The sequence below is a fragment of the Chelonoidis abingdonii genome, chromosome 14, assembly GCF_003597395.2.
Source record: "Chelonoidis abingdonii isolate Lonesome George chromosome 14, CheloAbing_2.0, whole genome shotgun sequence".
Classification (NCBI taxonomy): Eukaryota; Metazoa; Chordata; order Testudines; family Testudinidae; genus Chelonoidis; species Chelonoidis abingdonii.
The window spans coordinates 21,194,446-21,337,297 of record NC_133782.1 but is presented as its reverse complement, the minus strand read 5'-3'; the positions used below and the strand labels follow the sequence as shown (position 1 = coordinate 21,337,297).

The 142,852-nt window shown below is 48.0% G+C and overlaps 2 protein-coding genes across 4 annotated transcripts; one reads left to right on the top strand and one right to left on the bottom strand.

Moving 5' to 3' along the window:
- The first annotated feature begins 23,929 nt into the window (after positions 1-23,929).
- Positions 23,930-64,705, top strand: LPIN3 (lipin 3). Of its 3 annotated transcripts, none has more exons than XM_032767330.2 (20): positions 23,930-24,001; positions 41,218-41,477; positions 42,121-42,216; positions 43,051-43,322; positions 43,692-43,799; positions 44,627-44,711; positions 46,331-46,811; positions 47,859-47,958; positions 48,719-48,900; positions 49,356-49,449; positions 51,352-51,421; positions 56,296-56,388; positions 57,329-57,375; positions 57,846-57,966; positions 58,697-58,845; positions 59,042-59,128; positions 61,781-61,933; positions 62,901-63,015; positions 63,117-63,220; positions 64,010-64,705. In XM_032767330.2, the coding sequence occupies exons 1-20, from the start codon at positions 23,950-23,952 to the stop codon at positions 64,152-64,154; spliced, it is 2,814 nt and encodes a 937-aa protein (XP_032623221.1). In that variant the 5' UTR covers positions 23,930-23,949; the 3' UTR covers positions 64,155-64,705. The 3 variants fall into 3 exon arrangements, with proteins under 3 accessions (XP_032623221.1, XP_032623219.1, XP_032623223.1); XM_032767328.2 differs by having other exon boundaries at positions 44,594-44,711; XM_032767332.2 differs by lacking the exon at positions 23,930-24,001 and adding an exon at positions 31,539-31,622 and having other exon boundaries at positions 44,594-44,711.
- Positions 64,706-70,117: 5,412 nt separating this feature from the next.
- On the bottom strand, positions 70,118-86,093 carry EMILIN3 (elastin microfibril interfacer 3). The gene is made up of 4 exons (XM_032767366.2): positions 85,855-86,093; positions 80,812-80,934; positions 73,821-74,068; positions 70,118-72,012 (listed from the first exon to the last, which is right to left on the bottom strand). The coding sequence occupies exons 1-4, from the start codon at positions 86,046-86,048 to the stop codon at positions 70,118-70,120; spliced, it is 2,460 nt and encodes an 819-aa protein (XP_032623257.1). The 5' UTR covers positions 86,049-86,093.
- Positions 86,094-142,852: the final 56,759 nt, after the last annotated feature.

Here is a 142,852-nt window from a genome sequence, read left to right as displayed (position 1 = left end):
TGTTATATTTCCATGGAAGATGGTGGAGGGAGAGCATTGTAACAGGTGGATTTTGGTCTTGATGAATTGTTCATATGCATTTCCTTACACTGTTTCCAGCCCAGGTGACTGTTCCTTCTGTATCAATGTGACTGAGGTTGTTTTAAACAGATGTACCACAAATTAACAAAATAGCCTGGACTAGCATTTTCCTACTTGCAAATAATTTCAAAAAGGGGAAAATTTCAAAAGGGGATCCTAGATTCATGTCCTGATAAAAACAGTATAACTACATACTGCACGTGCTTCAGGGGGACATGATTCCACACGAATACTCATGCAATTAGAAACGTGCTTAAAATCAAATTAATGCTAATGTGAAGAAGGAACAAACTCACCATGCCAATGGTCATGGAAACTCTATTCCAAGAGGCTTTATTGACACACATCTGAATTGTTAGCAACATCTCCAAGATCATTAAAGGTATCATGTACACGTATTCAAAAGACTAGGTAAGGTGGTAGAAAGATAATGATGGGAACCAACTACACTAGTTTACTGCACTGATGGTAAATAAATGTCTGTTTAAATAACACCAGACAAGGCACAAATGGCCCATTTGCTATTAACAAAAGATAGTCCCTGAGCCAGCAATTGGCTCAGCATGGGAGGTCCTTGGTATTGAGGGAATGGGGCTCTGCATCAGTACAAGGTGTGAGCAGGGGATTTGGGAACTTACTCTTACACACTGGACCAAGACCTCAGCTCATTAAATACAACTATATTAAAGAGTGTCCAAGATGTATTGTTTATAATTAGTTTAATACTCAAAATATGCTGCAAAAATTATTAGTGAAGCACTCTGGAGACCCCTACCAATACTCTTACGCTGAATGGAGTTTGCGACGAAATTCTAGCCAGTAGACCAAGCAACAAAAACCTAAACCTTAAATGCTGTTTGTCCAGTTTAAACATCCTTGTTTGTCAAAATATAAACTGACAAGAGGTTCAAAGCCCTCTTCACAGAAATTTAGATGCTGACTGATTCTTTACCAAAAAAAAAATAAAAAAAAAAATCAAGAGAGTAGAATTAACTTCATAGGGACATTTGTTTAAGTGTTGCTTTCACACACAAAATCAGTCAATCCACTGGGGTGTTAACCAGGTAGTTCACTTATTTTAAAATAAGAATGTCTTAGAAACGTATGTCTCTCAAAGACTACTACGAATTGGCCTCCTGCTCCCATTGCAATACATCATACTGCATCTAAAGAGGCAACATGAAAAAAAAGTAACAGATGCACACGTGCGCACACACACACGCACACACTTACTTTGTTCATTTGCAGCAGCATTTGGAGTATTTCTCCAAATTCTCCATTTCTAGCCTGATTCTTGCTTACATATTTATACCTGCCTCTGGAAATTTCCACTACATGCATCCGACGAAGTGGGTACTCACCCACGAAAACTCATGCTCCAATATGTTTGTTAGTCTATAAGGTGCCACAGGACTCCTTGCTGCTTTTACAGATCCAGACTAACACGGCTACCCCTCTGATATTTGGAGTATGTGTAAGATGCTGTTCAAAACAATCAGCTTGTAATCAGGAAAATGACTTATACCCCAATTGCAACTTTGCCCCACTGAAATCCATTCAGAACGCTGCAGCAAAGACCTTGTTCCTATCCTGTCATCATGACCACACCATGCCTCTCTTTGCATCCCTCCACGAGCAAGCCTATGTTGTCCACTTGTTCACTTTTCAAACAAGCGCAGCATGCTTTCGCCCAGGCCGTCCTTCACACTGCGGAGGAGCTCCCCATAAACATCCACATTGGTATCTCAATATCCTGCTTTAAACTCTCCTTTGATGTGATGCCTACAAAACACTTGACAAAAGTTTGGCTGCTGGTGTGGAGACCAAGGCCCACCATGCTGGCCAATACTGTCTCACTGTTTCCTTGCACATCCCCATTCCCTCTCTCCACAGTCTGTATCCAGCCGCTGTCTAATTGTACAGTGAGATGGTAAGCTTTTGGGACAGGGCTAGTCTTTTTCCTCTTGTTTGTACAGCAGGTAGTACAACAGGGTCCTGGCCCATGACTGTCACTCTTAGGCGCTACTGCCATACAAATACAATAACAGAAATTGAACTGACCTCCTGTAACACTTGGATTACACAGAAAAGGTTTGATTTGTGTAGGGTTTCGGCTGGATAAGGGCGAAACATCAAATCAGTTGCAATGTGCAGCCCTAGAGACTTCTGGTTAGAGGGTTTTTGGAGAGGGCTGAGGGTATGCTTCCCCAAACTGTGAAGGGGTGGAGAGGCTCTGTAGGTGCCTGGCTGGCTGAGTTCCCATTGCAATGGTGTCCTTAGCTTCTGTTTGCTAGCAGCTGGAAATGAGGTATAGGGAACGGATCACTTGATGATTACCTGTTCTGTTTATTCCCTCTGGGGCACCTGGCATTGGCCACTGGTGGAGGACAGGATACTGGGCTAGACAGACCTTTGGTCTGACCCAGTATGGCCATTCTTATGTTCTCATGGTTCCTTTAATGCTGCTAGAATCTTATTTACTGTGTTGTGAACTCTCTGAGGGCACCCACAGCCTTAGATAAGTGTTATTATTATCTTCACCAAAATGAATAAAAGTTGGAAGTATATGAAAAATGGGGAGAGAATTGGGAACACAAGACAGGTTGTCTATAACTAAGGTTTCTAGTTTGCAGTGTGTAATTGTCTAAGTCAATGATTTAGTTTTAGTAACATGAGCTTAGCTCTTAGTATGCTTAGATAGGGCTCTTCCTAGAACTACTGAAAAAAAAAACTGGAACTGTCTAATAGTCAATGCCCCTGGAGCTCAATCCTCCAAAGCACTGGACACCCTCACTTCCCAGAGACTGCAATCAGTCAAGGGCATTCAGCATATAAGAGAGCTCAGCACCATGAGAGACTGGAACATGTGATGAGGTATACAGACCCCACGGTGACCAAGAAGGGGTTAATGAGAGTCTGTGGCCCCAATCAGCCCCATCTCATTGCACATGTGCAAGGTATTAAGCCTGGAGGGAGGAGCTAAAAGAGGAAATGCCCAGCTCATTGTGGTGGCTGAGTGGGACAGAGAGTAAACCTCTTGAGTTAGTGCTATGAAGGAAGATATGAGTGGAGTCAGAGCCTAATGAAAGACTGCTGGAAGGAAGTGCCTAACTGAGAGCCTCTCAGATGTCAGACCCTCCCTAGGGCAAGTAGGCCTGATGCAGGACCTTTTGTTCCTCATAACTAGTTTAGCTCCTGTTTGTTTTGAGACCTGCAGAAATGTTAGCCTGGGAAGAGCCTAGCAGACAGGTTTGCTGTACAATCCCTGGTAGGAAGCAGTGCCGCGCAGTGCAGCAGAGGGTCTGAATGAAAGACCTTACAGGGTCCCTGGCTGGAACCCAGACTAGAACACAGGTTCAGGTTCCCCTAGTGGCCCACCTAAGTAGGGGAGTGAAGACTCCAGAGCCACTGGCTGGAAGGCCCATAAAGGCCAAAGTTGGGTTGAGGCTCTGGTGCAATGTTGCCAGGCTATTGTTTTTGTTAAAAGGGGTAGGGCTAAAAGTGACCTGGCTGGAGGTCCAGGTGACAGGGCCAGAGTGGCTGTCTGCAGTGGGTACCGGAGGAGGAGAGCTGTTACACCCAACCATGAGGGAATGCACCTGTGGTGAGTAGGCTTTGCTGCAGACCACTAGTGAGCACAGGAACCTTTTAAGAGCCCAGTAGCTCTTTTGGAGGTATCGCACACATGCAAGCATATGTACACATACACAGATAAGAGACTAACATATTGCAAATCCAGCAGAAAAAAACCTTCTAATTTATATGTGGGATTTTTCCCACTCTTGTTGATTCACAGAAGTGATATCGCAGTCATACATTCAAAAAAATTACATTCAGAGCAAAGCGCTAGTCCCTTTCAAACTGTGTGGATGGTGCCACTCAACCCTAAAAACTAAACACTTCACAGCTGGACCAGTGAACATGACCAATTACCTCCTCAGAAGGGGGAGGGAGGGAATCTGGCAACAGCCTTAAAAATTTTAAAACCTCTGAATTATGAGGCTGCAGTTCCATCATAATGGTTCATAAGAACCTTACGCAATTCTGGATCAAGTTACAGACACACATTTCAATTGCTTCTTTGTACTATAAGCAAATGCAAAAATACTATATTCGGGCAACTTTAAGGTTATCCAATTTAAATAAAAAGCCTGCAATGAGACTTGAGGTTCCTTCCTATAGCATTAGCAATGCACTGGCATTGCTCATGCTGTATATTTGATATAAAAATTATTAGCATTATATATTATGCATACCAGCAAACAATATGCTTGATAAGGAAACCAGTAGGAGACAATGCTATGGAGTCAGTTTCCCATTCAAGCATTAGCACAATGTTGGGACTGCAAAGAGGATTGTTTTGTTCAAAGCACTTCCTACTGGAGAGGATTTTTAAAAAGTTTCCTGGAAGTATTTCTATTGGTCTTAAAGTGTTACAGAGCAGAATATGTATGTGGGTGTCTCTAACGTGACCCTGGGTGTCCCTGACAGAACACTGATTCACACACACTTTGAAATCATCTGAGAGCAAACTGAGCCCTTGTATCTAAGGGAGCAATTAATCGGGGACTGACCTGAGTATTCCTCAACCAGTAAGAAAAGGGCTAAGAGAGATGGGGGATGTACTTATTTCCAAGTCAGAGCTGCCTCCTTCAACTGAAAAGCAAGCCCCCTTTAAGTGACTTCTGCCCTCCTAGTCTCAGTGACTTTTCAAATGCTCATTACTTAAATCAAAATTATCCTCTCTTAGACACTGCTCTATATTAAGGACTATTTATATGCCAAGTTCCAGCAGTTAAACTTCAGCCATCTCTGATGTAATCATATATGTTTGGACAGGGCTACGACTTCTTAAAATACCTTCCCCCCACACACACACACACTCCATTCAAAGGTAGCTGGAAGGCTTTTCCCCAAGTTTTCCCCAAAACATTCATCTTTGCAGAGAGGTCAAACATGGAAAAATTTCATCCCCATGGATGAAACTTTTTGGGAAGTTATGAGTGCAAGCATGGATGAAGCAATAATGGAAACATTTGCAACCTTAACACTATCAAGTGCTTTCAAGCAAATGCTAAAATACATAAAAGGCCTGTATGTAGCTTGTTGGATATTGTTGTCATTCAACAAAGAGGCAATTGAGAGACATTGGGAAAGTATAATACGTACATCAAAAGGTACTTTGAGGAATGTAAACAGTTTCTAAAATTAAACTTAAGAATTTTGGTGGATAATAGGGAGGAGGGCAGCCAGTCAGGTGACCAGGAATATATTTAAGGAGGGAGATCAACAGACAACATGGAGCTCAAAGCAGAGAGGAGAACAAAGAAGCCAAGGGGTGTGTGTGTAATATATGCTAGATGAAAACAAACCAAAACTATAATTACACCTTGAGGAACCGGTGACAAAATGAAAGTAAAGCTACAGTGGCTTGTTTGTCATCACTAGTCCCTCTCAAGTCACTGCCTTCCGAACGTATAATCGAGGTACATCAAATGATTTTTATGTCCAATTACTAGAATGAATTCACTGCATTTGAATCAGTTTGTACTTGAGATTTTATAATTGGGCACAAGTTCCAAATAACAAAAAGGTGAAGGACTTTCTTCATTTAACAAAAAAAAGGCATTTTTCCTAAAATACCCACCCAGACCGCCCCTCAGCCTGGCAAAGGAATATATGGCAGGCCTTACACCAGGCCAAAGGAAAGCTCTGTCAGACCAGCAGGGGAAGCTGAAGGAGGCCCAGCCCTTACACTACTGCTAGCCCAAGCAGCCCATGCTGGCACTCTGTGGAGAATGAGGAGGAAGATAATGTTAGACATACTAAGATCCTGCTCCTGCAACCCTTATTCTCACGAATAATTGGTATTTCACATGCGTAAGGGTTGCAAAATCAGATCCTAAAGATGGGGGTAGTGGGGAAAGGGGCTCAGGGAAAAATCCAGAAGTGGAAAACAAGAGGCAGGGTGAAATGCTGGAAGAAATTGAGTCCCCTCTCCCGCCCCCGCAAAAAAACCCCACCATAAAAACATGTTTGCATGTACGATTATGAACAGCTAAAAATTATGACAGTAAGATGGGAAACATTATTCCATCTCCTGCCCGCTGTCTGCATAAGTTCCACAGGCTCTGCATAGCTGTTTGTTTCTATATTCACCAGGCTGCATCTAAACTTTAAAGCAAGCATCTACTGTCTTATTTGTATTGGAATGGGAAATAATAGCCTGATCCCCAGATAAAGTGGACATCCATAGCTCTCATTGAATATAGCAGCAGTTACAGGGTGTTCATGACCTCTGGGGATCGGGCCTCCAGTCTGGAAACTATGTAACCTATGCAGATGAGGCTAAGAACTGGAGACATACATGTTGATTTATTTTCACAACATTTTCCGTAAACTGTGCTGAAATAAAAATGCAAAAGCAACACCCACTTTGCTCCTACCCACAGAGGTAGATCGTGATTCCAAGGCAGCAGGGGTGTCAATATAGTAGTATAATGATAAACTAAGTGGCACAACATGCATTCAGAACAGACTGAAACTTTCTGCCTTCCCCTCCTGAGCTACATATCAAATGTTGCACAATATATCCATGTCACAGATCCAACCTAGTTAATATAGTTATCATTAAATTGCAGTTCTCTTCTATGGTAAATACAGTGTTATCTTTAATTCCTTTGCTTTTGTCTGTGGTGGCTCTTTAAAAAGACACGGAGGAAAAATTAAAACAAATTATGGTAATTGAGAGTAAGATGTTCCAGCTAGTGAGGTAAACTTTTGGCTGCTTTATATCCATGGAGAATAGCCCGTCAAAGTTTCTTAGGACACTATGATCTTTGGTTGGGGATTGTGTGGAAATAGGAGGTGGTCAGAGACAAAGTTTACTTGGTGTTGTAACAACCCTGATCTACTGGAATAATCCTGCAGTGGCAGAAATGAGAGACACACAGAGAGAGAGATGAGCTAAAACACAGCTGTCTTTTCCAGCTGGGATTAGAAATGGAAAACCTCACTATAAAGAGCTTGTTGAAAAACTTAAAGCAAACTACAAACCAGCCCCCTCTCATGCTCAGAACTGCAGAGTGTTTTTGAAAAGGCAGGTGTAAATCTGTGCAGTCACTTTTCAGAAATGTTAACCAGACACATGAAAGTGATGCAAGACCCCAACCCTACACACTTTCCATCCAGGATCCAGACTTGATTTACTCAACTGCACTGGATGTCCAGTATCCTCTACAGCCAGATGCCTGGCTTGAAGCCTCCAGCACCTCACTAGACACCTGGCTACACTACAAATTCAGAAGACCCAATAATGAGTTGGCTCAGTTGAGAGCACAGACAGGACTTTAATCTAACAACCGAGGGGATTAGATTGGCTGGGGAACAACATTCCAAGAAAGAAAGAAATGGTCCTGTGGTTAGGGCTCAGCAGGGAAGATCTGGGTTCTTCTATTCCTGTCTCTGCCACAGATTTCTTGTCACCTCTTAAGGCCAGATTTCTAAAGGTATTTAGATATATCTAAAGATGGATTTGTAGGGGAGTTGTGTGCTTCTGAAAATCTTGCTAGAAGCCTGCTTGTATCTTTAGGCTCCAAAATACCTTTGAAAATCTGACTCAATACCTCAGTTTTCCTACCTGTAAAAGGGGGATAACCTCTCTCACACACAGAGGTGTTCCAAGGCTAATTGCACAAATGTCAGTGTGACAGTGATATCACAGCAGCATGGAAGAGCCAACACCTCAATAAACCCCAACCATGCTACAAACTGGAACCAGGCCTTGACCTGACCAGGAATGGCCATGCTATAATTTGCTCCCCAGACCTGGTTCTATTTGTAGGCCTTGAAGCAATCCAGAAATAGACATAAACTGGCACTGGAAAAACACAACCTCAAAACAACTTAACTGCACAGAGTGCTGGGAAGGGCTAAGGTAGAAGTACCATGGATGTGTTTTGTTAATTGACTAAATGAAAATGCCAGTCTATGATCTGATTAAAGCCAGCACCAGTTTACAAAACTGATCTTCTGGACTGATGCTAGGCTGAGACAGGCAGGGATCGAGGGAGAACACTCCATGGATATATGCGCCAGGGGCATGCATATGCCACAGCCCACTACACCCCTGTGCTAGCCCTGTCCCATCTTTACCAGTATCATGCTGCACACTCCTCTCCCCAACACACACACACACACATATGGCAGCATACAACTCCGACCCCCTCCTTGGGCCTCAGCCATGCAAATCGGCTGCCAATGTCAAGCCAATACACACTTGTTTGTAAACATCCAAAGCCTCTTTTATTCCTCTCCATCCCCGCACTTTCACCATCACCAGCTGGGAGCTAGAACACAGCAGCGGGGAGCAGCAGGGAGGTGCCTGGGCAGCCCCAGGAGATCATCTCTGCACCCTTCCCTCCCTCTCCCCCAGGGTGATCCCTTCCCCCAAGTGCCCGGGGCTCTCCACCGAGGATGAGAACTCCTACTGAAGGGAGAGTGAAAGAAAAGGGAGGGAGCGAGCAAAGACAGGGAAGCGAAGACGGTTGGTGGCAAAGAGGGGAGTAGCCAGGGCATGGTCAGCTGGGGGGGGGGGTGCTCTAGTCCTCGAACGGATGGGGTGGGGGGCAAAAAGCAGGCACAGAACAGACAGGACAGTCCCCAGGCCAGGTGATGGGGGGGCGCAATTGAGAGATGGGATGGGTCAGGGAGCAGGAGCTGGGGATAAGGGTGTGACGGGGGCAATAGCCAGGGAATGGGGGCAGGAGTCGGGGAAGGAAGAGCCGTGAGGGAGGGTAGAAGGCTGGGGGGCAAGGGGATGGGGTGGATCCGAGAGCAGGAGCCGGGAGGGAGGTTGGAGCCGGGGAGGAGGACAGGGGGATGGGGGTGGATCGGGGGGTGCAGGAGCCGGGAAGGGTTGGGGGGGGGAAATCGCGGGGGGGGGGGCAGGAGGAGGCAGGGGGATGGGGTGGATCGCGGGTGCAGGAGCGGGGAAGAGGTGGATCGGCGCGGGGCAGAAGCCAGGAAGGAGGGCGGGATGGGGTGGATCGTGGGGCAGGAGCCGAGAGGAAGAGTGTATTGTGAGGTGCAGGATCCGGGAAGGAGGGCGGGGCGAGAGGTGGGATGGATGGGGGGGAGGAACAAGGAGACCCCGGTGTCCCCGCCCAGCGCGGACGGGCCGGGCCGAGCGAGGCGCTCGGGACTCACCTCCGGCGGCTCCTCTGTCCGGCTGGCTCGGTTGCGTCTGGCAGCAGCGGGCAGCGCTCCCGCGGCGGAGGCCCGGCTGTGCCCGCGAGGCGGGCCGGGGCGGACGGGACACCCAGCGGGGCTGCCGGCCGGACGCTCCAGCACCAGTCTAAGGGGGGGAAGATAGGGGGCGGGCCCAGCAATATCAATATGCACGGAGGAGGGGGCTACTCGGGCGGGCGGAGGAGCGCGGGGCGGGCGGGCGCAACACACACGAGGATCAGAAAGAATGAGTAACATTCGGTGGTAGGGGGTGACGTAATCGAATCGGAGTCGGTCCTGCCTGGGGCGCATGCGCAACTCTCGTGGCGTCGGGGCAAGGTCCGTAGGTCTCTGTCTTTTCTCACGTGGCTCCTCCCGTCTGTTCCCTCCCCACCCCTTGGCCTTTTCCTTCTCCCCTCCACTGCCCTCTCCGTCTCTCCCACTCCCCCCAGGCTTGGCAGGGCAGTGCCATGGCAGAGAGCCAGTGCCCCACAGGGCCTGGGGTGAGCCATGCTCCCTGCAGCGCCCCACAGGCACTGCCCCCGCATGCGCTGCTGTGATGGCAGACGGCAATGAGCAGTGCCCAGGGCCAGTTCTTGCTCTGCAGCCTCCTGCCCTGCTGGGGGTGGAGTGGGGCCCTTGACTTCATTGGGACATCTTGTGTAAGGTGAAGGACTTGGCCCTAACGCCAGCACAGCTCCAAATAGTACAGCAGGGCCCAATCCCCACCTAAAGGCCCTGACGGCGTAGAGAGAATGTGAACACTTAGCCATCCCCAGGATGGGGGTGGTATAAGAACCCGAGTGAAGAATAGGGTGCTGATGCTGCCGAGAGTTGCCGCTGGGCCCAGAGCAGTGGGATGTTGCACAGGTGTAATGGTATGCTTGGAAATAATCCTGTGCATGCTGGAGCAGTGGTCTACCTGCCCATTCTGTGGTCTGCTTCGTAAGACTAAAATCTATTCATGGACCCTCCTTCCCCCCATCCGTCCAACTGTTTGGTTTTCAAAGTATGTTCTGCAAATCACCAGGATGAACTCTACGACCTGCTGGTTACCTATGGACTTGAACTTAAGACCCACACAGCTAATGGCCTGATCCTGCAAACACCCATATAAGCAGTCCTGCTATCAGACTATAAGAGTGAGTAAAGTTTCTTATATGCATAAGTGTGTGCACGATCGGGCCTCTTGTGATCCCTTTCATCCTGAAATGCTACTAACTCACTGGAACAATATAACATGCTTTTAACTACTGAATATATCTTTTATTTGGCACCCTACCATAAGCCCTACCCCCCTTCAGACCAAAATAACATACTTTGCTTCATGTATGTGGGTGTGTCTCAAACAAAAATTATATCAATGGACTTTCTGCACCTACGCTGTTCCATAATCAGGGTGGCTTTCTAGCAGCATCTATCTGTTTAGCATACACCTGACTATACAGGTGGAGAGTTTATTTATGTAGCACCCTAACATGTGCAGGTGGTTAACAGAAATATAAAAATGCAAGTCTCTGTCCTGAAAAGCAGAGCATCTTAAGCGCTGACCTGCTTCCCTTGAAATCAATAGCATTTACCTCAGTGAAGCAGGGTCAGGGACCAACCAAGACAGTTTACAGACACGGGAATGGGGAAAGGGTTACAATACTTGCTTAAAATTATATTTGATTCCACATCTAATTCCCACTTTTTATTGGTTCCTAGCTCCACATCAAACTGTTTTTTAATCCTAGCTTCTTGTTCTGAATTGGGGGGAAATTTTAACCCTTGCTTCTTTCCTATTTTATTGTATTTTATTTTTAAATATACATTTGTTAACAGCTCAATCACTGGGAGGACCAAGCACAGATCACCTACAGGAGAGAATCCTGAATCTGTAAAAACTCCAAGATGAGAATTATATTAGCTCTTCACTTCCTGTACAATGCTGTGTGCACCCTACTGCTTTTGAAATAATTGTAGAACCTGAGCCTGCACTCAGATCTGTGTGGGTGACCCCTTGACCTCATGCAAAGCCCAAGGGGAGTTGACAGGTCTCCACAAGGACAGGTGTCTGCCTGTGCAGACCCCACTGCAGGGTTCAGACTTTAGGATGAATTCCAGCTCCATTGAAAGCAATGGCAAAATTCTCATTAATTTCAGTAGGACTAGGGTTTCATCCTAGCACAATGGGTCCTGGCCCAGGCCTGGGGCTCCTAGATGCCATAACGGTGCCTCTGGGTAACTTTACTTATAAGAGTAGCCTCGTTGGCTTGAATGGGACTGACTAGTGACTACCCATATGAGTAAAGTTATGCACAAAAGTAACTTTGCAGGATCAGGCCTCTAGCAAGCTGCTCTGTGTGCAGCGAGGACGCTCAGTGCAGTCCAAAGGGCTCTGTTGTATTAATTTAGATGGAATAAATGGGCCCAAGGAGTTAAAGGCGTTAACGTACAGTAGACCTCAGCCTGCTTTACCACCCTGGCAAACACACCATTCAACATCCTTTCAACCCTTTATTAAAGATACAAGGGGGAAAAAGGCAAACTAGTGAAAGCATCTGAAATGTAACATATTTTAAAAGGCTTTTACTTTAACAACATCTCTTTAGCTCAGGGCTAGGCAACTTATGGCACATATGCCAAAAGTGGCATGTGAGCTGATTTTCAGTGGCATTCACACTGCCTGGGTCCTGGCCACCGGCCCGGGGGGCTCTGCATTTTAGTTTAATTTTAAATGAAGCTTCTTAAACATTTTAAAAACTTTATTTACTTTACATACAACAATAATTTTGTTATATATGTTAGACTTATAGAAAGAGACCTAAAAACGTTAAAATGTATTACTGGCACGCAAAACCTTAAATCAGACTGAATAAATGAAGACTCAGCACACCACTTCTGAAAGTGCAATACTGGATCCCATTTTATTTGCACATCTCTTAAATGTGTATTTCCTTGGCAGATCCTTCTCCCCCTCTCACTATTCCAGTCTGACTTGACCTTTCCCAGGAATAGAAAATAAATAATAGTAATAAACCCCCCACTGTGCTAACCCCAGTGGTTTTGCTGATCCAAAGTATATGACTGAAGGTCATGGCATGACAAGCCTTCAGAAATTACAACCACCTTTCAACAAATTACCTGTGCTCTGGTTGGTTTCACTTTCGCTGCATGGGAATTTTACAATGCTGAGGACATTCTTTCTTTCCTCCCTCCTATTATGTGCTGAATCACCTCTTTCAAAAGCCTCTGGAACTCTTTGTTGATCCACTGAAGGAAATCAGAGCCCCTGCGAAGCCAGCTGAGGAGAGACAGGAAATACAGTGCTTTGCCAGGCTTCCCCGCTGCCTGTCTCTGTGGTTTTAAATGCCTGCTTATCTCTTCTAGGAGGGAGCCCCTTGATAAAGTGCTTGGGAAATCCCTTTCACATCCAAACCCTCCTACTCTGGCTGGGGATTCCCTGTGACTGGCCACAGGGTGGGAGAGGGAGGGTGTCACTTACATGGAGCCGACTGCTGCTGTGTTTTCTTTCCCCTCACTTCAGACAGTAGCAATGCGGAAGCAGCAGCCACAGCAGTGAGGCTAATCCAGCCCTCTGGCTCACTCACCAGCAGCCTTTCCTGAAATGTGCCTGGTAGATGGAGGTCAGCTCTGACTTCTGTTACACATCAGATCATCAGTTTTAGCTAGAGGTGGGCCAAAGAAGGGAAAGCCCCCCAGCCCTTCTAAACTATCTGTTCCTGGCTCTGTTTTCCACCCTGTGTTTTCCTGCTATGGAGTAGATTTTCTATGGTTTGTGTTTTTGTTTGCTTAAGTTACACCTCTACTGCGCTACCTACCTTGGTCTGTGGCTATGAGACCTTTGTGTGGACACCACTTCTAGGACATCACAAATCAATCACTGTGCCCAGACAAAGTCATACAGTAAACCTTGCTAGTTAAGGGTAGGATCCTGCACCACTGTTGTCTATGGGAAGTTTGGACATTTTATATGGATAAAAGAAAACATCCACAGTTCCAAGATTGAAAGGAAGGATAACACAAGTTTGCCAGGGATCTAAGCCCCTAAGTCAACCTCTAGCAGAAGGGACTTCTCCAGTGGATAGGCTATTCCATATTTACCACTTCACAGTTTCTTGCACCTTTCTGTAAGGCATCTGGTACTAATCACTGACAGAGAAAGGACACTCTGCTAAACCGATAACTGGACTGCTCCATCCTGGCTCCTCTTATGTTGCTACTTTCCCCCCAGAGAAGAACCACAATAGAGTTAAATGAAAAGGACTCTGGTAGATGTGGACTCCTGGAGAGCAGGCAGCTCCCTACTCTTTGTGTAGTGAGCAAAGAGGCACTGAAATATACTGGAATCCAGCAGACAGAGCACTTCTGGGATCAGGATTCTTTGTAGATGTTTCAGTGGCTTGCCCATTTACAAAAACAAATCTGCAGAGCCAGGGTAGTGTATGCCCACAAGCCACACCATGCCACAACTAGGATGTATGACTGTAGATCTACCTACCTTGCCAGTGTCATTTCAAAGGCAGTCAGGAGATTGCAATGGATTGCCAGGGTAGCTGGTGAATCAATGCAAGACTTTTATGCAACTTTGGCCTAATTCTTCACTGTCAGCGTTTACACCTTGCACCGTGGAGGGTAAATGTTACTACCCCTGGTGTCCGTGAGCAAAGAATTTGGTTTAGATTGTTTTACACCCCCTTTGGACAAGGGTAAATGATGACACAAGGAGCTAAGCAGTGGACAGTCAGGCCCCCTTATCTTCACTTCTCAGGGTTCCCTTTCTCTCAGTTTCAACTTTGTCTCCTATCCTAACCCTTCCCCCCCACCCCCGTGCCATCTGAAACACCCCTCCACTCTCAATACAGCCCCCGCACACAGACACACACACTTTTTCAGAGCCCTCTTTAAAACTCACTCCTTTCACAAGCCTTTCTAGGCACCGACTCAGGCCTTCATTTTCATCCGAGCTTGAATGTAAGCTCCTCCTGGCAGGGGCCACGTCACCATATATTTCTGCAAAATGATAGGTGCACTCACAGTGCTCTGTATCGTTCACTAGCCTGAGTCTTTCTGCGTGTTTTGCACCAAGCAAGATTCAGCTGAACCCCCTAGATCAGATCTTTCTTTGCTCTCTGTTCCAAGCCAGCTCAGCACATTCTGCACAGGCCATTTGGCTGTAGACAAACCATGTTGCTCTGGGTTTGTTTTTAATGAGTTTGGACGAGCAGTGGGGGAGGAGTATTTTCCAGTGTTATGGAACAGTGGCAACAGCTCACCAGGAGAAAGAACTTTTGTCTGGAAAGAAAAAAAAAACCCAGAGTCTCCTTGTGCTCATTTAGCAATTATTTGGGTTCTGAATGTACAGCTCTGTTTGCTGACGTTGGCCAAGTGGGACCATGGGCTCCTTAAGAAAGCATCTTGCTGTCAAAACAACTTCCCTGCCCCTGCAGAGTTTACAGACTTTGTTTATTCCTGCATCTGTTTCTAGCTTGCTAGCCCTTCAGTGCCTTTCCACAGTTCCTCCGGGCCATCTTTTCTTGCCATCTACCTATTCCCTGCTTCTGGACCAGAAGTGCCTACCAGTTCATACAGGCTGATTCAGCGTGTGAGCCTCGCAGTGACACGCTGCTTCCAGTACCAACAGAGGCTCCTCATCCTGTGTAGTGACAGGTCTTCAGAGGGGAAATGTCACAAGTGGGTCTGATGGGCAGCTCAAAGCCAGGCTTGAACAGTTGGGACAATCCCAGGGAAACAGCAGAGGATAATTTAAGGGGGAGCAGAGAGGAGGCGAGGCTGAGACCACCCTCCTCCTCTGAAACATCCAAGGGGTTCATCGTAAGGCCTCTCCTGACATCTTAATGCAGCAGCTGTTGTGGCAGGGGAGGGGGAAACAGAGCTTCTTTTAAACAGCTTGGTTGCATCATTCTCCCTCTCTTGAGTTTAGGAGGCAGAATGAGAGCAAATGAAGTGAGGTCCCTGCCCTCACTCACAGACTTGAGTAGCTCATCTCTGCTCTTCAGGCTCATCAGAGAGAGGCAGAATCCTGATGAGAGACTGAATCCCTCTTAGGTGCCAAACTCAATTCAATCTTCACTCTGGAGCTGCGACTAGCACCTTGACAACAATACTGGTTATTAGTTATTAATTAAATCATTTTTCATTTTCTCTTTGCATTAACCTCATTGCTACTTTGTCGCACAGAGCATAAGTGACTAAATGAGCATAAGTAAGCAAGAGACTACAGCAGGAGACTGGTAGTCAGTAGTCCTGGGTTCTGTTCCTGACTTTGTCACAAATTTGCCATGGGACCTTAGTCAAGTTGCTTCACCTCATTGTGCCCCAGAGACAGCTGGCACACAGAGAGGTGCTTCTTCTGGAAAATGAGGATATCAGGGCTTTTCTACCTTGCAGGGGTATTGAGAGGCTTAATTCATTCGTATTTATTAAGGGCTTTGGGATTGCTAGGTGGGAGGTGCTACAGCAGTGTGGTTCTATGTCACAGGCGACCTGCACACTGGATGGTCTGTGCTGAATGCTCCATAAAGCAGCAGGGTAGAGCGGCTGTCAGTGGATGGTGAGGGCTTCTCATTTTCAACTCCCCCACAGTCAAGCAGACTGAGCTTCCCTGCTGCTCCAGCATGTAATAAATGCCACAGTGTCCAAGCAGCCCGTGAACTCAGCAGGGCACAGGGCCTAGTGCACAGGCTAGGGGAAGTTTGCCAGGACATAACAGTGCTGCAAATAGTTATTGGTTCTCTTTTATTGTTACTCCTTTAGATACAGTCTGGCAGAGAGCACATCCGCCTACTGCCTTGCTCTGCCAGTCTGTGCCTGTCACACAGTGTGCCAGGCTGCCACCCTGCCACACACAGCACAGTGCACTGCCTCATTTCGCCATATTCATGCTGCACTGTGCCACCCTGCCACTCCCCAGAGCATAGCATGCCACGGTCTCACTATTCTACCACCCTGATTATATCACCGTTCCTTGCTTGGCTGTTACTCAGACCACAGCGTGCCTATCCCAGGCACAGTGTATCCTTTCATTCTGCTGCTCCACCCAACTCAACATGCCCACCCAGTGCAAACCAGAGCCCGGCATGCTCTTCTGCTTTGCCACTATGCAGCGTTCTCCTAGGGAAAGAAAACCAGAGAGACTCTTATGGCTAGGGATGTCCTGGAAACTGAACAGCACGTGTACCCTGCTGGGTCTCAAAATGCATAGGAAAATTTTCCTCTTCCTACATGCATAGGTGCCAGCTCCATGGGTGCTTCCCACCCGTCAGTGCCCCACCAAGCAGCACCTCCCTCTCCCTCCCAGCGCCTCCCACCCACAGCAGAACAGCTGTTTTGCAATGTGCAGGAGGCTCTGGGGGCGAGGGGGAAGAGTGAGGGGGCAGCACGTGAGGGGGAGGAGGCAGAATGGGGCGAGAAGAGGTGGAGTGGGGCAGGGGCGGGAAGAGGTGAGGTGGGTGTGGGGACTTGAGGGAAGGGGTGGAGTGGAGGCAGGATCTGGGGTTGAGCACGCCCTGGCACACTGGAAAGTCAGCGCCTGTGCCTACATGCAAATCAGTGTTAATTGAGTCTAAGGCCCGTAGCAACCACTATGATCATGTGGTCTGACCTCTTCTAAAACACATGCCCTGGAACTGTCCCACAATAATTCCTGTTTGAACTAGAGCAGATCTTTTAGTAAAACATCGAGTCTTGATTTTAAAATTGCCGGTGCATGGAGAATCCACCACAAGACTTAGTTACTCCTGGGGGAGTTCTGCACTGCTGCGCCTGTGCAGAATTTATGTCCCCTGCAGATTTCTTTGCTTCTCCACAGAAAAATGACTTTCTAATGTGGAAGCAAAGGGAAGCCACAAGAATGGTTATACGACCCTGCCCAGCAGTATGTTTCAGGTGCCCAGGGCAGCCGGCAGAGAGGTAAATCCCTGTGGGGCAGGGGGCGGGACTGGAGAAGACCCAGCTGGTGGCTCCTACCATGCACCTAGCTCAGCTGCTAGTCCCAACTGGGCAGTGGAGGATGGGACTTCATTTTCCCCTGCATGGCATCCAGGGCCGTGTCAGACCCACCCTCAGTTTTCTCCCCCCACTGTGGGAAGCTCTGCAAACTTTCCCCTTCTCCTGCTTCCTGCACCCATCACTCCGCAGCTGCAGGGAGAGGGATCACTTTACAAGGAGCTGCTCCCCCATCCACCCCACCCCTGTGCATCCAGACCTCCTCATACTCAGATGATCCTCCCAGCAAGTCTTGGCCTCCCCCAAACCCAGAACACCCTCCCACCCCGATATGCCCCACTCTGCCTGCATCTGGACCACCCCGACAAGCCTCCCACACCTGGATCACCACCCTACTGACCCCCAACCAACTGCACATGGATTCCCACCCCACTGAGCCCCCCACACCCAGACACCCCCCCCGCTGAGCCCCAATCACTTTCACCTGGACTCCCCTGCAGAGTCCCATTACCATTGCACCCAGAACCCCCAACAAGCCCCTGTGCATCCAGATTCCCCCCACACCTGAATCCCTACTGAGCCGCCCACACCCAGATTGCCCCATGCAAAACCCTCTCAACTCGCACCTGGATCCCCCCACACTAAGACCTTCCACACTTGGATCCTTCCTTGCTGAGCCTACCTGCCCACACCTGGTGCACCTGGCATGACGGGAGGGGTCCTGGGGTGTTTGTGGGGCAGGCCCAGTCCTTGTACTGTGTCAGGGTTGGGTGCAGCCTCACCGCCAAGTCCCTGTCCTGGTGGGGAACTGCACAGTGAGCTTCCACCTCTGTGCAGCCAGTGGCCTGTGCTCCCCAATGTCATGCTGGAGTCTCCACATTTATTTGACAAATAAAATTTGCAGAATTTTAAAATTTTGTGCACAGAATTTTTATTTTTTTTTGGCACAGAATGCCCTCAGGAGTACTTGGTAAATTGTCCCAATGGTTAATTACCCTCACTGTTAAAAAAAATGCTGTTTAATGGTTGAGTCAGGAGAAAATGCAACATGCGGGATCTCTGCTCAGCGCCTAAACAGTGGAGCAGATTCTTCACATTCGCTGAGCATAAGTATCACCATCTCTCTTCAGTAAATTGTTAAATAACTGCAGGAAGGAAGGAGACACTTGTTTATTCTTTAAAAACCTCCTATGAATCTCTGCCTGGGCTTTTCTACAGAGTGTGCATAGGTCTCTGCTGTATGCACCAGAGGATCCTTTGTTCCTCAGGAATATGGTCTAGCAGCTCAAGCAGGATGCAAGCAAGGAGGCAGTGTGGTCTAGTGGCTCCAGAAGCTGTTCAGACTCAGAGTTCTCTCCCTCATTGGCTTGGACATGTTACTTGGCTGCTCCAAGCTTTGGTTTGCCCATTTGTAAATTGGTTATTACGGCCTCTATCTCTGTATCTCTAACACACCTGTCACCATCGTGTCCAGGGTGCTAACTCCCTCCCAAGAGTTGCTGCTGGGCTTTAATGCACTGGCAGGCACTTGGATGAAATGTGCTCTAGAAAGGCAAAGCAACAGCAGTGCTGGAGTTGCTCCCTTCTGTGGGACTCTCACATGCAAGGGGCTGAGCACCCCTTGCTCCCGTGGCCAGCCGTAGGAACTGAGGGGGCCTGGACGCCTTACGGTGTCACGTCCATGATTTGTCCTTACAAGCTCGGCCTTTGTTGCAAGCGGCACCCGCTTGGTCAAATACAGAAGTGCAGAGCTGCAGGACGACAGCTAGGAGTCACTAACACTTTCCCCAGTGATTCACCCACGAGACCAGCAACATCAGCATGGAAACGGAAGGATACGGACCAGTCTTTCTGAAAGGCAAAGGGGTGCTGTGTCTGCCAGTTCGGGGCAGGGGCTGTGCGCTATAGCTCGCCCAGTGGCTGAGTGCATTAGGGTCATTTGCAGTCAGGATTCATTGCAGACGGCAGGCCAGACCCTGCTTCTCTTACTCCCAGGCGTAGCCCCCTGGATTTCAACAGGAGTCTGCTCGCTGCATCAGGCTAGCTGCACACAGGCTAGCTGTCTGTAAAGATTTGTGAGCTCTTGAGCAAACCCAGCCCTAGTTTTCGCAGAGCTGGGCATATTTTCCCTTAAACTATGATGGAGTGTCATGAAACTAGAGGAGTTCAACTGGGTTTCCTCTTGAGTTTGTTTTGGGTGCCTTGGACGCTGAGCGTTAGGGGGGCTACAGGCTCGCATAGGCCAAGTCAAAGGATGTGTGCACAGATGGACCCCTGTGAACTGAAATGGCCAAGTATTTTGAACGGTTCTCATACACATCCTGTAATTTACCACAGGCCAGGCTCCGAGCAGGACCGTTGTGGTCTGTGGCCAGCAAGTCTGCTACGTGACTCTTCCCCCGCACTTCACTAGCCCAAGCAGCAGGAGTGCTGCACTGCTCTGCTCTCAGCTGGGAGCTGCTTTTAATGGCTCTCGCAGGGGATTCAGTGAGTGGTGTTTAAATAGTTTAGGAAGGCATTCAATGCGGTCCAAAATACACTAGAATGTACTGACTAAGGTGTATGCATGCGCCTGCCCCTAATAGCTAGGAGAGGAGAACCCAGTAATAGTTACTGATAATTAACAGCTTCTCCTTTAGTTCAAGGGATGGAGCTGTGTGTTTGGAGAGGGTGGGTTATGGCTGGGGTATAACTGATTGCTATGACCTCTGTATCTCTCGAGCATGTGGATTCATCCAGCCTTGCTATGTAGAGAGTGGTCTTTTGGGTGCTTTGTTCAGAAAAAGTCACCTGTGGACTCAGGTCTTTGGGAGTAAAATATTCCCTTGTGCAGTTCATTCAGATCTCTTTTCTCTGCACTGGAGTGACTAGACTATCATCTTAGCTGCCCGTAGTGTGTGGTTCTGGGACAGTGGCAAAGTATCCAGCTCTGGATCTGGAAATGATGCATGGCAGCAAATCCAGTTGGTAGACTGGCAAGAGAATATGCGATAAACAATCCACCTTTTCTTTAAAGCTGTGCCCCACATTTTCAAACATTCATTCAAATCCTGCTCAGCAAAAAGCAGCGAGAGACGGGGCTGGGGAAGGTCAGGTGAGCTGAGACAAGCTTTGTTTTCTTACTGACATGCTGATGGGCTTGCTGCCGTCGGATGTTTATTGCATTGCTGGACAGGGTGTGCGTTATTGGACAATAAATGCCTGTCTAGGTCAGTTGTTAGCCAAGAGGCTGAGAGCCAAGTAAATCAGCTGCGTGGGTGTGCCGTTGTCGCACCCTTGCCATTATATGGAGAGCTACGTCACTCGGATTATACCTTAATTTGTATAGAAATATCTGCATTTCTCTATTGGAAACCCTGCTTATTACATCTGTCTCTTCGATACAGGTGTTTGCAGGGGGTACAGCCCAGACTGGGGGAGAGATTCTTTAAGGTGGCCCAATGAGGCAACTAGGAGCTCAAGTCATGGACCAGGACCCCGTTGTGCTAGGTGTGGAACAAACACAGGGGACTGCCTGTATGCTGCCTATCATGATCATTGTAGCCAAACCCCTCCTTATCACTTCACACTGCCGAGATTTTATTTAGCACTATTCGTCTGTAGACCTCAAAGTGCTTTACAAGGGAGGTCAGTAGCATTATCCCCCTTTCACAGATGGGTTCACTGAGGCACAGGGCGGTGCGGTGATTTGCCCAAAGATCTCCTGAGTCCCAGCCCAGTGCTGTATCTATTGTACATCACACAGCACAACAGACGAAAGGGTAAATTGCAGACCACACTAGCCCCCTCCCATTACAAAAAGGGCCAGGGATCTTTAATATCCACATGGAGGAGACAGGAGCTCTGTTTATAAGGACTCATGTGAGAGACTCACACCAAATAAACTGCATACAATATACTTGATCTGTCCCAGAAAGGTGCCTGAACTGAGAGGCAGCATGCCAGCCTGTGAGCCTCCCCAGACCTCACTCGTAGCACTGCCACGCCGGTGTTTTCAGCTCAGAATCTCTCTGTGCTCATCAGCCCCGTGGGCTATCTGCTACCTCAGCCTGTGGCAGTTCAGATGGGTGCAGGCAGTTGGGCCCCTGTTATTAATCCTGGTAAATATACAACCACCACCCTGGCTATTTTGCAAGACAGTTTGCTTATGTGCAAAGTGCAATATCCTGCCTGTGTGTTTGGTTTCCTTGTTTCTCTCTCATCTTGACTCTTGCTTCCTCCTCCTCTGTCTCTGATCTGTGCCCCCCTCAGGGCTATCCCTAATGCTACCTCTCCAGCCACTACCCACCCTGCTCAGCTCCCATCTTTGATCCCTTCACGGCCTTTCGGGCTCTTCCTCCATCAGGATCCAGTTACTAGACTCCCCTTCAGTGCTCTGCGCCACCGGAACTCAGCTCTCATGTCCTTCTCATACCTTGACCAACCCAGCTACTCTTCTCTTGCTAGTCTCCCTGTCTCTTTCCCCGGCTGTCAGCTTCATGCCTTTTCTGTGGTGCCCCCTGTACCTGGAACATCCTTCCTCTACCCTGAGCCAAATCCCTCCCTTCCCCCTTCAAATCTGTCCTTAAAAACAGGGCAGGGTCAGTGGAAAGGGCACCCAATTGGGAACCAGCAGACCTGGCTTCTAACCCCATCCCTGCTAGCACTCCCTATGTGACCTTGGGCAAATCACTTAACTGACCCGTGCCTCAGTTTCTCCATCTGGCACACGAGGATCACGATACTTAAAGCAGGTTGAGATCCATAAATGCTTCGTCTTGTTAAACCGCCTTCTTTTGCTTAGCTTTCCACTGCTGCTGCTCATGTCTGGAGCTGTCTGCTACCACCTGTGCTGCATGGCCAAAGGTATTTAGGCACCTGGCTCCCATTGCTTTCGGTGGGAGCTAGGCACCTAAATACCTCTGAGGATCTGCATCTGTCTGCTTATGTCTCTCTCATTTGGGGCCCGCACTGCTCTCATTGAAAACAAGAGGGGCTTTGCCATTAGCTTATAGGAAGTAGGATAATCAAACCCTTTCGCACTTTTGCACAGGGACCAGGTCAGGGTCTTTCGCACTTTCGCATAGATACGCTTTCGCACAGGGACCAGGTCTCTGTCAGAGCACTGCAGATGTTAATAGTGCCATAGTGATACGATATTAATCATTAGAATTCTTTATTGGGGGCTCTATAAAAGGCCCAAGCTGCCGTTAATAGAAAACTTCGGTTGCTGTAGACAGGGGTGCTGGAACAATTTTTATAGTGGGGGTGCTGAGATCCATTTTTAACTAAGGTGTAGACTCTGTATATAATGGAAATCATTTCAAGCCAGGGTGTGCGGCAGCACCCCTAGTTCCAGCACCTCTGTATATACATACAGTCATGAGATGGGAAGATGTTAATTAGGATAGGGCCAGCGTCTGCTCTGTGGTGTGCTGGGGCATCTCCTACGACCTGTGCTGGAAGATGCACGTATCTGCTGTGGGCAGAATTTTAGTCCGATTTGTGCAGCGTACATGAAGATGATGAACGGACAGAGACAGAAAGAGATGAAAGATCACCACCTTGTGGTGAGACCCGGGTTATAGCCCAGAGTGTCAGAACTCAGGCAGGGCCGGACAAATATCGCTGGGTTTCCGTCACATAGGTTTTATTGACAAGTCACTTAGCGGGTTTGAGTTCATGTGGATTCTCCACCCTTGAATTGCACTTTGTTTGGGTTCATTCAAATGCAGCAGCACTCAGATACCATGCCAATGGGTCCAGTATATGTACCCAGAAATGAACAGACTGTTAAATTCAACTCTAATCTTAGGCGTTTCATTCAGGACTCTATATGGCATAGATCATAAAATCCTAGTACCTAGCTCTTATATAGCACCTTTCATCAGGAGATGTCCAAATGCTTTACAAAAGAGGTCAGATTCCTAACTCCCTTTTTACAGATGGGGATACTGAGGCACAAAGAGATGCAATGTTTTGCCCAAGGTCACCCAGCAGGCCAGTGACCAAACAGGGAATAGAAACCAGGTTTCCCAAGTCCCAGTCCAGTGCTCTATCCACTAGGAAATACTGCCTCCCTTTATACAAAATTCTGTTTTTTACTAACTAAACCTTAAACAAATAACTAAAGAAGCCCAACTTATAATGCTTATAAAAAACAAAATCCCAACAAAAGTTTATTTTTTTGCTATTTAAAAAAATAACTCATAAAATAAAATCAAATTATACATTAATTTGTATAGTACAATTATAAAATGTTGCTCCTACATTAAGCTTCCAGAAAACTCAGCACTCACAGGGCTGGATTTTTCAAACAGGTGAGCTCCCAGCGCCTTCCATTATGGCCCAACAGCCAAGATTCTCCATAGAGCTCAGCACCCCATTCTCCAGAAAATCTGCCCACTAATTGAGGTGCCTACATGGGAACTGGCTTTTTTGGAAAGTCTAGCCCTAAGCATATCACCACAAGGACATTGCAAAATCCTTCTTCCGATGAGGCACCTTACCTTTCTGCAAATTAATGAAACAGAAAGAAGTCTTCCTACAAGTGAGTGACAGCTGGCAGGTCTGACAAGTGCCTGGACCTGCCAGAGTATGTGAAAATGGGCGGGGCTGAAGTGACCCACAGCAGCAGCCATTCATGTTTGCTATCAGCTGTTTGGTTCTCCTAAAGCTCATAGGCTTAAGATGAGGCAGATCAGTGCTGACCTGACACTGTTTAGGCTCCGCCCTGGCTCAGGTAAGAGGGAAGCAGGAAGTTTCAGGTAAAGAGGTGGAGCTAAGAGAAGCAGAAAGAAAATGTTCCTATGTAGGGAGCAGCCAGCTAGCATTTTAAGAGTGTGTCTGTTTCAAAGTCCAGGAGCAACCCACTGAAGCTAAGCAGCTGTCAAGGTATGGTGGGGGCTGAGGAAGTGATCAAACAAAGCTGTATGTTTGGGTAACGCTGCCCTGTTCATCTTGGGTGTAAAAAGAACGGATTTCTAGTGTGTAAATATTTTGGGCTGGGTAACTGGTCAGGAAGAAGGAATCTTGCTGTGGAATGGGGTATAGAGAATAGCTTGGGGAGAAGCAACTTTTCATAAGGCAATAGGACTTGTGCAAAGCATTAATCCCCTGTGTCATCAATTTCACTGATAGTCAAGGAAAATGATATTTTGTCTCTTTTTCCCCTACTTCCCTCTTCCAGTTCCCTCTCTAACTGCTGGGCAGTTAAGCAGCTAAAGGTGTGCTAAACTGGGGGCATTCTAGCAAAGTACTGGTAGTAGTTGGATTATCCTGGGAGATATTTCTAGCTATAATGCTGGGCTCTTAAATGTAAGGTGACCAGACAGCAAATGTGAAAAATTGGGATGGGGTGGGAGGTGATAGGAACCTATATAAGAAAAAGACACACAAACTGGGACTGTCCCTATAAAATCGGGACATCTGGTCACACTACTTAAATTGCTGTGGCAGAAGTGCTGTGTGACCCTGTCTTGTGAGCTTTGGAAAGGGGAAACTTAGTTGCAACCTACATCCTGGTTGCTGAGCTGTCAAGCTGTTGCCTTTAGTTTTTAAGGGTGGGGTTACAAGTCAGTCAAGTTTTAGGCCCCCAGACTCTGACTCCTCCCCCTCATATCTCTCTCTCTGCTGAGTTTGCCTTGGCATTATTTGGGTGGACTTGATCATGGGGGAGAGAAGAGAGAGAGGTTTGTTTCTCTGCTTGCTTGCTTGCTTGTTTAGTTTTAAACACACCCCCCTTTCCAGAAACAATTGACTCCTGCCCACTGTGATGGGACTCCAATGTTTGGGGCTGGCCTGAGGATTTTGAGAGGCTAGAGAGAGGAGGACTTTTTGTTACTCCCAACAGACTTGGTGAATTCAGCATGAAGCCTCCGAAGAAGGTGGGGTAGGGGGGGCTAAGGTTGAAATACTCACTTCCCATTGCCTCTGAATGTGGGGCTCACAGAGGTCTCTAAGCAGCATGTGGTGGTGTTTGCTATATGAAGAGATCATCCTGACCCCAAATCTGAACTTTACCTCTCTGATGGGCAGCACCAAACCCCTGGTTTTCAGTGATCAGATCTGGGGGTTTGAAATGTGACTCCTGAGTCAGTGGTGGTCAGAACCATTGTGCTTCAGGGAGAGGCTCCAGGCAGCTGTGCATTCCTATCTGGGGCTGTGCTGAGGTACTCTGGGCAGTGGGAGAAGCCGGGGTAGGAGTGCCTGGCTTAGGATCAGTGAAGGTAGGGGGCAGATGCTTTTCGCTTCAACTTGCGGTTATTTTTCTGTTTGTACTCGGACTTTCCCTCTCCCACACACTCCTTTTATTTGTCAGCGTAGCTTGTCTGAAACCCCCAGTTAAGCCCTTCACTGTTGAATTACTGTGGGTTGCAGCTACAGCTCTTGGGGGAGTAAAACGATTAATGATATTGGCCTCAAAGTGCTTTCTGACCCCAGCTATGCCTATAGAGAGAGTGGATTTTCTGTGATGTTGTAGGAAATGGCTTGGTTTTTTTGCAGGTCCCATTAGAGACAGATAATCCACTGAATGCTACCTAGAATCTCTCCTTGCCTCTATATACCCTCCCTGAGGGATCCACTGGATTCAGCTAGTGTCTCTGCTGCTGATTCCTAAATTTGCTTCTCTGGTTCCAATCGCCTTCTGGAACGAGAGAGTTGGCTGGGGAACGCAGCAAGGAAAAGGTGTGGCTCTGAAAGGGAGGTAACTAGTCTATGTCACCCATTGGTCTCTCCCTTTCCGCCATCCACAGAGGTTAAGAGTCTGCTATAACTGCCAGTTAGTAAACATAGTCCTCTAGTTCAAGCTAATGAGTTGGCTGGAGAGGTCCAAAGTTCATTCTCCAGTGACAGCCACTGGCCATTGTTTTAGCTCTGCTGAGACAAATTCTGCCCCTTGTTATGCTCCTTCATCTCAAGTGGTTTCTCTTCCTTCCAAATCGTCTCACTGCAAATGCTGTGTCCTCTTCCACTAAAGTCTCCAGCCTCTGACCTCCTGACTCGTCCCCTCCATGCAGCCAGGCCCTCATTAGATCATGTAGACTGTGTAGCGTAGACTGTTGGTCCTTCATCAGTTGGGACTGAACCAATCACAACACGTCTTCCAATCTTCTCTTGCTCTGGCCATCCTTCGCCATGCTTGTCCATATCTCCTTGTTAGGAAATCACCCCACTTCTTTGGAGGCCAGCCTGTGGCCGTTTCTGTTCTCTCAGATGCCACTTGGCTATAGCTGCCTTTTGACGACCTGGTACCTGAAATTCTTTGCAGCCTCTTATCGTTTGAATGCCTCACTGCCTCCGGAGTGGGGATCGATGAATGTGCCGAGAACTGAGACTTGGTTTTCCATGTTGTTTTAGCCATTGTTTTTAGCCACCCCCTGGCTAGGCTGTCAGTGGCACGTTTACCTCCTCAACGTAGCTAGCTTATAGCCTCAGAAAGAGGGATTATCGACCCCTCCATGGAGGAAGCAACCCCCTCGTAAGGCTGACAGTCCAACACCTTGATAGCTTGCTTAGACCTACTAGCGAATGGACTCTGCTGCCATCATTGTCGAACAGCCAGGGTCACTGCTGCGCCACGTTGAGCCAGGATTTGCAGCACTTGTATTAGATTGCACTTGTTCAAAATAAAATTGTTTTACAGGAGCAGGTAGAGGCCCTGATTGGGATTGGAACCCCATTATGCCAGGTGCTGCACATCCATAGTGTGAGACAGTCCCTGCCCAGAAGAGTGCCCAATCTAAACAGACGGGAGATTCAGCGTGAGAGGGGAACCAGAAAGATGAAGTGACTTGTGAGAAGTCACACAGCAGCTTATTGGTAGAGCAGGGAATAGAACCCAAGTCTCCTGAAACACTTCACCCTGCTCCACTCAGACCAGTGGTTCTCAACCTGTGGCCCAGTCAGCACACAGCTGTGGCCTATGTGACATTTTCAGGACTGTGACTAGGGTGGCGGAGGAAGGGCACTTGCCCCATACACAGAGCCAGTGTGGGGAAGGGGTGCAAAAATGGGGCTGTACAGGATCAGGCCCCGCATCAGCACCTTCTCTCTGGCAGGATTTTGCCCGGCAGCATTGGCAGGAGGTCAGGGTGCTCAGTGTGGTCAGGGCCGGCTTTAGGAAGTGCGGGGCCCAATTCGAACATTTTCGGCGGGGCCCTGGCAGGGATGACTTAAAAAAAAAAAAAAAAAAAAGGTTGATTGGCTATTAATGACCGCCGTTTCACAAGTGTGGGTCCCCGCCACTCTCGGGGGTGTGCACATGTGTGGGTCCCAGCTGCTCCCTGCCCCCCTCATTGAAACAGGTGTGCAGGGTTACTGCCCTGGAAAATGCAGGGCAGCAGTGGACATGGGGCTGGCTGGAGGCAGGGCAGGGGCTGACTGGAGGTAGGGTCTGGCTGCAGCCAGGGCAAGGGGTGTGGGGTTGGTTGGAGATGGGGCGTGGGGCTGGCTGGCTTCAGGCAGGGCCACAGGGGGGTGCAGCAGGGGTTTGTAGGGCTGGAGACAGAGGAGTGCGGGACTGGCTGGCTTCAGGCAGTGGGTTGCAGTAGGGGTTGACTGGAGACAGGGCAGGGGGTGTGGGATGGGCAGGGTGTGCAGGGCTGGTGCGGGCAGCAGTGTGTGTGTGGGGGGCTGGCTGGCTTTGGGCAGGGCTGCAGGGGTGTGTGGCAGGAGTTGGCTAGAGACAGGAAAGGGGGTTTGGCAGGGGCTGGCTGTGGGCACCAGGTGCAGAGCTGGCTGCAGGCAGGGGCAGACTGGTGTGGGCAGGTCAGGGGGTGCAGCAGAGGCAGCTGGAACCCTAGTCCTTTAAGTAGCCCCCAAACCCCCTTCTACCCCGCCCCAGACCTTTTAAATAGCCGCGGGACTGCTGGGGAATGCATAGGGGAGACAGGGGTCCGGGGACTATTTAAAGGACTGGGGTGGCAGAGGCAGCTGGAGCCCCAGGCCCTTTAAATAGGCCCCGGAGCTGCTCCCTGCCCCAGGGCTCTGGGGGCTATTTAAAGGGCCCAGAGCTCCAGCTGGGGTCGTGGGGCTTGGCGTGCTCTGGCCAGAGCGCTAGACAGGAGAGCCCCGCGACCCCGCTCTCCCGGCCAGAAGAGCGGCAAAGCCCCGCCGCCCTGTTCTCCCGGCCGGAGCCCTGGCCCAAGCGCGGCAAAGCCCCGCCACCCAGGCTGGAGCTCTAGCTGGGAGAGCGAGGCTGCTCCACTCTCCCTCGGGCGCTTCACTCAAAGGAAGACCCCGGAGCACACCGCGGCCGGGGACCGGGGTAAGTGTGTGTGTAAAAAAAGGTGCCTAAGGCGCGGGACGCGATTCCCCGGAATCGGCCTAAAGCCGGCCCTGAGTGTGGTCCCCCACCCCACAGGATCATGGGACAAGTGACCATGGTTGGAGCAGGCTTCCGGGCACTAGGATCGCAGTGGCAGAGGAGCTGCAATGCTTAGCAATGTGCAGCCGAGGTAGGAGAGCCATGGGCACAGGGAGGGGGTCCAGCTGGTGTATGGGGAACAGACTCTAGGTGAAGGGACTGGTGGCTGGGGAGAGTCCCTGGATGGGGTCTAGATACTGGTGCATAGTCCCTGGATAGGAAAGCTGAGATTCGGGTGCATAGCAGGGCAGTCCTGGGCTCGGGGGACACCCTGCACCAAGCAGGGCTCGCCATCTTTGCAGGAAGGATTCGCAGACACTTTCACATCCGTGCTGCTGCTGGCAGCGCAGCTGGGCTGAGTGCCTGGAGAGTACAATATGCCATGCTATGCCACCTTTATTGTAAATTAATTCATTTCAACAGTTAAATATTCTGATGTATTTTGCTAATTTAAAATGCTCTTGGTAGACATTTGCTGGTGTTGAAATGAAAGGTACTAAATCAATTTGATTTGTATTGCTGTCATATAACACGTGTGTGTATGTGTAAAAGGAGAAAGCTGCATATGCAGTCTACAATGGTAAATTGGTTGAGAACTACTATTTCACACACACAGTTTATTCACCAGAAAAATCAGATTGGATCTTACAAAACTACTGAGTTCAGATGGGATTTGGCAAATAAATAAAATCAACTTATTTTGAGATTTTCAACACAAAATGTTTCAAAATTTAGCTAGATTTGGTTTTAAAGTGTTTAAAAACAAAAAAAAAGAAAGGAACAAAACCCCACCAAAGAGTTTATTTCAGTTAAATGAAATATTTTGTTTGTCCAAAAACAAGTTTTTTTTTCAAGAGGGTTTTTTTGTTTGTTTTGCCAGTGAACTAAAAAACAGCTCAGCTCTGGAGTCTCAGCCCTGTGCACCGTCCTTTAGCCCACATAGCAGATCTGGTACTTTTGAGTATTTCCAAAATTCATTGTTCCTGTAGTTTGATTCCACTCCAAGCTCATGTTATGCCCTGCTTTGAATGCTGCAATCACCTCCATCATGTCTGTTCACTGAATCTCATACCTCTCCTCACCTTCATGCAGCTCCCACATTCTGTCCCCACTTAACTCTCTTGCCTATGCTCTACCCACACTTCTGTTTTTCAATCAGTCTGTGTCTGCCTGGGTGCTGTGAAGAAGAAAACTGCTGAGTAAGTGCTGTCTTCTCTCCTGACCTTTCCCCCTTCCCCCTGTCACCCTCGCCTTACTTAGCCCCAGCTTTTTACACTATGCTTATGCCTGTGACAAATTCACAATGGGACGTATTTAGAATGTGCTTTAGATAGGCCACCAACATGACTTCCACGTCAAGAGATAACATGAACACTGCCTCGAAAGAGAGGCCGACCTAGAGTTTGTTAAGTTTATGGAGGGGGTGGTATAATGAGATCAATTAATTGCCAAAATTAGGCGATCTTTGACTATTAGCAGGTAAACGTGCCCAATGGTCTGCGATGGGACGTTAGATGGGGTGGGATCTGAGTTACTATGGACAATTCTTTTCTGGGTGCTGGCTAGTAAGTCTTGCCCATGTGCTCAGAGTTTAACTGATTTTTTTTCCTCCAGGGAAGATTGGCTGAGGCCTTGGAGGTTTTTCGCCTTCCTCTGCAGCGCGGGGCACAGGTCACTTGCTGGAGGATTCTCTGCACCTTGAGGTCTTTAAACCACGATTTGAGGACTTTAATAACTCAGACATAGGTTAGGGCTTTGTTACAGGAGTGAGTGGGTTAGATTCTGTGGCCTGCATTGTGCAGGAGGTCAGACTAGATGATCATAATGGTCCCTTCTGACCTTAAGTCTATGAGAGAAACATTGCGTGGAAAGAGAGGAAGAAACTGAATCTATCAACATGCCGCTTGGAAGCACAAACAGACTAGCACAAGACCAAAATAAATGGTGAAAACTGATGGATACCCTGTGTACCTGAGGAGGGAGGATAATAAGAAGTATGTAGGTACTTCAGTTCCTTCAAAAGCCAGGGGACAATCCACATAGTTAGGGCCCTATCAAATTCAGGGTCCGTTTTGGTCAATTTCCTGGCCATGGGCATTTAAAAATTGTGAAATTTCAGATTTAAATAGCTGAAATCATGAAATTTACAGAGTTGTAATTGTAAGAGTCCTGACCCAAAAAGGAGTGTGGGGGCGGGGGAGGAGGGAGAGGATTGCAAGGTTATTGTACGGGGTATTGCAGTACTGCTATCTTCTGCTGGAGAGCAGAGTCATTGCCAGCAACAGCACAGAAGTAAGGGTGGCATGGTATGGTATTGCCTCCCTTACTTCTGCACTGCTACTGGTGGGGCGCCTGGTTAACAGCCACTGCTCTTGAGCCGCCAGCTCTGAAGAGAGCACAAAGTAAGGATGGTAATACCACAACCCCCCTAAAATAACCTTACGACCCATGTCCCCAAAACTCTTTTGGGTCAGGACTCCCAATTTGAGAAATGCTGGCTTCACCTGTGAAAGCTGTTTAGTCTAGGGTAAAAGCACGCAAAAGACCAGATTACACAGTCCGTGATGAGTCTTTTCATGGCCGGAAATTTTGGTAGAGCCCTACACATAGTCAACAACTTGTTGCACCTAATGTAAACTAGAGCTGTGCTGTGTGGTCTTTGTTTTTTTGTTTTTAATATTTTCTGCAGAGTCTCTTTCTCCCCCCCCCCACCCCCATTTAAGAGAGGGAAAGAATGTGGGTTTGAAAATGCTCTCACTTTGCCTCAGGGAAATTGTAGTTTGGGTTAAGCTCCCAGTCTCCTTATAGGCAAAGCTTCCTGGTTGAACTACATCTCCCATGATGCAACATGGTCAACCCTCTTGGGAGATGTAGTCTAGCTGGGAATCCCAGCCCATGGAGGGGAATAGGATGTGAAGCAACGAAACTACAGCTGCTCTGAGGCACCTTGGCTGCAAGTTTTCAGTGGAAAGCAGACACTTGTGGACAAACTCAGGTTAGTTGAAAACCCAGTTGATGAAGAGCTTTCAACCTTGCTAATGAAGAGCTCATGCCACTCTGATTGTATTGAACTAGACTGCGTCCAGTTTATGCCCTTGGCCCGACAGCCATCTAGAGCATGGAAACTGGACAAGACTTGTTGGGAGCCCAACCTGAGACCCCTTAATGGAACCTGATTTTCAGAGGGTAGGTGTTCTTTCTGAACACTGGGTCTTCAAAGCCATTTCAAGCTGGGCAGCCAAATCAATAGATGCTTTGGAAAATCCTGGCTCTCTTAGTACTTGTATACTATCAGAGTGCCTTGCAATCTTTAATGTGTCTGTTCTGGCAATGCCCCACGGTAAATGGGCAACCATGTGGTGACAAGAAATCGTGAGGCTGTTGCAGGTATATGGGTGTGTGAGACACAGGTGGTGCTGCGTTAAGTGTAGGTGCAGGAGACAGAAACACCCACCTGAGTCTGCACCTAGGGCCCTGGTGGGATTGTACAGTGTACTCCCACAGCTCCTCCTGCCGCCAAGGCTATGCTGTGGGTGCTGCAGTTGCACCTCTTTATTACTAGGTAGCCTTATCCTTTATGTCTAGCCCAGAAACTTCCCCACGGGCTGAAAAATCACAATCTGGATCCTCACACAACAATAAATATCAAAATGCAGCTCCCCTCAAAAGCCAGCAGCAGAAGGTGGCGCTCCCCCCTCTCTGTGCCTTTTGTAATCTCACGAAGTGGGGTGGGGAGGGAAATTCTCCCCTTGGCTTCCCAGCACTCTGCCCCAAGCTGCTGCTTGGGCTGGATACTGCATACAGATGGACTAGGGCACCGATGTTATGATGTGCCTATGATGTGCCGGTGCTGGGCCCAGTGACTGCTTGCAAGCACTTCCTGCCTCCTGCAGGAGCACTAAGGAAGTAGCGGGGGTAGTTCATGGTGGTCTCTCTGGAGGGGGCAGAGGTTCGTATTGCTTCTCTCTACAGCGTGGGGGAGCAGGATGAGCCCCTTAGGGCACAAGTTGGGGAGTAAGGGCGGGAGACTGGTTGCCTTCCTTATCACAGAAAAGACTGAGCTGTCTGAACGACCCAGGCTCTGTGGGATGCTCCCTTTGTATCTTCCCCTGGCTCTCTGGTCAGCCCGGGGGCAGGACAGATCAAGTAGGAATTGGGTCCTGGGATTGACAAAGCGTCCCCTTCCCCCCCATTACCAAGGCTCACTGGGTCCCGAAGGCTGAAGTACACTGTCTTGTCATAAATGAGCCATGCATGCTGTGGGGATGTGGTAGCGCCCTGTGGGGTTCTGGCAGAGATCTCCTGCCCAGCCCCTGGCCTGCTCTTGAGCGCTAGTTGCGCTTCCTTTGGAAAGGAAGGAGTGACACAATCACCCTCCAGAGTGAAACTCCCTCAGCCCCATAGCAAATGCCCTGGAAGCCTGTGACTGGTTTTGGAGGAACATGAATATGGTGGGTGGACTGTGTGATGTTGTCCCCTAGTGGTGGAGCACAGATGACCAGACCCCTGCTGGCTAAGAATTAAGGCAGGGGTTCTCAAACTGGGGGTTGGGACCTCTCAGGGGGTCATGTGGTTATTACATGGAGGTTGCAAGCTGTCAGCCTCCACCCCAAACCCAGCTTTGCAGACAGCATTTATAATGGTGTTAAATTAAAAACACTTTTTAGATATATTTATGGGGGGCGGGTATCTCACTCAGAGGCTTGCTATGTGAAAGGGGTCACCGGTACAAAAGTTTGAGAATCACTGGACTAGGGATTAGTTTAGTTGACCAAGAGGGAGGAGTTGGGTCTCGTCCTGTCTCTCCAGGGCTGTGTGATGAGACTGAGCCAGTGATTGAGGAGCTGCAGTGAGCTAGCATCTGGCCCTCTAGGATACAGCAGAGATGTGGAGCGGTAGCCAAGGGGGCGCAGTAGAAGGTTTCTGGAATGAAGGCGTTGAAAGGCCCTGTAAGCGTCCTTGCCATAGTGCCTTGTTAATCCTAGGCTGGAGCTTGCTTGGATGTTTCTGCTCAGCAGTGCCCTTAAACTTGTGTCCTCTGGAGCTCCGATTAAGTTCCCTCACCACTGTACCACCCTGGGCCTGCCAGGTACTCCATGAGTGGAAAGTGGGTTAAACTGAAGTGGTCACATTTCTTCCTCTGCTACCTCCTTCCCATGACCTAGTAAACATAAAACCCTATTAGTGTCTCGCAGTCTGAGTCCGGGGTATGCTCAGGCCCAGTGCACTTCTGTATAGCGCACTGTACTGTACTCACCCAGGGAAAATCCAGCTCTGTGCCCCTTGTATGAGCTGTCCTGGGAACCAAGGAGGCTGGCTGGGTGTGAAGCAGAGGACACAGAGGGAAGATCGGGTGTCTCCTGCCCAGTGGCTGGGGGATTGGTGGTACTGCTGCCAATTAAACAGCACTGGAGAAAACTGGGCTCAGCAGGCCGATGCAGCGAGGGGATGGCCCATGACCCTCTTCCCAGCACAGTGAGCACCGCACAGAGCAGACAGGCACTGAAGCTTCTGGACACAGACAGGACATTTGCTCTGGGTTGCACAGCAGCAAAACAAACCCTTAGGATTTTGTTACTCTTTTGGGGTGGGAAGTGCAGGGGGACATGGGGCTGGGATTGTGGGGTTTGATGTGGATGTCCCTGCCAGACCAGTTTGAGGGATGTCTGGCAGCCAGAGTGATATGACTCTGTGTGAAGCATACCGGGAAGGTCGTGCCTGTTTTGGGGAAGAGACAGCATCTGATGGTGTTCAGCTGTCCTCTTCCATCTAGGTAAGAAATCCTCTTTCCCCAGAGTGTCTGCTCTCAAGGTCTCTGCTGGAAGTCCCACCATCCATTGAGGCTGTGTTGCATTGGCTGGCTTGCTGGGCGAATGGGAGGTGGCTTTAAATAGCTCACAAATCCTGCAGATGAGGGGTCTCCTAGCTCTGCCTCCTGTCATGCAAATACCCAAAGTTGGGGAAGGGGGGGCCCTGGGATGAGGGTGACATGCAGAGATGGGATCCAGGGCCTGTATGGCAGCAGGAGGAAACCAGCTGAAATCTTGACTTCTCCTCTAGAGTCTGGTTTCAGGCTGCTTCGGGCTGCCATTGGCAGATGATACAGAGTAACCCAAAGTCTGTTCTCGCTTGGAGCTAATCAGGCTGTGAGTACTGTGGCCTTGGCACACTGGCCTTCCTTCCTAGCTAGGAAGGTAAGTGGGATTTGAACCTGGGGTGGGGTGGGAGGGGCTTGTGTAGCGCAGGAGCACTTGCTGCTAAGCTACCACGCTGGCTTTCTGGCTCATGTCCAGAACTGCTTGACCGTCCTGCCCGGGCCAGCAGACCTAAGATTGTATGCCTGTGTTTTCAAGAGGTAGAGTGGCCTAATAGCTAGAGCAGAGGGCTAGCAGCCAGGGCTCCTGGGTTCCATTCTGGGGTCTGCCGCTCGCTCAGCTTAACAAAGACAATGCTCCCTGCCTCAGTGCTTGTTTTCACCCAGCATTGCCAGCTGGGCTCTGCCATCTTATACCAACTGCTTTCCTCTAACTATTACAGGGGCTTGGTGAGTAAGCCTGGAAACAGTCTCCCACTCACTTCAGTCTCAACCTGTTAGTTTCTCAACAGCTGAGGAGTGCAGAGGAGGGAAGGGCTGTGAAAGCTGCCGGGACAGGGGAGACACGCTACAAGGTCTTAGTTCCAGGAACTGTATCTGTCAGGAGAGATTCCTGTCCCCATCTTATTTTTACCAGAAGAGGTTAATAGAGATGTTGTGGCCTCCACTGCTAGCCCTCTTAACACAGTCCATGAACAGTGGCCATAGCCTTGGTCTCTGGTCCATGGCTACATCTATACAGAGAACTGAGCTGGTGAGACAGGTGCTAGCATCAGCCCTGCAGCGTGTTCCCACTAGTCGGGCAACTTTGCTTGTACTTTTACCCTATCTCTACTTGGAGGCTGTCTTATACCTATTCAGTCTCATTGCCCCAGAGTACCTATCCCATAGGCCCTGGTGCAGCTTCCTGAAGTGGTGGCTCCTGGGAGACTTTGTAAGGCCTTCTGGGAGCCCAGGGAAGTTGTGGAAGAAATCAGACTCCTGTAACTCCCTGGGTACTGGCTGTCCCCCACTACTACTACTCAAAATGGAGGCCAGGCTGAATGGCCAGCTCTCATGCCTTGCTCAGCAAGAGGTTTCTGTTGGGATTCCATGTGCTAGCCAGGAGGAGATGTTGTTACTACTTCCTGTGAACTGCTCTGTGGGGGCTGCATGTGGTATGCCATGGAATCTCAGCATGCCAGTGCGTCACACGTGTATCATCGCAAAGTCCCAGCGCTTGATATAAAACCACAGTGCGTACCATGCAAATTGCAAGGCTCTGTGACATCCTCAGCATCTTGGCATCCTGCTGTGTATGGCAAAGAGAGGATTAACCTCCTTTTGGGAATGATCAGCTGGAGTATGTGAACTAGAGACACACAGATTATGGGCCATGCAGGGTTTCCTTCCAAATGTCCTTGTTAATGAAAACTAAAAGCTGCGTGATTGGGATGCATTAATGCCTTATGAAAGTGGCTTTCCAAAGCTGCCTGAATCCTCTGCCAACCTGCAACTAAATAGCCCTTAACTGCTCATTACTTACAGCACAGTCTATTCCACTTAATCAGAATGACTGCTTCTCTGGGATATACCCCCGGGAGCCACATGATGGTGAATGGCAACGGCTGTTGCTTAATTGGGGAAGTTTAACAATGTCTGCTCTACTGGAGATTAATCTACACCTGTACGTAGTGGCTTTGAAATGGTTCCAAATCAGAGTGGTTGGGATTTGCACTTTAATGAGTGTAAAGTGCAAAGACTTCTGTTGTTCATTATAGTGTTACTCTTCTGCCTCTCTTCCATGGCCGCCTCTTCCAATTTGGACAGCTATTGCATGGTGCAGATGGCCATCTGCTAGGGTGTCCCAATAAGAAGATCACACGGTACAAAGTGACTGCTGATGACTTCATTATGGGATTAAAGTCCTCTGGGATGGCAAATGCCAATCCATGTAAAAATGAAATGGCTCATACTGATTAACATTCAATTGCAAAATAACACCTGATATCAGCTTTTGAAACAAGAGTGCAGTGATAGGGTGATAACTGTAACCCATTAATGAGAACGACCAAGAATTCTGCAGGGAAATGTGGTGACACCAGTTTGCAAGGTGGCAGACCCTCCAGGAGTAGAGAGAATGCGTGGGAGCTCGGAATTGACCATTCTCACTATTTTATTCCTACTCTTGTGATACCTGTTGCCTTCTTTAAAGCCCTGGCTCCTGGAGGTGTGTGAGAATCTCAGATTTTTATTTATTTTTTTAATCAAGTGTTCAGCCCTCACAGTTGCAGGGAAAGCTTGAAAATGTAACCCTTTAAAGGCTCAAACCAGAAGGTAAACAAGAACCCCTTTTAATTCATGATCTTGGGGTTTTGAATGTTTTGTGATTGGCAGTATGTTGCTTTTCCCATGCCGAAGTTCCTCCGTCTTCCCAAAGAGACATACCTCACGTACTGTGTTCATAAGGGGTATGGTTCACCTTCCATTGAAGTTAACTGGAGTCTTTCCATTGACTCCAAAGGGGCAATCCAAGCTTAAATGCAGCATGTACAGATAGGAGTGGGAAGCCTGGTTACAAAACAGCCATGTCAGTCAACCCAGGAATGTCACTTCCCAATAAGCTAAAGGCCACACCCATGCAGCGTGCTGTCTATCCACCCAGGTGATATTACATAGCTAAAATAGAGGTCAAAAATCTCTCCTCAGATCTGCACTGTGGCTCTCTTCTGCTCTCATTATAGGCCTGGGTCTCCCAAAAGAAAAACATAGGATCAGAGCTGAGATCTGCCATGCAGAAGTGAGAGGACAATTCTGACCTAAGTAAAGAACTCTTGCAGAATATCTGACCTGTAAGTTAAGCAGTGGCAGCAAACTGTCAATGCTGAGTGGCAGTTCGTTGAATTATTAGGATGTCTCATGAGAAGCTTTAACTCTAATTGGCCTAGTTCTTTTGTGCTGATCACATTAGTGTCAAGGAGCCATAGCTTGGTGTCTGCTAGATCGTATCTCTCTGTTTTATCACAGGGGAGCACTTCCTTCGCCTTGGGCGTTCATCAGCGTATCCTGTTCCCCTCTACAGGGTGTGCGCATGCCACTGGCAAGGGCCCTGGCCTACAAGGAGAGCCCCTGCAGCAGGGAATGATCTGAAGAACTAGGTGGCAGGGAGGAGACTAGCTTATTCTCTGATGTTAAAGGGTGTGGACAGGGGCTTCTTTTTTGACTGATCACAAAGTAGAAGGCACTTCTTTCCCCTTTGGAAACACCTCTCTGGTCTGTAAGCAGTATGGTCAGTACGGAAGCATGTTGGAACACAGGACTGGGAAACCAGAGGTCTGGACTCTGATTCTGGCTTTGTCATGGACTCGCTGTGTGGCCTTGACCAAGCCCCTTTAACCTCTCTGCCTTCACTTTCCCATTAATACAATGGGAATAATATTTACTTACCCCAGGAGGGAGGGGAGGCTGCACAAATGGTTGTAAAGTGAAAGGTTTCCCTACAGAAGGCACTTGTATGTGCCCTGAGTGTATGAATGGCTGGTTCATTTTGATGGAATCCATGGTCCCAGAGAGTCCAAGGGGTCATCTGTCACCGCACAACACTAAACACGGTTTGAGGGACAAACTGCCTGCTTGGGTCCATGGCAAATGCACCATCATAAAATCTTGTTAACCTCTTCTTAAAGATACAAGAAAAGAAGGAAAAACAGTTAAAGCATTTGTGATGTAATAGCTAGGCCTTTATTTGAACAATATCCCTCATTGCTAAGGCTATGTTCTAGTCACAGATATTTTTAGTAAAAGTCATGGGCAGGTCACAGCAGGGAATTGGGGTGGAGGGGGAGAGAGGAGGCAACAACTTCCCCTGGGGATATGTCTACACTGCAAAGTTGTTAACTTTTTGTCTTTCTCAGGTACTTTAAAAAGCCGCCCCCCCCCCCCCCCAAGACAAACGTCTTGCTGACACAAGTGGCAGTGTGAACGTGGCTTTGTCAGCAGGAGTGCTCTCCTGCCGACAAAGCTAACGCTGCTCTCGGAGCTGGAAGTATTTTGTCAGCAGAAGTGCCGACAGAGCATTTACACACACTGACTTTTAGTGACAAGGCTGTGTCGACACAGCCACCCTCGGCTGTCTTTTTATATTGTAGAAAAAAAATGTTTTTGGGGTTAAAAACAGGTTTCAAATGCCCACCATTCAGTTATTCTGTGTACCCAGAAGTAGTAACTGCTAACCTGGCTCAAGGAGGCCCTGACATAGCCAGTGAGTTTATTTCTTGATTTAGTCACTTTATTCAAACCCAGTTTAAGTAAACGAGTCTGGCAGGGAATTCTGTGTGAGAAAGGTGTTTAAACTACTGCCTTAATGCAGGCTGTCAGTGACAAGCACTCTTGCAAAAGAAGAGATTAGGCTTCAGGTTGGCACAGGTAGCCTGGCTTTCTCTTTACAGCATACACTGAACTTCCTGCCACACACAGGAGAATCTATCTGACAATTGAGCTATACTTATTGCCTGTTCCGTTCCCTTGAGGAATGTTGTTAGTACCTTTTAAGGTGAAAAGGGGAGAGGGCGTCGGGGTGGGGGAGGGGGGCAGCAGCACGGTGAGTGACTATGAAAGGGTTCAAAAAGAACTAGATAAATTCATGGTGGATAAGTCCATCAATGGCTATTAGCCACGATGGGCAGGGATGGTGTCCCTAGCCTCTGTTTGCCAGAAGCTGGGAATGGGCAACAGGGGATGAATCACTTGATGATTACCTGTTCTGTTCATTTCCTCTGGGGCACTTGGCATTGGCCACCGTCGGAAGACCAGCTACTGCCCAGACCAAAGGTCCATCTAGCCCAGGTATGGCTGTTCTTAAACACAAATTCACAGCCCATGACCTGTCAATGACTTGTGCTATATACCCCTGACTAAATCTTGGATGCGCTTGGGCAGGGGGTGGCTTGGGGGCACCACAGGTGCTCTGGGGCAGGGGGAAGCCCACATGTCCCTGTAGCCCCTGGGTGAAGGCACGGCCAGGGGGGCTCCATGGACTGCTCCCCCTGAACGCCCACTCAACAGCTCCCATTGGCTGGGAACTGTGGCCAATGGGAACTGTGGGCACAGTGCCCACTGGCAGAGGCAGCGCGCAGAGCTCCCTGGCTGTGCCTCTGCCTTGGAACATGTTGCCACTTCCAGGGGACATCCTCCCCCCGCCCCCAAGGCAAGCACCACCTGGAGCCCTCACCCCTCCCACACTCCAACCCCCTGCCTCAGCCTTGAGCCCTCTCCCACACCCAAACTCCTCCTGCTACTGTGGGGGAGGGGAACAGTGGCCCGAGACTTCCCCAGCAGCAGTCGGTGTGGCTGGTCCGGGGGCTGCCTGAGCATCTCGGGCAGCCCCCAGACCAGCTGCACCAGTCACTGCAGAAGTCATGAAGGTCCCAGAAAGTCATGGAATCCGTGACAGACTTGCAGCCTTACTCATAGCCTTTCCCTCTAGCTGTAGGGTCTTGTAGGGAAAAACCCCCGTTTGCTGGTCTTTCTCCCTCACCCCAGGATAGTTACCATCTTTGAAACAGCAGCTGCTGCTGTTAGTCTGATCCTGTTTCATGTATTTGTGTCTTCTTTTGTTTTCAAGGAAAGGAGAGAGAACAGCAGAGATAGGAAATACAGCTTCTCCCTCTAGTGGTGACTCTCACTTGCAACTTGCCGCTGAAGAAATGTGGACATGGCACATGGTCCAGTTAGCCTCTCCAAGAGCTGACAAACTTGTACCCCAGCTTGGGGCTGTTTAGAGGAGTGATTTTCAACCTGTGATCCTTGGACCCCTGGGGATCTACAGACTATGCCTAAGATTTCCACTCTAAATATTTTTAGGGGTCCACAAATGAGAAAAGGTTGAAAGCTGCTGGTTTAGAGCATAGCTTTTAGCTGCCTCTGGTCACATGCTTATAGCAATGTTGCAAAACGGGCAGTTTTGGCCAGTTAAGCCAGACTCCTTAATGTAAGGCAAAAAGAGAGGGGAAAGGAAAGAAATAAGGTGGGGAAGAGAAACAACACATGGGGAGAGAGCAGGGACCCAAGACTCACATTCCAGGTGTTAAGGATTTAGCCAAAGCTGGTGTCACTAGTTCCCTCTTTGTGGGATGGTCTGGTCAGGATGCCCAAGACAGTGTTCTGGGGAATCCCAGCTTCCAGAAAGCAGCAGCCATGTTGAATCTCACCCCTTTCTCCCACCTCTGTTATGATCCCCCCCCCAGCTCTCTCTGTAGAACCCTAAAAAGTGGGTGTTGGGCAGAATAGCCCACTGCTTCCACTGTTTGGATTTGTTTTTTGTCTACCAATTGGACCTAATTTCCAAAACAGCAATTCTGGACCACTGGTTTGTTTCCATTTTCCTTTTGTTTACCAGTTGTAATTTTAACCCCCTCAATAGACCTCCCTTGTTCAGACTAATCCAGTCTTGTGGCTTTAATGTTTGCTGACTTTTTTATAGAAAATGGGCTTTTGTTGATTCTTCTACCTTGGACAGCTTGGTGTACAGGTCCGTCACGGCCCCCTGAGTCTCTTCCCCACTTCCCTTGGTTGCGGTTTCAGACCATGAACTACGTGGGGCAGCTGGCTGAGACTGTGCTGATCACCGTGAAGGAGCTGTACAAGGGCCTGAACCCAGCCACCCTGACAGGATGCATCGACATCATTGTGGTGAGGCAGCCGGATGGCTCTTTCCAGTGCTCGCCTTTCCATGTGCGCTTTGGGAAGTTGGGAGTCCTGCGCTCCAGAGAGAAAGTGGTAAGTGATGCCCTCCAGATGGGGTGTGTGCTGCTCGTGCTAGGGAGCACTGGTATCTACTTGCTTAAGTCTCCTCCTTTCTCCTCCATTCTAGTTCTTCCTGAAACTAAGTTCACAGAGGCTGGCTTGAAGGTGGGGGCAGAGAGCCCTGCCATTTGCCTGTGTTGTCACACAGCCCCGGTGCATTGTGGAATGCCTTGCTTTCCCCTTCTCTGAAGCTAGACCGTCCTCAGCAGGTTGCTTGGGAGAGTCAGTGTCCCTTGCTTACACGTGAGAGGACCTCTGTCCTTCATTTACCAAGTGGCAGGTGGAAGTGAAACAGGTCTTCAGTCAGGGAGGAGCCTTGGTGGGGACAGGTGTCCCCATGAACTGGGACACTCTCTCTCCCCAGTTATTGAGGGGCCTCACTGGGGGCTCCTTTGCCAAGCAGAATTCTATCCTCTCAAACAAAACTGGTGTCTGCAGCCCTTCTAGTTTTCAGAGGGTTTGGGAGATCCCTGTGGTGGCATGGAAGGAGGTTCCTGGGGATGATGTGGTTTGGATGGATCTCCCTCTTGCTTGTGTGTGACTTTATTGCCAGGAAACTGCTGGGTGAGTGGATTCCTATGGATTCCAAGCCCTGTCTCCCCCTTCCCTTTGTCAGGTTGACATAGAAATCAACGGGGAGCCAGTGGACCTGCACATGAAGCTGGGAGACAATGGAGAGGCTTTCTTCATCCAGGAGTCAGAGGAGAATGAGGTAAGCCATCTTTTATAGCTGGGAAGAGCTGAATGTACCCACTGAGTGCCTCTGAAATGGCTCCTGTACCTCTTGTCGGCTGGCTCTTTTTTTTTTTTTTCTGTATTTTTCCTGACTTCATGCCTACTGTAAGAGGGATGGGGAGTGGAAGAGGGAAGGACAAGTAGGCTCAGATTGCTGTTCTCTATTGAGGTTGTGCCCTTAGCGCTTGCTGGCTGTTGGGGTATGTATGGTGCTTTCCTTCTCCTTCCCTCCCTCCAGGTATAACACATGGAAAGGTCCCAGTGTCAAGGAGCTTATAATGCAATGTAGATGAGGTCAGGACTGGAGCATCTCCAAGACCCTGATGAACAGCACAGCGATTAGCCAGCTCCCTTTGCTCTGACCGTTGATAAAGCCTCAAAAAGAGAGGTGGTCTTGGATCTTGATGCCTCTATTGTGCCTGACAATGCTTGGGGTCTTGTGAGGTGATGTCTGTCCTGCTCCGACAACCCCCTCATGCTGACTTTTGGCTGCTGTTAGATGAGACCGACTGACCTAGGGGTGAAAAGGCTGCGTATCCAGTTACCAGTCCCTCTGCACCATTAGCTTCTTTAAGTCTTGATCTCACTTTCTAATTGCCTTCAGCAAAGCTGTTGGAAAGTTCCTTTCAAAGTCAGTCTCTGTGGACTGAGGCTAACAAAGGTGTCCTGGTGTCTGTTCCACACATACCAGACCTGAAGGGATCTTCATTCAAGGACACGACAATTTTGTGATGACACTTATTGTGTAGATTGTCCCCACAGAGCTGGGGTCAAAGGTTAACAATTGTGCCTCTTCCCACTTGCGTTCCAGGAGATGCTCCCCTCCTGTCTGTGCACTTCCCCTATCCCTCTAGAAGAGAACCCCGATCTTGTGGCTAAACCATCCCAGGCATCCACTGTGTCTCAGCTCAGTCTGCTTGGAGAGCAAGAAGCATCAGGCTCTGATGTGACGTCCCTTCGTAAGAAAAGGCGGCGCAGGAAGAAGCTGAAGCCAAAGGAGGCGGCGGACTCTACTTCAGAAGAGCAGGAAGGGACTGACAGCGAAAGGACTCTCGAGGAAAAGCGCAAGCTGCTGACTGCCTGGTGAGCGCTGCCAGGAGGCTGGGTGGGTCTGCTTGGGGGCAGGTGGTCTGGTGGACTGAGGTGAGAACACCAGAGTCTGTCACTGACTTCTGGGTGGCACTGAGAGAAACAGTGATTAGACAAGCAACTTGCTGTGTAAAATGGCAGTGATTCCACTACCTGCCTCCTAGCAGTGGGGTGTGGTTCGTTAGTAGCTAATGTTACTGCAACACCTTGGAAGTGAAGCCTGTATAAAATGCTAAATCAGTATTCCTTTTGCTCCTGGATACTTAAGTTAAAGTCCTGGCTAGTTCCTTTCTCTGCATAGTGGATCCCTCGCAATAGGTCCCATACTAGTATTTCCTTCTTCCACTCTTTCTCTCTTCACAGTGATTCAGTTTATTTCTCCTTCACTGACCTCCCAAACAAGGAATCTGGGACTGTGCAATCCAAAGAGATCCACCATTACTCTGATGGGGAGCTGGCTGCGCCACAGAGGTAAGTCATTTTAAGGCTCCATGAGACTGGGGGGGTATATTTGAGGATGGGGTGACTAGAAAGCCATGTGGAGCAAGGGAGCAGAACTTGGAACAATAAGCTTTCCTGTCCCAATAAGGCATGAGAGGAATGTAGAAGGGCTAGAAGCCCTGCACAGGTCCAGATCCTATGGGCAGAGCTGAGAAGCGGCAAGAACATCTGTGTGGATGGTGACGGTGGAAACTGAGGCCTGAAGGAGTCTCTGGGCTTGTCCACACAGTGAACCAGAGGTGTGTAAATTCTAGTGTGGGGGACACACTAGAAAAGTTGCAAGTGTTCATTGATGTGGTAGTGTTTACATCAGTTCACCCTTTGGAACTTTTAGTGTGTGCCAGCAGAGTCCATGCAGACTATTTGGTGCATGACATACTGGTGTGAACTAGAATTTACACCTTTCTGGAGCAGACTAATGCACTGTGTTGACAAGCCCACAGAAGTAGTCTGGGCCAATGGCTCAGGCACTTAACTGGGACTTGAGACCTGGGTTCTATTCCCAGCTCTGCTACTCACCTGCTGTGTGACTTCCGGCAAATCGCTTCTGATGGCTTTGCCTCTCTGTCCTCTCCCCTCCCTTGTCAGTCTTGGCTAGCTGGAATGTAAGCTCTCTGGGGCAGAGACCAGCTCTGTCTTTGTACAGCACCTAGCAGAGTGTGGCCCTGATCCCATTTGAAGCCCCTGGTACTACTGTAATTAATGTGGATGGGTGCTGTGGAGGTGGAGAGGGTTCTGCTTGACTTCCTGGTTCTTCTCTGTAGCCTTACTCCAAGCGGTCTGTCTTCCCCCAAAAGTGACTCTGAACTGGAGATCAAACCCTCTGAGCCCTCTCTTGGAGCTGAACCCTGCATGCAGTGGACTTGGGGGAGGCTCCCTCAGGTAGGTAAGGGAGGGGGAATGGAAAAAACAATCTCTAAACAAATTTTGCTTTTTGGAAAGACTGGTTGGGGGGGGAAATGGCTTTCTGACCACTTGTCAGTGGGCAGCTGACGCTTGGTCTAGCGAGAGAACGTGGCTGTCCCAGGTTTCAGGTAGCAGCTTAATTCTTTCAACTCTGCAAAATAGGATCTATGCTACAATTGTCTGAAGGCATCTCTGTTCTGCATGGGCTATTCTGGAGCAATGGTTGGGGAGCGGGGTGAGATGCCTCTTTTCCCCTCGCCCTCTTACATTTTTTTTATCTCTAGTATGTCTGACTCTCTGGGTCTAATGCTTAGTCCCAACTCTGCTTTAATATAAATTAAAATGTAACACACAGATGGAGAGTCAGAACTGAGGCTTTGTAAGTGCCTGTTATGCAGAATATTGTCCCTGTAGCTTGAACTCTAGAGCAGATCCTACAGAACAGCACTAGTCTGGTGCTTCCTTCTATTGGCTGCCCGGTATGGCTGCGTCTACTGGTTAGGTTTTTGTTAGACCCCTCACTAGCCAGAAGAGAACAGCCTGATGGGCCATTCGCTTGTACGCACATCAAGCCCATGGGGAGGGAGGGATGGTGACAGGCAACCTTAATTCTGACATCTTTGAGTGCTTACCTTTGCAACCTTGAATGTTCTCTCGTGTATTTTCTGTGTAATATGTGCACATGGGCTTGTTCTTGATAACCAATGAACAGAGGTCTGTCTGTCTTTGATTATCTGTATATGTGACATGAAGCCTTCTGCAGAGTGGTGGTATAAGGGCTAGTCTATACACACTCCTTGTGCTCTACCTAGCTCTGTCTGAAACTAATATGGTTAAAGCGGCACTGCCCGCCCCATTGGGTGATGCAGTTATACAGGGATAAAGGTGCTTGGACTAGTATAGCTTATTACTGTAAATGTGATGCAGCAACTTTCCTTTGCTTTCCATGGTCCCAGAATCCAGGGGGAGCAGGTGCTTTGGGGTTAGAAGGTACTTGGTGAGCTCTCATCACTGATGTAAGTTCCACAGAGCATCCGCTAGCTCAGTGGTTCTCAGCAAGAGGTCCGGGCCCCCGTAGGGGGCCACAAGCAGGTTTCAAGGGGTCCCCCAAGCAAGGCCAGCATTAGCCTCACTGGGACCCAGGGCAGAAAGCCAAAGCCTCACTGCATGGGCCCTGATCCCACCACTCAGGGATGAAGCCAAAGCTTGAGCAATGTAGCTTCATGGGGGGGCCCTTTGGCATGGGGCCCTGGGCAATTGCCTTGCTTGCTACCCCCCCTTAATGCCAGCCCTGAGTTTTATATGCAGAAAACCAGTTACTGTGGCACAGGAGGGTGGTGGAGGTTTTTATAGCATGTTGGGTGGATGGGAAGCAAGGAGCTCAAAGCGAGAGGTAGAGAACCCCTGTGCTAGCTATTGCCTCTCTTCTTCACGCACTTGATGCGGATACTGTTTTAGCTGGGGCCTAGAATACACATGGGAGACGGAGAGAGAGGATGCCATTTGGAGGAGGATTTCTGCTTTTCCTTTTGAAGGCCTGATCCTTCGGTTTTTACCCCTCCCACACCGAACCCTCTTTCCTTCCCCCTCTTAAGGTGAGTAAATCGGAGCGAGTTGAACCAGTCAAATCCACTGTGACCATCAGCACAACAGCGACCATCCCAGTGAGCCAGGCAACCCACTTCCAAGCCATTACAGCAGGTTTGGAAGGCGACTTGAGAACAGCAGACTCCTGGGATACGTCCTGTTCCTCCACCACACCTGTAATTAGGCCAACACCCGTCTTCCAAAATGGGAATGGCCCCTCTGTGCTGAAAGACCAGCCCTTGGCAGAGTCTGCAGCCGAGATGGAGAGTGTGCCTGAGACCACCCTGCCCCAAACAGGAGAGCAGGGAGCACAGGAACAGTCAGCGGGAGAAGCTGTGGAAGGAGAAGACAATGTGGTGAAGAATCAGCAAGTCCTAGAGCTGGATCCCTCTTGTGCACTGGCAGCTCCAGCCCCAAGACAGGCTGGTTCAGAGAGCATGGAACCCAGTGATAGCCCAGGAACTAAATCGGAAAGCCCAAGGAGGCAGGGTGAGCAGCAGGTTGGATGGTGTAGAATGGGGACTGCTATAGCTCTGGTTATAGGATTAGGTCACCTGGCTTAGAGTTGTGCATCTGTGATCCACCTCTTACATCCGGGCCAGCCCCAAGTGTCTCTTCTGAGCATGCAGATGCAGGAGGCCCTTGTGTTTTGAGAGTGGAGTGTTCATTCTACAGCTCCCCTGCTCAATGGTGCACCAAGCTCCCTGTGGCACTCCTGGGAAAGTGAGTGTGCGCTCTGGCTCCCCCAGTGGCAAGCACTGTAATCCAGCTCCTCTCCACCTGCTTTGCAAGCCCCAGAGCAACATGCACCTCCAACTTCCCTCTTTTGGTTGGCAACCTCCCTTCTGCATCCCAAATACCAGTCCTCTCCCTTACCCATTTGCTTCCCAAAGCCTCCCTTATCCCTCAAATATACCATGTCCATTGCCTAAGTCATCCTGGCTTACACACCTCCTTTTGTGCAAGTCCAGCAGGTCTGTCTTCTCTTCCCTTTTGTGGCTGACACTAGCTATACAGAATCCCTGCTCAGCTGTGTGCCTCGCTGTCCATCCTTTGACATATTCAAGGATATTGGGTTTCTAGCACTTAAGTGACACTGAGCCACAGCTTACTTGTTGCTCTGGATTCATCCCACAGAAAATCAGCTGAGATTAATGGAGCTACTTGGCTTTCCCCCAGCACAGCAAGGCAGAAAGATGACTTTTAAAAAATCAAATATGTTGCCATAGGTACAGAAGTTTGGTTTATTGCAAACACCTCAGAGTAACCCTAACAACTTTTTTCCTTGCTACTGAACGTGTAGGGTGAAAATAGATGCATCAGTTTCCCTTTTTGCTTTATAGTTGGCTTCCCTTCTAGGTTCTCCTGCACTAGCTCTAATGTGTGTCCTGCAGTCTTAGCAACACCATGTTGGTCTAGCTGAAGTCCATTTCAATGGGAATTTTAAAGTCTTTGTGGGGAAACGGTCTTGGCGCTTTTATAAGAGCCTGATGGATTGGGGGAAAATGCTGGTCTCACTATGTCTGTCTGTTTGAGGTTTCACAAAGAGAAGCCCTCACATGGGTCCCAGCGACATTTATTTGGAGGACCTCACCAATCTGGACCAGGAACAGGTGGCCCTTTATTTCCCCAAAAGGTATGGCCTTTGTTAGGCTGGTTTCAGAGCAGGATCTGGCCACCTTCGTGGCCCAAGAGGAATTTTGATTCCTTGCAGCCAGAAAAGATGGTTCTATTAGCTGATGTGGAGGGAGTGAACACTGAAACAACATGTTGGAGGTAACTGATCCAGATAAACTCACCGCGGTCCTAGCTACTCTGAGCACAGTTCCATCCTGCAATATAGATGGGATTGGAGAGTGTTTAATGTCCTTTCTAAGTATAACTAATCTCAGGGCAATCTAGCTTCTACTTTATGCCAGAACCGCACTTGTACTACAATGGGCATACAGTGTGTACTGTTCACTAGCCCAACCCTTTTTTTTTTTCCTGGGGTTTGCCTTAATTTTTAAGGATCTCTTATTTTAAGACAGGTTTGTACTTGTAGACTTGGGCCTAAGGTGTAAGTCTTTTCCTGAGAGGGCTGCTTGGGACTTCTCCCAGCAGGAGATCCTGCTCACTTGTGTTCAGCTGTGGAAACCAGCCCCTGGTCCCCTGGCCTGGCTGCCAGGGAGTCAGCAGAACAGCTCTGCACCTCTGCTTGAAGTTCAATGGCCTGATGCAGTCAGAAAGAACTCCTGTTGCCTAGTCATATGACTGAAACCTGGTCTCACAGTTTTGGTTCAAAACTGTGCCACTGGAGGGGAGGAGAGAAGTTCAGCTCCGTCAGTCGGGTGGCCAGGGTGTATCTGACTTAGTGACTCATGCAGCATTGTCACTGTTTCTTCTGTTGTTAACAGTGATGTGGAACTGGGTTCAAAGTCCTCAGCTGATCCCAGCAGCCTCGGCCATACCCAGCTGCTGGCTGGTCCTACAGCCGACGGAGGCACTGATAACTTATCCGACCCTACTCATGACCTGATGCACCCCATCACGCTGTCTCTATGTGGTGGTCTCGGGGACAGCAGAGAGATCTTGCACAGTAGGTCCAAGTAGAAGGGATGAACCTGCTATTAATTTTCAGAGCACACCACTGGGGGTGTCATCCTTCTCCATGGGCAGAGCTTATTGTGCTGGGACAGCAGCTGGCTCTGCTACAACCAACCCTGCCCCTATTCCCATTCTCCCATCCTTGGCAGGAACAGTGTGTAGCTGTCTAAGAGGAGGTACAGTACAGATAGGGAGCAGACCAGCTGCTGGGCCGTGGAAGAGGGGAAGCGTCTGCAGGACCCATTCAAGTGAATAAGGAGAGGTGGTGCCCAGCAACACAGATGTCTGACAGCTTCTTATGAGGAGGTCTAGGACTCCTGTCCTGACAGCCATTAAAGAGCTGCTTATGTCCCCTCTCTGGTTCACGTAAGCTTAATGTTCTAGTTAGGAACTGCTCAGGTGTTGGCTTTTCATCTCTTCCCCCCCCCCCACTCCTGTTTCTGCTAGAGAAGTTCATGGAGCACATCATCTCTTACCAGGAGTTTGCTGAGAACCCAGAAGTTCTCGATGACCCAAACCTGGTGATACAGATCTACAAGAAGTGAGTAGTCTGCTCTTCTGGTTTGGCTTCTCCTAGAGCTGGTGACTTTATATATAATTATTCCCCTCGTGCCAAAGAAACCTCTCTCCAAGCATCCACGACTGATGTTGATGGTTATTTGTATTGCAGTACCGTCTAGGCTGGGATACATGGTGCTTGCTGGGTGCTCTGTGGGACAGAGACACACAACCATGACCTAGCTGTTGAGAAGTATCAGAGGGGTAGCCGTGTTAGTCTGGATCTGTAAAAGCAGCAAAGAATCCTGTGGCACCTTATAGACTGACAGACGTTTTGGAGCATGAGCTTTTGAGGGTGAATACCCACTTCATCAGATGCATGTAATGGAAATTTCCAGGGGCAGGTGTGTGTGTGTGTGTGTGTGTGTCTATATATATAAAAAAAAATAAGCAAGCTAGAGATAAGTGAGGTAGTTCGATCAGGAAGGATGAGGCCTGCTCTAGCAGTTGAGGTGTGAAAACCAGGGAGGAGAAACTATTCTGTAATTGACAAGCCATTACAGTCTTTGTTTAATCCTGAGCTGATGGTGTCAAATTTGCAGATGAACTGAAGCTCAGCAGTTTTCTTTTTGAGTCTGGTCCTGAAGTTTTTTTGCTGCAGGATTGGCCACCTTAAGGTCTGATATAGTGTGGCCAGGGAGGCTAAAGTGTTCTTCTACAGGTTTGTATACTGCCATTCCTAATATCTGATTTGTCCATTTATCCTTTTCCGTAGAGACTGTCCAGTTTGGCCGATGTTACATAGCAGAGGGGCATTGCTGGCATATGATTGGCGTATATTACATTGGTGGACGTGCAGGTGAATGAACTGGTGATGATGTGTGCTGATCTGGTAGTCCTGGTGATGGTGTCACTGATGTAGATATATGGGCAGAGTTTGGCATCGAGGTTTATTGCATAATTGGTTCCTGAGCTAGATACTATGGTGCTGTTGTGCAGTTACTGGTGAGAATATGTTTCAGTGGTCTGTGGGCGAGGACTGGCCTGCACCAAGGTCTGTGAAAGTGTTGGAGATCATTGTCCAGGATGGGTTGTAGGTCCCTGGATGTGTTGGAGGGGGTCTAGCTGGGACTGTATGTGATGGCCAGTGGAGTCCTGTTGGTTTCTTTCTTTTTTTGGTTTGTCTGCAGTAGGAGGCTTCTGGGTACACGTCTGGCTCTGTTGAATCTGTTTCCTTATTTCCTCGTGCGGGTTTTGTATGTTTTGAGAATGCTTGTGGAGATTTTGTAGGTGTTGATCTCTGTCTGAGGGGTTAGAGCAGATGCAGTTGTACCTCAGTGCTTGGCTGGTAGACAATGGATCGGTGTGATGTGCCCGGGATGGAAGCTGGAGGCATGAAGGTAGGCATAGCGGTCGGTAGGTTTTTGGTATAGGGTGGTGGTAATGTGACCATCACTTATTTGCACCATGGTGTCTAGGAAGTGGATCTCCCGTGTAGATTGGTCCAGGCTGATGGTGGGGTGGAAGCTGTTGAAATTGTGGTGGAATTTTTCCAGAGTGTCCTTTCCATGGGTCCAGATGATGTCATCAATGTAGCGTAGGTAGAGAAGGGGCGTGAGCGGATGAGAGCTGAGGAAGTGTTGTTCCAGGTCGGCCATAAAAATATTGGCATATTGTGGGGCTATGCGGGTGCCCATAGCGGTGCCACTGATCTGGAGATAGATATTGTCGTCAATTTAGCTAGCTCTAGCTATTGAGAGGTTCAAAATGGTGCCAGAAACCCTCTGCAGCCAGCATGATCTGAAAATGGCTCTTTGCTGCCCTTGCACCAAATATATACTTCCTGTGTTTTCCCTTTCCAGGAAGCCTCCCCATGCCTAGCCACCACCCTCCGGGACTTTAGCTCTTCGTGTGCAATTGCCTTCCTCTACTTCTTGTCTTTCAGGTACTATAACTGGGCAGTGGCTGCTCCCATGATCCTCTCCTTGCAGGCGTTCCAGAAGAACGTTCCCAAGGTAAATCGCAGGGTCAGAGGAATGCGGTGTTCCTGCCGAGTCCCTTACCCTTAAGGGAATTATATTCCTGTGCTAATAGTATTTATCGCCCAAGGGTCCCAGGTGTTCTGCCAAGCCTCACAACCTCGCTGTGTAGTGACAGGGCTGGCTCCAGGCACCAGCGAAGGAAGCAGGTGTCTGGGGCAGCCAATAGAAAGAGGCAGCACTCCATCCGTTATTGAGGCGGCACATCAGGATCTGCGGTGGCAGGTCCGTCACTCCCTCTTCTCCTATTCATCAGGTGTGCAATCAGGGTGGTGTGTGTTTGTGTATGGTTTTTTTTGTTTGTTTTTTTTCTCTCCTTCGCCGCCACTTGGGGCAGCAAAAAAGCTGGAGCAAGTCTTGTGTAGTTAATATCTGTAAATGCCCATATGCTATATAAATGAGGGTTGAGGAGGGACTGAGGTACAGAGAGACTAAATAAGTGTGGGGCAAAGTCAGGGGTGGGAACCAAGAACCTTGACTCCCAGTCCCTTCCTTCCCTGACCACAAAAGTGCATCAATCGTCCCTCCCTCGCTCAAACATGCAAAGCCTAGAACTGCACTCTGGTGTCTAAGTGCCCAGTGTCCGTACCTACATGTCGCTCTGAGTTCCCAAACATGGCAGTTTGCTGGGTTGGAAAATGAAGATGGAGCTCAGCTGGTGCTCGCTGAAGGAGAGAGGGCGAGGAAAAAGAGACGAGCAGCTAGTCCTGCAGAAGGAGGGGAGGAGTCAATGGAGGCGACACCAAGTATGAGCCCTAGGAGGATTGCAAGGGCGAATACGAATCGAGAGGACTTTCGGCCAGCTGGTGCGGGGGATAGACCGGAGAATCACACTGTCGCCAGGAAAAGGCAAGTCTACGTGATTGAAGACTCTTTACTGAGAAGAATAGACAGGCCTGTAACTAGACCTGATCGGGAGAACAGAAGGGTGTGCTGTCTGTGTGTTGTCTGCCGGAGTGCTAAGATAAAGGATGTGGACCTGGGCTGAAAAGGATCCGACAGGGAGCGGGAACGAATCTCCGTTGTGTCCTTCATGTGGGAACGAATGAACGGCTAGTACTCGCTGACTCGTATCAAGGAGGACTATGCCAGACTGCGGAAGACGCTGTCAAGGAAATTGAGGCTCAGCGTTGATCTTCGGTTGGGATTCTCGCCAGTTCCTAGAGCGAGGGCAATTGAAGGACAAACAAGACTTATGACGGTGTAACAGATGGCTTCAGGCACGGTATGGTGCTTCTAAGGATGGGCTTGGGATTGTACGGTCTTGGAGCATTTACGTGCAGATGACTGTTTGCTCGGGATGGACTTCATCTTCAATACAGGAGGAACTTGGTACTTCTAGGATGGAGGCTCACAAAACGTCGCCAACGACTCTCATTTAAGAGAACTTTTAAACTAGGAAGTTGGGGGAGATGGATGTTGGGAATGTTCGAGGAGATCTCCAACACCAGAATTTAACCTGGAGAGGAGTTAAACAAAGTGAAGAGGGGTACGCTTGTGGACGAAGAATTTGACCCAAGGAGAAAAGCGGAGTAGGAAACTTAGACCAAACGGGTGGTTTAGTGGTGGTGGGTGGATAGGTCTGTGCGCAACGGGGTGTTGTAAGAATGTCCTGACGCCACGAACGCCGAAAATTATAAATGTCTGTACACTAATGCGAGGGAGCCTATCCCCAAGCCATCCCAAAACCACAGAACAAAACCAGACAAACATAACCGACAAAAAAAAAAGGTCACCCAAGAAAATCGGAGCACCAAGGTATTGAAGGCTATGTGCTGTTTAGAAAAGACAGGAAGAAAGGCAAAGGTGGTGGAGTAGCATTGTACATCAATGATGAGGTTAACTGTAATGAAATAAGAAGTGATGGAATGGATAAGACGGAGTCTGTCTGGGCAAAAATCACGCTGGGTAAAAAAGCTACTAGAGCTTCCCCTGAGATAGTGCTTGGGGTGTGCTACAGACCGCCGGGATCTGATTTGGATATGGATAGAGACCTCTTTAATGTCTTTAATGAAGTAAACACTAAGGGGAAATGTGTGATCATGGGAGACTTCAACTTCCCAGATATAGACTGGAGGACGAAGTGCTTGCAAGAATAATAGGGGTCAGATTTTTCTGGATGTGATAGCGGATGGATTTCTTCATCAAGTAGTTGAAGTACCTACGAGAGGGATGCCATTTTAGATTTGGTTTTGGTGAGCAGTGAGGACCTCGTAGAAGAAATGGTGGTAGGGACAACCTTGGTTCGAGTGATCATGAGCTGATTCAATTCAAACTAGATGGAAGGATAAACAAACGTAGATCTGGGATTAGGGTTTTTGACTTCTCGAGGCTAATTTTAAAGAGTTAAGGAAATTAGTTAGGGAAGTGGATTGGACGGAGGAACTTGTGGATTTAAATGCGGAGGAGGCCTGGAATTACTTTAAGTCGCAGCTGCGGAAACTGTCGGAAGCCTGCATCCCAAGAAAGGGGAAAAAACCATGGGCAGGAGTTGTAGGCCAAGCTGGATGAGCAAGCATCTCAGAGAGGGATTAGGAAAAAGCAGAAAGCTTACAGGGAGTGGAAGAAAGGCGGGATTAGCAAGGGAAGCTACCTTAGTGAGGTCAGAACATGTAGGGATAAAGTGAGGAAGGCTAAAAGCCACGTAGAACTGGACCTTGCAAAGGGAATCAAAACCAATAGTAAAAGGTTCTACAGCCACATAAATAAGAAGAAAACAAAGAAAGAAGAAGTGGGGCCGCTATACACTGAGGATGGAATGGAGGTTAAGGATAACCTAGGCATGGCCCAATATCTAAATAAGTACTTTGCCTCAGTCTTTAATAAGACTAGTGAGGAGTTTAGGGATGATGGAGGGATGATAAACGGGAATGAGGATATGGAGGTGGATATTACCGCATCTGAGGTAGAGGCCAAACTTGAACAGCTTAATGGGACAAAATCGGAGGGCCCGACAATCTCCATCCAGGATATTAAAGGAACTGGCGCATGAAATTGCGAGCCCGTTAGCGAGAATTTTTAATCAATCGGTAAACTCGGGGTTGTACCGTACGACTGGAGAATTTGCTAACGTAGTTCCTATTTTTAAGAAAGGGAATAAAAGTGATCCGGGTAACTATAGGCCTGTTAGCTTGACGTCTGTAGTAGTGTGTAAGGTCTTGGAAAAAATTTTAAAGGAGAAAGTAGTTAAGGACATTGAGGTCAATGGTAATTGGGACGAATTGCAACATGGATTTACTAAAGGTAGATCGTGCCAAACCAACCTGATCTCCTTCTTTGAGAAGGTGACGGATTACTTAGACAAAGGAAATGCGGTAGATCTAATTTACCTCGATTTCAGTAAGGCGTTTGACACGGTTCCGCATGGGGAACTGTTAGTTAAATTGGAAAGATGGGGATGAATATGAAAGTTGTAAGGTGGATAAGGAACTGGTTAAAGGGAGACTCCAGCGGGTCGTACTGAAGGGTGAACTGTCAGGCTGGAAGGAGGTTACTAGTGAGTCCCTCAAGGATCGGTTTTGGGACCGATCTTATTTAACCTTTTTATTACTGACCTTGGCACAAAGAGCGGGAATGTGCTAATAAAGTTTGCGGATGACACAAAGCTGGGGGGTATTGCTAACACGGAGAAGGACCGGGATACTATTCAGGAAGATCTGGACCACCTTGTAAACTGGAGTAATAGTAATAGGATGAAATATAATAGTGAAAAGTGCAAGGTCATGCACTTAGGGATTAATAATAAGAATTTTAGATATACGTTGGGGACGCATCAGTTGGAAGCGACGGAGGAGGAGAAGGACCTTGGGGTATTGGTTGATAGCAGGATGACTATGAGCCGCCAATGTGATATGGCCGTTAAAAAAGCAAATGCGGTTTTAGGATGCATCAGGCGAGGTATTTCCAGCAAGGAGATAGGAGGTGTTAGTACCGTTATATAAGGCGCTGGTGAGACCCCACCTGGAATATTGTGTGCAGTTCTGGTGTCCCATGTTTAAGAAGGATGAATTCAAACTGGAACAGGTTCAGAGACGGGCTACTAGGATGATCCGAGGAATGGAAAACTGCCTTATGAAAGGAGACTCAAAGAGCTTGGCTTGTTTAGCCTGGCCAAAAGAAGGCTCCGGGGGGATATGCTTGCTCTATATAAATATATCAGGGGGATTAACGTTAGGGAGGAGAGGAATTATTTAAGTTTAGTACTAATGTAGGCACAAGGACAAATGGGTACAAACTGGATATTAGGAAGTTTAGACTTGAAATTAGACGAAGGTTTCTAACCATTAGGGGAGTGAAGTAGCGTGGGGCATGGGTCGCTTGCTGGTGGATTCTCTGCAGCTTGAGGTCTTCAAACCACAATTTTGAGGACTTCAATAACTCAGTCATGGGTTAGGGGTTGTTATAAAAGTGGATGGGTAGGGTTCTGTGGCCTGCCTTGTGCAGGAGGTCAGACTAGATCATATTGGTCCGTTCTGACCTATGAGTCTATGAAGCTTTCCCTTGCCCGCTTGACAAAAGGCCAGTTCGGTGACATCTGCCTGGGGACAGGGCTGAGCTGGACACCTTTGACCTCTGAAAGAATTCAGTCTGTTCTGGTCTTTTGTCAGTTGGCCTCAACTTCTCGTAGAGATGGGTTGTGGTGATGAGGATGGGTTGGGGAGGAAGCTGAACTAAGGTAAATGCTGTGAATTTTCCCCTCAGCCTATGTTCAGTGCTTGGGCAGTGGCTTGGCTGTTGCCATCCTGAGGTAAGTGAGTGACTATGCCTTGTGAATGTTCTCCAGTCTTGGGCTCAGACAGGACTTGCTGTGCAGGAGGAGTTGTCCCTCTTAAACTCTCCCATCTTCACAGAGCACCATTGACCGGCTGGTGAAGGAGAAAATGCCCAAGAAGAGCGGCAGGTGGTGGTTTTCCTGGCGGAGGAGAGACTTGACTGCTGAGGAGGTATGTATGTGGTGGCTGTGACTGAGCAGAGACTAAGTAACTTCTTCCTCCCTCTGCGTTCTCCTGCCCAAGCCAAACCACAACAGGGCCTTGTAGCTGAGCTGAGGTGGAGACTGGAGGCAGTAACATCTGAAAACAGAGGTTGTGTCCTTGGCCACTGTATGGTATCCTCAGAACTCCAGTGCTGCCGGACGTTAGCTGTAGTGCGTCTGGTGAAGATATTCTAGGCTGAAGGGAAAGATCTCTCCCGTCTGCATAACAAATCCACCTCCATGAGATGCAGTAGCTATGTTGGCAGGAAAAGCTCTCCTGTGGACATAGCACTGTCCACGCTGGCACGTAGGTTGGTGTCGCTTACGTTGCTCAAAGGGGTGGCTTATTCACACCCCTAAAAGACATAAGTGACACTGAAGTAAGTGGTGCTGTAAACCTGGCCCTAGTGCCTGAGCTGTTAGTGTGGCACAAACTGCTGGAGCTCTGCATGTAAGAGCATGAGCCCTGGAGCTGGGTGGCGTGCCTGGAATTACTCCCACCAAGAATTTGCAGTTAACAAAACCTATAAAGAAATGTGCATTGGGGAGGGGGGCGGGCAGAAGAGGGGCTCTGCAATAGCAGGTGAAGACCACAAGGTATTGCACTGAAATCAAGATAGGCACTGGCTCCTTAGGGTACGAAAGGTAGCCCCTTTGGGGGCCAGATCTTCATTCTCTCCTCCCCTCCCCATCTTGTGTCCCAGAGCTGGGGTTGGGTAAGACTTCTTTCCCTTCCCCCCACCCCCAGGTGCTGGTGGGTTTTGTTGAGCCTCTTTCCCCTCATGGTGAAGAGCTATCCAGTATCGCTCTGACAGCCAGCCAAGCAGGTAGCCTTTACTCCTGGCCTCTGAGCTCCCAATGGGAGCTCAATCTAAAGGTGCTAATGGTAGAAATGCCTGTGTCCACAGGATGAACTCAGCACAGGAGAACTGGAGCAGGGCTCTATGCCACAGAGGTAAGCAGCCCTCTCGTGCTAGTTATGGTCAGTGGTGGAGGCTGGGCTGGCTTCCTAGTAGGCTGAGACACAACAGGGCTGATCTCCTCCCTCCTTTTTTATTAAATGAATTACTCTTCCCAATAGCTGCCCCTATATGTGGGAGTGGTGGGGGGGCCCCCTTCGTAGCCTGAAGAGGGGTGGGGAATGTTGGGGCATTCAGCTCCTCCTTATATCCTGACCCCATGCTCCTGAAGCTCTGGAGACTCCAGTCCCTATGATAACCCCAGTCAAGGCCCCCCCAACCCCACTTCATGAAGCCGGCCCATCTACCTGAGCAAGGCTGGTCTTACTTCTCTTCAGTCTGGTCTCACTCTCTCCAGTACATGGCTGTTTTTTGTGCTGGTAGTTGTGGCTTGAGTCAGGGCTTCTGTTGCTGCTGCAGTGAAACTGCCTCATTTCTTTTTCTCTCCATTTCCATGTGGGTGTAGGAGGAAGATGGATTCTTCATCCAGTGATGAATCCATATCCCCGGTGTCAAGACCTGATGCCACCGTGCAGAAATTTCTTCCCACCTACAAGAAATCCCTGAGGCTCTCTTCAGATCAGATTGTATGTGTGTGTGTTCTCCGCTATCAAGGCTGAATGGGAGGAGATCCATCTCTCTCTGAAACTGAAGAGATGGCCCTTCAAATAGGGCTGCCACTGCCTAGGAGCATGCTAAAGGGATGATTTGCAGTGGGGCCAAAATATTAATGCTCCTAAAGGGCTTAAATATCTTGTTCCAGGCCTAAGATCACCTTAGATCTTGCTAGCTTAAGCAGGATCAGGTATGGTCGCTAGTTGGGTGGGACACTTTCCTTAAAGGTCTAAGTGGAATCAGTTGGTGGGCCCTCTCCCTCTGGGCCAGCACTGATTGGGGGTTCTGGGCTGCAGGAGTATCTCTTGGCTGAGATGTGAAAAAGAGGTCCTGATCACTAGTGGGTAGAAAGACCCCATAAGGGTGTCTTGACCAAAATCCAACCCTAGTAGTTAGTCTTCATGCCTGAAATTTCCCTATGGCTTCAACTGGATACAGTTCTCTTCCTGCAAAAACTGCTGTGTACACCGCTGCCTAATGTGTGCTGTTAAACAGCTACTACAGTCTGCCCTAGGAACAGCTGCATTTCAGAGGGGTTTGAAGTGGGGGTTTGTGTGCACCCATGTAAAATTGCACAGAACGTCTCCTCCAACTGAAATGTGTTGGGGTGGAATACGTGTTCACGCAATAGTATCACATAGGGTCCTCTGTGGGGAGAGGTGCTGCACAAATATCCATGTGTCTTCTCCCCTCTTGCTGTAGAAGAAACTGAACCTTCAGAATGGCCCCAATGAGGTGGTGTTCAGCGTGACCACTCAATACCAGGGCACGTGTCGCTGTGAGGCCACCATCTATCTGTGGAACTGGGACGACAAGGTGGTGATCTCTGATATCGATGGGACCATCACCAAGTAAGGGGCTCTCCTCTGTATTTTCTGCAGGAAAAACATGTCATTAAATGCCTTGTGTAATGCCTTGTGTAAGTGACCATGGGTCTGTCCCAGAGGGTACCATAAGCCTACCAGTGCTTGGAGGTCTGCTGTCAAACCAGCTGGGAATCACATAACTTTAAGGGTATATTTTTAACCTCTTCTTTTTTCCTTTTAGGTCTGATGCTTTGGGTCACATTTTGCCATATCTGGGAAAAGACTGGACCCACCAGGGCATTGCCAAACTCTACCATAAAATCCACATGTAGGTATCAAATAAGTTAAAGCTTTAGTCAGGTACCTGCCAGGGGCCCTGCCCAGATGGACTGAGATGTGGGACCCCAGGATCAAGGCCCTCTTATGGGGAAGGGGCCCATCCTGCATTTAGCTTCTGTCTCCTTCTGTGTGGTTCTGTTAAACCTTTTCTCTCCCCCAGTGCTGCTGGGGAAAGGAGCAGGGGGGCAGAGAGGGAGCTAGTATTTCCTCTGACCTGTGCCTAGTAGCCATTTTCTCCTTCCCATCCTTGCTTGCATTACACACTGGGGGGGGGCTGACAGCAAATGCCCTTAAAAGCCACAGTAGAGTTTTGCCCAAGGCGTTATCGCAGAGTGACTTAGCAGAGGTCTTTGTTTTGACCCTGAGGCTGGGGCTTGGAGTGCAAAGGGCGGGGGGGGGGCATATAGGAGGCATAAAGACCTCATCTGTGGAGGATCCTGTGTTTTGACCAATTTAGTGTTAAACGTCTTTGCTGCTGTTGGCACTGTGGGGTTAATGGCTCCAAAGCTCCTCATGCCTGCTTCAGTCCTTGCCATCCAGGCTGCACGTTGGCAAGGAAATGACCGAAGAGGTTCATGGCTCTACTAGTGTTCGCAAGCGCAGTCAGCTGAGCCGTCCAGGTGACTGACGTGCTAAGCAGGAATGCTGACGCTTTCTGTGAAGGAGAGGCTGCTTTCTGATTCTCCAAAAGGTGCCTTCCAGGGACTCCACCTCCTGTTGGGAATTGCTCAGTCAGACTGTAAATAAGCCTCACTCGCTTGGGTAGATATCCAAGGAGTTCTCTGGAGTTCTCAATCATAGGAATTGGCAGGCCAGTTCAGAGCAATAGCCCCTTGGCTCAATATCCTCTCTCTGACAGTGGCCAAACCCAGCTAGTCCTGGGGAAGAAACTTTGTAGGAGGCAATTAAGGCATGACCAGCCAACGGGAAAGCTTCCTCTTAATCTCGAATAGTTGGAGACAATATAACTATTCATGGAGGTCTGTAAAGTTACGGGGTGCTCTAAGTGGGTTGTAGTGTGGACCTTCCCTCACAGAGCTGAGAGGCTAACTGGACCAAATGCAGGCCTATGACAGAGGCCTTGCTGAGGAAGAGGGTGTGGGAAGGTTTCCTGGAAGAAGGTTTTGGAGGAGGACTGGGGGGCGCCTCAGAAAACATGCTGTGACTTGAGCGACCTCCTAAGGGCATTGTGAAAGGACACCTAGGCAAATGTAGGAGACTGGCTAGTGGATTAGGGAAGTGTGTGATGCTGTCTTGAAGGCCACAGTCATCGAATTACTTCTGTGACTTCCACATGTAAAGGGGAGCAATTGGCTCTAAGACCTCCCTCACCTATGTTCATCTGAACTGGTCAGTAGCAGGTCTTTTGAGCTGGGACCTGCAAAGGCAACTGTGTTTTAAAATGACCCTGGAGAATGTTTGGTTTTAACTAAAACTGAATCTGTTATAAGGTTGTCTTGTGCATTCTGTCAAATCCTGTCATGTTCCATCCCTGGTGGTGCCCCTATGAGGGTGGCTTTTTTCAATTGGCCAGAGTATTCCGATGCTGGTATTTCCATGTGTGATCTCTGAGCCACCACTGTGGAGTGCTGTGTACCTGTTGTGTGTACTTGAAGCTGCAATGAGCCTGGCTCACTTCAGAATATTTCCTCTGTTGTGAGGAAACCATATCCCTCTCCATGCCTGGAAAAGGTGAGCCCCATTTCACTTGCATACTGCCCTCACAAGGGGCTGGGATAGGTGAATAACTGAGCCATAGAGGGGAGAGTTTGCATCCTGCCACTCTTGCCTTTTATACCTGGTCTATTGAATAAGAGAAACCAACAGACACATGAATCTCCTGGTTGGCCTCCCCTGCCTGCAGCTCCCCTCTTGAACCAGCTGCACACATGTGACCTTGTGTGCTAAGCTGCGGGGAAACTCCTGAAAGTCGACTAAATCTCCCCTGCACTAACTAGGTATCCTTGTGCAGCCAGCTGAGTGGGTTCTTCAAGAGCATGTGCCGAGCTCTGGTTGATGTGCTAGGAGTGGCGGGAAGCTCACTGAATAGTGTTAAGCCTAGTTAGAGCAGTAGGTAGCCACTGGCACCCTGGTGTGCTCCGTCCCTCCCCCCACCCCCCACCACCACTGAGCATTGCATCTGGCCAAAGGATGATGATGATGGGAGGCTGTTCTCTGTACCTGGGTGATGCCAGAAAATCACCCGGAAGCCTTCTGGGTTGGAGTGCAGTGCCTGTGGTTGTGAGAGGCTGAGGGCTGTGGGGTGAGTCCATTTTGAGTCACCTCCAGCAGATGTGCCAAAGCACCTCCCAGGACTGGAGCTGCCTGTGTGGCTGTTGTGGGATGAGCCCACTCATAATCTCTTCCTATGGAGCCTGGACCCAAGTGCCCTGTGTTGAGTGGACAGAGTGCCCAAGCCCATGGAGAGCAGCATTACCAGATGTAATCAGTGGTCCCTTGTGCTTGGGGTGGTGGTGGCTGTGCATGTCTGTTGTGGGATGCAGGGAGCAGGAATTGGGGTTGTTCAGTCTCTAACCCCAGTGTGTAGGTCCCACCTCCTTGTGGCAGTGCCACGGGACATAATGAAGCTGCAGCTTGCTCAGAGACAAGTCTCTGCCTGGTTCTACCTTCTCTGTTCTAGGAATGGCTACAAGTTCCTCTACTGCTCGTCCAGGGCCATTGGCATGGCGCACATCACCAAAGGATACCTGAAATGGGTCAAGGACCAGGGCTGTGCCCTCCCCAGGGGACCCATCCTGCTGGCCCCCAGCAGCCTCTTCTCAGCCTTTCACAGGTAGCTCTTCTCTGCCATGTTCTGTGTTACTCCCTCAGGACAGCTACACTTGGGTTGGCACCCGCGTGTCTTTATTTTGATGGCTCCTTGGCCTTCATTCTGTGGGAAGCCTGGGTACCCCAGGAGCTATGGGGGCACCAGCAGCCCCTCAGTGATGGGAGCAGTGTGAGAGCTTAGGTAGAAGGCCTCATGGGCAGGTGCCAGGAACCATGCAAGCCTCTCTGCTGCGTGATGAAGGTCTCCAAAGGCTTTGAAACTCGTGGCCAAACATCTCCTTGGAGGGTGTTCAGCCTGTCTCTGCTTAATATCCTCTGTACACACATAATGGGACTTAGATGCTGTAAACCACCCACCTCTGTCACATCTTAACCCAAACACTGGTTTCATTGCAGGTGTAGCCTGTCCCTGCACAAACAGGCTTTATCCTCATCAGAGGGGCCTGTTCCCTGGGGTTGGGTCTCTTAGCCACTCCTCTCAGGATGCTGGTAATGGCTTTAATACCAAGCAATTCATTAAAGTCTGCAGCATGTTCTGGCTTTACAAAGCATCTGCCCCCCTGGCTCCTCTAATCTCACTCCCAGTGGTGTTTGGCACTGTTCTGCTAAGCAGAACTGCCCCTTGTTCTGGGACTTCCCCTTCCCCTGTAATAGGAGGGGTGCGGTGCCTCTGCCTCTCCAGATGTACTTGCTTTGATTGGCTGATGGCAGTCTCCCCCAGCGGAGGGGGATAGTGAGTGGAGGTTGGGCTCCTTCATGTCTCATCACCTGTGTAGTCACAGCCTTCCAGATAAGATAGGGGAAGAGGCTTGGACTTCCCTCCTAGGATGGGCCAACTGCAGCCCCTCGACTCTTTGCCTGGGGGATCCTGGAACAAGGGAGTGCAATGAAGTCCTGGCTGTCCTAGGTCCTGGACCAGCCTGGCTCAGTGGGTCCTGTCTGGACTTGACGTCCTACCCCTCATGTTGCAGGGAGGTGATAGAGAAGAAGCCGGAGGTATTCAAAATCGCCTGCTTGACAGACATTCGAAATCTGTTTGGCTCCACGGGGCAGCCCTTCCATGCCGCCTTTGGGAACAGAGTCCATGTGAGTGCAGTCCTCCCTGCTGGGGAAAAGGGGGGCAATCCTGGCGGGGCAGGACAGTGCTTCCTTGGCTCTAACTGATCTTGTTGATCTTTCTCGGGCAGGATGTCGATGCTTACAAGCAAGTGGGGTTGTTGGAGTCTCATATATTCACGGTGAACCCAAAAGGGGAACTGATCCGGGAGCTCACCAAGAACCAGAAATCCACGTAAGCCTGCCTGCCTACTGTACTGTCTCTATACCATAGGCTGCCCCAACCACCACCTTCCCCTCCCTCCAACTATTCAGGCTTCTTCTGACCCTGTCTTCCACATACATACTCATCCCCCAGCTCTTCCTAGCCTTGCCTGGACTGTGGGGAAGCTACTGTGGTCCAGCTTCTGGTATGGCTCATATGCAGAAGCTCATACCAATAACATTGTGGCAGGTTGCAGGGTCCCTACCTGATCCCCGATAAACTAGGGGTTAATGCCAGCTCTGTATCCCTCTCCTCTTGCACAGGGGAAGGGTTAGAGGAGTAGGTGCTTTGGGCGGGGGGAAATGCCTTTTGAGAAGGTTGGGCTCCACAGTCAGCATCCTAGGAGTATGTCGAACCACAGGAAGGAAGTCTTATTTTTCTCGTGTTTAACAAACATGGCTTCCTTCCTTCACGTGGCTTTCCCTAGGGAAAAGGTCTCTCTGACTTAAACTGTCTCCTGCAGAGTTAGTCCACCAGATTTCCTATCACCACTGGCGCTGTTGTGGTAGCTGTGTTGTCAGCACTGGGGTGGTGGGTGGGCCACAGCTGCATGCCAGTGAGCACAAAAGCCTGTGCAGCATACGTGGCATGAGAAGCTAGTGCACTCCAGGTCTGAATGGGCCTAGTCACAACACATTGTTGGCTGTGGAGTAAAGTGTGCCTTGAGCACCTTTTGGTGGCTCATGTGCCTGGATGAGGGCTGAGGAGGAGAAACATGGCCTCATAATCCTGTATGTTTGATCCCTTTTTTCCTTGTAGGTATGAACGGCTGACTGAGTTGGTGGAGCTAATCTTTCCCCCGGTAGGCCAGGGTGTTAGTGTTGCTTTGCTGTGGCCAGAGTACAGCCAGTTCTCCTACTGGCGGGCTCCACTGCCGCTCATTGACATAGAAGATCTTGCCTGACTCACTGGAGAATGGAGACCTGGTGAGGATGGACAACCTGCTAGGCCTCTATAGCAGCCACTGCCACCTGTTGCCTATTCTACTGCTGCTAAGGAGTTTCATTTAATAAACCCTGGACACCTTCTGGACTGTGAACCCCCTCTTCAAGGGGTAGTGGTGGGATTAATCCAGTTTTTGACTTAGAGGTGGTGGTTTATTCAGTAGGAATTGGATGTTTTTTCCTGTAAACCAGATACATGTTTGAGGTTCTTCTAGGCTTGAAATGACTTGTTGGTTTTAGGAGTGGTGGGTGGATCCCCTTGGGTTGATCTACTGATGGATCTTCACTGTGGCTGCTGCTATTTACAATTTTTGCTGGTGCTCAGACTGTCTTCATGGCTACCTACGATGTGGTTTTTTCAAGGGGAGGGTCCCCCATCCTAATCTACCCAACAACAGAGAGTTCAGAGCTTGGATCAGTTGAGGTGCAGTTTAATTGCTCAATTTTGTTAAGGAGGCTGAAGATAGTCTGGATTAAAGTAGTTGGTCACTAATAGCATAATACATAGTGCCTTAAAGCCCTGTGTGTCTGTCTCATTCTATAGCTTCTGCTACTGCTCCTTTCCTGTATCACTCCTGAGCACAGGTGCTACTGAATTGGTGTTAAAGGTCGTAGTTCACCAGGGAGTACGAGCTTACCTAGGGCTTCAATTGGAAAGCTGAAACCTGGTACAGAGGTCTCTTCCTAGTTCTGCAACAGGGCTCAGCTGTGTTGCCTTTGTAAGACCTTTGAAAATCCCCCATCAGCTTCTTTAGGTGCCTCAGTATCTCTTGAAAACCTGGCCCTTGGCCTCTCTGTGGCAGCTTGCCCTTAATGCACAGATGTGGAATGATGCTGCTGTCCCACCCAAAGGGGTTGAGGTTCCATTTAAAGTGCTGCTGATTTTATTTAATGAAACGAACTATGGGCTCATTCAACAGGCATGTTGTTCTTGGCCCTTGCGATGTCACTAATAGGAGAAAGGATCTAATGGGATTTGCATCCACAGCCTGCTGAATTTGATGAGGCCACAGGCGGATGCTCCTACTAATCCTGTATGACAGGGATTGGCAAACCTTTGGCACGTGGCTCTCCAGGGTAAGTCCCCTGGCGGGTCGGGCCGGTTTGTTTACTTGCCATGTCTGCAGGTTCAGCCGATCGCGGCTCCCACTGGCTGCGATTTGCCGCTCCAGGCCAATGGGGGCTGCAGGAAGCGGTATAGGCCAAGGGATGTGCTGGCCACCACTTCCTGCAGCGCCCATTGGTCTGGAGCAGCAAACTGCAGCCTGTGGGAGCTGCGATTGGCTGAACCTGCAGACAAGGCAGCTAAAAAACCGGCCCAGCCCGCCAGGGGGCTTATCCTGGTGGGCCATGGGCCCCAGGTTGCCGATCCCTGCTCTTTGTCCTTGTGCTTCTGTGGGAGGATCTCAAAGTGCTTTTTACAATTATGCCTTTCCAGCATGACTCCTATTTAATTGAGAGGGAAAGTGAGGCAGAAGATGTGACTTGCTTAAGGCCAGCTAGTGAGTTGTTGGCAGAGGTGAGAGTAGCTCCCATGAGTTCTGACCTGTAGCCATACTGCAGCCTACTTCAGAAATGTTCTGACTTGACACATAGGTTGGGGGAAGATGGAAGCTCTCTAACCTCAGCTAAAAGGTGCATTGGGTACATTCAGGCTTTCTTCACCTTCTTTCTAACTGTGTCTCCCCTGAGGGATGTCTCCTTTCAAAGAGAGCCTCCTGTCTCACTGGCAGAGAGCAAAAGTGACTTGTTCCAGGTTCCCACATCTAGTCCACATGGAAGGAGCCTGAATTCAAAATGGGTTTCAAATCCCACATTGGCTCTTGTCCCTATAATGCAGGGGAGAGAAGCTTCCGCTGTTTGCAGCTTTCCACTGTAGGGACCAGGTGAGACCATGCATTTCATGCCCTGCCTTTGTGCCCCCTGCAGAACTCAATCCCAGCGCAGCTGGGCACAAAATGGGTTCACTCATGTCCATTTAGACCTTACTGCAGACTGTGTGCTCATATTAAAAAACAAGCAAGCCGGGCTCTTGTGAGCCTTGTGGTCCCTAGAGAGAAGTCACAGCATCAGAACTCAGGCCTTAAAGTCAGAATGTTCATGGGGCTCACTGCCTATCCTTGCATCCAGACTTTCCAGAGAGCTGGTGCTAGTACTCAGCACTTTGCAAATATGGTCATAATTTAGTTTCACAAGGGAGAGCTGGCTGAAGTTGCTTAAAGGTTGGTCCATCAGCTTCCCTTCTCTCTGCCCCCCACCCCCCTGCATTTCCAAGCCGAAAGGAGCTCTTGCATACACCTAATTATGAAATAAATAGAAACAGGAGAACGCCAAATGCTCCTGTGAGCAAAAGCCTCTTTCTAAAGCACATTCTGCAGGTAACAATAGAATTGCTGTAACAACCAGCATTGACTGAACAAGGCTGCAAACCTACCCTCCCTCCCCACAATTTCCACCCCTCAAACAACTTGTTCTGGAAAATAACTGTTGTGTCTCAATCCTGGCTGCCTCTCTCAGTAAGCTAAGCCCTGTGCTTACACCTCTGTTAATTCTAAGGGAGTCATTTGATACCAAAGACCTCAGCAAGAAGTTTTATTTTTTGTTCTTAGTACAAACCGTCTTTCAGCTTTAACATCTGAACAAATGTATGAAGTTTAAAAAACAACTCAAAATAGATTCTAATAGGATTTCACAACTGCCCCAGAACCTCATGCCTCCAACAGGGAGTGAAGAGGCAGGTACAATCTGATTCCTCCTTCGGAAGCGCCAAATGCCCATTTAAACACCATGTTACTTAGCTTATAAACTCGATGGTCCAAGAACAGACCTGCAAACTGTCAACGTCTTGAAGTGATTGGCTGGAAAGGAGTTCAAATATAGCACCATTTCTGAGAGATCAACATGCCTCCCCCCTGCCCCATCTGAAACTATCCCCCTCCCCAGTTGTGTTAGCTTTAACATCCTACTTTCCTTCTGACCTCCAGGGAGCTGCTCCCCTCAGCCACTTGCTATTTGAAAATGCAAACTATCACACTGGCTATAGATAAAAACAAATCTCCTACTATCAAGCTTATCTTCCTCTTAATTGGGCACCTGGGGCTCCATACCATGGAGCTCCTACAAAACTAAGGTGCTCAGGCTTTGGCTTTAGCCCCAGTTGGTGGGGTTCAGGGTTCAGCTTTGGGGTGGGGCTTTGGCTTTCTGACTGGGGCCCCAGCGAGTCTAACGCTGACCCCGCTTGGCAGACCCCATGAAACCTGCTTGTGGCCCCCCCCAGGGGCCCCCAGATCCCTGGTTGAGAACTACTGCTGTACAGGGCTATTTAGAAGCATGGAGCAGTACAAACAGCACAATCTGTAAGTTACTTCTCTGGGTTGAGAGAGCTAAAAATAGTCATGGGCTGAGAAGGGATTTTTCTGTGGTGGCCAGGAGATGATCCAGCTTTGCTCTAGGGCCTCTTTCCCACCCAGGGGAGAGACATCTCTCACCTTTGTTAGCGACCGTCCTTGCTGAGTAGAGGCGTGGAGAAATGCCTGATTCTATGCAGCACTGAAAGCCCAGCTGGTAAAGGGTGCAGTAGTCATGGATTTGTGCTGGAGACCATGTATGGTTTCAGGGAGCAGCCTAGGTCTATGCTCCTGCTCCTACCCCTACCATCATCTCTGAGCTCTGCATCCCCAGCTATTTGGTAAAAAGGGGAAATGCTCTTCCCTCCCAGGCTGGGGCTCACATTAGAGCTGTATCACAGGGGAAAGGATGTTTCCAGCTGTTCTATGTGGCAAGCTGCTACCCTGTGCTTGGGGAAATGGAGCAAAGGGGGCATTTTCTTCAGAGCCAGTTTCAGCCTATGCCTGACTCTCAGGTGCAATGGGTTACAGGGAAGAAATATGGTAACAGGAGGAGAAGAGGGATGAGAGTGCCCAAAAATGAGTGGAAGAGGGCGATGGGGCAGAAAGTCAGGGCCAGGGCTGCGGTGCCAGCAGGTGCAGAGAAGAACTGAAGAAGGCCTAGTGTGAGAGATTAAATTACAGCCATGAATAGCATGTACCATGGCAGCTTCCCCCACACCCCCAGTGCCAGTGCAGCTGAAATAGACTCTGCTTTCTTTTCACTGTGACTAAATCCAACCTAGCCAAACAACCCTGGCCATATCTAAAGGGGGAGCTGGGTTTTGTCCTCCATCACTGCAGTCTGTGCAGAGGGGGTTCCTGCTAGTTCTACTTGGACCGTGTGCTCTATGTGAAACTGGAGTTTAACCTTTCTCTTGTTTCTTGGGCTATAGCTTGTAGCAGAGGAATTCTCTTGCCAGTCTGAGTACCAGAATAAAGTCCTTGGATGTCACAAACGTGCCATGGTACTAATGTGAAATGGTCCAGATGTGGGAATCCCCGGCACTTCCTGGTTCTACTGTGGGGTGAATCCCCATTCCTAGCTCACCAGAACCACTCAAGGATCTGATGCTTCACTGGGCTCCTTTGTGCCTCATCAGCCCAGCTGGAAAACTGGGTGAAATGTGGAGATCTCCCAAAAGCCCAAATGATGCTGCTGAGTTGAGCTTCCCTTGAATTAACATCCCCCTGCGCCCCCGGAAGGGTTCTGCTTTCAAAAGCACTGTGAGAGACTAGCCCTTACCTTCGCCTCCTGCCTGTGCTTGATAAAGGAAGTCCCTCCCTAGGGAAGTCACCTAGCCAAGAAGGCTTTCAGGGGCCCTGGGGTATGTGATCCCAGTTGCCCACGCCTCTCTTTGTGACGATGGGATAATGGACATGAACACACATTGCCCTGTGCAGCCTGGGAACAGATAAACCCTATTTCTTCAAATCTATACCTGGAGTATCTTGGGCAGTAAAGCCATTTATGGGACAAGAATACCTGCACATAGCCCCTGCCCCATTATTGCTTAAATTACTCCCCAGGGCTGGAGGGGCACCATGGCTTAATGCCCGGGCTTCTGAACTTTGGAGACAATGTGACTTAGGCAACAAGCAAAGGGTTGTGTCCAATTTGCAGTCCTTGGCCTGCAAACACACCGGACCCCCTGCACCCCTTGTTCTTATTAAATTCAGGCCTAGTACAGTCCTAAAATGGACTCCCTGAAAATGCCATGCTTAGAATAGTTGACTCTCTAACAGGGCACAGTGTGTCCTCCATCTTACCAGTTGTGCTATGGAGCAAGCTGAGCAAAGGCACTACACTCCAGAGCAGTGGGGAGGAAGAGGGTTGTTTACAGACATGTTTGTCTTAATGCATATCCCCCTATGATGTCTGTCAAAAGGGGTGGGTGGATGGGGAATGCGTTTAATTTTAAATTAGCTTAGGCATTACTTGAGAGACAGAAACCTGGGCTCAGCTGAATAGAATGGAAGCCATTGTGTCAAAAAGGTGAATAAAATTCCCCAGGGTACATACTAGAAAGCTTTCCCTGTTAAAATCCAAATGTCCCCGGTGGGTGTTGTGAAGGTGGGTCCCTGACTATCTCTTTGCCCCAGTGGGTAAGATGCATGTGATCCTTTAGGAACAGAGTTTGTCCATCTTGCCTTACAAATACAGAGTTTTATTCTTTCCAAAGCAATCAATCCTCCAAAATGATTCTGCCTTGAGCTTGGTCCTGAATTGTCATTCCTGGGTCACAGCTACATAACAACCACCCAGCTATGACCAGGATCTCGCTATGTTGTTAGGACGGCTGCTAAGTGACAAGAAGGGACATCAAGTCCAGTTCGGTAATGGCAAAGGGACGACTTGGGCTGTAGGGTTTCACTTTTCTCAGGCAAGAAAAAAAAAATTAAAGAAATGGGAGAAGGGATTATAGCAGCTTTCCATTTATATTTAAAAAAAACAACAACAAAAAACCCATTGTCACATTGCGTGATATAAGTTAATTCTGTTCTTCAAGGATAAAGAGAGGTGGGTTTCAGTATAGCTAATGCTGCTTCCCCTCTGAAGCACCTTCCAAGTGGGTGACCTGTTTTGCCAGCTCTGTGACTTTGGCCTGGCAATCCAGCAAGTTGTCCTTCAGTACAGTTATTTCCTGAGAGTGGGAGGTCAAAGTCCCGTTCATATGGTCCATGTAGCCCCATAGGCTGCCTGTGTGCTTCTCCAGCTCATCACGGATGATGTCCAGGCTCCCCGTCATGGCACCAAGCCCACCGCACATGTTTTCCACCTGGGCCACGCGGCTGTCGAACTGGGCCACCTCCTTCTGCAGGTTGTGTGCGGCGTTCTTGCAGTTGCTTAGATCATTCACGATCCTGGCTTTGAGTCTCTCCAGGTCGCCTTTCAGGTTCAGGACACGCTTGTTACTGAAGATGAGTTGCGAGCCTTGGTCACTGACCTTCTCCTGAATGGAGTGCACCTCGTCCTCTATCTTGCGCTCATGTTCGTCCAGTGAAGAGTTGACGTGCAGCACGGTGTTGGAGTACTGGGAGACGGAGTCCTTGAGCCCTGTCAGGGATTTGCTCACGGTATTCAGGTTGATCTTGAGCAGGGTGATCTCGCCTTGCAGGGAGCCGGTTGCCTCCTCCTCAATCCGCCTCTGGATCTCCAGGATGGTGGCATTCAACTTGTGCAGGAGGTCGTTGTTACTGTCCATTCTGAGCAGCAGATCCTGGTTCTTGCTCTGGCAGTCCTCAATTTCTGTCCGGAAGGTCTCCACATCTTTGGAAGCAGAGGCGCAGCCCAGTAAGCAAGTGCTTTCCAGGTCGGTGAGCCGGCTCTGCAGCACCTCCAGTCTCTCATCTGTCTGCTTCCTCATGTTGGCAAGCTCTCCCTCCAGCAAGGGCATCACGGCTCCATCCAGGCCCGCTGGGGCAGTGACATTGCTTAGCTCCCCCACAATGGTCATGAACCTGTCCTCCAAGGTCCTCATTTTGTCCTCAGATGAGGTCCTCACACCATCCAACTCTGACCTCACCAGACCCATCATGCTGTCCTCCAAGCTGGAGCAGCAACTGCCAGTCTCTCTCTCTGTAGCATTGAGCCTCGCCTCCAGGTCCTCGAAGCGCCCTTCAACGAGGCTCCCTAGGGTGATGGTGGAGAACTCACCGTTGAGCTGTGAGTGCAGGTTCTTCTGGGACTCAGAGATGCTGTGCAGGCCCTTCTCCAGGATGTCCATGCGCTCGGTGAGGTAGTTCAGGTTGCCGCAGCAGCTCTCCACCACAGTCAGCCCTTGGATCTGGGTCTCCAGCTGGGAGATCTCCTTCTTGATCTCCAGTTCCTTGCCGTCCAGGGTCTGCTGTAGCCGCAAGTTGGCAGCTTTCTCCTCCTCGCACTGCTGCTGCACCTCCTTGATCCTGAAGTCGCACGTGCTCTGGATTTTCACCAGCTTCTTCTCAAAGCCATCCAGCAGCTCTCCTCGCAGGTTGCTCAGCCGGGTGTCCACGTACTCCTCCAACATGTCAATGGAGGTGAGGGGTGATGGCCTAGCTGATTCCAGCAGGTGTTTGATCTGCCCGTCATGGTCCAGGACCAGGCCATGCACCTCATTGAGCAAATCTGTCTTGGTCTTCAGCACGTCACTCACCTCACTCACCTTGGCCAGGATCTCACCCACGGGTGGATAGGTGGTGATGTCCGCCTTGTCAGCCACATCCACAATCCCATCGGGAATGACCCCAAAGCCCACCGTTGAGTCAGGCACGCTTGGGCTGTTCATCAGAGACCCGATCATCTTGTTGGTGTCCTCCTGGATGGCCAGACGCAGGTGGTCCCCGAGCCCACTCACCACATTGTGCAGGCTGTCGTAGGACTGCGAGAGGCGCCTTACCTCCTCTTCCAGCCGGTCCAACCTGTCCCCAAAGATCCCAGGTATCTTCCTGCCTACATCAGAGAAGAAACAGAGGGGAAGATGACGATGATGACAACAACAACTACAGAATTAAACTTTCTCCGCCTTAATTCTGACTTCCGCCTGTCCTGTTGCTTGCATTCAGCTTTCTGCTATTCAGATGGTTAACATGGCAAGCAGCCCACCTGGCCGCCTTGGGTGTGTCTACACTGCAGTTAAAAACCTGTGGCTAGCCCGAGCCCGCTGGCTGTGGCTAAGGGGCTGCTTAATTGCAGTGTAGATGTTCTGGCTTGGGCTGCAGTTCACCTCACATGGTTCCAGAGCCAATCTGCAACATCTACACTGCAATTAAGCAGCCCCTTAGCCTGAACCCCATGAGCCTGAGTCAGCTGGCATGTGTTCTTATGTCTATAGCTGCAGGCCATAACTGCAAGGGGATGGGTAGTGAATAGCTGAAAGTCTCTATTCTTCTCCTCCCTTTGTGTATTAATGACTATGGCCCTCTGAGCCTGACTTCATGTCCCCCTATAATATCTGGATTCAGCAAGTGTAATCCCTGCTCTTTACTGATAGTAAACGGGGTAGAGGCCTGTATTTTGGGGGATGATGGGTTCAGTCCCCATTAAAAGTGATGTCTGTCTGCCTTTGGCCAAGGGTTGGGTCGCGGGGAGCTGGAAAGGGCTCCTTTGTGGCTTGAGCAGTCTGATGAGGCTGCAAAGCCCCGTGTCCTGTCCCACCCCACTTGCCTCAGGTAGCTCTAGAGAACTACCTCCTTTCTCTTGGTCTGCTGTACAATGTATGTAAAAATTCTGTATCTGCCCCTCCATGGAGTTCCTGCTGCCCTAAGCAGAGACAGACGTACAGATGCTCCAGCTAGGTGTGTTCTGCTGCAGCCTAATGCAAAGTCTACTGTCGTCTCCCATTAATTTCAGTGGGCTTTGACTCAGGCCCAAACCTACCAACCCTCCTTGTGTTCCCTACAAGGTGAAGTGTGAGCAAGCCTGGCTGCTCAAAACCCAAATCCCTGCCCCATCTCTTGGCCTCTTTCCCCTCCGTCCCAAGAGAATGGGAGGCACATTGCCTCATGCTTATTTAGCTGTGCAACTTGGTCAGTGATGACCTCCCACCACCCCCAAGCACATATTTAGAACATAGACAAGCCCCCAGCACTGGGGAAATCTCCTGATTTTAGCATTGCAGGTGGGAGCAGCCTTGGAAAAGCAGGGCTGTGACAAAGAAAGTAGGAGCCCATCTGTTCAGGCCTAGCCCTCTGAAAGATAAGATGTGCCTCTCTGCTCCAAAGAGTTGAGTCCCAGGCCTTTAGAGTTCTACCTGCCCTGCAAGGAATTGCCTGCCTGGAGAGTGATTTCCACTGAGCCATAGTATAATCAAGATGCTCTCTTTTTGTGACATGGGCGGAATTTTTTAAAGGGCTGGAACTGTATTGTACATTTCAAAACACCCTCCATTAGTTCCTGCTGCCCGTTTTACATGGGCACCTTGTAGCCACTCTGCTGCAGAAGTTAGCTCAGCTGGAATGGGCTGCTGGAACCTGTTGAATTACCTTCTATCAATTTGGCCCTAAAACCCAACTTGCCTTATAAATGCTTATGAATCCTACAATTCTCTGACTTTCTGTCTCCAAATGATCCATGCTGCAATGAGTGTAAGGAACCCAGCCCTACGAAACCCTGCAGAAGCCCAGCTACAACCGACACTGCACGGGTGCTGGTGAAAGGTAACAACGGGGCCGACTGTGTCATTAGTTTCTGTGCAACCATAACCTGTGGGTGTGAAATCAAAGGAAATGCAGCTCCCCAGGGAAGGCTCAATCACTCACCATAGTGGTTCTTCTTTGGACCTGGAAACGGCTCAGGGTGGATTTGGGGATGGGGAGGAACTCTAGGACCTGGAAACATCTTGTGACCAGGAGGAATCTTAGGGCTGGGGCGCTGGGGCAGCAGACCTGGTTGATCGGTAGGGCTGTCATGGCACCCTTCTCCCATGAGTCCTGGGCAGCACCTCCATGCCAGCTCAGTCACTGTCTTGTAGCCAATCTTGTACTTGGGTCTGTAGAAGGTGCGGTACCTTTTTGGAGATGAGAGAGGAGGGAAGGGAGAGCAGAGTCATGAGCTGAAATCTAGATCTTGAGCGCTTTATAACAGAAGGGGGAGCGGGGACTGAATCAACCACCTTTCTTGCCATGCTGGAGGTGATAAATAGTAACCATTAGTGGCATTTCTCTTTCCAGCCCACACACTATCATGTGGGTGGATCTAGGCCCAGCTGTAACTGCCTTATAGGCCCCAACAGAGCTTGCACCATACACTGTGCAAACAGAGCAAGAGAGCTCTCCATCCCCCATGAGCTTACAGTCAGATCGACAAGACCTGGATGGATGGAAGGGGCAGAACATACAAAGGATGACTTATGCACCTTTCCTTCTTTGCTTTGCTGGGCCTCTCACTTTGAAAATCAAAGACCACTACCAATATAATTTGTAGGTATTGCTGTAGCATCTGGAGGGCAACTACAATGGGCGTCATTTTGCTAAAACTTGCACAAATACACAGTAAATGACTGTCTGTGTAAGAAAGAAAAAACTCAGAGGTGTTGGTGGAAATGACTGAAATGTTACAGAACTTAAAAGAGAAACTTTTTCCAAAGTTTGTTTTTTAATAATGCAATAGAATTGCACGGGGGAGGGAGATCTTTCCTGTGGAATGTTACAGGACTGGTCAAATAGCTTTTCGAAAGATGGCTGTATTTTGGAGAACGTTTCTAAAGGGGAACATTGTTACAATGAACTTGCTGTATTTGCTATAGAATACTGATTGTTTTAAGCAGTAGGGGGCAGCAATGCCCAATATCTGTATTTTCCCCTCATGGGAAGCACTGTGGGTTGGATGGATGTTGTTAACCCTCTGCACCTCACTCACCGCCTGCTAGCCAAGACTCCCAAAGTCCTTCACTTTCAGTGACGGAGGGAGCTTTACAACATCCCTGCATGGCACATCTTACTGCCCACATTTTACAGAAGGGGAAAGTGGGAGAGAGGCTTAAGAGACATATCCTAGGGTCCCTTTAATGGGGCAGAAAGCTGACCCTAGAACGCAGAGCTGGGATTTAACAACTGGCCCATCCTTCCTCTGCATATTTCAAACAGCAGAGCCTCTACTTTAATCCCACCTCATCTTCCCCTCACTCTACCTCATCAGCGGTGTCACTAATGTGAATTCAACAGCTAGCATTAGGATAGGAGTAAACTCCCCCTTCTCCCCCATTTCTCTCTAGGCCTCATCCCTGCCAGAGTTCCAGTGACCTTGTGTGAACGGGGAGTGTGGGAACCAATTGGAACAGAATGAAAACGGACCCAAATCTTTGCTCCCAAAGTGAGCCAAACCAATGTTCAAGCTGCTCTGAAAATGGAATTGCTGCTCTACAGGAAATTCTAATATTTTGAAATTCCCTTTGGGCTGAGTGGGCACAAAAAGTTGAAATTTACTATGGAATTGAAATTCTGATATATTTCACTTCAGAAACATTGCAATCACCTTAACAAAACATTTTGCCTCCGTTGAAACATGCTACATATAATACAAATATATTAATATAATCATATTGATATAAATGTCAAAACAAGAAAAACTGAGCAAGATGAAACAAAATACATCATTTTGACTGAAATAGTTTCAATTTTTTTCTGTTAAACTTAGTTGAAATCAACATTCCTGTGAACCATTTTGATTTTGCCGACAGCATTTTCGAGTGGAAAACGGCGACATTGAAAATGTTCCACTGTTTCAAATATTTATTGAGTTGGGCCCCTCAGCTTTCCACTCCACTTCGGAAAAACTCTGCATGTGCATTACTGCATGGTAGGGGGAATATGCTACCCAGATGTCAAGCACAAAGGGAGATGTCTTTGCCCATTGGGGAGCACCTTATGTTGTTCTAATGCACACAAGTGCAGACATGCACTGATACAAGGGATTCTGACATTCATAGCTAAGTGAGGTGCAAGGCATTAGCTGACACGCACAGCCATGGATGCATGTGCACATCTCCTGTACTTCTGCCTGTATTCACTTGGAGAGGGGTGTATAAGCTACATACGTGCCCTAGTACATACACAGGTGGATGTATACAGGCACTGATTTACATGTATGTGGCCAAGTAAGTACACACCCACAAAACGCTGCACCTTCTCCAAAGGGAGAGCATCACCGGCCTGCTCTAGCTCAGCTGCTCGCAATGTGCTTGAGAAAGGAGGGCTTGTTCTGGTTGGTAGTTTTTTCCGGTGAGTCCCTGTCCACTGGGAAGGGTTTTGCTCAGCGCCTGGTTCCTCCAGGCTCCTTTTGGCCAGCCCCTTTGGAACGCCACGCTGCACATGAACCTGCCGTGAGCTGCTATTTGTTCAATTGGAAACACAAGCAAGGGTCAGAAAGGGGGAGCAGGGGCTGGAAAAAGCAGCTTGCTTTTTATTATTTCTCCCTCCAGAAGCCTCCAAGTTACTATGGTATTTTTTATTGAGTGTTTAAGCCTGCCCGGAACTATCGTGGTGCACAGTAAAAGCTGCCGAGCTCAGCCGCTGTCAATAACAACATTGGCACAAGCCAGCGCCTCGGCTCTGAGCAGACATTTGGGCTGCAGTCTGTCGCTCTTTGCATTTGGCAGAGGGAGGGGATTGTAAGTGGAACTCAGGATGGGGTGAGCAAGGCATCTGGTGCACGAGGCGCTCCTAGCCCTGCTGCGCTGCCCTCTGGCACCACTCACGATGAGGACCACACTGCCCTTCTGCAATTAGGAACCCACTCCCCAACTCCCTGACTGCCAGCAATAGGAAGTATTTATTGCAGCTGGATCAACAGTGCCTGGAAAAACTGCCTCTCTCTTGTGTGCAGCATTCCAAGTGGTGTAAAAAGTGCAGCTGGCCAATGCAACCTCTTTCAGCAAATGCCATTGGTTCAGTGTGTTTTTTGAAGGGATGCAATGGGCCGGGGAGTGGGGAGTGGGAGCAGGGCAGTGCTCAGTGGGGCTTGTTACCAAATGGCTAGCTAGCAGAAACAGCCTGTGAACTGCTGCCCTCTAGTGGGGAGCATATGAACGGTGCAACTTTATTTCATAGATCCTGCTCAGGGAGAAGCGTGACCCTCCTTAGCTCAAGTGGCGGAGGCTGGGCTGAGCTTTTAGACTTAGCACCTAGCCCCACTGCTGCAGTGGTGGTGTGAGTGCCATTGTGCAGCACAGTGTCAGCTTGGAGCACCTAGGAGGACCTTTCACACCCATGTCCGAGTGAGGTGAACTCATGGGTGCTGGAACTAGGGGTGCAGGAGGGTGCTGCAGCAATCCCTGACTTGAAGTGGTTTCCATTATACACAAGGTTTACAGTTTGGGTCAATGGGTCTCAGGACCCCCCCACCATGAAAATTGTTCCAGCAAGCCTGGGTAAACACCTGCCACCCCCAGATGCTTGAGAGTGAGTTTGGCTAACTATGGATGCATATAAAGAACAGGCTTTTATGTGTACACTGCTGCTTTCCACCCGATGGACTCAAAATGCTGTTTCATAGGCCCTATACTGCCATCAGCTTGTGGAGATTCTCCTTTAGCTCAAGTGGACTGAGTTGTCCCCCTCCCCAATCTCACAGAAGTCCCATGCAAGCTACAGAATGCAGCATAGTGACAACTGTGAGGTTCCTAATGGTCATGATATTTTTGAGGGAGTGGGGGAAATGTGGGGATTTCCCTGCCTTTGCTGGAGTTCATTCATTCTCCTCCTACTCAACTGACACTACCAAAATTTCTCTGCCAGGGAGCATAGCAAAGGCTGGGAGTCATGGCTCCTGGGTTCTGCTTTAGCCTTGCTGCTAAGCTGCCAGCCAGGTTTCCAAGAGAACTTGGCACCCAACATGCACTGGATGTACTGAGCTCAGTGAAAGACGTTTTCAGGCCCCTCTGCATTTGAACCCTGGACTTGGGCTGGTCAAAATTTTCCTGTCAAATTGGATTATTGACAAATGAAAATGTTCACCAAAATTGTCTCTTTTCCATAGAAATGTTGGACTTTTCCTCAAAAAACCCCCAACACCAGATGAAAAACCAACAGCTAACTCCTGACAACCAAAATATGCTGCTCCAGTACCTCCAGAGAGTTGTAGTTCAGTTGCCCATTCTTCTGTGGGAAGTTTCCCTCCAGGACTACAACTCCCAGGATGCACTATGACCAGGGAGTCCCATGATGCACCAACTCCTCCTCACTGTGATGTATCATGGGAGATGTAGGCCGATGAGAGAGCCACTGCTTAGAAAAGAATGGGAGCAGGAGGCACTGTGGCAGATGTTCCAAATTAAAATGTTTCTGTAAATTTTCATGACAAATGTTGGCAAAACCAACATTATTTTAATTTTCATTGGAATTTTCTGCTGACCCCCTCCCCCGAGCCAGCTCTTCCCAGCTGTTACAGTGCAGTTGCTTAGAATCCTTGCCAGATGATTTGAGGCAGGTGCCATGGAGGGGGGACCTATCAGGCCACCTCCATAAAGCACATGAGTTCACCCAGTCATGACACTGTGGATACAGCTGCACTAGGCTGTCTTACTCCACCAACGGGACAGTGACTTGATTTCATTCCTGCTGCCCTTTGATGGGATGGGGATACTGGATGAGAGCCTGTGGGTAGCATTGGTGCACAACCCACTGGTAGGTGGGCCTCATCCATTCATCCTCTTGGTGGGAGATGGGAAGAGAGGGCAGGTTTGGTTGGAAAGAAGGGTGGGAGATGTGCTGGTGTGACGGGGGGAGTGTGTCTCCAAACAGCAAACCCACTAGTGGTGTCTCCAAACTGCTGGGGCTGGGCAGGACAAGAGACTGCCCTTCTGCTCCCTACCTGGGACAGAGGCCTTGAGTGATCTCTCCCTCAGACAACTCTCTCCTGCCCCTTATCTCCCCAGTGGGAGCAGTGTGCTAGTAGGTCTGGGGCATCAGGGCCTCTGTCCTTTCTCTCCCCGGGGGCAGCAATATGTTTGGGTTTAAATGGCACCCCTCCCAAAAAATAAAAATAAAAAGGAAATAAAAAACTAAGGGTATCTGCTTCTGGAAGTCTGTTCGCTCTTCAGATCAGTCGTTCTAGCCCTGAGCACCCTAATGGCTGGGCCAGGAACCGGCTCCCTCCAAGGGAGCAGCACCATGGGAGAAGGAAAGGGAAAACCCACATTTGTCTTGCCCCATGAGTCTGGCTGGCCCAGGGACCTAGTGGTTAGTGCACTAGCTTGGGTGCTGTTGCCAAGGAGACATGGGTTCACTTCCAGGTCATAGTGCAGTGAGCTCCTATGGTTGCATTCCCTCCGGCTGCTTAAGGAGCAGAAGTCATGGACTCCACTGGGAGTCCTGGCTAGTGCTCCTGGGTCAAAAGGATGGGGGTCTGTGCTGCCCCCCCACTTCCTTGAGTCACTCAGAGACAGCTCTAGGAAAGCCTCAGGTGATGGCATCAATGTCCAGTGGTTAGCTCAGGAGCTTTGGAGATGGAGGAGCACACTACCTGCCAAACCAGGTCAGCCGAATGGATCCATTTAGTAGCAGTCCAGTATCCTGTCTCCTACAGTGACCAACAGCAGTTGCCTCAGAGGTAGGTGGAAACAGTCCGTCCGTCCACCCTTGTAGTGGAGAGTTACCACATGTTGTCCTCTAAGGGGAAGTTTCTTCCTAGCCTAGGCAGGTAGTGGTTGACTTATGCCCTGAAACATGAGGGGCTGTATCCCTTATGTTTTTACCTTATCTAATGCAACTGTGATTAACTTTACTCTACCATCCACAAAAATGTCTAATGTTCTGAGTCTTGCTAGGTTCCTGACTTTAGTGGTGCCTTGTGGCAATGAGTGCCACAGATTTGCAGTGCATTGCAAAGAAAAGTATTTCTTTTGACTTGTTTTAAATGTCTTGTCAGCTGTTCTCTGTGCTGTGAGATAGTCACTAGGGTGCTCCTAGGGAAAGGTAGGATGGACTAGTGGTTGGCATGCTGGCCTAGGACTCAGAAGACCTGGGTTCTGTTCCTGGCTTGGCTGCTGTCCTTAGACAAGGCATGTTGCTGCTTTTTACCTCAGTTTCCCCATTTTTAAAATGAAGCTGATGATACCAATCTCCTTTGTACAGCGTTTTAAGATCTATGGATGAAAAGTGCTGTATATGAGCTGGGTAGTATTATGATTTATCATCTCTGTATCATTTCATATTTGTGTGCTTCTAACATGCCACTCAGTTGTCTCTCTAAACTAAACCATCCCTGTCTTTCCAATCCTTCCTCATGCAGAAGTCTCTTGGCTCTGTCTGCTTGTCTCTGAACCGCCTTCTATTGCTGCTGTATATTTTGAGATGGGCTGGCCAGAAATGAACACTGTGTATACAGGGTTCTGTTCATGATTTCACCACTGATTGACTGTGTGATTCTGGGCACATTGCTTCACCTCCCTGTACCACTGTTTCCCATCTGCCAAATGAGGGTATTAATACTCAGACTGAAAGGTCAATGCTTTGAGCTCCTGAGGATGAGCAGCCCCAGCTAGTACCCCATCCACTGGATCTCTTTTTCTGATGCAATATCCACTACTCCCACATTCCAGAGATGCAAACCTACTGCCTCCCCATCATTAATGTATGCAGAAAGCCAGATAAGCTTCATCCATGCAGGAGGCATGTGGCCCAGACCTGGGACAGTGACATGAAAGCAGCACACTCATATTTCCATATGTGTTACATTAGGGCAAGCGTTCGGTCTAAATGACCATCGGATCCTACCATGCCACTCCCATGGCTATGTCCAACATGTACTTACAGGACTTTCCCTGGGCACTTGGGCCCCCAGCTGCACTTGTGATATTCTGCCTTCACGTAGCTCTCCACCCCATCCTGCAGGGTGCATGTCACATTTCTCTGCACCACATACGCACAGTAGCTCCTGCAGTGGAAACAAAGCAGAACACAGTCAAACTACTGCCCAGAAACAGCGACCAGGAATTCCCCAAAAGGGAAGAAGAATAGGTCACTGCTGCCAAAGTCCATTTCCAAGGGAGAGACTCAAAAAACCCTCCAGTCCAGAGTTTACTTGCACCTGGCTAACATTTGCTACTAATGCTTCCACTAGGGTTAGGCTGCTAGAGGGCTCCCTCCACCTGTTCATTCACTTGGATTAACGAATTAGCTAACACCACTGACCTGGAAAAGTCACAGCAAGAGAGCTCAGAGTGAGGGGACCCCCACTGCTCCACACCCAGCTTGGTGCTGGGGTCTCCAGGGAAGAAATGGGGATAGATGAATGTCATCTGAATGCCCCAGACTGGATTCCGTGTTGTGCTCAGCCTCTGCATTTGTTAACCTGAAGCCTCCTTGTGACCACTCAGGTTAATATCATGCCATGCAAGCATGGTGACAGAGGGCCCTGCCTCGTGGTTCATTAGACCACGTGTAAAACCACTGGGATTGCACTGAGGAGCTGTGCTGTACAGTAGTGATGGACACATTGGGTCACAGGCCATGAGGAGCTCCTTCAGTGCAAGCCCTGAGTCTTGACAGCAAGGTACGTAACGCTGAGCTTTATTGATCATGCCTGCACTGTTCCCCTCCGGGGAGGGGTTCGGATATTTGGTTGTGGGCTATCTGTGCAGAACTCTCTCTGAGCCTGCAGGAGCTCCATCTCCCCAGGGCTGGCAGGATCGCAGATGCTCATTTCACTGTGCCTGAATGTCTTTGCTCAGGCTTTCTCAGGAGATCAGCTTGCAAGATCTCCAGGGCTTTCTAGTTATCTGGGTCAGCAAGATCACTAAGCTAGTTGCTCCCTGCTGTATTTTGGTCCTGCTGCTTCCCTTCCTGGCTGTGACTTTGCAATGAGAACAGGCAAAGCCAGTCAGTCAAACACTTTCAAATGAGTGAGAGGCCCCAGGGTTTGGTGCGTTCTGATTAAATCTGGGCTGGTTCTCCTATCCCTGATACACTGTACACGTACCCTTCTCACGTAAGACCCTCACATCAAGGGCTTTCCCCAGCCTTTACTTGAAACAACAACCCCAGAACAACAACCAAGAAAGGAAGTAAATTGCTCCTAGCTCTTCACTCACATGCTGCTGTCTGCGACTTTGAGTGCTGTCCCAGGCAAACATAAGGAAGTACAATAGCTACACTGGGACAGGGTCTGAGATCTCAGTACGAGCATTTCCCACAAGATGGGCATGAATCCATCCAAGCATCTGTCACCTTGATCAATGGGATGCAGCTAAATAGCTGCACATCTCCAGCAAAGCTTGAGAAGTCTAGGTTCAGCTCTTTAGCTTAGAGCTCAGCAACCTTGTGGAAGCTGAGTTCCACCTCCTTTGTATTTTACACTCTGGGATTGGAGCCCTGGGCTGCAAGACAGATCTGAGCTGTCTGCTTCCCCATGCACCTGGCTGTTTCCTTCTCCCCAAGCTCTCAGGAGAGGCTTCCAGAGCACAGGACTCTTCCTGGCTGCTGGCTTCCCTCATGCACTTAGTGGCTAGGCTCCTGAAGCAAGGGCTCCTTCTGTCTGCTAAACCACACTCACAGTGTTGGAGGTTAGTCCCACAGGTCCTTATGGGGTTGCTTCAGATTTTTGCCAGATAGATTCCAGAATAAGCACAGAGCACAGGTTCCCCAGCTCCTGGTTCCAGCAGTGCTCTAAAACCTTGCCTGGAGGTGTAGGCAGGACTGAACCACATTCCCCACAGCTCTGCAAATGGCCAAGCTTTAGCATGGCTTGAGAACATGATTCAATCATAGTTCATCCCACCTACATTGCCAGGCTGACTCACCTCTTACCTTTGCTGGGGGACAACTGTATTGCAACCAGGTCTTTCACTATGGTAGTTCCCAGGGCCGGCTCTAGCCATTTCCCCACCCCAAGAACGGTGGCACGCTGCGGGGGGCACTCTGCCGCTCTCTGGTCCTGCGGCTCCAGTGGACCTCCCGCAGGCGTGCCTGCGGATGCTCCACCGGAGCTGCGGGACAAGTGGATCTTCCGCAGGCATGCCTGTGGGAGGTCCACCGGAGCTGCCTGCCGCCCTCCCAGCAACCGGCAGAGTGCCTCCTGCAGCATGCCGCCCCAAGCACATGCTTGGCGTGCTGGGGTCTGGAGCCAGCCCTGGTAGTTCCTATGGTGGAGACAGGGTCTTAGTAACATCTAATGTGGATTACACTTGGTTCCATGTCCAGTGAAGACAGGACCATAGGCTGGGGTGGTGGTGGAGGGGGGACTATCTACTTGCCTTACACCCACATCAGTAACGGGAACTGCTCCCAGCCTTAATGGGCAGCTTGCTCTAGTGGAGTGCAGCATGGCTATCAACAGTAGGAAAAAGAGGGAGCTTTCTGGGTAGCTCATGCTAGGAGTTTTCTCACAACTGGGAGATGGAATGGCTGGTGACTGCAAAAAGGTAGGATCCCCAGGCATCCGCCTGTAGGCACAATGCCTGCACTGAGCAAGCCACTGAGTGAATCAAACGGTGCCCAGGTTGCTTCTGCCTTGGATGTCCAGTTCGGCAAGTCTGCTTTGACAAGTTCTTTTTCTCACCGTGGGAACATGCTGCCAAGTAATGGCACCATTTCAATTAATGTGCAGACTGTAACCAAGTTTAGATGGATATGGGAGGCAAGACAGTCAGAGTGGGGCAGCAAGTGCAACACAATCCACCTGGGTGCTGGAGAGAGGGATTGAGATCAGCAGAGGCAGGCCCAGTGGGAAGAGTACAGGGTAGTGCTAGAACAAAGGGACGCTGAGGCAATTCCAGCAAAACACTGGGCTGTGGGGGGAAGCAGATGAGGATGTGGTGAGAAGTTCATAATGTGGGGCAGAGATATCAGAGAAGTGTAGAAAGGAGAAGGATTAAGGCCACAGGGACACAGCAGATGGCACGGCGGGAGAAGATGAGGGTGCAAGGACAAAGCCAAAGGCTGAGATGCATATGGTGGGTCCATGGGATAAAGCAGATGGGGATGAGTGAGCTCATGGGGCTGGGGCAAACAGCTCTTCAAAGGTGAAATGGTTCTGTTGGTGTTTGGCTGCTCTGCCCCAAGTGAGGAAACGGCTTCAACTCTCCCACCACCACCTGCACCCTGACCAAAGCCTGGGGAGCTGCTGCCTTGGGCTCTCACCACTAAGAAAGCCTGGGGAGCTGCTGCCTTGGGCCCTCACCACTAAGAAACCTTCACCTTTCAGTCACATGTGCAATGAATTTGAGGGTCTCAGCCTCATTCTTAAGGCACCCTTCTAGACACATCCCAGATCATTATATTATTCAGGCAGCGGTGGCTTAGGAGAGGAGAAGGGCTAACACAGCAGGGGCTGTCCACCTAGAGCAGAGGAGCCCAAGTCTGAAATAATAGGGGGAAGCCAGTCAGGACTGGTGCATTGGTAAGAGCGAGGTGTGTAGCCTCGCCAGCCCTGTTTGCTCTATGCTGGGCTAGAGCTAGTATTATCACTGCCTTGTTTTTATGAGCGTGAAACTCACGCCAAAGTAAAGAGATTAGGGATTTGGATTCCACCCAGCACAGGCCATTCTCTGAGCTCCCTGGAAAATGAAGGGAAGAGATAATCCAGCTCTCCCATTGAATGGATCAGGGCTGAGTTTTCATGGATTCTGAAGCCAGAGGGACCATCGTGACCATCCAGGCTGACCTCCTGCATAGCACAGGCCAGAGCACTCCCCCAGATAATTATCCCTCCCTGCAATTCAATCCTTCCTAGGACTCAGTGGGTGGGCAGGCTGGTGTGGGAAGAGGGAGAGGACGGGGGAAGGGGGCTGAGCATGTGTCTAGGGCGAAGCTGCTATTGGCTCCCCAGCTCAGCTGCCAAGTAGCCCCACTATACAGGGACTGAGCAACAAAAGCAAAGCATCCTCCTCCTCTGTATGGCCCCCCTCTAAAAGGACAGGGCACAGGGAGAGGTGCCAGGGAGGGATGGCACTGGGTTAGGGCATGACACGGGCCCATTCCGGCCTGCCTGGGGCTGGAGGCATTTCCCACCAGTGGATGCCAATGGGTGCAGCAGCTAGTGGGGCAGAGTATTATAAATGGGAGGGGCCGGGGAAGGAGAGAAGAGCAGCACTTGAGTCCATGGAGCGCTGCAAGTGCAAGAGAAGCTCTGGGGGTGACAGCTAACCCATGCAAGTCTCCCAAAGAGCCCCTTGCCAGCCTCCAGTTGAGGCTCAGGCGCCCCAGGAGAGGAAGCTGGGGAGACTGACTGACCCTCTTTCTACCCCTCAGCCCCAGGAGCCCGCGGAAAACCCTGCCTCACTGCCCTAGGAGCCAAGGCCGGCACCACCAATGGTACAAATTGCTGGCCAGGAGCTAGTACGGTACACAGTGAGGGCTAGGCTGGCTCTTTCCCCAGTAGCCACCTGTGGCTAGCGGCGTTAGAGCTTCAGCCCGAGCTTTTAAGGGCAGCAGCTGGAAAACGTTACTGGGGTTTGGGGACCGCCAGCATCGATCGCTTCTTTTCGATGTTTCTTTACTCCTAACCCCACATCGGTCCTTTTTTCACGGGTAGAGCGAGCTCTGGCCAAACAAGCGCCTCTAGAGCAAATGAAGGGGGAGCGGGGGTGTTACACTTTTTAATCCGGATCCCTTCTCCCCACCCCGCCCCGCCTTTCTGCCTGAGCGCTCCAGAGTCAATGCAGAAATACAGGCACTTTCCAACCGCCGCTCCGGATAAGTAGCTCGCTGCCCAGACCAGAAATGTAGCTTCGAGTTCCCGGGCAGCTCTGAGCCCCGTCACATGAAACCGATCCGCAGTGAAACCCAGCAGCCTGCGATTTCCATTCTAGTTAATGGGAAAGAGACAGCGCTGAAAAGAAAGACGAGCCACACTTACTTGTGCTTCCCCATGGGTTTGCCGGGGCTGAGCTGAGGGCTAGATCCTGAGGTATAAAGATTGTATCTGTTACTGTAAGAGACAGGGGCGGGGTGGTGGTAATAGGTCCCTTTGGCATCCGTCGGAGAAACCAACGTCCCCAGGCAGAGGTAGGCGAAAACCCAGAAGAGAGAGTTTCCACTTGTCCTGCTCATGTTCTTTCTGCCCCTCCAAGGAGACAGCGAGCGAGGGAGCGCTGCAGCCAGCCTTGTAACCTTCCTCCTCCTTGTCACCGAGGCTCGGATGCGAGTCTCTGCTGCTTGGCTTGGGAGATGCAGAGGATCCGCCAGCGCAGGAGAAGCTGCAAGGACGGGTTTTCTTAAAGGCTGGTTAAACTTTCCAGTGGCGGGGAGGAGGAGTAGGAAATCCTATAAACAGACAGACAGGGTGAGGGCAGCCAAGGTGAAGGAGAGCGCCCCTGTCCCTCTGCCTGCTGGAGAGGCAGAGCCTGCCGCTCTGTCCGCGCCACCTCTCCCTGGCTCTCTTTTGTACCCTATTTGCAGTTCCCCTGCTGCTGTCTCCTCACCAGCCCCAGCTCCACGAGGGCAGGGGGAAAGGCGGGTCTATCTCCCTGTATTAGCATAATTTTCCATCCATCCCCTCCCCCAGGCCCTTGGAATGCTCCCCCCAGCTGGAGAGGGAACGAGCCCCCCCACCGGGCAGCATCAAACAAGAGGTTAAAAAAAAGGGAGAGGGAGGGAGAGAAGCAGGGAGGGTAGAGAAAGATGCAGTAGGTGGGCAGAGAGGGAGGGACAGGAGAGAAGGAGACAAAAGCAGGGATGGGAGGTTGGGGGGGATGGGGAGGGAGTTTATAGGAGAGTCAGTTTCACTCTCCAGCATCAAAGCTTTTTTGGAGCAGGCCCTTGGGAACTGGAAATCCCAGCTGCCCAGGGTTCTCTCGGGGACCCATCCCTCCTGGAGAGTTATCTGAAGAAAAAGAAGGGGACTGATGGGGGGGCGGGGAGAGGGAGAGCCATTGGCCAGAATGAAAGGCCCTTTATGGAGTCTCAGCCCTTCATCCCCTGCCAGGTGAGAGACCATCTGAGCAGTGGGAGGAATGAGCTAAGTTCCCGACCTGGCTTCCAATGGTAAATCATGTCAGTTTTTCATCAGCCATAATCATTTAGAAGAAAGCAATCGCCCATGGCTTGGGGAAGAAAAGAGAAACAGTTCAACTGACTTCAGTTTCAGTCCCAAAGCTGGGCCATTGTTTTTTCCACATCCCCCTCACACAAATACACCAAATATATACCAATGTGGCAGGTTCATCTCGAAATCTGTGGTGGGTACCATGGGCCAGTGTGCCTGGATAATTTATGGTGTTTCTATGTTGCCCCTGATTTTCCTGTTGCCATCGACCACAGGGCTCAGGGCGTAACCAAGTGTGGCATAAATCTGGATTTTGAACTTTTAAGAGGGGATGGGCAGCTGAGTTTTGAAGCAAGTGACACCCATTTTTATAGCTTGCTAGGTGTAAACCCATTACTTTTGGTAGGAACCAGCAACCAACAACTTGACTATTCTAGTCTCACTTATCCTCAAAGTTGCTCAGATACCATAGTGAGGGGTGTGGCGTATGAACCTGAATAGGATCAGACTCTATGATTGATGCTTCAGGTGAGATGGATGAAATGTTCTAAATTCCTCTTAGCACCAATAAACATCGTGCAACCAAGTGCATTTTCCCATGGGAGGGTTTTTATCACAGTTTTCCAAGCACCCTACTGTTCCTTCTCTGTCCTGTGCTTTGCAGAGGAATACATTCATTTCACCAACCCTTTCTGCTTCCTGAACCCACTGTCCTCATGTGAGACTTGTCAGGGACTGTGAGCTAATCTCCCTGAAATCCATTCTCCACAGATCATCGTCCACACACTGAGCTGCTTACTGCGCAATAATACAATCTATGAAACCGTATGTTACTTGTAGCTTTCCCAATTCTGTGTGCTATTGGCAGTGTGGTCAGTCTAAGCAGAGTGACTTTTCTGGGAGTGGCTAGGGAGAGGCTGGGTAGGGAGACCAGAGGAACTAATCTCTCATGCACATAGAAACACTTTTCCTCCAGTCCTTTAATATGTTGATCAAGGATGGACCCTGGCTGGACAACAACACTTCTGCTGTCCAGCAGAGGTCACTCCATATTACTGGAAAGGTGAGTCTGTGAGATTCCCAAACCAGTGGTGGCAGAGGCAATAGTGTCATATAACAAACAGGCAGTAGGGCCAAAGGCTGTGCCAGGCCTCACCCGCTGACAGTGGGTTATTTACATATACAGAATAGACCCATCTTCATTTCTTCCCTCAGCAGCATTGTAGCAGGCACAGACTGAGCCAGCTGAGGAAAAATGACAATGGGCCAAACAGTGCATCCCTCTAACTCTCTTTGGAAAAGTGAGAAACAGCTTGGAAACACAAGCAGCCAGGGAGACAAAACACCAGCGTGGATGTTCTGGGAGAGAGGCACCAAGACACAGAATGGGGACAAACAGGTGATATTTATGGGTAAAAGGTGCCTTCGGTTAGCTCAGAGATTAATACAAAACTGTTGGCAGCAGAAGAAAATACCGATGGGCAGGACAGTGAGAGAGGAGGAAATGCATGTGACAAATCACATGTGTTGCTGCAAGCTGTTAAGCAGTTGCCGGGTTCTGCTCCTGAGGTGGCTGCCTTGTGATTCCTATAGAATAACTTGGCAATAGATGAGGTGATGATACCTATCTGCTTGCTACATTTCAAATGCTCTTGGGTCTATTGTAGGATAGATGCTCTATAGAAATGGCATTAAAACAAACAAAAATCTATTAAAGTTGCATGATTAAGTGCTCAAAAGCCAAAGTTAATAGTCAGGTTTGCACACAGCCTTATCTCTGCCCCTTTGTGTGTCTGCATTATGGGATGGGCATTCATATCAACATCCGGCACATGTGTACTTAAAGGGTTAGGGAAAAAAGCCCAATCTTACTGTATTCTTTGAGAATCAGTTTGTGATGTAATTAAAGACTGTATTATTAATGTATATCCTGGACACGGGAGAGTTAATGTTGCTTTTGTAACCTTAGCATTGCATTTTTTTGACTTTTGATTGTTTAACTGTGCAACCTTAAGCCACAATCACGCAACTGGCTCTGCACAAATACAGAGATCTACCTGCATGGAACCAGGTTTAGGACCAAGACCCTAGTGAACTAATAATTCAGTTTGCTAAATGGAATTTCCTAGTTTGTTTCCTAGTTTGTTTCCTAGTTTAATATGGAACTCATGTAGAACTGTCCAGCAATTGCCTTCTAACAGATGCTGAATCTGTGCCCAAAGTTGTTAAGTGGAGAAAATACTGAGCTTTGTTATCTCTCCACCTCCAAGTGGTGAAACCAATGGAAATTACAGGTGCTCTGCAAGATCTGGGTACTTGTACTTAGCTGCCCAAACTTTGGGCACACAAGTTTGAGAATGTTGGCCCTAGTCTTTTCACAGACGTTCCTTTGTGAAGGCTGCTTTTTGTCCTTCAGTTAAGAATAGATGGGCTCATTTTGGGGCCCTTTGGTTACAATCAAAACTTGATTATCAATGATAGCTAATAATAACAGGAATCAGGTAGTATCAGTTGAACATCTGCAGTGTCCTCTGACCAAGGACCAGCTCCTGAGCTGGTGGAGGGTTGGTGTCAGTGATCTCGCAGGTCTTTTCCATCTCTAATCATTGTGATCCTATGAACTGGCTTATTCCTAGAACAGTTCAGTGTATGGATAAGATGATGATTTTTCCATTTGGAGAACAGGAATTTTATTTGTTAACATGGGTTCATTTCCATTACTGCAAAGACCATTTCTGTCTTTCTGGAAGCAGGGTGCCTTGAGTTTCAGGGTACTATTAACCAGTATTATTTAAATGGATTCACATTAACATTTTGCAGTGGTAGGCTAGGGGCTCTTCCCCAGGTACTAGAAGGTTCATATATTAGAGTCCTCATTAAATCCTCCACTCTATTGAAGAGGTGACCTAGGTGAAGGTGTCCTGCTTGCTTTGCATAGGAAGGGTCCCCAAAGACTTTATACCTTCAGTGGTATATGAGAGATCTTCTGCTTTGTACCTGGCTCACTATCCCCAGAATTTGGTTACAGGCCCCAGCAGATGTAGGTCCTTCGATTTGTTCCGTGTATATATATATAGGGCTGGCCTTGCAGTGGGTGAATAGAAGGGCTAACTCTCCCTGTTAAGGGACCAGCTGACGTTTGTTCAAAGAAGTTAGACTAGAAGGAGTGGGGAATGGGGGAAGGAGGGAGAGAAGCAGAAATATTAACCAAGATACCACAGGGCTACAGAAGTGTTAAATCAGTCACCGAAAACCAACCAGCTGCAATGAGTCAATGTAACTACAGATTTACAACAAGCTGTTCTTCTTTTCTCTTTTCTCTCCAGACAGAGGGCTGGGTGAGCCACCTACAAGCTAATTTCACAAGTGGCTGATACCAAATAGTGACCAGTTGTGCCTTGCATGGTTTTTAATTAGCACCTGCATGGCCTCCTCAGCTGAATAATTGCCTCCATTCATAGGTCAACAAGCCAACAACCTCTGACCTCCCATTCCCACCTGGGTAAAAGGTTTTGTGTGCGCATATGGCAGAAGAAATAGTCTCAGTGCAGTTAATTTATTTGCCTGGGCCATCGTGTTCTTCCTCAGACCAATGCTGGGACGGGACCAGCAAAATGCTCCTCCAGTTCAGGGTCCCAAAGACATTTCCTTCAATACTCCTCATTCTTGCCCTGAAGCTGCCTGTGCCATTCTAGCCCTGGGCCCTCAAACAGCTCAGTCAATGCACCTCATTCCTATCCTGCTACACCCCCAGCTGTTCCACTCCAGCTCAGGTGGCCATGTGTCCTGCACATCTGTACTGACACACAGTAGCCTTTGGTGTTGCTGTCTGGGGTATTCACACAGCCTAGTCAATGCACCTTCTTACTGCCCTGTACCCACCAGCCCATTCTTAGGCTCCCGTGCAGCTCTGCCAATGCTCCTCATTCTTGGATCTCTGCTATTCTGGTTCGAGGTTGCCATATAACTCTGCCAATGCCCTTCAATCCTGACCAGCTGGAGCCCCCTGCTGCTGCCACAGAGCTGGGCCTATGCTCCTTGTTCCTGACCTGCAACATTCCCTGGTATTTCAGGTCTGGAGCATCCCTGAAATTCTGCTGTTGCTCCTCAGTCTTGGCCTGCAGCGCTGGCCTCCACTGCGCTCTGATGTTCCAGTCCTGGGTCACTCTGTTCCCTAGGCAGATGCTGACAATGGCAGTGAACTATGGTATATAGTGGTTTTGTGATGGGGACAGCTGTTATCTGTACCAGAGTAGAAGGTGAACACTCCCTCTCGGACGCTGTCCCGCTTGACCTGACAAGGCAAAAAAGAAGAGAAAATATCATTTCTCTCCCTTGCCTCTCAGGCATTCATCCTCTCACGCTTTTCTCTTGTGCTCCACATCCAGGCCACTCTGTCTCACCTTCCCCTGCCCTCTCGTCCTGCCTGTGTCCTACTGTACTGTGCTCTCTACCTTCCCCTTCCTCCCAATCCCTTTATTGCTCCCAGGATTTTAAATATCCTTGTTGGTGCTGTCAATTTTTCTCTCCCGTCCATCAGTCTCCTCTGTTCAGAGATTGACAGGAGGGGCTGTTTCCAGTGATGCCAAGACAGAGAGCCAGAAGCTACCGGATGCAGCCTAAGGGCAATGAGAGCCACTGTAGGAAGTGTAATAAAATATGACGCTGCCCTGCAATGTACATGTATAGTTTTGCACATAAAAATCACTGTCTTAGTGCCATTAACGTTCATGGGGGCTGAAGGTGCTGAGGATTTCACTCTAAGTTTGGGAATTTGTGAAAGTCTAGGAGAGGATGTGAATTGATGATCCAAAAGAATAGAAATTTTCTGTATGGCTCAGATGGTGAGTTTGGGCTCAAGGAGGTGCCCACACCAGCTCTACAATGGTTCTGATGCAGGGAGGTGAGGGAGCTGAGAGCTCTCAATGGCCCAGGTGTATTAGTATTTATGATTTGTTTCTGGTAGCATTCACAAAGTGTTAGGTGCTTTTTAAAAGAAAAGAAGGCTTGATATTCAGTTGTGTTGTTACAGAGGTGGGCATGGCAGTACAATAATGCTCAGGGATGGTCAGACAGGGTGGAAACATGGTCCTGTGGTTACAGTGCTTGACTGGAACCCAGGACACTTGGGTTCACTTCCTGATTCTGCCCCAACTTCCTGTGTGACTTGGGCAACTCACCTGATCAATCAGTTCCCCATTTTTTTCTCCCCTACTTTGTCTTGTCTATTTAGATAGTTAGCTCCTTGGGGCACAGAATGTCTCTCACTATATGTTTGCACAGAGCTGGCTACAATGGAGTCTGGGTCTCAGGTTATAATGATGTTAACAAGGTGCTCTGTTATCATAGTAATTACATGATACAGACAGAAGAACAGAACAGTGGAGGTGACAAGAAACAATCTGCTAGATGGTATTTCATCTCATGACCGCATGGTCCATGCTCTTGAACTCTCTCATCTCAACCTGAATCTGCTCAGAGGAAGATGTATTCTAAGGAAGTCTATCGGGGTAGAAGGGCAAGCTTAGAAATGAATTTACAGGTAAATTCTCTCCTATGCAATTTATTCTCACAGGAGCAGGCAATTCCATGAGTTTGAGCTCACAGAGTTTCCTTGGTGTTCTCCCTCCATTGGGAATGTGGTGTGCTTTGCTTCCAGCAGAATGGGTGGATGGGTGGAGCTGGTCTCCAGAACCACAGACCCTCCAAGATCAGAGACCAGGTCTATTTGCCAGAGGTCCTGTATTGGGTCCTGGCTCCCAACATCCCCGTGGTGTCATGGCACCTCCAAGCACTGTGCTCCCATTGATTCCTCAACTGGCTGCTGTCTGGTGTGTTTCACAGTGTGGTCTATGTGGTATATATAGAAATTGATGCTGGCAGGTTTAATGCCCCAAATACCCATTGGGCAAAGTTTCATCATGTTTGTAATATCCTCACTTGCATGGTAGTGGGTTTATCCAAGGAAACAGGCTTCTCTGGCAGACTGGATGTGCGTTTGATGCTCTAGTTCAAGAGCAGTGAAAGAGTTAAAAATGTGAGCACAAGGGGGCCCCGCTATATGTTCCTTTGAATAGACATCCAGCCCTGCTTCCCGGAATGTAAATGTACTGTCGTCCCCACAGGCCGAGCAGCTGGACGCAGTGAGGGCCCAGCACAGAGCATTTGCTTTGTGTCATTCACAAAAACCCTCCATGAACAATATTTGAGTTTGTCCAGAAGTCTGGGTGCAGGAAGGCAGGGGCTCAGGGAAGAGAACAAGCCTTCTTTCTTCATGAGAAAATGCGGCTACTTGAAGTGCTCGGACAGTCTTATCTCTGGCTTCGAAACCCACTCTCTGTGATCGTTTGTCAAGATTAGCTCCACATCGCAGAAGGGATGGAGCCCTTCCAAATCCATGTGAAAATCTACTCTCTGTTCTCAAGGCCATTCAAAAAACACCAGATCATCATCAGCAATAGCAGACAACACACTGAATGAAGGGGATGTGAAGGCAAAAAATCACAGACACCGAGATACTGGGTTGGGGGATCTGAAAGGGTCATTTGCAGGTTAAATTAACTCTAAATCAGGGGGATAATATACAGGACATTTCATTGTGGTACTCATTAATACCCTTAATCCAGAGTACCACAAAGAAAAGCTACAAGACAAGGTTGAGAGAGAGGAAGTTACTCCTCGACAAGCGGGACGTTCTCTGCACAGTGGCTGGGCAGCATTTTTGAAAGAGCCTCCTTCAATCACATAGAAATCCTGTGAAAGGCCAGAGAGGAGCTGAGGTTGGTACAGAGGGGACAGGTGGAGGAAGTCATTGGATCCAAGCCCCGAGAGATGGAATACTGCAAGTCTGTGAGGACAATTTTGAGTTGGATTCAGGGACTTATTGGAAATGAAGATTGAGGATGGAGGTTTCACAATGGAGAACTCTCTGAAGATTGTGGTGTGTGGGAGTTCCTGGTCTGGCTGCTGCATTGAAACATCTCTGGAGTTCAGGGTGGCTGTGCAGGAGGGAACTGCAATAGTCACATATTTAAGGCCAGTTAAAGGATTCAGAGGGAGCAGACTGAAGTAAAGGATTAATTCTGGCCTTGTTCTAGAAATGACAGATAGCAACAACAGAGTGGTGAGAGGAAAAATAATGGACTTCAAGACTTCTGTTGTTGGACAGCAAAAATAAGGACTAGGTTAAGGAGTTAGTGATAATGGAGCCAGAGAACTTTGTAACCAGACAAAGAAATTTGATGCATTTGTGAGTCACAAGTTCTGGTTACCCAGGAGCAGACAGAGGCAAGAGAAGCAGCTGGATAAATATCAAAGTCATACTAAAAAGATGCAGAGCTGGTGGCACACACAAAGAAGGATATCTGAGTGCAGTAGGATCTATCAAGTCATCTTGGCCCATTTCTGGAGCTGTCGGCACCCTAGCACTCCCTGCTTAAGTAAAAGCTACTTGGACTGGGTTACAAATGAAGTTTAGTTCTCCAAAGGCCTAGAGGGGCCAGGAAGTGACACTGACCAGCTGGGAACCAGCAGACCAGTTAAGAAGGCTTGCCTGCCTGCTTCTAGACTGAGGACAGTGCAGTGCTGGGCTGGGTGAGGAGCTCCTCAGTACTAGTCCAGAACTGTAGAGCCAGGTGTGGGCTCTGCTTCAACACTGCAACTAAGCAGTCAACTTCTGGATCTGTAGTTAGATTAAAGGGGCAGGGAGCCAACTTTTGAGTTTGGTTATTGTTAACCACTTAGAGACTGATGTTGAGCTCCTGGCATGAGCTATTCAGCTCCAGGGTGGGCTCTAACACTGAAGCTGAGCTTAGCAATGAGTTATCCCAGAAAGAGAAGAGAGATGGAGGAGAGAACTGCAAAGATGGAGCCATGAGACCATAGTGGAGAGGATAAGGAGAAGGTATAAGGCGTCCTACAGACAGGAAGAAGGAGTGATCAGAGAAGTAGTTAGCAAGTGAAGAGGGCTCATTCTTAGGAGTAAGTTGACTGCAGAAGTTTTGAGCCAGACGTAGAAAGACCCAGTGGAGATGGAGCTGTTTATAATGTGAAAGCAGGGAGGCAAGAGGAGGTTGGAAAGGACTGGCTCAGGGTATTCTTTTAAGCATTTGTTCTTAACAATAATAATACTGAGCTCTTATACAGTGCTTTCCATCAGTAGCTCTCAAAGTGCTTTAAAATGGAGGCCAGTATCATTATCCCCATTTAGCAATGGGAAACCGAGGCACAGAGGGGTGCAGCAACTTGCGCAAGATCACCTAGTAAGTCAGTGGCAGAGCTATGAATAGAACTCGATTGCTGGTCCAGCGCACTGTGCATTAGCCAGTGATAGCTTTTATGGAAGAGTGAGATGAGAGAAGGCTAGGTGAGTGTGAGGTTGCAGGGGGATCAGAGGAGAATGAAATACCTGGGCTTATGGCAGCCAAGTAGTGAAGGATCTTTTCAGTTTTCAGAAGGACTCTGCAGCAGCCAGACCACAAGGACTCAGTAATCCCTATCAGATGCCATCAGAGGGGATTGTGGGAGTAATTACACTAACTGCCTAACTGTACTCAGGCTATCAAGGACAGTATTGTCTGACTTCTTAGCCAGGTGTTCCAGAAGTGGGCACACATGCACACAGTATATGAAGCTGACACATCTCCTGGATTCACTATGTGCCACCCAAAGTCCGTCTATCTCCTGTGATCCCATAGGGTGTCAGCAGCAAAGTTCTGATCTGGATCAATATCTGAACACCCTCAATGCTGGGTTGTGGGAATGTCTGGGGATTTAGTCTATTAATATCGGGACCAGTTGGGCTTCCTAAAATTTTGGGGACATTTGGACACACATGTTTGGCTTGGATCCTTTTCTGTTAAACAAATATCTGCAGCAATGTGAGTGTGCAGCCTGGATCATTCAGGCAATGGCTCTGCAGGACCCACATGGATAGAAACCATGGTCTTTTCTGGGTCTCTCTAATTACCTGGTTAAACCAGACACCAGCCTTCTCTGCAACCAGGTGCAATGCTGGTGGAGCCTTAGACAGACCCACTCTCTGTTCTGTGTCGCCAGCCAGTCCCTTACTGTACGAGCCACAGAGGGGCTGCCGTCCAGCAGGAAAAGATGATGTCATCGGCTACAGAAATAATTCAATCATTTCCACACCATTTAAATAGTTCAACCCCCTTCTCAGCACTTGCAGTTCAAACACTTCTTTTCATTTCTCCTGTGCAAACGTTTTTGTCTAGAGATTGTCTCACCAACACAGGAAATGAAGTTTCAATGTTCATGGTGAAATTACCCACTGGCATTTGGTTAAAAACAACAACACAACCCTGTTCACCTCCCCTTACCTCTCCCCCACTTCTCCCTCCCCAAAGACTGGGCACATCCTCTGCAAAGCCTGGATTTAAACAGGTGACCTCATGTTTCTGTGTTTCAGGAAGCTCCTTTTTTTGCTGGGGCTCGCTAAGCATGCAAATAAAAATAGTCATGAAGAGATTCAAACTTGAAATATTACCAACATTTCTCCAATTGCTATTTGAACACAAAGCCACATTCATCCCTGATGTCAATACACTGTCTTCAGTGGAGGTTTGTCCAGGACAATGGAGTTACCTGAGATTTGCATTTGGCTCGATATGTTTACGTTACAAAAGAGTTGCTTTTCAGGCACTCATGAATCATAAGCAGTTTGCCTTTTAACGCAGGGGTATATGTAGAGTCCATTCCTGATGAGGACAGAAATCCAGTTCTTCTCTTCCTAGGGAACAAACATACTGTTTGTTTCAGGAGGGCATGGCAAGTCTCTTCTACTTCTTTTCCACCTAAGGCTTGTCCCATAGTCCATTCCATGGCTGCATAGTCTGCTGCTCTTTCTCCTTCCAGGGGCTGTACCCAGCATCCATTCTAAAGCCATGTCTACACTACAAGGACTATAGCAGCATGGCTACAGTGCCCTAGCTATGCTGGCATCACCCTGAAGTGTAGACCCAGACTACAGCAATGGAAGGGGTTTCCGTCATCGTGGGTACACCATCTCCCCAAGCTACAGTAGCAAGGTTGATGGAAGCAGTCTGACCTAGGTGTATCTGCAGAAGGCTAGGTCAGCACAGCCAAGGGGATCAGCGATGTGGACCCACGTGCCGTAGCTATGTTGACCTAAGTTTTAAGTGTAGACCAGGCCTAGGTGGGCACAGGAATCCATTTCAAGAACTGTGGTGACACGTCTCTTGGCTGATGCACAGATTTTATTCCTTGTGGATGCAGAAGTCCCCTTCCAGTTCTTCTCATCCCAGGATTTGCCTCATATTGTATATTTCTATAGGGCAAGGAGTTGAGGATTCGTCTCTTCTGTGATATGGGGCCTTTGTTTTCAAATGCCCCCTTGAGTCAGGATGGGGAGCTACACCAATTTGACTCCATCCTCCTTATACGTCCACACCCGGTTCTGAGTTTGTGAAGTCCTGGTTATGACCCAGCCCTGTGGCTGGGTTATTAAGAGTCTCTTCCCCCTTCACGGTAATGGAGAATCAGAAGTCCATTAAATATCCTAGGTTTAGAGCCATCTTCTCCAGACTTCTTGGCTGAAGTGGGTAGGGGAACCCAGGCCCAGCCACTCCACTGGGTTCCAACTCAGGGCTCTTATTTAGAACAGCCAGAACCAACCCTTCTGAGTCCCTCGCTGCTGCCTGAGCTACTTCCTACCTGTCCACCTCTGTAGGCTTCCCCAGCCTCCTGCCCTGCTTCTCCCTCTTTAAAGTCTGCTGGAGGGATGTCTCTCTGCAATCCCTCTGCCTCTCTGGCAGCTTCTTCTCTTCTCAGGAGTTCCCCCTCTAACTGAGGGCCTTAGTCTTTTATCTTGCCCAGCTGCTTCCCTTCCTAAATAAGTGCTTCCCAGTTACTCAGTGGGTTCATGGGTGCCAGGGAAAGCTGAGTTGCCTTATTCCCCCTTGCAGAGTCTGTCAGCGGTAGCCTGGGCCTCTGACCCATTCTGAGGGCCAGCTACCCTCTGATATCTTCCTAAGTCTGAATGAAGTAACACAGTGTTTCCCAAACTTGGGACGCCACTTGTGTAGGGAAAGCCCCTGGCGGGTCGGGCTGGTTTGTTTACCTGCCGCATCTGCAGGTTTGGCCAATTGCGGCTCCCACTGGCTGTGGTTCACTGCTGCAGGCCAATGGGAGCTGCTGGAAGCGGCAGCCAGTATCCCTTGGCCCGCACTGCTTCCAGCAGCTCCCACTGGCCTGGATCAGTGAACCGCAGCCGGTGGGAGCTGCGATTGGCTGGACCTGCAGACAGGGCAGGTAAACAAATCGGCTCGGCCCACCAGGGGCTTTCCCTACACAAGTGGTGTCCCAGATTTGAGAAACACTGAAGTAACAGATCATGGGACTCCTTTACAAGCCTGACACTAAGGATGAGTTCATTAGTTTACATCTTGCTCAAGGAAGAGTTGCAGGGAAATCCTGGACAAGAGTTTTATGCCCGGGTGGAGTGGATTCTGGCTGCACCTCCAACTGATGGCGGCAACCCAGGGGCTTAACAGTAAAAATTCCATTCAGTGACTTCATTGCTGTGCATGGTGGAAGAAAAACTTTGTGAGAGCAAAAAGAAAATACTTTTTCGTTGCGTTCTCTGGAAAGTTGTGTTGAAGGATGTTGGTATAAATGGCCTTTTCATTGATTTTTTTTTAAAAGAAAAATCTTGAATGCTGAGGCTGAGTTGATCTGAAGTCTAACCTTTGTATTTTCTCCCATGCTGCCTCGCACTCTTCGATGTAGCTCCTCTTAAACATCTGAAAAACGAACTCATTATCCTTCTTCAAAACTCTCCTTTGCCATGATGTCTACAAAAAACTTGACAACGGTTATGCTGGCTATCACGTTGACCAATATTGTCTCATTGTTTCCTTTTACTCATCTGCCTATCTGTATCCATCTAATAACTACACCAATGATAATGTCAATACCTGCAGGGAACCCAGGTTCTCTGAAGTGAGCTTAGTGGGAGAGATGGACCCTGAGGTACAAAGTCTAAAATCATGTTCATGCCCAGCGTTTATGGGTGATCAGATCTGGGGTTAGGGCTCACTTGAAGAGTCAGCGGTAGTGGTCAGATATGAATGAGAGGGAAGGTTATCATTACCTTTTTAGTTCCTGTTCCATCACCTTCTGCTTTGTTTTGGCAAAAGGGGAGACGTGTTTTTTAGCACCTCTCTGACTGTTGTGTTTGGTTTGTCTCTTCGCCTCAAGTGAGGGTCTCCTTCTCTCCCTAGCACTGATACCACAGCCATATCGACTTCACCGTCCTCATTTACAGCCACACATGATGGCTATTCTGCATGGACTTCACAGTCATAAATTCAGGATCTTTTGCTCAAAAGGTGCTGGCCTCTGGCACTTGAGCTAATGGGGAATCTCCCTGAAGGGAGTTACACTAGTGCCATAAGCCTCTTGAATCAGCTGCTTGCAGGCACACTTGAGCTGAGTTCCTGCCCGGCTTTTGTTAGCAATGTATGCATTAGCCAGCACTTGCAGCTCTCCTTTCACTTCACACATTCAAATCATTAGCCATGAGATGGTCAGACCCTCTCAACCTCAGACTATTGACCTCAGATACAGGCTTGTGGGGGATTTCTCCAGCCTCCAGTATGACAGAACCTTTGGTGGTGCCTGACTGTTGTGGAGAGCTGCATGTAAAAAGATGCACACATGCGCACGCACAAACAAAGTGAACAATTGCGGACAACAAGTTATATTGGGCTTGCAAAACCCAGAGATAATGCTGCATATTCTTGGTTGCCATCTACTGGCACCTTATATATTAACTAACCATGTACATAGATCCTGATCTCTCTCCTTTATACAACACTCCTGTAATCATTTTTACAGGGGAAAATGATAAGAGCAATGACTCCTGACCCAGTGAACAGCAAAGACAACAGTTCTTCAGCCCATCATTGACCAGGTCACTTCAAGTATGGGGTGAGTTCTTTTCAGGCTATCATTATTAATTAATACTTAATAATAACTTAATTTATTTGAAGAATTTCTTTTTTAAAAAATGGCAGGGAGGAGGCCAGATGAACAGGGTCAGCAGAGGAAGGCAAGCTGAGGTTTTCCCTATGTAGGCAGGTATGGTGCTGCTGGGAGTGAGTGCCCAGATTCAGAGGTCATGCATACGGAGTGTGTGTAAATTACACAGTGGTAAATGGCGGAAAATGTAGGTAAGTCTGCTGGTCTAACATACACACATGCTGAGGGGTGAGGAAGGAAGTGTAAGTGACACTTAATTGGGCTCTTTCCAGGTTTACTTAGACTCCCCTCTGAATCAGGTCCTCATGGTTGATTGTTGGCTTTGTTGGCTCCTCTTTGCAAGCAGCTGTTCCTGGGAGTTCTGCGTCTGTTTTTAGCCTTCCACAATGTTTCTCTAATTCCTCTACACACTGCACAGTAATACATGCTCTCTGAAGTTCTATTGACCCACCATAAAAAAAAATGGAGAATTTGATATTTCCCCCTGAGCAAAATAGCTTATGTTAAATCTTGGAGAATTTCCTGAACTTTCAAGGAATTTCCTGATCTTAGGAATCTGCCAAAATTTGGAATCTGACTGAATATTTTGCAGAGCATACAGTGCAACATTTTTTCACCCAACCTTTGCAGGGAGGAGATAGAGGATCAAAATGCCAGGCAGGGAAAGCCTCTTCTTGGCTCTGATATGAGCATCAGCATGTGTCAGTAAATAGCACTTGGGCATGTCACTAGAGTTTTTCATCTATTTCTTTTAAGAACAAAGAGATTTTAGCAAGATTAAACACTGAGGATTCAAACCTGAGCACCAGTTCTGCTCTATTCCCATATCACACGTCAGCCGTTGAGCTAATGTGGCGAGCAGGGACAGTCAGAGACTTAAAATCTTCTAGTTCAGAACATCTGTCCATCCTCCATCAATGGTGACAATATTCTCAGGGGCTTTCTATTCTCTCTTAAAAATTAATCCTGTGCTCTTAAAAACAGTCACTGTAGTCCTAAGCAAAACTGGGCGGGGAATGGTTTTCCCATCCCATGAGAGTTTTAGAGAGTTTGATTTTTTTCCCCCTTCCCAAATCAGGATAAAAAGTCAAAAACTCAAAAACTTTTGCAAACCAATAATCCAAATAATATTTCAGATCCAGGCAACAGAAACATTTCATTTTGATTAAACCTGTTTTATTTTCTTAGTATAAATTAACTAAAATTTCAAAATGAAAAGTCCTTTTGAACCAAAAACTTAAACTTTTCAGTTACAAAATGTTGAAATGGGATGTTTTGACAGTTTCTAAAACTTGTTTTCTTTTAGTGTTTGGAATTGGGAGAATCATCAAGCCAAACCCTTTCCTGCAAATAATTTCAGTTTCAATGAATCAGCATTTTCAATGGAAGAATGTTTTGTCAAGAAATGCCCAATCATCTCTAGTCCTAAGGCCAGTGAAAGTCTTTCTGCTCACTCCAGTGGGCTATGGCTCACGCCTGTAAGGCTACATTGTACAAACACTGTCAGATTTTCCAAACAGCTCAACAATCAGCATGCTGAGCTATTCTGAAAGTCTTAGGGTGAAATCTTGGCCCCACTGATGTCAGTGGGAGCTTTGTCAGTTGGTCCAACATTTTATCTTTCATTTCTAGGGTCAGGACCTCAATGTAATCCTCCTACCTCTGCCACTGACTTGTCATTTAACAGTGGAGAATTTGCTTCACCTCTACCTCAGTTTACCCACCTATAAAGTGGGGTCAGTAATACCTTCCTGGTAGCGGTGCTATAAGGCTTGACTGATCAGTTTGTGCAAAGTACTTTGGAAAGCCTTTGGGAATGAGAGGCACTTCATAAATTCGATCACTTAGCATTCCCTGCCAGCAATTTGGGCTCCCTGGTCTTCTCCCCCTTCCTTTCATGAGGACACCAGGAATGCTTTGAAAGGAGGGAAGGAAAACCAGCATGAACACATGTGGCAGGCAGGGGGAAATTGCTGCTGTAAAGTAAGCAGCAAGCTTTAAAGAAGTGTTTGTCTCCAGTTTGTTTAGTTATCCTCTAGGTAATTTTACAGCTGAGGAGACCAGGCCATTCAGGCAGTGCGCAAAACAATATTCCAGTGTTCTAGCAGCTCTTACTACTCCAGGTTCTCAACTGGGCTGGGCAGGAAGGGGAGGGTCGAGGCAGAGAAATTTCTTTTATAAAGAAAGACAAACATAGCCAGAATGCCACGGAGGACGTCCTGTGATTAAGACATTGCTTCCAAGCGTCAACTCACTTGGCTGTCAACTCAAATAAACTCCTGGGCTCAGCTGCGCAGGGGAAGTTGCTGGAGAAATCCTGGTGACATTAAGTTCCATTGCCCTTTGGAAAAGCCCTTGATTTCCATTAGATGTGCTGAATTCTTGGGTTAGATTGTGCTTCTATGCCCCGCTCTGGCTAGGCAGGGCATACGTTAGTTGCACTACCCTAGAAGGGACTGTGCCTCAGAGACAGCCCTCCAAAGGACCCCTTGCTCCCTCTGTGCCCCAGGCAGCAGTTGTCTGTTGCTTGCTCAGGCACATTGGTAGAAGCTAAAACTGTGTCCATTCTCTACCCTGCTCTGCTCACTCTCTGCTCGGAGGTGACTGCACAGCAGCTCTTTGCTCCTGCAAGTGCAGACCTGAGGCCTAGGTAGCCATCACTGCCAACCCCAGCATGAGACAGGCCTCAAAATCACAAGACTGGCTTAGAATTAATGAGATTTTAAACAAACTAATACATCTGGGGCTCGTTTGGTTTCTGGTTTCTGAGCCTTTAGCCTGTACTCAGGTCAAGTGTTTAAGCTTTGCTCCACGACCATGAGAACTAGAAACCTTTTGTTTTTAAATGAAAGTTGAGATTCTCACCTGTTCACATGACTCCAAGAAGCTTTAAGAAAAACCTCAAATACTGTGAGACTCACATAAAATGGTGAGAGCTGGCAACACTTGTAAGTCATGCGGGGGGTGGGGGTTACATTGCTTTACTCTCCTACATATTCAAATAACAATCTAGAATCAGGGTTTCTTTTGCTTGTTGCAATTCAGCTTAATAACCTTCCCTTTAGCATAGGTGGGGAAAGGTGAGGGGAGCATGTTTCCCATAGTGTATCACTTACCCAGAGGCTGTCCGTCTCAATGCAGTCACAGGATTCCAGGGTGACATTCTGGCCCCAATGGCAAAGGTCCCATTGACTTCAGTGGAGCCAGGCTTTCACCTCTGGGTTGTCATGCACATGAGATGGGATAGTGCAGACGGAGCTGAAATTCTTGGGGCTTAATTTTTTTTTTCATGCTACATGCAGATAACTCACATTAGCTTGTAGCAGTCATATCTGAGAGCTGTCGTCGTTCCTTGGAGTTAGCTTGCAAAAGAACATCAATATATTACACAGACATGGAGAGAAAACATACTTGCTCCCTATATACACAAAGTTGCTCCAATGTAATGTAAAGATCTGTCACATTATATGTGGCATCTGTGCAATTGGCCCGATTTCATAAATAATTCCATATACTATGTATTTATAAACTGTGAGATGTACCATTTTTCCTGTTTACTTTTCGGTTGAATTCCTTGCTCATGGAAATGAGAGATGGATCGCAGTGGCTAGACACAACCATTGTGTAGAGAGGCACTGAACAAACTGTCCCAGAAAGTTCTGCCAAGTGCCAAGCCACATCAGTTCTGATCTGTAACACCTCTCCCACACTCCCTCTCTCCCCCCCATCACTGGCTATGTCAGTCATGGCCTTCTCAGCTAAGGAGAAGCAGTCAGATATTGTAACATGAGATGATGCTTTTGTGATACACACAAATATCCAAAATGTCCACCAGAGACTAGAGTGAGGCCACTACAGTCGTTTTGCCTTGGGATGCAGCATGATTTGGACCCAGGCCAACTAAGTTAGATGTAGAGGAGTAAGAACAGTCCTTTCAGACTAGGCCTGGATCTCTAGTAGCAGATTGGACAAATTTCTATGCAATTCCCAGCTAACAGAACCGATAGGGCCCTCTCCCTGACTGGCATTCATGAAGACTTTCTCACGGCACACTGTGCCACTCTGGGGACTCTGTCTGTATTATTTATGAATTTGGTATGAGATGATGAACTCTCTGTATGTATCTTTACCAAGCTGTAAGCTCCATTTTTGAATGTGCAGCTCGTCTGTCTTCTCTGTGGTCCATTGGCCTCCATGTTGGACTGAAATTCCAGCAGGGGACCTGGCAAGGCCCTAACAATAGAGTAGTTGAACTTTGAGGACCGGTTCTCTAAATGACAAACGGATGGCTGCTGCCTCTGCCCTAGGGCAAACCAGATTTTCAAGCCTGAACTCCAGGTGGTAGGGAACTAAGCAATGGATCACCTGATGAGGGACCATGGTCATCTGTGGAGCCTGAAGAGAGAGGGACTTGACAGAGGGGGACTGGGTCTGGAAGGCTATAAAATGGTCAGAAACTGCTATATTTGCTATTTCTCTTTGGACAGTTTTCTTCAGCTTAGCAGGAGGGTGAAGCAACCCAACATGTAGGAGCCTGCCTACTTAGCTGAACACAGAAGGTCCCCAAGGACTCCCAAGGGAAGGGTGAGCAAGTGGGGGCATTTCCATTACGGGTTTGCTGTTTCACTTTGCATCTAGAATGACCTAGCTTTTATACTTACTAACAATTTTAGGTGTTTTCATGGTACAAGATGGGGGGTAAAAATCAGGGCTCCTGAGTTCTATTCCTTGTTCTGCTGCCTTTGACCATAAGGCCTTGGACAAGTCATTTATAATAATTTCTCTTTCTTTTGTTTGTGTTTACTCCACTGTAAGGCCAGTGTACCAATACGTACATAAAAGGCTCATGTGAGGGCTCATGGATTAAAGTTTGTAGACTCCTTGGAGATCATGAGCTGAAGGTGCAGTATATGTGCAAACTGCTGTTGTTGTTGTTCTCTGGAGATGAACTAGACTGCTCTATATTGAACAAAAATGAAATCAATAGATGCACAGATCCTGCTGTGGATATGGTCAGAAACCTCACCCAAAAGAGCCAATATCAGCAGGAGACCAGGGTTAGTGTGTTTGTAGGGAAAGAAAGAAAGAAAGATTTTGAGTTGAAGATGAAACCTGAAACTTGTTTTTTTTTTGCTACTCAGAATCCATGTGTGATGAGATCTACAATCTCTATGGGCCTGGGAGAGGCAGAAAGGTAACTGAGTCAGTCTGGATCTCCAGGATCCCTCCCCCAGGCCTGAGCTGGATAGTCAACCAAATCACTCCCAGGTTTCATTTGTTTGGTTCATGCTGAAGCAGGCTGAGTCTCCATGCTGAATGCAACTGTTAAGCATGGATCATGGCACCAGCAGGTGTTTTTGCTTTACACATCATTGGGTAACTTATGGGCTTTCCCCCCCACTCCCTCTGAAGAGCTACTGCCAGCAAATGCCAGCATAGTTAGATTTGTGGCCTGAAGCTTGTTGGGAGAAGCTCCTTGAGAGAAGACCATCATTATGAGGCCTTGGCTCGTTTGTTGGGCTGTGAGGATTTTGTATGTAGAATTTTGAGGGATCTGACTCCATCTTCTGGGTTGCTGCGTCACACTCCTCCAGGGAGCGCAATGGCTACTAATGTCCCTAAGCCCAGAGAAGCAAGGCATGGATTTGGTTCATTCCAGAATGTACACATACATACAGCAAGGGATACCCACACCCTCTCCTAGAGACACCCCTAAGGGAGCATACATGCAGCCTCCCCAGGGGCATGCACAGACACAGATAGACACACCAATGGGCATCCACACATATAGAAACCCCTCACCAGAGGGCACCCAAACATGCACACACACGTAGACACACCAAGGAGGCTGTGCGTGCACACTCACACATAGACAAACTAATGGGCAGCACTGATGCAGAGACACACCAAGGGGCACCCACATATATGGGCACCCCTAAAGGGCACATGTGCACATGCTACATACCCACAGGCCCCCCATTGGGCACACAAACACCAAAGAGAGCATGTATGCACATGTACAAGCACATACACATGCACAGACAAACTAATGGGCATGCACAGACACATATTGACACACTAGGGGACTCACACACACAGACACACCAAAGGGCATGCGCACACATGTTGACACATGCCCATACCTACACTGACACATGCATATGTTCACATGTACACATGAGCACACAAACAGACCCCAAAACAGAGACACTCACAAGCAGTCATACGTGGGAGCACACACAAGAGGAGCATGCAGACATGCACACCCGGATTGTTATTTTCATACTACAAGCGCAACACAGGATCAGATCTTTTTCCACTGAAGTCAGTGGGAGTTTTGCTGTTCACTTCAATGCGAGTCCAGTCTCCAAAGCCCAGGAGTTCCTTAGTGTTCTCTCTCTCTCTCTCTCTCTCCCTCTTTCTCACTGCAGTTATCTTTAGGGTGACCAGATAGCAAGTGTGAAAAATCTGGATTGAGGTGGGGGGTAATAGGAACCCATATAAAAAAAAGCCCGAAATATTGGGACTGTCCCTATAAAATCAAGACATCTGGTCACCCTAGTTATCTTTAAGCAAAAGCCAAGCACTGCTTTTCTTTATAGCTATCTCCTTTCCCATACAGTGTGAACACTAACTCTGTCATCACACCTTCTGATGTGTTTCTCCTCAGGGTTAAAATCACTTGGGAAAGTTTTGGTAGTGCTATAACATCTTCCCTACAGGCTACAGACCCCAACCCAGACTCAACAGATGCCCTTCCCAAATCCTACTACAAGAAAATTTTCCTTTTTAGGAGATTTATTCAGGCTTGAATGGATTAGATTTTAAATGGTAAATGTCAGTAATAGTCGATTTCTCCTTGCAAAGCAGAAAGCAACAAAACACAATTTCCACTGCTAAGAGCCAGAATTTATTGAGTGAGTCTGTTAGAAGCATGTGTCTGGGCAAGGTCCTCAGCTGGTGTGAACTGGCAAAGCTCCACTGAATTCAGTGGAACTGTGCAGATTACACCAGATGGGGATCTGGACCAATATATTTTGCTCCTGAAATTTCTGTCGTCAGTTCTGTTTTGGCCTATCTAAGGAGATCAGACTAGATAATCATATGGGCCTTAAAATCTCTTAAATCTCTCAATAGTCTGTTTACTGTTTATTTACTGTCAATTGCAGTTATGCTGCCAATACTATTTATAGTTTATTATAGTTGAGTCTATATATACTGACAGTTAGTTAAGGGACTCTTCTGTTTTGCAATTGCTTAACAAGAAATATTACTCAAACATTATGGTTTATTTCTGAAGCTCTGATTTTTTTTTAAATATATCCTGCTGATGCAAACATTTAAAACAATAACAATTGGGGGAAATGGACATAAATCTTGGCATTCTCTGTTGAAATTCATTTAAAAACAACCAACCAACCCTCGCCCTCCAAACACACAGTTGAATCCTTCCAAGCCCAGATATCTGTGCATCAATAGGTCCCTGGTCTATGCTGGGGTCTGTCAGTGGTACAGTAATAAATAATTAGAACTGCTCAGAAATTTTCCATCAAAAGTATTTTTAATGCCAAAAAATGTCTCTTTCTTAAAAGCAATTTTTTATAGAAATTTTATGCTTTGAAATTTTGAAACCAAAACCCGTTCAATAAAAAACAAAAATGACTTGTTTCAACCCCAAAACAGATTTTTAAAAAATCTGGAAAAAATGTATGAAAAATTTTGAATTTTTTTCCAGTTCTTTAGAATTTTTTGTGGAAAATATCACTTCCATTTTCCAGCTAATAATAATGATAATCTTGGTATGATGGAATTTTAGTGTGGGGCTAAATTTTCCCCACCATCCCTATGCCTGTTCCTAACGAGTAGAATGAGAATATGTGAGAAGTATATGGGCCTGGTTCTGCACCTGGGTCAGTTATTCATGTCAGTGCAAAGTGGAGGTAACACACCCCCATCCAGTTTTTGTAGCATTCTGCACACATTTTACATGAGTGTCTGTGACTACGCAAGGTGCAAAGCACTGAGAAATCAGGCGCTATGTCTCCAAAATGACACCCTAGTGGAGACCTGATCTTAAACAGTGGATGCCACACAACTAATGGTTACACACAACTTTGGGGGGTGCAGGATGTACAATGATTTTGGTAACTACTCCCATGAGCCAACAGCTCATTTGCTGTCTTCCAAGGGCCTGAGCCTGTGCCCATTAACTGCAAAGGCAATACTGCCATTGATGTCAGCGGTGCAGGATCAGACCTCAAAAGCAGAGGAGCAGCTAGGTTCCTGAGGGCTTGTTCTAGCAGTGGTTACACCCGGCTAGAACTGAGGTGCACTGGCTCCTGCAAGTGCTATGAGAGTGCAGTGCTGGTCCCAGGATATTAGCGAGACAAGGTAGGTGAGATATCTTTTATTGGACCAATGTTATTTCCTCGCCCTATCTTGTCCCTCACTAGTATAATAACAATGTATGATATTTAGCATTCATATCAGGGGCGGCTCTAGGTATTTTGCCGCCCCAAGCACGGCAGGCAGGCTGCCTTTGGCAGCTTGCCTGCGGGAGGTCCTCAGTCCCGCGGATTTGGCAGCAGCCTGCGAGAGGTCCGCTGAAGCCGCGGAACCAGTGGACCCTCCACAGTTATGCCACCAAAGGCAGTCTGGCTGCCGCCCTTGTGGCGACTGGCATAGCGCCCCCCGTGGCTTGCCACCCCAAGCACGCGCTTGGCATGCTTGTGCCTGGAGCTGCCCCTGGTTCATATGGCACATTTCATCAGAGGATCTCAAAGCACATTACAAAAGTGAGTGAGTCTTGTTATCACCATTTTGTAGAGGGGGAGCAGACCTGGAGAAGGTTTAAGTGACCGGCCCACGGTCAGACTAATGAACCGACAGCAGAGCTGGGAATGAAACTACTGCTCTAAACCACTAGACCACAAGTTATTGGCCTGGGGATCATGACCCCAACAGGCTTCAAGGGGGCATGCTCAGGTTATCTTTCCTTCTGGCTAGACGGGAGGGAGCCCTGCAGCTGTCTACTGTTGTGACCTGGGGTCACTCCTGACACAGAATAGGCGAAGGACAGCCACTGCACTAGACAGACTGTGTCTTTGTGGTGTAGGCAGCCAGTGATGTGGGGCACCACCAATCACTGGCATGGGATGTGGTGAGAAAGTTCTGGTTTTCTGAGGGGCAGCTATAGTTCTTGCAGGGAGCAAGCGATGGCATGATCATGGCTATTGTACCACAGCCAGCAAAAAATGAATATTAAAGCAAGAGTCAGTGGAAATCCTGGTTTCTAGACGCAGTTGTTTCATTTGTTGCCTAAAGACTGAAAAGAAGGCGAGACAGACATAAAGAAAATTGTAATTGGGTATTCTCTTAATCCTTTTCTCAGCCTGTGAATGAGCCATAAGGGATTGTCAGACTGGAACAGATCAATGGTCCGTCCATCCCCGTCTTCTGTCGCCACTGGTACTGTACAAGTCCCGGGATGTACTTCATTGTGCATTCCACATGCTGCTCCCTTCCTTGTTGTTGCTCCATTTGATACAATCTATGGATATTCTGATTTCCTAGTTCTTTCTGTGGAGCCTGTGGAAGGAGAATCAGGACACATGGTGGTTGGAGAAGACAACAAAAGAAGTCAAGGCATGGGGGAAATGTGGTGTTATCATTGCAGCTCAGCTGTCATAGCTAGAAGAGAGCTGCCTGCCGGGAACATTTCCCCTCCTCTTCCCTGCCAACAGGGCACAAAGGAAGGATGGTCTTGTGACTGAGGCACTGGACTGTGATCGAGGAGACCTGAGGTTGATTCCTGGCTTTACTGCAACCCTCTGCATGCCCTTGAACAAGTCACTCTTGGCTTCAGTTCCCCATCCCCCAAATGGGAATAAATCATTTAACATGTGTGAGCTGCCCAGATGATGGGGGCCACGTAACTGCCTAGATAGACTGAGGTCCTGGAAGAAAGATGTTTTCCCAGCTCATTGGGCTCCTATACACTTTCTTCATTCAGGGTCTCAGCTTTGTGTAAAAGACCTTAGGCTTCCCTGTTCTCTTGCACGATAACAGTAGTTCTGAAACTTTTGTACTGGTGACCCCTTTCACATAGCAAGCCTCTGAGTGCAACCATCCCTTATAAATTAAAAACACTTTTTTATATATTTAACACCATTAGAAATGCTGGATGTAAAGCAGTGTTTGAGGTGGAGGTGGACAGCTCACGACTCCCCTACGTAATAACCTTGTGACCCCCTGAGGGGTCCTGACCCCCAGTTTGAGAACCCCTGCACTACAGCCTTCACTCGAGGCAACACTCTCCTGTGCAGTTTGGGCAGCAGGGTTCTCAGGCTTGGCGGGAAGGGAGTCAATCCTCAGGAGAAAATGTAACTTAGCCTAAAAGGGGAGCTGCAAGTCAGTACAGCAGTGACTTGTTAGGCTTATGGGTCGTAACTGCTGGGATTGTCTCTGGAATCTTTTTAAAAAATGGGCATCACATTAGCTATCGTCCAGTCATCTGGCACAGAAGCTGATTTAAATGGTAGGCTACATACCACAATTAGTGAACTGCCTTATGTAGCCTACTGGTCAGCATGCGTTGTGTCCCCCTCTGTGGCTGACCCAAACAGCATGTGAGTCTGTTACAGCCCCCAGGTGGCTCTTTAACTCAAGCTGTGGAGACTCCCGTGTTCAGCTTTGGAGATCCCTATTTCAGATCTTAGTATGTTGACCAAGATGGTGGCCATGACACTGACACAACAGTGATAGCTACTCCACACATGTGGTACCTGCCCTCACTATGGTTGACTCTAGCTTTATCAGCAGTCCTCACTCCCACGAGCACTAAGATTCATCTCAATTTTTCCCTCAGATCAGCAGGGATGCCTGCTTCAGAAATGTCTTTGGGGAGGAACTAATTTCCAGAGCGGCTGGGAGAAGGATCTTGCTTGATTTTTCACATATGATGGACACCAACGTAGCAGCAAACTTTACTTGATAAGCAGGCTATTTTGTCTATAGTCCCAGTCTCCCTCTTTTCGCTACCACGCACCCCTCCTTTCAGTTAAGGATATTGTCCCTGGTCTGGAGACTCTGACGATGGGTAATAAATCCCTTGGTATGGGATTCAAATTTTGTTTTTATATGTTTTACCAGATGAGGGATGTTATTAGTCAGGACCTGGAGGAGTTTGGTGGGAGAGGGAAAGAGAGAAAAGGAGTTAGTGTATGTGGCCAGGATGCGGTGGGTAGGAGGAGAAAGTGGCAGCTGCTCTGGTAGCTGATATATACCAGTAGTAGTGGATGGCTGATCTCCTATATGGTTGGTAAATGCAAACCCACCCTCTGGAGCAACTGAGGGGAAGCTGGGTGGGAGACGGCAGAGATTCCATGTCCTCCTTCAGTGCACGTTTGGGAACAAGCATCTCAGAGACTCACTTGCACTGTGGCAACATCTGGTTTGCAAGCATCTGTCAAATACTCTGGAGATTTTTTTTTTAATAACCAGATAATTATGAACTGGATCTGAAATCTGGGAGGAAGGGGAGCAAGGAAAAATCTTTCATTTTCTTCAAAACCAGGATATACATTTTTCCAAGGAACCTTTCAAATGACTTTGACCCCAGCAGCCCTTTTGAATGGTGCCCCCCCCCACTCCCTTTGCCTCTCCAGAATGCTGGCACTTAAGTATCTGACTGCTCCTTCTCCTGCATTTTCCAAGGCATCAGTCTTGCTTGGTTAAGTATTTTAATAAACAAGAAGAAACCCACAGCAAATGCAAAATCAATCACTTTGCTCTCCTGTGAAACTGGATCTATTTCCTGGGATTACATGCAGCACCTTAAAGAAAATATTTACAGAATTTATATTCACATCCCATTTGCCCTCTTCTCATGGGGCTCTCTCTTCCCCTCTCTCTTCAGCTCTCCCCCTCCCTTTAGCCTTTACCCCAAGTCCTGGTACAATACTCTCCTTTGTGAGAGAAATGGTGTTTACTCTTGATCTAGGGTGGTGGTGGGGGGAATGTAAATGAAAAGGTCTGCCTCTCTTTCCCCCCACCCCTCTGGCTCTTTGCTGCACTTGGCGTTACAGTGACTTCTTGAAGGCAGAATAAGGAGGAATTCCATCAAGAATTCTGAGTCCTAAAGGCGAGGGGAGGGGTAGAAGATGCAATAAATATTTGTGCTGTAAAGAGAAGAAAAAAGAAGATATTTTAAGGAGCACCATATTTTAGGGCCAACCACTTTGATCTTGAATTAGGAGGGTGTTGCAAATTGTCCACAAACACCAGCTGAGGTTTACAATTCAAGCAGGACATGTTGGGTCTAGGATAGAGATCAGGTCCCAGCTTTGTGTTGGTCTAGGCCTGGATGAGACAAGATCTGTGTATGGTGTGGAGGAATGGGAATCAAATAGAAACCCTGTGAGCAGAGAAGAGGATTTAGGATACCAGTGGTATAGCCATTAGGATTTGAGAGAGCCAGCACGTGGCTGGATTTACTGGGATACTTGCTAGGATGCTGGTGCTTTCCCTTCCCAAACTTCTGCTATTTTGGCTGCATTTCCTTATCAGAAGCCGGGATTTCTCCTGCAGCTTCTTTCTGGGAAGACTTCCAGTAGAAAAAGAGAGAATCTACGGGGTTCAAAACTGAAGACAGAGCACTGAATGGTGTGGCAAGGTACTGAATATTCATAGAAAGGCATTTCTGACCACTCCTCCCAGTTCAGTTTATTTTAAAAGAGTTATAATTGGTTACAGGGTTAGGGTTATTTTAAAAAATCTAAACATTTTTCTATTCATCACTGTCCCTGCCTGACAAATTTCAAGCAAAGGGGAAGAGGCTGTTAATGTGGGGCTAGTTCCATGCTCCTCTGCTCCCTCTGCTGGTTCTGCAAGAACAAACACTTGCCAAGTTCTGCCGAAATCTATAGACCTATGCAAAACATTAAGTGACTGAGGGTGTCAGGCTCTGCAGCTCTTTCCCATTGAAACTGTTGGATCTGAGCTAGATTTTTAAAGTCTTTCCTCTGTATTACTTGTGTGAAAACAGCAAGCATGGCTCTCAAGAGAGGATGCCTAGCAGCAAAAATTGCCCAGGGCCCATATAGCTGAGAACCAAACATCTGAGTTAGGCCAAGGGCATCTCACCTCACTTCCAACAACTGCTAAAAATGGCCTGATTCACAGGCCATTAAAGTCAACAGGAATCTTTGTATTGACTGCAGTGGGCATAGGTCAGACCCCTAAGAAGGGCAGGTGAGCTAACTCAGGTTTTTAGATACTGTGGTGATAAGCACAGGATAGGGAGTGAGAGATGGGAATAGATAGAGTTTCATACAGTTCTCATATTTCCTATCATTCTCATCTCCTGAAGAACCCAAAATCCAAATATAGCAAATAAATTGGAATCTTACTTCTAGAGAGAAAATTGCACAGTATTAACCACTGCTACCAAAATAACACTTTTTTGGTTTGCACTGTGTCAGACCTAAGTGTTCAGTCCTTGATCCCTCTATGACATTAGAGTAGTGTGTATTGAAGGAGGTCATGATAGGTTGTTCTCCCTCCTCAAATGAAAACTCAAACAGCAGTCTCAGGTTAACTGAACACACAAAAAATTGCATTTGTTCTTAGTTTTCTCTCTCTCTCTCTCTCTCTCTCACACGCACACATGCTAAATCAAAGCATTATGGTAGCAGAGCCATGTGCGCATTCATAAATACTTTGTGCAGAAGGAAAATGACTTTAAAAGAAACTACACAGGAAAAACCATTCAATGGGCCTCTTGTTAAAATCAAATTCACTGACTGGTCCTTAACTAAAAGGGGGAATTCGGCACGGCGATCTCTACCATGTGCCTTCCCCACACTCCAGACATGCATTCAAACAGCTTGCTGGAAACCATTTATTTTAAAAATTGAAAATGGGAATGTGATGGAGTGTCCACTCCATACCAAGGCCTGAATGGGTAAAACAGGCCAATTAACCTATAGGCTGCACCTGGAAGCGAGCCAAGGCCTGCTAACACCTAATGGCTGATAAAGCCCAGCTGAGGGAGGAGCTGGCCTAGGCTTATAAAGAGAGGAAGTTGGTAGTAAGAAAGTGACCACAAGGAAGAGTTCAATGGGGGGTGGTGCTAGGTATAAGGAGCTGCTCTAGGGGAGTCTATCTGGGGCTATGGACTCTAGGAAGTAGCTATGGGGAGTAGAGGAAGCTCTAGTGGTAACCTGAAGATGGGCCAGAAGATATGGAAGGAGGATAGGAAAGAGCCAGGGAAACAGCAATGAGGTTGGCACTTGAGCAGGCTGGTTGCTAGGCATAGGTTCCCTAGGCTGAAACCCAGAGTAGTGGGTGGGCCTAGGTTCCTCTCCTGGGAGAGTGGCACAGACTGGGCAAGTATCTGAGGGGTAACTATGTTAGTCTGGATCAGGACCAGTGCCAGTATTTTTGGTGCCCTAAGCACACGGTCATTTTGCTGCCCCACGCGCTGCTCCCGCAGCTCCGGTGAAGCTGCCACAGGCGTGCCTGCGGCAGGTCCACCGGAGCCACGGGACCAGCGGACCCTCTGCAGACACGCCTGCGGCAGGTCAACCAGAGCTGCCTGCTCCCCCCCTGGCAAAATGCTGCCCCCCAATAATCCTGGTGCCCTGGGTGATTGTTTAGGTCGCCTAAATGGAAGCGCTGGCCCTGGTCTGGATCTGTAAAAAGTGACAGAGTCCTGTGGCACCTTATAGCCTAACAGAAGTATTGGAGCTTAAGCTTTTGTGGATGAATACCCACTTCATCAGATGCATGGCTGGGCAGTGGCTCAGAAGATTGCCTGAGACAGTTTGTCTGGTGGGACTGAAGGGCTGAGTCACAAAAATGGAGTAACCTGAGTTTTGAGACAGAAGATATCATAGGGTGAGCAAAAGAAGGTGGAGGTATCAGGGGAGGGAATTAATCTACAGATGAGTTATAAGGGGGTGTGCCAGCAGTGAGTAGAAAAACCTGTGACAGGGATAGCAGCAGCCTCCCTGCCTACTATGTCTGATAATAACCCTTAAATCTGCCCTTTTCCCTCTTCCCCTTGCTTTTCCTTACCTCACTCCCTCTCCAGGTGCTTGAGGGAAGGTGAAAAGAGTGTAAAGGCCAGATAGAGATCTCTGTTCCACTGGTGTGAATTGAGCAATGCTACTGGGTCAGATTTTCTATTACCTTGTCCCTTATTTAGTCACTTGTTCTCACTTTGCACTGGTGTAAATGGCCTGACACAAGGTGCAGGGAGAGGGAGAGTCTGTACCAGTGATCTCAGTAGCGTTGCTCTGAATTTCTGCTGGGAACAGAATTTGGACCAATGTCAAAATATATACTTTGCTTGAGTTTCCAGACAGAGCTAAGAGCTATGATTGCTTTTGCAAAGCAAGACCAACAAGGAAATAAATATAATTACATCTAACCACCTGCAGCCTCAGTGTTTATCAGTCCCTGTCATTCCCAAGGGTGAAACAAGTGGGAGGTGGAGGCAGGGCATTCTTGATGACAGACCTTTGCCCCTGAGGTTTGCTCCGAAGTATCTGTGAAATAGATCAAAGCCTAATTCAGGCCACGTTTAGAACTTGTTACAAAAGGTATCCTGGCTTTACACTTACTGTGGACTCTAGGTTAACTGCCAGAATCCCACTGGCACATTTTTCCTCTGGCTCTATTCTTTTAAGTTGTGCTGCAGTTGACCAGGAGTGTCTGTGTGTCACAGTCTAGTTGCTCCTCATGCTTGGTAGTTGTTACTTGAAACTAAGTCAACTGCAGTTAACGAGAGCTCTGTGCATTCAGCACTTCTGAGAATCTGGCCACTACTATTTAGGTACCTAAATATGAAGTTGGGGTCTAAGATAGTGTGAGGCCAAAGTTTTTTCCTCTTTTGTGAATAGGTTTACCCAAATATATAACCTATGTCTATCACAGGGCTTAATGACTGTAAAGCACTTGGAGACCCTGATGCCAGGCAACCTAGAAATGGTAAGCTTCATTTTAGTGGCTGGACTAAGAATTGTTTCCCTCTTTTTGCAAGCCGTGAAACTCAGATGCAGTCTGGAGTGTGTATTATGTAAACAATGACAAAACCAGCCAACCTGATACTCTCCCTTGGGATGTACCTGACCCCTGTCTAGATAGGGTCAGAGAATCCTCAGGGGAAGTCAGGCTGGACACCAGGCATTGAGCAGGTCTCAGAAATCCTGAACTTCAGTGCAGAATCTCTGTGCTGTGTGTGGATAGGCAGCACTCTGCTTGCTGTTACCAATTTGTGTGGATTCCTGCAATTGTTTTACAGCTCTTCTTCATTCATTGACTGCACCCCCACTTTGGCAGAACTGGGAGACAAAGCAGTGTTCTGTGCATGCCTAGTAAGACCATTACGGTCACATCCTGAGGCCCCCATGCCTGGGGAATGATTTTGTAATCTGATCCGTTTGTTTTCAAAGGTGTTACCTTTCTCTTTTTTTTTTGTCCCACTCCCAGATAACGTCTCCCTGCTACTGCATTATTACCCAAGGAGTTCTTCATGTGAGTACCCTTGCCTCCTTAGAAGCCTGAGTGCAGCATGTGACACTTATCCTTGCTCCAGCTGAAGACACAACTCTGACACCCCTGTCTGGTTACACCAGCTCTAGTTACCATTAAGCAGGTGATGCCCCAAATCAGATCAGCAACCCCAGCACCTACACAGACCCTTTCACACGTCAACTAGTGGTTGAAGATTGCCCATAGGTGTAGGGAGGGATGTAGGAATACTTGTATCATGAGGTTCTAGAAACTTGAGCTCTGCTCTGAAGCTGTATGATATCACAGAACTCCCAAAATGAATAATCTCTTAAACTGCTGCAGCCAGCTTTCTTCATCTATATAATGGACATAGCCAAAACCCCACTGAAATTCAGGGGGGAAGTCTTATTGTAGGACCATGATATCACTGGAAAGCTGTGCTGCACAGGTGTGATGGCAACAAGCCTGCTGCATGAAAACAACTAATAACATCAGAGAGGCTTAGTGGAATCTCCACAGATCTGCCAACCAGCACCCCGGCTCTGCCACTCACCTGTTGTGTGACCTGCATGCTGCTCTCTGCCTCAGTTTCCCCATTTGTGGCATGGGGTTCATAATCCTCTGTCAGGGATGTTGGAAAGGATGACTCCTAAGAGCAGTTTGTTTGTATGAGTTACTTCTGCTTCAGCAAAGCTCTGTTGATGTCCAACTGCAGCCACAGATGTATTGGAGAAACACTCCTTGTGAAATAGCAAATCAAAAAGCTCCACAGGCAGGGACTTACCCCAGGAGAGTGGAAGGGAAGGGCAGCAGCAGGACTATGCATTGCTACACAGGGCTCCTGACTCAAGTCAAGTTGGGAGCTAGATCTGAACTGCTGTCTTGTTTAAGGGTGATTCATATTTGGGGGGATTGCTTGGATCCATCTATTTATACAGTGGGGGTTCTACTGCGACCCCCCACTATACATAGCCTGCTGCATTCTTCCAAGGGCATCTAACTCATAAGGATGTCAGTGCTCAAACCACACATAACCCTAAAGCATATTTGCACTGGCTTTCAGATAAAGGTTTTTATCTTGCACCCTTTAGCTGAAGGCCAACACAAAAGCTCTAAGTCCGACTGAGCTAACCAGCCTGGGGAAAACCAGCCAGCTGTTTATCTGGTCCTCATTTATCTGACCACCCTAGAGGACATGACGGGTTTGGATATGTGAGGATGCGATAAACCAGATAATTAAGGTTGTATTCTAGCTGTTTGGATGGGCTACTTTACAGGGACTCTGGCAGAGCAACAGAGTGAGCTGTCCGTCACTGAGTCAGCATATATAAATAAAGCACATAACACAGGCTGCCTTTCGCTATCACACAGCAGAGCCAATAAATCCACATGTAGTTCTTGATTTCATCAGGCCCCTGGAATACATGCATGGACTTAGTCATCAGCATTCTCCTGCGTGGTATGGCTATTTAATGTATCACTTGGGGTTTTCAATGAGAAAATATAATAATTCATAAACGAGGCATCCTACTGTCCCCTGCATGACATTGTTTTTTCCTGTGATTGTCACGTTTATGGCTTTGAATACATGAGAGATCCAGAGCCACTGAGCCAAACACTTGGCGGTGTTTGGAAGGCTGGACTACAGAACCACATCCAGGTCAGACACCTGTCCCTACAATGGGCTGAACCAGAACCAGGGAGCAGACGCCTATCCTTAGAAACTGATCTGGGCCATCCCCATGTTTGAGTGTAAATTTTGTGGATCACTCCTATCTCTATACTGGATGGAAACCAGTCCCTGAATCTGAATTCCCTTCCAGGCTTTGAGAAAGGTTGGAGCTAGGCCCATCTCTAATTGCAGATTAGTTTATGGAACCGCTGTTTGTTTGCTTAGATACCTATGTGTTTCAGAACCATCTTGGGAGGAAAAGAACTGAAGATGAACTCTGCCAGGAGGTATAATGGAGTTTTCCTCCCTTCTTTGCTACAGGAGAGGCAACCTGCCCAATGACCGGCAATGCTCTGTACTGCCTTATAGGAGCCCTAGATTTGATTCTCAGTCCAGGGGCAAGGAATGCCTTCTGTCCATTGCTCATCTCTAAAGATGGCTGGAAAGCAGTTTATCTTTCTGAGGAAATTTCTAGGAATTTTTTTTTAAATGGCTTTGTCTACATTTTCTACAGAAATTAATTTTTTTTTAAGTGGAAATTTGAATCTTGTAAAACTTCAGCCACAGACAATAGAGTTTGTTTTTCGGATGAAATATTTTGGGTTTTGGATGTCTGCTTTTTGATCAAAAAATATTAAAATTTCCCACAGAAAGCAGGCTCTTTCTAGGGGACAGGAGGAGAGAATTTGTTGAGTGGGAAACTCGATTTTCCATCAAAACTGATTTTTGATGGAAAATTTGTGACCAGCCCGATGTGATACTGATCTCTCTGTCCCATTAAAGAAGGTACTAATTGTATCTAAATGGGGGTCCAGCTCTCTGCATCTGGAAGGATGAAGGCCATGACATGAGGGAGAGGGAATGAGTTAAAGTGTGGAAAGAATCCCAGGGTTCCTCCTGGCCTCTAGGATGGGGAGGTGGATTAAGAGCTCTGGACTCTATATTGCTTTTTTCTGTTCCCTTTTTTTGTGGTAATATTTGATGGCTGTAAAAGGGGGTTGGGGAGGAATCTGGAAACATAACTGCATCAATTGCTGTTATTTCTGTCTATCCCTTCAAAGCCTGGCTTTCTCCTCACCAGATGGACTGGCCTAAAGAACCTCCAGTTACAGAGAGGGTTCCCCAGAGGCAGGAAAGGCTGCCCTCTTTTCATTTGCCATGTTGAATTTTGCTCATGCTGAGAAGCAATCACACTTATTAAGCCAGGTAACGGCCGTGTGGGCTCTGCATGCCCCAGCTCAGGGAGATGCCAATCCCTTATATGTTTTGGCAAATGAAAACCATATACATGAATTATTTTGAAATGGTTGGGAAATTTTGCTCAGAGGTGCTATGGGAAGTGCTTGGGCTGGCCAGATGCAATGTGTGTATAAGGTGGTGGAAGCTAGTCTCCTGGGTCAGATCTGGCATCCCCTGCTGTGGCAGCACAAAGCAGTCAGTGTGGGGGAAGTCCGGGGTGTGGTAGAATTAAAATAGCAGCTCCTGCATCTGGTACAGGGGATGTGGCCAAGCAAAGAGGATATGTCCAGGCTGTGCCTTCCCTTAGCAATCTCCAGCTATTGGACTGACATCTTGGGGCCAAAGGCAGTCAGGTGCAAGTCAGAGAAACCCTGATGCTACTCTAACTTATGCTGTGGGCCACTCCTGTCCTGGCTGGCCCAAGGCAGCTTGGAGACAGTCCAGGATTGGGGGTCTTCATGCTCCTTCACACTTAATAACCTCCCTTAGACCTGCTTATGCCCACTGTATGGATGTGCCAGACTCTGAGTGGATGCAACCTATCCCAAAGCCCTGAGTGGCATAGCCCCTTGCTGGGAAGGCTGGCCCTGTGCCCAGAGCTCTGATTGGCTAAAGGATGGGCCATAGGGAGGAGCTGGCTGCCCCCACAAGGTTAAAGACCTAACAGGAAATCCCACCGCCACTTCCTGCTGCCAGCTGGAGGGTGGCTGGGATGCAGCTAGGGGTGAGACCATGTAGCAGGGGCATGGGCTGCTTCTGCGGCAGGAACACAGCAGGATCCAGTGATGCCCAGGGAGAAGCCTGGGCGTGTGATGTCCCCGGCAGTGTGCACCAGGCGGTGCCTTAATCTGGGACCCAGGGCCAAAGCTGGCGGGGCAGTTGAGACTGTTTTCAAATGATGGAGTCAGAGCTCCTTTAAGCCTCTTGGGTGTATGTCATACTCCCATTGACTTTTCTTCAACGGCATCCAGGTTCTGTCCATGCTAATAAAGGCACTGGACTGCAAGTATGCCTGGAGGGATTCCTGGGCAAATTCCTGCCCCTGCTCCAAGTGTGTAGGAGTTTGGAATAACCTAGTGGACAGGGGTGTCCCCATCATGGCTGGAAGAAGGTAGGAAGATGCAAATTATAGTATCCCCCACTCTACTTTAACTCTGTCTCCTTACACCGTATTCTGGCTTCTTGGAATAATACTACCGAACTGTCGACTCCCTTAGACATTAGCAGAGGGGGTATCAGTTGTTCTGAGGGAACCAAATACATCCACATGGTGACTCCATTGACTTCAGTGGTATTGGAGCACTGATGAATGTGGCCAGGAGAGTCTCAGTGAATAGGAGTCAGAGTTAGATCCACTTACACTGTGTTACACATCACCTTTACATTTGGCCCTATGAGTCTAAGGGAGTCTCAGTTGCTGAGGGGACTGGGGGAAAGAGTAAGTTACTCCAACAGGCTATACCCTCTAGACTTCTCTCTGAATATAGCCCTGTGAGTTTGGTTGCTGCCTATACTCAGACCTCCCTGGAATTATGTTCCACAACAGCATTTCAGTTCTCTCTTTCCTTAGCTAATGACCAAGGAAGTAAATTGATGCAGTGATTGGCTTTGTCACTGGTTGACTGCACCCCTGTTAATCAGTCACAATGCACTTCCCTCCGAAGAAATGAGAGAGGAAAAAATAAACCCAATTGCTGACAGCCAGTAACACCCATCTCTTTGTGAAAGAGGGAGAATGAGCCTTCAGGCTATCAGTCCTAGAAAGAGACATTTGACATGCACAAGACCATTAGGCCAGTCCAGCTCCTGTTAATGCAGAATTGTTTCTCCCAGGTGTATATGGTGGGCAGAATATGTTCTCCTATTTGCTCAGGAGCTAACACAGTAGCCTACCTCGCCTTACCATGTAGGGTGGATTAGAGAACCACCCTTGAAAGGACACTCAGACATTCCCATCACTGAGACAGGGAGCTTTGCATGACATTGATGAAGTGTTCAGAAGAGTGAGACCTCAAGCAGCGATAGACTCAAGCCAAAATTGCAGGTCAGAATTTTAATCACCCTGAAGGTCTGGAGTGGCCCGATCTGGGATTTAGTTTGGGTCCAACCCTGCTCCTAAGTATCCAGCCTGTGAACCATAGTTTAGTAAGGAATGAATTGAAAATAGTTGTCCATAGACTTGTCATCTCTCACAGAATCTTCAGGAGAGATGGGCAGAGAATAGCAGAGAAATGTTCTGCTGCAGCACACAGCCTGGGCACATTCAGCATCTAAGAGAGCTCTCTCTAGAAATGAAAGGGTGTTGCAGAAGTCCTGTTCTGGCTGGCCCCCAGCATCCCCCTTCTTCCTGCCCCTACTTCCCTTCCCTGCCCGCCATGGGCTACAAGGAGTAGCAGTTCATGGAAAGACAGAGCACAGATTCATATCGCTCTTGAAGTGAGGAAGGACTGCTGTGTTCAGTGCCATATTCAAGAAAAATATGTCTGTTTCCTATGCCCAAGAGAGCAGCCTTGACTCTTCAGTGGTGCAGCAATCAATAAATTACTGTTTGGTTAAAGTTCTTCACCACCACTGCATAAATCAAGTCCTGCTTTCCCCCTTTGGCTACAGTTTTATGGGCAGCTCCAATATTCGTGATGGTTATAAAACTTCATCCTCTTACTGAAGGGCCTCCAAGATTATCTGTCATCTGGAATTTTCTTTGTCCCCTCCCCCCGCCTCCATAATTAGCTGATCCCAAAGCCTGGGAGCTGGGGACTCAAATAACGATCCTGCCTTCAGGCTCTCTTTGCTAGTGCTCACAGGGTCATTGGTATTTCCTAGGTTGAAATATGGGAGGTGGAAGGATGGCGGGGGGATAATAAATGCTAGTTTCTATATTAGTGCAACAGGATTCAATTGGCCATGTATGGGGTGAACGACCATGTAATATATTCTTCTGGAGGCCTCATGGCTGAGTTGTATTCTTCTGGAGGCCTTTAGACACAATCCCCCTTTTCTTTCTTTCTTTCTTTCACATTCCCTCTTTCCTTCTCTTTCTTCCTCTTTCCTGTTTTTTCCAGAATCCTTTTTTCCTATGACCACTTCATCTCCCTAGCTGCCGTCTATATTATTTTCTCCCCAGCCACAGAGGGCAAGCAAGGAGCATGCCGCTGACCCTTTCTCATAGGTGTAAACATAGCCTTATTAAAAGGGGATAATTACTGGGGTCTGATTAACCCTGGTGTAAAATCAAAGTGAATGGAGCCCCACAGAGACTTTCAGCTATGCAGACCACGAAGCCTATGCTGTGCAATAAACAGCTGCAGCTCCAGTGCTCGTCAGTTCACTGCATTCAGTGGAAAGTTAACTCCTCCTTGAAACAGAAATATTGTCTTTGGGGTTGATTTATATCTCCCAGAATCAGCAGAGGCTGTTGTGGTTTTTCTTTTCTTTTTCACAGATTCTTTCCACAGGCAGAATTTTCTTGGCTCTTCTCTGAATGTCAGCCTGTTACGTTTGGAATGGAGGAGATTCATAATGCTTGGGAGGAGATGCCTTGTGATGACAACAATAGTAACACTTTGCACGCAGAGAGCAGCATTTTTTCAGCCGTAGATCTCTCAGAGCTTTGCAGTGGTGGATGAACACCACTAGCTCCATTTACAGGTGACAGCGAGCAGAGAAATGCTTTGCCCAAGTGAGTCCATGGCCTCACCAGAAGCATGCTGGGCTCTGGCCTCGTTTTTAGAAGCGTTTCTCTCTTAGTGGCAGCCATCCTGGGAAAGAGAAGAATGAGTTTCGTGGAATCGCCCCATACATCTTTAGCAATGGGATCACTTTTATAATGCCTGAATCCCACTTAATAACAGGCAGCATGGACCTGTAGATTAAAATGTTCCCCAAAGAGGATTAGGAGCTGTAACTGCTGAATACAAACTACAGGTGAGCTTGTAGCCCATCTTAGCCAACTCACAGGGTCCTAAGGGAGAGTAAGCACTTCCCTGTGCTGCCTTCCTGCACATTCTTTCAGGGGCAGGAGTGTCAGCAGAGGCTGCACCTCGGGTGACCAGACAGCAAGTGTGAAAAATCGGGACTGGGGTGGGAGGTAATAGGAGCCTATATAAGAAAAAGACCCACAAATTGTGACTGTCCCTATAAAATCAGGACATCTGGTCACCCTAGCTGCACATGTGATCTCCCTTGGTTTTGTCCCTGCCATCTTACAACCAGCACAATGCAGCCAGCATAGCCGTGAATGTAAAAATCAGCCACTGAAACCAATGCCCAAGTGTTATCCATTTGACTTGGCCAGCCATGGACAGCTCCAGTAATTCAATCTGAAACAGCAAGACTCATGTTGCTTTATCCGTTCATTCACTGAACTCTGCCCATGGCTTCATGGTGAGATAAATTGTCTGTTTGAAGGGTTTGGTTGTGACCTAAGCCCTTGGGTTCTGGATCGACTTTAGGCTTCTCTGAATAAAGCGGCTTTACAATCACTGAGTTGAAGGCATTTTGATTGCTTCCAGGATTACTGCCCTGTGTGTTTATTCCTTGAGGAAGGACGACTTCATAACTCAGGGACTCCCTTCAGTTTCTGACAATGTATATATATATTGCAATCTTATAAGAATAATTACCATAGCCAATGATATTTTACTCTTGTCTTGCCAACATAAACAACTCGCTGGACTTACCAAATTGCATTGGGTCATCCTGAATAATTAGGCTCGCATGCTCCATTTATTACCTTGAAAATCCTTTCCCCTTATTTCTTTTTACATGTAATATGTTTAAATGAAAACCAGATACAGCTCTGAAGGAATTTGAAATATGAAGCTGAGTGTGGAAGAAGCAGTGAAAAGGTCCCCCGCTAATAGGAAAAGCTGAGCTATTCAGGGGCTATGGAATAAAGGAGGGTCAGGCATGAGCTGCCTCCTGGGGCTTAGTTTGGGTAGAGTCTCTGCAGACAGTCTAGTGTTTAAGGAAATAGAATAAGTAATTGAGGAGGTAGTTTATAATGACATCTTAGTCAGATGCACTGAGGAATGCGTTTGGGGTCTATTGCTGCCCGCACTGGTATTTTAGAAGATCCCTTATGCTCTCCATTTAGGTGGTTTTGAGCCTCCAGTCAGGCTGTGCAGCACAAACCAGAGTGGCTTCCATAGAATGCAGCAAAGTGACTTTAAGGGGCTTTACCACAGGATGCAGAAAATCTACCTTAGAGTCAGCAGGCAAGGAGTTAAATGTGGTTCCTAAACCCCAAAAGGCAGAAGGGGCTGGAGGGCTAAGGTAGGGCTGCTGACTGAAGGCTGATTTGGGTACTAAGGATGTGAACCAGGGAGTTTTATACAAAGAGTATTGCAGGTTATGTGAGAGAGAAGAGGGAAGGTTAGCAATGGAGTCTAAGGGAGTAACAATAGGCAGTAATTCATGGAACCCACGTACAATCAGATATTGCCTTGGTGAAATATATAGGGCCGGCTCTTCAGCTATTGTAAATCAGCCTACCTCCATTGAAATCAATGGAAATGGGGTGGTTTACACCAGTGAGGATCTAGCCCATTACTAACAAGAACTCCAGAGGCTCTACCCATCTGGCTGTTACAATAGTCATGCTTCTTCCTGGACCAAGGAAGAGTCTGTGCCATTCCCAATCTCTCATGTGATGAAGTCCTTTCTACCCAAAGGTAAGAAATGATGTATTTGATTACACCCTCATCCAGCTGGCTTCCTACCGATCACTAACTATGAGCAAGACACATACTAATGCCCCATCAGAGTACAGTCAGGATCCAGACTCTGGCCATAGAAGTTGAGGAGTGATGAATGGAGAATAGGGTATGACAGTGAAAGCCAGGCTTTCCTCTTTCCCTCTCCTCCAGTTTGCACCAGCAGATGGCTGCTTCCCCACTGTAGCAGGTGCTTAGACAACACCAGCAGCTACTCTGGGTGAGCTCACAGAATGAGGGATGGAGTGATTGCTCTCTGATAGGGTGGGGAGCCTATCAGTCACTGCAAAATGGGCTGGCTGACAAAGTTCAGAGGCTCCATTCAGATTAACACCCAAATGTTTAGGTGCTTCCTCGAGCTTCTTGGATCAGTGAATCATCTGAGCCCTAGGATTTTGGGAAAGTTACCCAAACATATTTGAGTCTGGTGTTCATTGTATTCCAGGTTACCAGGAGCTCCTTAAATTAAGAACCTGAGACTTGACAGTGAGGTGCGTGGTGTTGAGCTGTATCTGTTACTGGTGGACAGTCTTTGTATGGTCAAAGAAACATCTAAACTCTTGAAGATGGGGAAGAGCTGAAGGGGATTCCAGTGTTAGCTGCATTCTGCACAGACTTCTCTGCCTGTGGGTGATCTGGACGTTCTGCTCTCGCACTCTGCTCTGGCATATTCATTAGACACCTCGGATTTTCTCTTTTAGTTTGCTTTTGGCTCATTCAGAGAGGAGATGCCAAGATCTGCAAAGGTCACAGCACTGAGAAAAGTAAACCCCGTTTCCTTTTAATGACAAGCTGATTGTGTTTTATTTTTCTAGCTCTTCTTAACTGGGGGGTGGATGGGTGGGAATTCTAAGACTTGATCAGTCAAACAAACATTGTGACAGAATGATCACTGCTTTATTACAACTGTTGTTCTTCTTCTCCTCAGGGATTGCTATGGAAACTCCAAAATTCACGGGCACAATGGGGGCCAGGGAAAACTTGTTCTATGCTAGGAGAGAGGCCTAGGGGGCACTAGAATAATAGGGTTTCTTTCAGGTCAGGATTGTGGTAGACTGGCAGAATTATGTGCGAGCTCAGTGCATAGATGCTGTGTGGATAGGCATGCTCTAGGATCCTGACCCAAAACCCACTGATGTCAGTGGGAATCTTGACTTCAGTGGCCTTTTCATCAAGCCATTTAGAATTGGTAGAGTTGTCAGGTCGGGGATGGAGGTGCAGCCGCAGAGCTGTGTGAGGGCCCCAGGCTGGAGCAGCAGGAGGATATTTCAGGTCAGATCTGAGGTCCGTCGGCAAAGCAGTGTGGGAAGCTTTGAGTGGTGCCTTCCTGCTCACACCAGGGCTCCACCCAGTGCTATTAGTCCTTCACTTGCGTAAGCACTGAAAGTAAAAACAAAATGACATTCATTAGATGTTATAAGGAGTGTTCAGGCATGTAATCCTGCAGGAATGAAGCAGTGATAACAAGTTACTGTAGTTATTGATGGTCGCGTCAGTTAGGCTTTTCCAAGGATTAATCACTATCCAGATCAAACCTTGTAGGATGTAGGGCCAAATTCTGCTCTTGGTTACACCAGCCAAACTTCAGAGGCCTCATTGGGGTTATCCCAAAGTAAGTGAGGGCTGAATTTGGCCCTTAGTGCTTAAAACCTCAAGTTGGCACAGAAATATGGGAAAGGCACAATGGATCAGAGGTAGGGATGGGTCAGAGCTCCAGCATCACGATCAAGCATCTGAACCTGAACTTCCTCCAGGCTTGGATGTGGGGTGTAAAATCAGAGGATGATTTCCCCAGTGCTGCTCCCCTCATTCCAGGGGAATACTCCTTCGCCTCAGTAGGAAAGTGTTGCCCTTTGGAAATCCCAAGTGCTTTAGGTGACTCTTATCAATAAAAAAGGACTGAGTCAATGAGAATATGAGAAGGACCTAATTCACCATAGTGTTAGCTGAAGCACTTGCAGATTCCTTGGGGACAGGCGGAGGAGAAATGTCAAGCAGCATCACTAAAATCCTGACTATTTATTATCCTAGTGCCTTGGTGCTCCTGCCATGGACCAGGACGCTAATGTACAAATGCAGAACAAAAAGATGGTCCTTGCCCCACGGAGCTTACAATCTAAGTGTAAGACAGGAGACAACCAGTGGATATTCCCAATAGGGAAGTTCAAGGAAACAGTGAGGTTACAATGGTCAGCATGATAGACTGTGGCCTCTGCAATCCAGCAGTTTAGCTGTTGTCAAGTTTTTTGTGCACCTCCTGGCAAAGGGGAGCAGGAGGGAGGGTTTTGATTGAGGATAATGAGATGGCTTTGTTCATATTTATGGGGAGCTCCTCCCATGCATGGGAGCAGCATGGGAAAAAGCACAAAGGTGCTTGTTTGAAAATTTAACAAGTGGGCGATTGGAGGCTGGTGTCATGGGCCAGTTGGAGTCAGGAATCAACATTTTGATAGGTTGTGAAGCGCCTTGAAGGTGAAGATAAGCCGCTTCTGTTGGATGTGATAATGAAGGGGGAGCCAGTGGAGGGATGCAAAAAGAGAGGTGAAGCAGTTCAAAGCTATGGGCTAGGAGAATGGTCTTTGCAGCAGCATTCTGAATGAATAGGAGCAGGGCAAGACTGCATTTGCCAGGGCCAAAGAGAAGGATGAAAGGCGAGATGATGACAACTTGGACGGGATTTTTAGCTGGGTGGGTGGATAAGAAAGGCCGTATCTTAGAGATGCTCTGCAGAAAGAACCTGCATGATTTAGACCTACCCTGGATGTGAGGATGTAAAGGAAGGTCCAAGTCAAAGAAGATACCCAGGTTATGAACTGTTTACTAAACCATTGATTTGCCAGAGCTAACCCTGCACCCTCTGCTGCCTACAAGCCTCACTCTTCCAGTGCTAGAGCTAAGAGCTGGTTTTGTGATTGGAGGGGGGAGGCTAGTTATCAGCCATGTTCCTGATCTGCGCTGCCATCATGAGAGTGCTTTCACACTATGAAACTGACTAGGGTGGTCTGAGACCGATGTCTGAGGAGTATCTGAGGTTCAATAGAAAATGTGATGTTGATTGCTTTCGTGAAATGACCTGTTATTGATAGGTGTGTCTGGTGTGTTGGGGAGGAGGCTGTGAAGGTTTCAGAAGTAAACGTTGTGTGCCCTCCACGGGGCTGGCTTCTATATTTCTGCTACAGGAGAAACTTCTGCAAAGCCTCATTAGTGAACACAGCTAAAACTGCATTACAATGAGCGAGGACTTGCTTTGGGGTCACTAGATCATCAGTTCAGCAGTAGTAGGGGTATTCTGAACTGGGTTTGAATACATGGCTTCTGTTCACATAGACTTGGTTGTTCACCTGTGGTCTTTTTTTTTTTTTTTCTTTACTGTCCCTTCCACACGGGACCGGCTCTACCATTTTTGCTGCCCCAAGCAAAAAATAATAATAAAAAAAGAAAAAGCCACTCGGACTGCGCCTGAACTAACGAAGCCAAAAAAATAGGCCGCCCGGACTGTGCCGCCCCAAGAATGGACGGAATGCCTCCCCTTAGCATGTGCCGCCCTAGGCACGTGCTTCCTCTGCTGGTGCCTGGAGCCAGCCCTGCTTCCACATATGATTGTTGGAATTTATATGCACAAACCCAGTTTGCTTGTGCAAAACAAGTGTCAATGAGCATTGCAAGTATCAATTTAAATATCATTGCAAATATCAAATATCATCCGTGTACAAAGCATAATGCACAAAAAATAACGGGTGCAAGTGACCACATGGGCAGAGTTTGCAGCCACCCAAATCAAGGCTGGGTTGAAAAATCTGTCCTTGCCTATTGAGCTGACTGAGTGTGAATGTTCCCAGAGCTACACTAGCATAGGAGTTCCTGCCCAGTGGATGCTAACAGTCACTTGGGAGGGCAGATTCCAAGTGCAAACACAAACCTCAAACTCAGCCTACTTCTTTCTTGCAACGCTGCTCCCTGGAGAGCCTGGTGATAGTGTCGGAACAACCGCTCACCCGGTTGTGGCCAAAGACGAAATAATACACTGTAGCTGTGCATCCGTCGCACAATAACCCCGTTGTGTCCTTGGCTGCTAGCTTACAAAAGCTAGTAGGTCCTGTGCAGCTGACTTATTAAACTGAAATGAATGCTTCCAGGAGGCTCTGACCTTAGGCGCTGCTTGGTCCTGTTCCGACTTCATTGCAGTGAATGCTGCAGTGCCGTTGGCGCTCCAGGAGGAGCAGATGCCTTTTATTTATCCACCAGCTGGTGCAGGCCGATTAGGGCCAAGCCCTGTGCTTCTTTGCCATGCCAAAGTAACTGAACCCTCAGCAGGAGTAATTTACTGTTCATTGTGCATTATGCATCCCCTCTCCTTCATCCACACAGGATATGAGTCCACTACCTCTGTTAACTAGGGCGTTTAATCCTTCAGCTCGGCCACTATAGACTTATGTTTTAGCTTTGGAGGTCGTAGGTTCAGTCCTGGGTGATGACCAAGATGACTTTCATTACATTAGTGAAAAACACAGCCATTCAAACCCATCATAATGTCAGGAAGTTCTCAGATGTTCCAGGATCTTAACCTACAGGTCTTGGGGATTTTGGTAACTTGAAGGTGGTCAGATACTTGTGGGCATAAGAGGGAGTAAGGATGAGAGATGACTCCATTGGATTCTCTGGCTAGAGGAGGCCCCAAATGATGAAGACTGACTTAGACCAAAAATCAAAGACAAAGTTTGACACGTTGGAATGTCAGATCTAGGAGGGATCTTGAGAACCTGCAAGAAGTGGTTTCAGCATGGAAACCTCCTGTAGCCTTTGCCACTTTGCAAGAAGAGATCATTACTGCTAGGATTTCCCTGTGATCTGATCTTAGCTCACTACTTTTATGGTAGATGGAAAAACAAGATGGTCTGCAGCAGCATCCTTGCTGCCCTGTTAGGCTTGGGAGCTTTGGTCTGAGCTTGGGGCTGGATTCAGGTGGTGGAGTAGCATTGTACATCAATGATGAGGTTAACTGTAATGAAATAAGAAGTGATGGAATGGATAAGACAGACTCTGTCTGGGCAAAAATCACACTGGGGTAAAAAAGCTACTAGAGCCTCCCTGAGATAGTGCTTGGGGTGTGCCTACCAGACCGCCGGATCTGATTTGGATATGGATAGAGACCTCTTTAATGTCTTTAACGAAGTAAACACTAAGGGGAAATGTGTGATCATGGAAGACTTCAACTTCCCCAGATATAGACTGGAGGACAAGTGCTTGCAAGAATAATAGGGGACAGATTTTTGGATGTGATAGTGGATGATTTTCTTCACCAAGTAGTTGAAGTACCGAAGAGGGATGCCATTTTAGATTTTGGTTTTGGAGTGAGCAGTGAGGACCTCGTAGAAGAAATGGTGGTAGGGGACAACTTGGTTCGAGTGATCATGAGCTGATTCCAGTTCAAACTAGATGGAAGGATAAACAACCAGGGTAGATCTGGGATTAGGGTTTTTGACTTCTCGAGGGCTAATTTTAAAGAGTTAAGGAAATTAGTTAGGGAGTGGATTGGACGGAGGAAACTTGTGGATTTTAATGCGGAGGAGGCCTGGAATTACTTTAAGTCGACAGCTGCGGAAACTGTCGGAATCAGCCTGCACCCAGAAAGGGGAAAAAAACCATGGGGAGGAGTTGTAGGCCCAAGCTGGATGAGCAAGCATCTCGAGAGGGGATTAGGAAAAAGCAGAAAGCTTACAGGAGTGGAAGAAAGGCGGGATTAGCAAGGGAAGCTACTTAGTGAGGTCAGAACATGTAGGGATAAAGTGAGAGGCTAAAAGGCATGTAGAACTGGACCTTGCAAAGGGAATTAAATCCAATAGTAAAGGTTTACAGCCACATAAATAGAGAAGAAAACAAAGAAGAAGAGTGGGGCTGCTATACCACTGAGGATGGAATGGAGGTTAAGGATAACCTAGGCATGGCCCAATATCTAAATAAGTACTTTGCCTCAGTCTTTAATAGAGACTAGTGAGGAGTTTAGGGATGATGGAGGGATGATAAACGGGAATGAGGATATGGAGATGGATATTACCGCATCTGAGGTAGAGGCCAAACTTGAACAGCTTAATGGGACAAAATCGGAGGGCCCGGACAATCTCCATCCAAGGATATTAAAGGAACTGGCGCATGAAATTGCAGCCGTTAGCGAGAATTTTTAATCAATCGGTAACTCGGGGTTGTACCGTACGACTGGAGATTGCTAACGTAGTTCCTATCTTCAGAAAGGAAAAAAAAGTGATCCGGGTAACTATAGGCCTGTTAGCTTGACGTCTGTCAGTATGTAAGGTCTTGGAAAAAATTTTTAAGGAGAAGTAGTTAAGGACATTGAGGTCAATGGTAATTGGGACGAATTGCAACATGGATTTACTAAAGGTAGATCGTGCCAAACCAACCTGATCTCCTTCTTTGAGAAGGTGACAGATTACTTAGACAAAGGAAATGCGGTAGATCTAATTTACCTCGATTTCAGTAAGGCGTTTGACACGGTTCCACATGGGGAACTGTTAGTTAAATTGGAAAAGATGGGGATGAATATGAAAGTTGTAAGGTGGATAAGGAACTGGTTAAAGGGGAGACTCCAGCGGTCGTACTGAAGGGTGAACTGTCAGGCTGGAAGGAGGTTACTAGTGGAGTCCCTCAAGGATCGGTTTGGGACCGATCTTATTTAACCTTTTTTATTACTGACCTTGGCACAAAGAGCGGGAATGTGCTAATAAAGTTTGCGGATGACACAAAGCTGGGGGGTATTGCTAACACGGAGAAGGACCGGGATACTAATTCAGGAAGATCTGGACCACCTTGTAAACTGGAGTAATAGTAATAGGATGAAATATAATAGTGAAAAAAGTGCAAGGTCATGCACTTAGGGATTAATAATAAGAATTTTAGATATACATTGGGACGCATCAGTTGGAAGCGACAGAGGAGGAGAAGGACCTTGGGTATTGGTTGATAGCAGGATGTCTATGAGCCGCCAATGCGATATGGCCGTTAAAAAAGCAAATGCGGTTTTAGGGTGCATCAGGCGAGGTATTTCCAGCAAGGATAAGGAGGTGTTAGTACCATTATATAAGGCGCTGGTGAGACCCCACCTGGAATATTGTGTGCAGTTCTGGTGTCCCATGTTTAAGAAGGATGAATTCAAACTGGAACAGGTTCAGAGACGGGCTACTAGGATGATCCGAGGAATGGAAAACCTGCCTTATGAAAGGAGACTCAAAGAGCTTGGCTTGTTTAGCCTGGCCAAAAGAAGGCTGCGGGGGGATATGCTTGCTCTATATAAATATATCAGGGGGATTAACGTTAGGGAGGGAGAGGAATTATTTAAGCTTAGTACTAATGTAGGCACAAGGACAAATGGGTACAAACTGGATATTAGGAAGTTTAGACTTGAAATTAGACGAAGGTTTCTAACCATTAGGGGAGTGAAGTTCTGGAACAGCCTTCCGAGGGAAGTAGTGGGGCAAAAGACTTATCTGGCTTTAAGACTAAGCTTGATAAGTATATGGAGGGATGATATGATGGGATAGTTTAATTTGGGCAATTGATCTTGGATTATCAGCAGATAAGTCTGCTCAATGGTCTGTGAGGGGATGTTGGATGGGATGGGATCTGAGTTACTGCAGAGAATTCTTTCCTGGGTGCTGGCTGGTGAGTCTTGCCCACATGCTCAGGGTTTAGCTGATCGCCATATTTGGGGTCGGGAAGGAATTTTCCTCCAGGGCGGATTGGCAGGGGCCCTGGAGGTTTTTCGCCTTCCTCTGCAGCGTGGGGCATGGGTCACTTGCTGGTGGATTCTCTGCAGCTTGAGGTCTTCAAACCACAATTTTGAGGACTTCAATAACTCAGAGTCGTGTGTTAGGGGTTGTTATAAAAGTGGATGGGTAGGGTTCTGTGGCCTGCTTTGTGCAGGAGGTCAGACTAGATGATCATATTGGTCCCTTCTGGCCTACGAGTCTATGAGTCTATATTTCACTTATTTTGAGGTGGGGGTGAGGAAGGGAAAGTCTTGTCCTTTAGATGACTTTGGTCTTCAGGATGTAATCTATTGTTTAAATATCCCCCATGCTCCCTAGAGCGCCACGAGGGAGGCTATTCCATAAATATAAATAATTAAATAAATGTTGTCAACATAGTTCGACTCAACTTGACTATCATCTCATAGTCCTTTCCCCACACTCCCTGTTTTTGGGGCTTTTTTGGACAGCTTCACGTAGACACAAGTGAACTCATTTTACCTAAAGGCCAACCTACTTGCACACAATTGGCTTGGAAGTTTGACTTAAACTTGAACAGTATTGGGTTGGAGGACAGCTTGTGGAAAAGCTCTGGGTCTGCAAGGGGAGTCTGAGTGTGTGGAGAATGGGGAGCAAAGAGAAAATATCTAGTGATAGGGGGAACACAGTGAAAAATGGAGCAGTGAATGGGCAGAGGAGTAGGATGAGCAGAGGAGGAGAAGAAGAGCAGACAGGCTGTGTGGGGGAAAGGAGCAAAGAGGAGAGGAGGAAAATGAAATTAAAAATCAATCCATTCTCTTATACCCTAGCTACAGGCCACCCACTCCTGGCCTCCAAGCTTTGGAAAGGTTCTAATATAGAGCACAGTCTTCTCTTTAGCTAGAAAAATGTTTTTAATTATTCATCTTAAAGGAAACAGAGCAACCCTCCATGAGTTTAAATTAGAAGGGGGAAAAGGTTCCCAAGCTCAGAATGCCCCAGCTCCAGGGGTGCTTATCCATGGTTTGTCTCACTCAGTGACCTTGTTTGATTCCTTCCAAGTTGTCCTGGGTTGTTCTCGGGTGGATAAGGCCATTCACATGCATTGGTATACATTTCTGCCAGTCATTACTGCTAGTGTGTGCTGAGCTGGCTGCGGGTGGGTCCAGACCCTGCATGAAGGGGACATATATTTCAGTGTAAATAGCATTGCAGCCAGAACCGCTCCAAGACCAGAAGGAAGAGTCGACTGGACTGGTCCCCAGCAGACTTCCCCCCACAACCTTTTCTTTTCATTTAATGGTCCTGAGAAGCCATGATGTGAAATCCAGTCACAACCACAATCTTGTTACCATGACCTTAACCGGTCACTCTTTCCCTCTTCCCCTCGTGTCTGTTTGGCACAGAACACTAACAACGGAAAGACTGTGATCTTTGGGGCCTCTCCAATGACTGATGTGCCCAAGCCTGACATGTCCCTTAGTTTTCACCTGCCCTTGTGGTACTGTTGGAGAAACACAGCCCTAGAAGAGGCAGGCTGTGGGATTCATTAGACCTACCAATAAAACTGGCTGCTTATTATTGTTGGGTCTTTCAGCATGCGTGAAAACTGGAATGCCAGAGAGGCTTGAAAAATCCCCAAGGCAAAGGAATTATTTAGCATTTGTCAAGTCTAATTCTCCTATGTAAGCACTTAGTTCCTTCTCCCCACTCATATCCCTGTATAACAGGCCTACAGTAATCCCAGACACGCAAGTCAGTTGGTAGCTCATAGCCAAGGGACCTCAATGACTTCATGGTGTTGCCTCCACAAGGCGATGACCTCTAACACGAGCACTTCACTCTGAGCCAATGGGGAGAATATGAAAATTAAATTAATTACACTTTATTTTTCCCCTTGGAGCCTTTGACAGCTCTTCCCCACCTGCTTTTCCCAGAGGTTGCACAGGGACTGATTAACCTCCTTGCCGAATGCAAGAACCAAGTCAAACAGAATTTGATTGGGCATGTGTTGGTTTTTTTGGTTAGGTGGCCTGCTGGGAGGACTCAGTGGGCCCTGTGAGATTGGGGGATGGAGAGGGAGGGAAATCAACTATTTATAATGCTTATCCAAACCAGAAGAAAGAAAAAAAAGTCTGCTTGATTTTGCTTCTGAATGTCATGGTAGGAAGCAAATGTTATTATTCAATTATTTATACAGCAGATCTAGTATTTGGGTAAAGCAATTTGAGATCCTTGGACAGAAGATGCTATAGAAGTGCAAAGCACTATTATTTTTACCTCCAAAGATGAAATCTGACCACTGGTGGCAAGAAGAAGAAAATCTCTACCAGGGTTATTCCCTCAACTGGTTGAGGAGAGAAAATGAAGTTTCCTAAGGGATTTCTTTACCACAGAGGAAGTGGAAAATGTGCTAAGGTGTTTCTAGCCCAGAACTTTGTTGGCATTAGCTCGTTGTCAGTATCCTCCTTGCTCTTCTGTAGTCTCTCCACAAATGGAATTGCTGCTGTTTTCACTGGGAGCTATGGTGGTAGAGTGGCTGCAGAGGCAGAACCTGAGTTAGTAGCATGAGAGAAGCTATTTATAGAGCTGTGTAGGAAATTCTGAGTCTTCGAATTTTTTTCTGTTTTTGAAATGGATCAAAACCAAAATAATTCAAAATTTCCCATGCAATAAAATTCCAAAAAATCATTTGTTTTGGATTGGTCCAAATGTTTTGTTTTAATACGATCAAAACATTGTGTTCCAATTTCAACTTCTTTTTTTTAATTGTTTTAAATATCAAATACAATGAATTTTGTTTCTGAAAAGTTGTTTGGTACAGAAATTAAAACAACATCAAAACAGGTCGTTTTGACATTTTAAAACCATTTCCCCCGATTTTAGTTTTGAATTAAAATTTTGTCAAAATCAACACATTTTTCTGAAATGTTTTTGAGAACATGGCATTGTTCCGATGAAAAACTATTTCATGGAAAATTTTCTGACCAACTCGAGTTTTCTTTTGTCCTGATGTTATGGAAGGATCCATATGTTATAAAGCTTATCTGCCCTTTCCACCTTGATACAAAGAGCAACACATCGATCGGCATGAAGCTGCCTATGTGGACCTGCATGGTAACAGAGGGGAATGGGACTGGAAATAATTATTTGTCCACTTATTCCCCAAGTATTGGTGTGTCACTTCAGCTATGTTACTTCCATGGTATGATTTCTGGGAAGGCAATGAAAAGAATTTAAGCCTGGTACAAGAGCTTCCATTTTACCCCACACAGCAGCTTCTTTATTTGTTCCTTATTAAGGACATTAGAAAACAATGTACATATATTCTGCTTTGCCTTTGCTGGAGAACCAAATTGCTGAGCCTGTAAATGTACAGTTCATTAGCACTCAGTCATACCTATAGGCAGGGCCGCCCAGAGGATTCAGGGGGCCTGGCAGGCAGTGCAGAGGCTAGGCAGTTGGGGCCTTCTTTGAATCCAGGCTCTATTTCAAAGGAAAATGATTGAAATAGCCCAACACTCTTTTGTTCGTGAGACTCAAAATGGCTCCTGTTCTGACTCTAATTGTGCCCAACGTCTAAGGCTGCTTTGTTCTTCCCAATATGGCTTAGCAGGAGAACCCCCAGGATTATTTTTACTGCTTGAGGTTGAGCAGTCTGCTATCGTTTGATGGGAACTTGGGCTGCCTGTGACTGGGAGAGAGAAACAAGGAGCTTGGCTCCTTCCTCCATCCCTCTGGCACCTGATAAAAGCCATGCTAATTTCATATCCGCAAAATGAGACCACCGACCAGGTCTTCAAAGTGCTAGGAGAATTGGGAATTCACTTCCAGCAATGGATACTGTCCATCACAAATATGAAGGCCCCTTAGATTTGAGGACTTGGGGCATAATGCAAAGTAAATATACTCGTATGTTTATAAATACACAGTGAATGGTGTAAAATTACTTCTGAGTTATCCTGTGGAATATTGGAATTTTGTTCTGTTTTGCTCAGGAAAGCAATTATTCACTGTGTTCTGAAAGTCTGTAATGTATCCACAATCCCATTAAGGTTAATTATATCGTATGGTCATACAGCGTCTATGACTGGTGTCTTAAAGAAATCATTCTGCCCACCACTAAAATGCAGCCACTTCTGGGAGAGAATGCAGCAGCTGCTTACCCACTTCCAACAATACTACACATCAGCTTAGGAAAGGAAATAAAGATTAATCCCAGGTCCAGTTGAAATGTCAATTGTGAATTGCTGGGAGGCATGCTGTAATTATATATATGGGAATTTGCCTAGGACTCTGGGCTAATGTTACTACTCTTGCAGAAATTGCTTTGGGAATTTTAATGACTAGAGGTGGTCAGGACCTCAGTTGAATGTCTCAGGGAAAGGACAGCTCCTGTAACATCAAAACCCCAACAATGTGGAGCTTTGGCTCAATAGGGAATAGTGCCACCAAATGAAACACCTACACCAGTTCCTACCGTACCCTGAGTTTTCTTGGAAGATGTTTTCGGGGTACAAAGCAGGCTGACTCTCAGCTTGTCCAATGAGACCACAGCCCAGAATGTTTGCTGACAGCATTTTGCCGCTGCTGGTATTTTCTTCAGTTGTCTGAGGGGAGAGGGGTAGAAATTCTCTCTCTGAACAAGGATTTGGACAGCAAGCCCTAAGAACGAGAGTTTTGGGTTGGCTTTGTCAGAGAGTGGTGTTCCAACAAAAAGGAGAGCAAATCAGGGCACTGAGGAGCTGGTGCTTTCTCCTTCAGGTAATCCCTGTGCACTGAAAAATGCAGAACTGAATGGGGAGGGGAGTTTTGCCTTGTTCTGAAGAGTAATTGAAGATGAACGAATGATTTGGGGTGATCAATTGACCCCTTTCCCTGCTCACAGTATGTCTATGAAGAGATGATACTTTCCTACATTGCATTAATTATTCACACTTACTAGATAAACAACTTGCAAAAAGTGTTTGTTCCCCCTGTTAATTTTTGTGCACTAGCCGGAGCAGAACTAGCGTGTGTCTGTCTACTCGAGCAGGAAGCACGCTCCCAGCTCCACGGTAGACGTACCCTATGTGACTGATTGCCAAGAGGTCAATACCGATATTCAATGCACTGCTAATAAGACAAATTTGTGTCTGAGCTATGAGTGGTCATAAGTCACATGACAGTGTTTCTTCTTCTCTGATTGGATGATCCTTACTCAATCAGCAGGAGGGATGGAAGAAACCGTTGGGACTTTGAACGCCTCAGGGAATAGGAGTGCGAACAGATAAAAAAGATTAGGGGACTTTAGACAATGTTAAAACATTTCCCTTCTGGGTAATGTGCCTGCCCTTATTATCTCTAGAAAAGTTAGGCAACTAAGATTTATTGTCTGACTAGGGCAGTGATTCTCAAGCTTTTTTACTGGTGACCCCTTTCACATAGCAAGCCTCTGAGTGAGACCCCTCCATCAATTAAAAATACTTTTAAATACATTTAATTCCATTATACATGCTTGAGGTAAAGCGGGTTTTGGGGAGGATGCTGAGAGCTCGCAACTCCCCATGTAAGAACCTTGTGACTGCCTGAAGGGTCCGTACCCCTGGGTTGAGAACCCCTGGTCTAGGGTATTCATACTGAATGTCTTTCATTCCACACACACAAAATGATTGCATGTGTAGCCATGCTCCTAGTTGTGAAAGGTACAGGCAGATGATCCTGAGCTGGCTCATCTGCCTCTGTGCCAGGGCTCTGGTACGGGGTTTGGGGAACAGCTGCCATGAATAATGGAACCAGGGGTGTGAGAAAACTGAACTCTTGCTTTCTGTGACCACTGGTGCAACTGCGGCATGAGTACTCCAGCGTTCGCAGAGCCTGAGCACAAAGCGGGCAGGAGCCCAGCGGCAGCGAACTAATTTCTTAAATCTGAGCTAATCTTCATGGAAAATGTTTTGTAATTTTCGTCCAGCTCTGTTGAGAATTCTTAGCACTTTAGCAGCTCTCTGCACCTTTGAGGTGCTCTGCTAAATGTAGCCAGTGGATTTAAATGGTGCACTTCATCACAATAATAAACAAAAGCAATCTATTAGTGTGCTGCTATCTGGATTTTTCAAACAGGTTCTGCCTCGTGCTATGTGATTCCTGGAAAAAACTCAGAGTGGTCCTTTAAGGCCAAAATGACGAATGTTTTTCTGGAGGCTCTGGAAAAGAAGTCAAGTATTGGCTTCTGTGTCACCGACGCCAGCCATTGATTCACTGCAAATGTTTCATATTTGGCCAAACTGGCCATCGATGGACTAGTTTCTGATTTAGCACTCCCGACCACAGTCGATATCCAGATGGGTCTCATTAGTTCTGAAGAGACTGTCATTTTCATTCACTGACAGAGAAATACTTCCTCTCTCACCCCCTCCCCCTTATTCCCAGATACACATTTCAGCCCCTGTAATGAGATTTGCAATGGAATCCTGGTTATTTCAGCCCTGAATGAGCACTGCTTTTTAAAACTCTAAAATCCCATATCTACCCACCCTCAATTCATTCATCTCAGTAGACTGGTTTGTAAATTTCATGCAGCCCTCCACCCTAAAATAACACACTCAGCAAAGCCTCTCCATTTACCCTGCTTCAGATTTCAGAGCCAGCTAATACAGTTGGCTTGTATTTTGGTTACGTTCCTATTTCCCTCCCCACTACCCCCAAATAAATTAATTAAAGTGCTTTTTTTCACCCTCCTGTTCTTCCTTCTCTTCTGTTATCCCATCCTTGCCTTCTTTTCCTCTTACTCTCTGCCCTTTTCTCTTTCTATTTAGTCTGTATTCAAAACTCAGCACAAAAGCTCTCTCAGAGCACTGGGCTGTGACCCAAACAGTAAAGAATGTTTATATGTTGGTTGGCTTCCACATGTGTGTATTAATACTGCTCTCTCACACAACGTTACTGGTGCCTCGTTAAGGCTGCCGGCCAAGTGAATCCAGCCAAAGTTAAGGCATCTGGGCCCTTTTTGAAGGCACAGGAAAAGGGGGAAAATCAAAATAAAAAAACTCAGGGCTTTAGAAACTCCACCAGGCCTTTATTTATTTTTTTAATGGAGACCGCGATGCACTCTGTATGCTCCAAGCTGCTTTGCAGGCAATGCTTTCCCAGAGATACAAATTGGTATAATGCAGTGATGGTACGGAGGTTGCCCCCCTGTTATACTACAAGCAGCTTGGCAAGGGTAAGATCATTGTAAGAGGGATCCATGAGTAGACTTCAGGATCTTTGGTTTTGGTATTGGCTGAGACTGCTAAGTACAGGCTAAGTTTACAATGAGCATGCTCTGCATCTCCCTCCTGTCTTTGCAGACATAAACTAACTCCTCGTTAAATCCGCAGTGCATTGCCTCGCCTGCTCATTACAGCATTCCACATCCTGTTGGAAAGGGAAGCGCAGGCCATGTACATGTGACATTCTGCATGTAATCCTTGCATGTCATGGGGTCAGGGTGGAGATGCAGTGGCAGAACTGAGGGGCTGGAGCGGTAGGGTTTGAACAGCGCCCGCCTGTTCACACAGGGGATGTTCCTCTGCCTTGGACCTTGTCATCATTTATACTTGTGCAAATCTGAATGGGTGCATTTTACACCCACTCTGCCCAGGGACAAATGGCAGCACCTCACGCAAGGCAGAGGACTGCCAGGCCCAGTTTGCCCAGCTCTGGGCAGATTGCCAGTCTCTCAATTCCATGAGCACTAAAATTCATTCATTTATGAAGCTCTTGATGTTGGGCATGGCTAAAGTGTCATGTGCGCTTGTGGGTCTCTGCCCCCTCCCCCTGCCCAGGTATAACTTTCATGGATAGCAAAGTGGGTTAATCCATTTAGGTCCAAATTTACCTCCTTGTGGTCCACCCAAAAACCAGTTGATGCAGTGTTAGCAGCAGAGGACGCTGAGGGAGAGCATTCCTTCCCCATGACTGCAGCCTGAGTTGGCAATGGCCCTTAACCTCCAACCCATATGAACACATGCTGTCTGGACCCCAGGGGAAGACAGGAACATCTCTGTAGCAACAGATCCTCCAGCCCTGCCCCCCTGGTGTGTTAGGGGACAAGGAGCCACCACCATGCCAAGCTTCATGCCACTCACACCTTGTTGCCTCCCCTTATGCAGTGGAACCCCCCAAGTTCTGCTGCTGGGCCCCTCTCATACCCACAGGGGACTGGGCTCATCTTTAATCAGGGAGAGTCCAGGCAGAATAAGGTGCATGTAAGACATCTCAGAGTCCCCCATTGCTGCAAAGGATAGGGGAAAGAGTCGGGGGCGGATTTGGGGAGGAACGCTGTCCTGGTTTCAGGCTGTGGTTATTTGGTATTTCTCATCCCTGTTAACATGGCTGGGAGCTCACTTTAAGAGCTTTGTAATTTGGACCAGAGCAGGTTCGCGATATGGATGAATCCCTCTCTCCTCGTTAACTGCAAACAATGTTACCGGAGAACATGCCATTAAATTTCTGGCCATTGGGTTGTCTGAAGAAGCTCCATGAAGTGGTGCTTTGAGGAGGTGCTGGTGGAATGGGGATGTGTGTTCCCACTCTGTGTCTATGCTGCCTGAGACAGACCTCTGGAAGGGGAGATTCCTATCCTGGAGAATGAGATGGTTCTTTCCCCAGCCATTGGGCGTGCTACCAAGAGAGGCCCCAGTCAGTGCAGTGGCACCAGAGAGAGTAGAAGGATGGGGAGACAGGAGAGGAAACTCCAGAGATCAGTAATTTACATTCTACCAGGATTCAGATCCACCCAGAATGCACCTCCCTGCACTAGCCTACCTCAGGGCTTTCGAAGGAAAGACCATCTTTCCACCACTGCCCTTTCTCAGACAGAGACCACAACTTGAAAGTTGGCTGCAGACAGGGGCGGCTGTAGGGATTTTGCCGCCCCAAGCATGGCAGGCAGGCTGCCTTTGGCGGCTTGCCTGTGGGAATTCCCTGGTTCCGCAGATTCGGTGGCATGCCTGCGGGAGGTTCACCAAAGCCACAGGACCAGCGGACCCTCCGCAGGCATGCCACTGAAGGCAACCTGCCTGCTGCCCTCTCGGCGACCGGCAGAGTGCCCCCCGTGGCTTGCTGCCCCAAGAACACGCTTGGTGTGCTGGTGCCTGGAGCTGCCCCTGGCTGCAGGTTCCATAGCAGTCCTGCTTGCAATGGCTACCCAGGGAATGTGCTGAATCAGTGTGGCTGCTGGCCATGTCTGCTTCCTGCTTAGTGTGGCCTACTCTTTGGGCTGTGTTAGTCACTGTTTCTCTCCCCCTCAGTGGAAAGGAAGACGTGATTGCCTACCAGCAACTACATTGGCTTAGTCAAGAAGATGGGAACACAGACAAATCTTGCAACGACATGTCATCAGTCACATTTCTCTGCATGGGGTCACTTGGCTGCTACGTAAGGTCATGTGACTTCACATCTGACTTAACTGCTGCATGCTGTACCACATGTGGGAAGGGGAGACATTCTGGCTTCAGCATACATGGTGTTTGCTTTAATGGGCAGAGCTGCCAAGCTGCTCATCTGAAAGACCCTGTGATAACAGATGTGAGAGAAGATGTGGCTAGAGAGAAGGGAAAATAACCCTCAGGGGAATCAGATGTGTGGGTCATGTCTGCCAGACACTTTGAAGCATGAGAATTGCATATTCAGGCGTCTGACCCCTGCTGGGCCTTCCATCGGGAAAACAGTTCATTTTTTAGGAGGCTCCTGGCAAACATTCCACTTAATGGAAGGGGTTTTGGTTTTAATTTGTACCTGAGTTCAGATTGGGAGCAGCCTGTTCCTCCATCCCCACTCGGGGTGGGAGGGGTGGAGAGGGAGCAGGTGCGCATGAGAGAGAGCGTGCTATGCAGGACTGGTTTTAGGGCTTATATGACCTTGTTAGGAGGGGGCACCGTGGAGGAGTTAGAAGGAAGCCGATTTTTCCCTAGCAGCCAGTCTCCTTGTCTGTGGGAAATTTAAAC

Coding starts and splice junctions, on each gene's coding strand:
- EMILIN3 (XM_032767366.2), bottom strand. CDS start 86,048: ATGAGCAGGACAAGTGGAAACTCTCTCTTCTGGGTTTTCGCCTACCTC. Junction 80,935..85,854: donor AAACCCATGGGGAAGCACAA/GTAAGTGTGGCT, acceptor TTTCCACTGCAG/GAGCTACTGTGCGTATGTGG. Junction 74,069..80,811: donor AAGTGCCCAGGGAAAGTCCT/GTAAGTACATGT, acceptor ATCTCCAAAAAG/GTACCGCACCTTCTACAGAC.
- LPIN3 (XM_032767328.2), top strand. CDS start 23,950: ATGAGGCAGATCAGTGCTGACCTGACACTGTTTAGGCTCCGCCCTGGC. Junction 43,800..44,593: donor GAGCTGGCTGCGCCACAGAG/GTAAGTCATTTT, acceptor TCTTCTCTGTAG/CCTTACTCCAAGCGGTCTGT. Junction 63,221..64,009: donor ACCAAGAACCAGAAATCCAC/GTAAGCCTGCCT, acceptor TTTTCCTTGTAG/GTATGAACGGCTGACTGAGT.